At 41.9% G+C, this 144,179-nt stretch overlaps 4 protein-coding genes across 4 annotated transcripts; all 4 read right to left on the bottom strand.

Annotated features, from left to right (window-relative positions):
• Positions 1–270: 270 nt before the first annotated feature.
• On the bottom strand, positions 271–1,137 carry LOC119804446 (cancer/testis antigen 47A-like). The gene has a single exon (XM_038315862.2). The coding sequence runs from the start codon at positions 1,135–1,137 to the stop codon at positions 271–273; it is 867 nt and encodes a 288-aa protein (XP_038171790.2).
• A 10,657-nt stretch (positions 1,138–11,794) lies between these two features.
• LOC119804445 (cancer/testis antigen 47A-like) lies at positions 11,795–12,661 on the bottom strand. Its single transcript, XM_038315860.2, has one exon. It carries the CDS (start codon positions 12,659–12,661, stop codon positions 11,795–11,797), a length of 867 nt encoding a protein of 288 aa, XP_038171788.2.
• A 34,026-nt stretch (positions 12,662–46,687) lies between these two features.
• On the bottom strand, positions 46,688–47,554 carry LOC119804444 (cancer/testis antigen 47A-like). Its single transcript, XM_038315859.2, has one exon. The coding sequence runs from the start codon at positions 47,552–47,554 to the stop codon at positions 46,688–46,690; it is 867 nt and encodes a 288-aa protein (XP_038171787.2).
• A 25,890-nt stretch (positions 47,555–73,444) lies between these two features.
• Positions 73,445–127,278, bottom strand: Kiaa1210 (KIAA1210 ortholog). Its single transcript, XM_042054356.1, has 14 exons — positions 127,224–127,278; positions 121,286–121,433; positions 120,492–120,497; positions 111,937–112,063; positions 111,519–111,644; positions 103,192–103,395; positions 91,974–92,102; positions 89,342–89,521; positions 85,825–85,930; positions 82,390–83,975; positions 79,452–82,254; positions 78,337–78,524; positions 75,934–76,030; positions 73,445–74,075 (listed from the first exon to the last, which is right to left on the bottom strand). Exons 1-14 carry the CDS (start codon positions 127,276–127,278, stop codon positions 73,909–73,911), a joined length of 5,922 nt encoding a protein of 1,973 aa, XP_041910290.1. The 3' UTR covers positions 73,445–73,908.
• Between the last annotated feature and the right edge of the window lie 16,901 nt (positions 127,279–144,179).

Genomic DNA, 144,179 nt, shown 5'->3' with positions numbered 1-144,179 from the left:
GACTGTCTCAAATCAAAAACTTATAAAGGTTGTTATAGACTGGCCTCGATCACAGAGATCCCCCTGTCTCTGCCTCCTGAGTGCTGGGAGTCAAGGCTTTCCCCACCACTGCCCTGCATGAACCAATTTTTTAACCAGAACCATTTGACCTTAGAGGCATTTCCCGCCCAGTCATGACTTTGCCCACTAGAGGCCAGCACTGAGCAGAGTCAATTGTTGCACCCAGAGAAGCCCTGGCCTCAGCCTCCCTCTCAGTGACAATCTTTGTCCTTATTTCCTGCCTCCCAACCGCTGCCCAGCACCAATCTCCTCATCTAGGCCCCTAGAGCTTGTTTCCTTACCCTCTGAGGTCATGGCTTGCTCGATGACTTCCCTTTTTGGCTCTTCTGTTGTCGCCGCCTGTGCTGCCATCTCTTCTCCTGCTTGCTCCTTGGCTGCTGCCCTAACTGCTGGCTCTCTCATGCAAAGATGTGGCTCTGGCAGGTAATGATCTGCTTCTTCCTCGAAGTCTGGAGGCTCCTCCAGCTCCGGAAACGTTGAGATAATTTCTGGCAGGCTTCGGGCCCGACCTGCAGTGTATGGGGCCTGGCAGCCATACCCTGCGGCCGTCACTGTGGATGGAAGGGGCCCCGATGGAACTTGGACCTCACTTGAGTGGCCAGAAGCAGAAGGGCCAGGTGTTTCTATCGCTCCGTCGTTTTCACGAGGGTTCCCCATCGAGGCATGGTCGTTGTAATAGACACGGTTGAGAATGGCATGGATCACGTCCAGAAAGATGAATCGGAAGGCAGCCATTGGGAATCGATGGTCCTCCACCGCTTCTCGATCTCCTAGATTTTCCATCTCCTCCTCTCCTCCCTCCTCGTCAACAGGTTCAATATCTGAGTCTTCCTCAGCATCTGAGCTCTCTCTCCTGTCACCCCCTTCTTCCTGGTTTCTTTCAGGCCCAGCATTGTCCATCCCCCTAGGATGAACGGCCATCATCTCTTCAATGGCAGGAGTGGCCGAGGCCCCATTGAGGCCGGACTCGTGGCCTATCTCGCTGCCCCCTGCAGCTTCTTGTAGCCACTCTCCCTCAAGGGCTACCGGGTCATCTCGGGTCTCTCTGGTTGGATCTTGATCCCCTGTGGCAGACATGACCTATTAGATCCCTCACCAAGGCCTTGAATGGGTTCAGTTAAGGACAACAATGGCTACTCGGACCGCAATGGCCAGGACGATGCTAGATGACTACGGACGATGATGACAGGACAAACAGGAAGTTGCTGGCCCCAAAAGACAGTCGACAGGGGCGTTAGAGGAGACGGGGCTTTGGAAGAGGCAGTTGGTGAGAGGACAAAATCTGTGATGGTACCTGAGGGGGTCCCATCGAAGTAGCCGGGACACGAGAGGAGAGGAGGCCACACAAGGTGGAGGCCGACCCGCCAGGCTCTTCTCACATCCGGGGACTAGATAGAAGTACCCGTGTCACAGCTGGTAGGGGCGGGGCTTAGGAAGGCTAATAAACGGGTTTGTCACCACTTAGCTTTAAGATGACCTGTTGAAAAGAGAAGGTTGCCATGGCCACCATCCAGTGAAGGACTGAAAATCTACCCTTTCTAGAAAACACCATCCTTTGTTTGTTTCTGTCCTTCCAAAAACAGGGCTCTCTTTATGTTAAAGTCGGTCCTACCCTCCTCTCCCCTCCTGTTTTAAAGCTGTCTGTGCCAGTGTATGCCACGAGTGCTGGACCCTACTGGGATCAAAAGAGGGCTTAGTGTTCCTGCTAGAACTGGTGTTAACCTCATTTAGGAGCAGGGAAGTCAGCGCTGGGAGCAGAACCAGGGTCCTCTGGAAGAGAAGCAAGTGTTCTTAGCCACTGAGCTATCTCTCTCCTGGCCAAACCCTATCCTCTAGATTCTATGGTTGCCAGCTAAAATATAGTTGCCCAGTATGAAGGTTCCTAAGTCAGGGAAGCTTCTTCTGTAGTCCAGAGAGTATTTTAGGCTCTCAAGTTCCCAGAGATAGCTAAAGTTTGTATCATGCATTTCCACAAAAGGAAAAAAAAACAATTTCCACAAGCACTTTAAATTCAAACACAATAAACATATTTACTTAGAAAGGAATTAAGGCCTATGGAAGGCAAGCACTGAACTCTTGGGAGGCCAATATTGCCTAAATGGAGTTGAATTGTTAGTGTTCTCTTTCGTCAAAATTGATTGTAATGTTCACCTGTTGTTGTTGTTGGTGGTGGTGGTGTGTGTGTGTATGTGTGTGTGTGTGTGTGTAATTTTTTCATACAGGATTTCTTTGAAGCTTTGGAGCACGTTCTTGTCCTAGCTCTTGAAGATCAGCCTGTCCTCAGACTCACAGAGATCTGCCTGCCTCTGCCTCCCAAGTGCTAGGATTAAAGGCATGTGTCACCACCGCCTGGCAAGCTTTATATATATATTTTTTAAATTAGAGTATTTTGTAAGACTACAAATTCATGGGCTGGAGAGGTAGCTCCAGTTTGAGAGAACCCAGCTGCTCTTCTGAGGACTCTCATCAAGTCCCAGCACCCAGAAGGTAGCTCCCAACTGTCAGGAACTCTAACCCCAGTAGATCTGCACCCTCTTCTGGCCTTCATGGGCATTGCATGCGCGTGGTGCCCAGACATAGGAGGAGACCAAACACCCACAATTACAATTACAATTACAAGAAATATCATTATTACTATTATTTGGATTTTCAAGACAGGGTTTCTCAGAATAGTCTTGGAGTCTTGGAATTCACTCTGTAGACCAGGGTGATCTTGGGCTCACAGAGAGATTAGCTTGCTTCTGCCTCTGAGTCTGGGATTAAATGCATGCACCACCACCACCCAGCTACAAATATTGGTTTCTTCAAAAAGATAATAAATTCACTTTATAAACATCTCTGAAATATTGACTTTTATATGCCAAGATTGTAGTATCCTCCTCTTCTTCATTCTTCTCCATGATTTCAAATATATTTCTGATAGCTTGTTTGGTTTTGATATGTTTGTACATTTATTTCTGTTATGACTAAAATCTTCATTTTTTATTTTTTTAAAGTTGTAATTGGAAAAACAGTTTTGCATATCTAACTTCATCTCAATGTGTGATAGAACATAATTATTTGTTACTCAATAATTAAATTGGTGATTAATATTTCTATACCTTTTAAAAATTACATCCCATTTCTATTAATTATTTTTGAAGTTCATATGACATATCTTAATCATATTTATCCTACAGTCCCCTCTGTACTCTTCCCAGATTCACCCCTATTGCCTGCCCCACCCCACTTTCATCCTCTTTTGAGACTGTCTTGATCCTATGACTCTTATAATCTTTGTGTCTCTCTCCCTTTCTGAAACATTCCCTGAGCCTTACGTGTAGGGCTGTGTTGTCAGTGTATTAATTGGAAGCCGACACTTCACAGTCAGTTCACCTCTGCATTTTTACTGGTTGTGGTTTTCTATAATGATTTCCGTCTGCTGAAAAGCGAGGAAGATTGTTTGACTAGGGATGAAAGCTACCTTTATCTGTGGATACAAGATCCATTCGGGTAGAGATTGCACTGCCGTAAGAAAATGACAGGAGTAGCAAGTTCTCCTCTAGGATTCATGGCCTCACCAGACGGTTGGTTAGTAGTGCCAGGCATGGATTCCTTCCCACTGAGTGGGTCTGAAGTCTACTTAGGTAGCTGTTGGCTCCCCTCGGGGTATAAGTGCTGCTATTGCACCTTTCAGAATATCTTGCCAAGCTGCATTTGTGTTGTACCTCAAAGACAATAGCAATGGACAGGACTACTGATGGCCTTTTGTTCTTGGCAGCTTGCATGGCTCTTTCTGATACTATGAGATCTAGCCTTCAGGAGAGCAGCTTTGAGGTGGGATCCAGATTGATTCTTTCAGATCCTGTATTTGAAGTGCATTGTGATTTCAGCAACAGGGCCTTGTCTTCTTTTTCTGGAGGGCATTAAGGGCAAGGGTCTATATTGTTTTAGGGGTCTCTTGGACTGCACTGACCAACAACTCAAAAGGAGGTTTACCACACAAGGCACTGGGATTTTTATTGGATAATTAAGGAATTTTTGAGGAGAGCATTGTCACCCCAATTGATGCAACTTCAATTAAACTATATATATATATATATACATAACTTACTATATATACAATATATAATATATGCATATATGTAGTATAAACAGTCCTGGCTGACCTAGAACTTACTTTGTAGACCAGGCTGATCTTAAACTCACAGAGGTCCACCAGCCTCTACCCCGTGGATGCTGGGATTAAAGGCGTGCACTGCCACATCCAGCTAATATTGTATGGAAATTTAAATAAAGGTCAAAATAATAGAATAAGTATCCTTATGGCTTGTTTGAGGCATCCTTAATTTTATTTTAATTTTTTATTAGCTCTTTGAGAATCTCAAGTTTGTTTCAATGTTTTGGATCATATTCATCCTTCCTGAACTCATTCAGATCCACCCCTCTTCTTGCCCATCCACCCTGGTGCCTTTTAATTCTTTTAACACTTCTAGACTCACTTCAAATATTGCTGCCCAAACATTTTTGGCTGTGTGCTCCTCCACTCACCGGTTTTCCAGGGTCTACATATACTCTAAGAACAAAGTGTCTCTTCTTTACCCAGCAGCTAGCAAATTCCAAACACCCCATGGCTAATGGGAGAATTGTTTGCTGGATGCCCCTCTTGTGCTGGAAATTGGTCTGGCCTGGGCTTGAGCAGGTTTTGTGCATTTGTCACAACTACCGAGATTACGTGTGCAGCTACCCTGCTGGGTCCCGAAGATGAGGCCTTCCATGCAACGTGTTGTTTACATGGTCCTCTCTTTAAGGACACACAGTGATTTATTATATCTTCAGAATATTCCTTTCAGCTGGATGTGGCAGTGCACGCCTTTAATCCCAGCGTTCGGGAGGCAGAGGCTGGTGGTCCTCTGTGAGTTAGAAGCCAGCTTTTTCTACAAAGTAAGTTCTAGGGCAGCCAGGACTGTTTATACTACATATATGCACAAATTATATATCGTATATATGTAGCTTTCAGTAATATAGTCATCATTTTAACTCTGCAAAGTCATGAGCATAGATATTCTTTCAATCTTCTATTGTCCTTTTCAGTTTTTCCCCTCATTATCTAAAAGCTATTATGAATGTTCTGTGTGCTGCTGTGGAATAATCCTTTTATATACTGTGAAGATTTGTTGCTGTGATTTATTTAATAAACAAGCTGACTACAGCTGAACGGGATAAAGTTAGCCAGAAATGCCAAATTCAAAATGCTGGGAAGAAGTAGAAGAAGGGCAGAGTCTGGAGTTGCCAGCCAGATACAGATGGAGCAAATGAATGTGCTATGTTAATAAATATACTGCCACACGGGGAATGTATAAATAAGGAATGTGCATTAACTTAAAATGTAAGAACTAGTTAGTAATAAGCCTGAGTTACTGGCTGAGAATTTGTAATTTATATTAAGCCTCTGAGTTTTATTTGAAACTAGCGATGAGACAGGAAATCTTTACCTACAAATGATGCCCACTGTCTGGCATAAATCCACATAAGAACTTAAAGAGCTTTAAAATGTTTCTAAAGACACAAATATGGACCCAAACACAGCTTCCTAGTTCACAGCCTCACACCAGCTGCGATGCAGAGGCACAACTTCCAACAGCTGCCTGTGACCTGGAGCCAGCTGCCAACTGCCATGAGCTGTGCTGCATGGTGGGTTCCTGCAGACTCTCACAAAGGCTGCAGTTCAGAGAGGCGTCTCCCAGCTGCTGCCTGCAGACTTAAACTACCACCACGATATCTGGTAGCATTCTCCATGGCAGGTTTGGGGTTTTACTCATGCAGACAGAGAAGGTTATAGATAAACAGTAAAGACAGATGCAGATGAATAAAACTTCTAAATGGGTTACAATGTGTTAAAAATATACTTGGGAAGAGAAAAGAAAACGGGTAGAGAAAGTTCTTTTAAAAGGAATAGAACAATATGAATAGAATAAGCTACATAAAGATGAGAGATACACAGAGAGTCTGGATCCCGTATGTTATTGGACTATCTTTAATGTTTTCAGCTGCTGAGAGACACTGGACTATAAAACCTGTTAGATTCAAAAAAAACTATACATTTAAAAAACATATTGACTTCAAAATATAAGTCAAAATTTATGTTACTTTGTGGGAGAGTTCATGCTTTCATTTCCACAGGAATGAGAGGCTATGGATTCATTCCAGGTTAAGAAAATTATGTTTGATAGCAGAAGACCCCCTGAAAAATCTGACTGCATACGTAAGGAAATAAACCTAAAAGAGCTACAAGACATATGATATATATTTTACCTGCTCAAACATAAAACAAAAAAATCTTTGGCTGACTTACGCATAATACACTGTCTATACTTGTATCTGTTCAGATATAATGTTTGAAACCTTTAAAGGTTTATGTATTTTCACAGCTAGGTGTCACACATCAATAATAACAGATGACCCCAGGTGTTTCAGCGTTTCAAAATGCCTCTGTTACAGTCTCCTCAGAATCCCACATCCAGGACAGTTTCAAGGCTGCTGGCTGAGATGATAAAAATTCACAGAATACTCTAGCCGGGACTTGACCATAATCTTAAATTTTCTCAGGGTCTCCCAATGATAACAGCACGTATTGTAATGTGTACTATTGTACTATGCCCACATTCCCAAAAGATGGCTTATGGATATTTATTATAATTTAAGGGAGTTGGTTACAAGTTGGTATTGGTAACAGTCAGGAGAAAAGCTGAACAAAGGCGATTAGATTCAGAGATCTTTTCTGAACAGAAAAGTGGGAATATAGAAATAATAGGATAAAAGGGTAGATTATTTAATTGACTTTAATCCAAAACAACTACTAATCTTAAATAGTTTACACTGGTATGAAATGTGGTTTATTGATACAGTTATTTTTGTTATATTGTATGTATATTTCTACTCTTATTTAAGGTATCGGGCTTATGCATCTCATTAAAAATGCAATGAATAATTAAGAAATACAGATAGATAGTCATCCATAATAGTCAAGCTTATTCAGTATGTTCTCAAGGTCATATAAAGATATATTTTGATAGATGGTCTTCAAACATTTCAAAGACCTACAGAATATGACCTACAGAATATGACATTTAATATATGTTAAAAATATAAGGCATTTCATGACAGTGAATATGGTGGGCATTGAAAAAATTCCATATAATGTTTGTTTCCTTTATGACAAAAGCTAGCCATGTGAACAAAGAAAATTCGCTTATCCTCAGTTGCTGACAGTTACTGTCCAAACTGAACCAGCAGGACACGAGAAAGGTGACTGCTAAGCTTTGCGAAGACAAGGTAGACCAGTTCTACAAAATTTCCTGCTTCACAGGAAAATTTGTCAAATATATTAACAGGAATTAAGAAAAACGGACATGAATTTAAAAGAAATCAGGGGTATATTGGAGGGTTCAAATGAGAAAAAGGGAAGGGGTAAAATGATATGTATTAATTAAAATAATGGGAGAGCTGGAGACATGGCTCAGCAGTTAAGAGCACTGACTTCTCATCCAGAGGTCCTGAGTTCAATTCCCAGCAACCACATAATGGCTCATGATCCTCTATAGTGGAATCTGGTGCCCTCTTCTGGTAGAAAGTTGTAAATGCAGATAGAGCATACTATTTTTAAAATAAAACAAACGAAACTAATAAATTTAAAAACCACTGGTTTCATAGAGGAGAACCCATCCCAATCACTGATATAAAAATAACATCCACTGACTTCTCAGTGGAAAAGTTACAAGTCAGAAAAGCCTGAAGCAATGTTATCCATGATCTGAGACCACAGATACCAACCCAGCTCACTTGACCAAGCAAAACTACCTTCTAGAGTTGAAGAAGAAAAAATGTCCCACAATACAAACCAGCTAAAAGAATTCGTGTCCACTAAACAAATGCTGCAGAAAATACTGTACGAGATACTTCCAACCGAAAAGAGCACTAAGTGTAGCCATGAGGACATAGGCTGAAAACAAATGAAGCTATAATTACTGAAAAACAAAATAGGGCTATGAACACACACAGAACAAAAAGATAGCAAAGGACACACACCTTTCAATAAGTATTTATTCATCAAAAAAAACTTTGCTCCAATGAATTCAGAAACAAAGTCCTTGGTTTTCTGTTAGCTACCAAAACTTCATCTTAGGACAGGCAGCACCTTACACGGCAAAAAAAAAAAAAAAAAAAAAAAAAAAAAAAAAAAAAAAAAAAAAAAAAATAGAGTAAACTGTTCCAAGCAAATGGAACCAGGAAAAAAGCAGGTGCTACTATCCCAATATCTGAAAAATAATATCTAAACTAAAACTAATAAGGTGAGATAAAGAATACATTCTTATAAGCGAACAATTAATCAAGAAGGCATTACAGGGATTAGATGGTTAGTTAAGTAGTTAAGAATACTTGCTCTTCTTCCAGAAGACCAGAGTTTGGGTCCCAGCACCTATGTTGGGTGTCTCAAGCCTCTTGTATCTCCAGTGCCAAGGGATCTGTTGCCTTCTTCCATTCTGTATGGTTACCCACTCACAAACTAAGTCAAACACACAGATAAATAACAGTAAAAAGAAATCTTTTGAAAAGTCTCTTGAAATTCCCAAATAATAAAATTATCACAATCAAAAAGGCAAAATAAATCATTTTATAAATAAGCACGTGACAGTAATTTTCACAGTTTTTTGGTTAATGCAATAGGTTGTCATTTAGGCATGTAGAAAATGAGATATTGTCCATTGTGTTCCACATAGCATATGTCAAATCAGATTAGTCATATGTTAAGTATTCAATGGGTACCTGAGAGTAGTAACTCATGGAGGGGGGAACACTGCTTTAAAGGTTTGCTGCCTCATATATAAAAATTGTTTTAAAGGCGCACGCCTTTAATCTCAGCACTCAAGAGACAGAGGCAGAGGCAGGTGGATCTCTATGAGTTCTAGGACAGCCTGGTCTACAAAGTGAGTTCCAGGAGAGTTTCCAAAGCTATACAAAGAAGCCATGTCTCAAAAACAAAATAAGAAAAAAATGTTTTAGAATTGGCATTGAATTTCATTAGGACCACAATAAAATAAAACAGGTTTGCCTTTCAGTGAATGTAAGGTGAAAAAAAAAAGGGAAAAGTAGAAACGAATGAGAAGTATTTATCTAGATAAAAGCTACAAATATTCCTGTTCATTTCTTTTAAAATCACATTTTTAATTTATCAAATATTATCAAACAAATCTGTAACAGGTAAGAAAATGCACATGTTACTGGATAGAGCCATGGACTTCAAATAAAGCCTTATACTTCACCTTCCTGTCTATAAAATTGCTCTAAGCTTGTTATATTAAGTAGTTAGCTGCAATAAACTATATGAAAACAGATATTAAATGCTTGCTATCCTGTCAAATGAACATGAAAGAAGTGAAATAGAATTACAGTGTGGCCTCCAAATCATGCCTGTGTTTTATTCATCCCAAGAGACGGTTTCCTTCGGAACTTGAGTGAACGATGCTGAATTCATAAGGAGAAATATCACTACTAGATAATGAACTTAAAGAAAGATGTCAGTGAAGAAACCTTGCTGGACTTGTCAGAAGTGGAAAACCTAAATTTAGTCACGTTCAAGAAGGTTTCCTTCTCCTCCTTTTCTTCCTATTCTTCTTAACTGCAGATGAAAAATGAGAGAAAGTGACCCATCATACAAGAGTAATCTGCTTCCTGTATTTAAGAACGTGAGCCGCCATTGGTGCCTGTCTGCCAATTTGGGTTTTATCTCAACAGTTACATAAAATCAACATGCTTTTCTCTTATAAATTAAACCCGGAACTATTAATCAAGTGAGTACGCCAACGTTTTCACTATTGGGGTGTGTCTGTCTGTGTGTGTGCTCATCAATGAATTGAATTTACAGCCCTGCACATGCCAACACCATGAGCCACAACCTCAGTCCTGTGTGTGGTGTGTTTATTCTGCTTGAAAAGTTGTGCTGTCTTGGAAAGAAAACTGTCCAGCTAGGAAAGCCAGTGCTATTTGCACAGGTGATCTTCCTTACCGTCCTGGGCACATGGCTTCTGCATGCTTCATGGAGCACTCAGCTGTGAAAATACAGGGAAAAAAGAAAAGAAAGAAGGACAGAGAAAAGAAAGAGAAGAAAATGCTGATCACTTAAAGATACTGAAAGAAAAGCTTTCTTCAACTTTGTCAGTTTGGTTTGGTGCTAATTGGTCACATCATGACTAAATTTCTTTGGGCTTGTATAAAATATAAAAATCTATAGCTAAATGAACATTTAGTTGTTAACCATTAAAAATGACTCTAATTGAAGTACCAGCTGTTTACTATTTGTCTGTAGGAGGGGACTGCATAACTGTGGCCAGGCACGGAGAACTCAGCTAGTGCCCAACCCAGCCACCACCACCGTTATTCTGACAGTTGTAATCTGTACAGATATTGGTCTGCATTTGATACGGGTGTTAAGTCTAATACCTTTACTACTTGTTATTAGTCTTACACTGATGGACAAATGACCTCAGAGTAACCCAGGAATCCCACCAAGTACACACTACATTTCAGATTAGCAAGTATATGGCAATTTCGTCTCATTCTAAAACAGTTAAATTGAATTTGTTTTAATTCAAAGTAAAGTTTCCTCGATTAATGAATTAGAATTTAAAACGAGGCGGCACAACTGAAAAGGGACTGCAGGGATGGTGATGAATACTCAAAAATCACCACAGGAACCTGGATTTTCCGGTGCTGCAGTCTGCTGGATCTGGGCTGACATCATCACATTGTTCTTGGGTCTTCTGTTCTTCTCCTTTTTCTTCCTCCTCCTCAAAGATGTCGTGATTGTCATTCCAGGGATTACAATGGTATTCGCCTGTTTATTTAGTAAAGATCATTAAAAACCAGAGTGAAAAAAAGTATCCTAATTCCCAACCAATAGTGCCAGCCACATCTACTCTCAGGATAAAGAACATGAGAGACTAAAAACCAGTAATTAGGTACCTTCTTTCTGTTCACGCTACCCCTTCCCTAATCTTCACACTTCTGCCACCTGATCATTCCCACAGTGACATTTCTTTCCCTTTCCCAGCAGATATCCCAAGCAATGATGTTCACTTCTTCTCCTTTGAAGAAGACATCAGAAGCATTGGTCCCCATTGCATCCATTACACCTTGGGCAGGACCTCGGCAGGAAGATACCTGTGTGCCTCAAGTACGAATTTCTTGGTAAATTTTTCTCAAGCCGTGAATACTAACACTCCCTTCCCCAGCAAGTGCTCAAAAAGTAGTTATCCATGCAGAGCATCAAACTCCTAAGACCCTTGACACCTTTTAAAGCCATAAACAAAATGAGGAACACCATTTGCTTGTTCTTTGACTGTAGATGTCCCTTCTATTAGCTCCCAAGCTCTCTTTTGGAGATCATGGCTACATAGTGAGCTCAAGGTCGATCAGGGCTACATGAGACTGTCTCAAATCAAAAACTTATGAAGGTTGTTAGAGACTGGCCTCGATCACAGAGATCCCCCTGCCTCCGCCTCCTGAGTGCTGAGAGTCGAGGCTGTCCCCACCACTGCCCTGCATGAACCAATTTTTTAACCAGAACCATTTGACCTTAGAGGCATTTCCCGCCCAGCCATGAGTTTGCCCACTAGAGGCCAGCACTGAGCAGAGTCAATTGTTGCACCCAGAGAAGCCCTGGCCTCAGCCTCCCTCTCAGTGACAATCTTTGTCCTTATTTCCTGCCTCCCAACCGCTGCCCAGCACCAATCTCCTCATCTAGGCCCCTAGAGCTTGTTTCCTTACCCTCTGAGGTCATGGCTTGCTCGATGACTTCCCTTTTTGGCTCTTCTGTTGTCGCCGCCTGTGCTGCCATCTCTTCTCCTGCTTGCTCCTTGGCTGCTGCCCTAAATGCTGGCTCTCTCATGCAAAGATGTGGCTCTGGCAGGTAATGATCTGCTTCGTCCTCGAAGTCTGGAGGCTCCTCCAGCTCCGGAAACGTTGAGATAATTTCTGGCAGGCTTCGGGCCCGACCTGCAGTGTATGGGGCCTGGCAGCCATACCCTGCGGCCGTCACTGTGGATGGAAGGGGCCCCGATGGAACTTGGACCTCACTTGAGTGGCCAGAAGCAGAAGGGCCAGGTGTTTCTATCGCTCCGTCGTTTTCACGAGGGTTCCCCATCGAGGCATGGTCGTTGTAATAGACACGGTTGAGAATGGCATGGATCACGTCCAGAAAGATGAATCGGAAGGCAGCCATTGGGAATCGATGGTCCTCCACCGCTTCTCGATCTCCTAGATTTTCCATCTCCTCCTCTCCTCCCTCCTCGTCAACAGGTTCAATATCTGAGTCTTCCTCAGCATCTGAGCTCTCTCTCCTGTCACCCCCTTCTTCCTGGTTTCTTTCAGGCCCAGCATTGTCCATCCCCCTAGGATGAACGGCCATCATCTCTTCAATGGCAGGAGTGGCCGAGGCCCCATTGAGGCCGGACTCGTGGCCTATCTCGCTGCCCCCTGCAGCTTCTTGTAGCCACTCTCCCTCAAGGGCTACCGGGTCATCTCGGGTCTCTCTGGTTGGATCTTGATCCCCTGTGGCAGACATGACCTATTAGATCCCTCACCAAGGCCTTGAATGGGTTCAGTTAAGGACAACAATGGCTACTCGGACCGCAATGGCCAGGACGATGCTAGATGACTACGGACGATGATGACAGGACAAACAGGAAGTTGCTGGCCCCAAAAGACAGTCGACAGGGGCGTTAGAGGAGATGGGGCTTTGGAAGAGGCAGTTGGTGAGAGGACAAAATCTGTGATGGTACCTGAGGGGGTCCCATCGAAGTAGCCGGGACACGAGAGGAGAGGAGGCCACACAAGGTGGAGGCCGACCCGCCAGGCTCTTCTCACATCCGGGGACTAGATAGAAGTACCCGTGTCACAGCTGGTAGGGGCGGGGCTTAGGAAGGCTAATAAACGGGTTTGTCACCACTTAGCTTTAAGATGACCTGTTGAAAAGAGAAGGTTGCCATGGCCACCATCCAGTGAAGGACTGAAAATCTACCCTTTCTAGAAAACACCATCCTTTGTTTGTTTCTGTCCTTCCAAAAACAGGGCTCTCTTTATGTTAAAGTCGGTCCTACCCTCCTCTCCCCTCCTGTTTTAAAGCTGTCTGTGCCAGTGTATGCCACGAGTGCTGGACCCTCCTGGGATCAAAAGAGGGCTTAGTGTTCCTGCTAGAACTGGTGTTAACCTCATTTAGGAGCAGGCAAGTCAGTGCTGGGAGCAGAACCAGGGTCCTCTGGAAGAGAAGCAAGTGTTCTTAGCCACTGAGCTATCTCTCTCCTGGCCAAACCCTATCCTCTTGATTCTATGGTTGCCAGCTAAAATATAGTTGCCCAGTATGAAGGTTCCTAAGACAGGGAAGCTTCTTCTGTAGTCCAGAGAGTATTTTAGGCTCTCAAGTTCCCAGAGATAGCTAAAGTTTGTATCATGCATTTCCACAAAAGGAAAAAAAAAACAATTTCCACAAGCACTTTAAATTCAAACACAATAAACGCATTTACTTAGAAAGGAATTAAGTCCTATGGAGGGCAAGCACTGGACTCTTGAGAGGCCAATATTGCCTAAATGGAGTTGAGTTGTTAGTGTTCTCTTTCGTCAAAATTGATTGTAATGTTCACCTGTTGTGTGTGTGTATGTGTGTGTGTGTGTGTGTGTGTGTGTGTGTGTGTAATTTTTTTCATACAGGATTTCCTTGAAGCTTTGGAGCACGTTCTTGTCCTAGCTCTTGAAGATCAGCCTGTCCTCAGACTCACAGAGGTCTGCCTGCCTCTGCCTCCCAAGTGCTAGTATTAAAGGCATGTGTTACCACTGCCTGGCAAGCTTTACATATATATTTTTAAAATTAGAGTATTTTGTAAGACTACAAATTCATGGGCTGGAGAGGTAGCTCCAGTTTGAGAGAACCCAGCTGCTCTTCTGAGGTCTCTGATCAAGTCCCAGCACCCAGAAGGTAGCTCCCAACTGTCAGGAACTCTAACCCCAGTAGATCTGCACCCTCTTCTGGCCTTCATGGGCATTGCATGCGCGTGGTACCCAGACATAGGAGGAGACCAAACACCCACAATTACAATTACAATTACAAGAAATATTATTATTACTATTATTTGGATTTTCAAGACAGGGTTTCTCAGAATAGTCTTGGAGTCTTGGAATTCACTCTGTAGACCAGGGTGATCTTGGGCTCACAGAGAGATTAGCTTGCTTCTGCCTCTGAGTCTGGGATTAAATGCATGCACCACCACCACCCAGCTACAAATATTGGTTTCTTCAAAAAGATAATAAATTCACTTTATAGACATCTCTGAAATATTGACTTTTATATGCCAAGATTGTAGTATCCTCCTCTTCTTCATTCTTCTCCATGATTTCAAATATATTTCTGATAGCTTATTTGGTTTTGATATGTTTGTACATTTATTTCTGTTATGACTAAAATCTTCATTTTTTATTTTTTTAAAGTTGTAATTGGAAAAACAGTTTTGCATATCTAACTTCATCTCAATGTGTGATAGAACATAATTATTTGTTACTCAATAATTAAATTGGTGATTAATATTTCTATACCTTTTAAAAATTACATCCCATTTCTATTAATTATTTTTGAAGTTCATATGACATATCTTAATCATATTTATCCTACAGTCCCCTCTGTACTCTTCCCAGATTCACCCCTATTGCCTGCCCCACCCCACTTTCATCCTCTTTTGAGACTGTCTTGATCCTATGACTCTTATAATCTTTGTGTCTCTCTCCCTTTCTGAAACATTCCCTGAGCCTTACGTGTAGGGCTGTGTTGTCAGTGTATTAATTGGAAGCCGACACTTCACAGTCAGTTCATCTCTGCATTTTTACTGGTTGTGGTTTTCTATAATGATTTCCATCTGCTGAAAAGCGAGGAAGATTTTTTGACTAGGGATGAAAGCTACCTTCATCTGTGGATACAAGATCCATTCGGGTAGAGATTGCACTGCCGTAAGAAAATGACAGGAGTAGCAAGTTCTCCTCTAGGATTCATGGCCTCACCAGACGGCTGGTTAGTAGTGCCAGGCATGGATTCCTTCCCACTGAGTGGGTCTGAAGTCTACTTAGGTAGCTGTTGGCTCCCCTCGGGGTATAAGTGCTGCTATTGCACCTTTCAGAATATCTTGCCAAGCTGCATTTGTGTTGTACCTCAAAGACAATAGCAATGGACAGGACTACTGATGGCCTTTTGCTCTTGGCAGCTTGCATGGCTCTTTCTGATACTATGAGATCTAGCCTTCAGGAGAGCAGCTTTGAGGTGGGATCCAGATTGATTCTTTCAGATCCTGTATTTGAAGTGCATTGTGATTTCAGCAACAGGGCCTTGTCTTCTTTTTCTGGAGGGCATTAAGGGCAAGGGTCTATATTGTTTTAGGGGTCTCTTAGACTGCACTCACCAACAACTCAAAAGGAGGTTTACCACACAAGGCACTGGGATTTTTATTGGATAATTAAGGAATTTTTGAGGAGAGCATTGTCACCCCAATTGATGCAACTTCAATTAAACTATATATATATATATATGTATATATAGTACATAACTTACTATATATACAATATATAATATATGCATATATGTAGTATAAACAGTCCTGGCTGACCTAGAACTTACTTTGTAGACCAGGCTGATCTTAAACTCACAGAGGTCCACCAGCCTCTACCCCGTGGATGCTGGGATTAAAGGCGTGCACTGCCACATCCAGCTAATATTGTATGGAAATTTAAATAAAGGTCAAAATAATAGAATAAGTATCCTTATGGCTTGTTTGAGGCATCCTTAATTCTATTTTAATTTTTTATTAGCTCTTTGAGAATTTCAAGTTTGTTTCAATGTTTTTGGATCATATTCATCCTTCCTGAACTCATTCAGATCCACCCCTCTTCTTGCCCATCCACCCTGGTGCCTTTTCTTTTAACACTTCAAGACTCACTTCAAATATTGCTGCCCAAACATTTTTGGCTGTGTGGTCCTCCACTCACCGGTTTTCCAGGGTCTACATATACTCTAAGAACAAAGTGTCTCTTCTTTACCCAGCAGCTAGCAAATTCCAAACACCCCATGGCTAATGGGAGAATTGTTTGCTGGATGCCCCTCTTGTGCTGGAAATTGGTCTGGCCTGGGCTTGAGCAGGTTTTGTGCATTTGTCACAACTACCGAGATTACGTGTGCAGCTACCCTGCTGGGTCCCGAAGATGAGGCCTTCCATGCAACGTGTTGTTTACATGGTCCTCTCTTTAAGGACACACAGTGATTTATTATATCTTCAGAATATTCCTTTCAGCTGGATGTGGCAGTGCACGCCTTTAATCCCAGCGTTCGGGAGGCAGAGGCTGGTGGTCCTCTGTGAGTTAGAAGCCAGCTTTTTCTACAAAGTAAGTTCTAGGGCAGCCAGGACTGTTTATACTACATATATGCACAAATTATATATCGTATATATGTAGCTTTCAGTAATATAGTCATCATTTTAACTCTGCAAAGTCATGAGCATAGATATTCTTTCAATCTTCTATTGTCCTTTTCAGTTTTCCCCCTCATTATCTAAAAGCTATTATGAATGTTCTGTGTACTGCTGTGGAATAATCCTTTTATATACTGTGAAGATTTGTTGCTGTGATTTATTTAATAAACAAGCTGACTACAGCTGAACGGGATAAAGTTAGCCAGAAATGCCAAATTCAAAATGCTGGGAAGAAGTAGAAGAAGGGCAGAGTCTGGAGTTGCCAGCCAGATACAGATGGAGCAGATGAATGTGCTATGTTAATAAATATACTGCCACACGGGGAATGTATAAATAAGGAATGTGCATTAACTTAAAATGTAAGAACTAGTTAGTAATAAGCCTGAGTTACTGGCTGAGAATTTGTAATTTATATTAAGCCTCTGAGTTTTATTTGAAACTAGCGATGAGACAGGAAATCTCTACCTACAAATGATGCCCACTGTCTGGCATAAATCCACATAAGAACTTAAAGAGCTTTAAAATGTTTCTAAAGACACAAATATGGACCCAAACACAGCTTCCTAGTTCACAGCCTCACACCAGCTGCGATGCAGAGGCACAACTTCCAACAGCTGCCTGTGACCTGGAGCCAGCGGCCAACTGCCATGAGCTGTGCTGCATGGTGGGTTCCTGCAGACTCTCACAAAGGCTGCAGTTCAGAGAGGCGTCTCCCAGCTGCTGCCTGCAGACTTAAACTACCACCACGATATCTGGTAGCATTCTCCATGGCAGGTTTGGGGTTTTACTCATGCAGACAGAGAAGGTTATAGATAAACAGTAAAGACAGATGCAGATGAATAAAACTTCTAAATGGGTTACAATGTGTTAAAAATATACTTGGGAAGAGAAAAGAAAACGGGTAGAGAAAGTTCTTTTAAAAGGAATAGAACAATATGAATAGAATAAGCTACATAAAGATGAGAGATACACAGAGAGTCTGGATCCCGTATGTTATTGGACTATCTTTAATGTTTTCAGCTGCTGAGAGACACTGGACTATAAAACCTGCTAGATTCAAAAAAAACTATACATTTAAAAAATATATTGACTTCAAAATATAAGTCAAAATTTATGTTACTTTGTGGGAGAGTTCATGCTTTCATTTCCACAGGAATGAGAGGCTATGGATTCATTCCAGGTTAAGAAAATTATGTTTGATAGCAGAAGACCCCCTGAAAAATCTGACTGCATACGTAAGGAAATAAACCTAAAAGAGCTACAAGACATATGATATATATTTTACCTGCTCAAACATAAAACAAAAAATCTTTGGCTGACTTACGCATAATACACTGTCTATACTTGTACCTGTTCAGATATAATGTTTGAAACCTTTAAAGGTTTATATATTTTCAGAGCTAGGTGTCACACATCAATAAAAACAGATGAAGCCGGGCGGTGGTGGCGCACGCCTTTAATCCCAGCACTCGGGAGGCAGAGGCAGGCGGATCTCTGTGAGTTCGAGACCAGCCTGGTCTACAAGAGCTAGTTCCAGGATAGGCTTCAAAACTACAGAGAAACCCTGTCTCGAAAAAACAAAAAAAAAAAAAAACAGATGACCCCAGGTGTTTCAGCGTTTCAAAATGCCTCTGTTACAGTCTCCTCAGAATCCCACATCCAGGACAGTTTCAAGGCTGCTGGCTGAGATGATATAAATTCACAGAATACTCTAGCCGGGACTTGACCATAATCTTAAATTTTCTCAGGGTCTCCCAATGGTAACAGCACGTATTGTACTGTGTACTATTGTACTATGCCCACATTCCCAAAAGATGGCTTATGGATATTTATTATAATTTAAGGGAGTTGGTTACAAGTTGGTATTGGTAACAGTCAGGAGAAAAGCTGAACAAAGGCGATTAGATTCAGAGATCTTTTCTGAACAGAAAAGTGGGAATATAGAAATAATAGGATAAAAGGGTAGATTATTTAATTGACTTTAATCCAAAACAACTACTAATCTTAAATAGTTTATACTGGTATGAAATTTGGTTTATTGATACAGTTATTTTTGTTATATTGTATGTATATTTCTACTCTTATTTAAGGTATCGGGCTTATGCATCTCATTAAAAATGCAATGAATAATTAAGAAATGCAGATAGATAGTCATCCATAATAGTCAAGCTTATTCAGTATGTTCTCAAGGTCATATAAAGATATATTTTGATAGATGGTCTTCAAACATTTCAAAGACCTACAGAATATGACCTACAGAATATGACATTTAATATATGTTAAAAATATAAGGAATTTCATGACAGTGAATATGATGGGCATTGAAAAAATTCCATATAATGTTTGTTTTCTTTATGACAAAAGCTAGCCATGTGGACAAAGAAAATTCGCTTATCCTCAGTTGCTGACAGTTACTGTCCAAACTGAACCAGCAGGACACAAGAAAGGTGACTGCTAAGCTTTGCGAAGACAAGGCAGACCAGTTCTACAAAATTTCCTGCTTTACAGGAAAATTTGTCAAATATATTAACAGGAATTAAGAAAAACGGACATGAATTTAAAAGAAATCAGGGGTACATAGGAGGGTTCAAATGAGAAAAAGGGAAGGGGTAAAATGATATGTATTAATTAAAATAATGGGAGAGCTGGAGACATGGCTCAGCAGTTAAGAACACTGACTGCTCATCCAGAGGTCCTGAGTTCAATTCCCAGCAACCACATAATGGCTCATGATCCTCTATAGTGGAATCTGGTGCCCTCTTCTGGTAGAAAGTTGTAAATGCAGATAGAGCATACTATTTTTCAAATAAAACAAACGAAACTAATAAATTTAAAAACCACTGGTTTCATAGAGGAGAACCCATCCCAATCACTGATATAAAAATAACATCCACTGACTTCTCAGTGGAAAAGTTACAAGTCAGAAAAGCCTGAAGCAATGTTATCCATGATCTGAGACCACAGATACCAACCCAGCTCACTTGACCAAGCAAAACTACCTTCTAGAGTTGAAGAAGAAAAAATGTCCCAAAATACAAACCAGCTAAAAGAATTCGTGTCCACTAAACAAATCCTGCAGAAAATACTGTACGAGATACTTCCAACTGAAAAGAGCACTAAGTGTAGCCATGAGGACATAGGCTGAAAACAAATGAAGCTATAATTACTGAAAAACAAAATAGGGCTATGAACACACACAGAGAACAAAAGATAGCAAAGGACACACACCTTTCAATAAGTATTTATTCATCAAAAAAAACTTTGCTCCAATGAATTCAGAAACAAAGTCCTTGGTTTTCTGTTAGCTACCAAAACTTCATCTTAAAACAGGCAGCACCTTACAGGGCAAAAAAAAAAAATAGAGTAAACTGTTCCAAGCAAATGGAACCAGGAAAAAAGCAGGTGCTGCTATCCCAATATCTGAAAAATAATATCTAAACTCAAACTAATAAGGTGAGATAAAGAACACATTCTTATAAGCGAACAATTAATCAAGAAGGCATTACAGGGATTAGATGGTTAGTTAAGTAGTTAAGAATACTTGCTCTTCTTCCAGAAGACCAGAGTTTGGGTCCCAGCACCTATGTTGGGTGTCTCAAGCCTCTTGTATCTCCAGTGCCAAGGGATCTGTTGCCTTCTTCCATTCTGTATGGTTACCCACTCACAAACTAAGTCAAACACACAGATAAATAACAGTAAAAAGAAATCTTTTGAAAAGTCTCTTGAAATTCCCAAATAATAAAATTATCACAATCAAAAAGGCAAAATAAATCATTTTATGAATAAGCACGTGACAGTAATTTTCACAGTTTTTTGGTTAATGCAATAGGTTGTCATTTAGGCATGTAGAAAATGAGATATTGTCCATTGTGTTCCACATAGCATATGTCAAATCAGATTAGTCATATGTTAAGTATTCAATGGGTACCTGAGAGTAGTAACTCATGGAGGGGGGAACACTGCTTTAAAGGTTTGCTGCCTCATATATAAAAATTGTTTTAAAGGCGCACGCCTTTAATCTCAGCACTCAAGAGACAGAGGCAGAGGCAGGTGGATCTCTATGAGTTCTAGGACAGCCTGGTCTACAAAGTGAGTTCCAGGAGAGTTTCCAAAGCTATACAAAGAAGCCATGTCTCAAAAACAAAATAAGAAAAAAATGTTTTAGAATTGGCATTGAATTTCATTAGGACCACAATAAAATAAAACAGGTTTGCCTTTCAGTGAATGTAAGGTGAAAAAAAAAAGGGAAAAGTAGAAACGAATGAGAAGTATTTATCTAGATAAAAGCTACAAATATTCCTGTTCATTTCTTTTAAAATCACATTTTTAATTTATCAAATATTATTAAACATATTTGTAACAGGTAAGAAAATGCACATGTTACTGGATAGAGCCATGGACTTCAAACAAAGCCTTATACTTCACCTTCCTGTCTATAAAATTGCTCTAAGCTTGTTATATTAAGTAGTTAGCTGCAATAAAATATATGAAAACAGGTATTAAATGCTTGCTATCCTGTCAAATGAACATGAAAGAAGTGAAATAGAATTACAGTGTGGCCTCCAAATCATGCCTGTGTTTTATTCATCCCAAGAGACGGTTTCCTTCAGAACTTGAGTGAACGATGCTGAATTCATAAGGAGAAATATCACTACTAGATAATGAACTTAAAGAAAGATGTCAGTGAAGAAACCTTGCTGGACTTCTCAGAAGTGGAAAACCTAAATTTAGTCACGTTCAAGAAGGTTTCCTTCTCCTCCTTTTCTTCCTATTCTTCTTAACTACAGATAAAAATGAGAGAAAGTGACCCATCATACAAGAGTAATCTGCTTCCTGTATTTAAGAACGTGAGCCGCCATTGGTGCCGGTCTGCCAATTTGTGTTTTATCTCAACAGTTACATAAAATCAACATGCTTTTCTCTTATAAATTAAACCCGGAACTATTAATCAAGTGAGTACGCCAACGTTTTCACTATTGGGGTGTGTCTGTCTGTGTGTGTGCTCATCAATGAATTGAATTTACAGCCCTGCACATGCCAACACCATGAGCCACAACCTCAGTCCTGTGTGTGGTGTGTTTATTCTGCTTGAAAAGTTGTGCTGTCTTGGAAAGAAAACTGTCCAGCTAGGAAAGCCAGTGCTATTTGCACAGGTGATCTTCCTTACCGTCCTGGGCACATGGCTTCTGCATGCTTCATGGAGCACTCAGCTGTGAAAATACAGGGAAAAAAGAAAAGAAAGAAGGACAGAGAAAAGAAAGAGAAGAAAATGCTGATCACTTAAAGATACTGAAAGAAAAGCTTTCTTCAACTTTGTCAGTTTGGTTTGGTGCTAATTGGTCACATCATGACTAAATTTCTTTGGGCTTGTATAAAATATAAAAATCTATAGCTAAATGAACATTTAGTTGTTAACCATTAAAAATGACTCTAATTGAAGTACCAGCTGTTTACTATTTGTCTGTAGGAGGGTACTGCATAACTGTGGCCAGGCACGGAGAACTCAGCTAGTGCCCAACCCAGCCACCACCACCGTTATTCTGACAGTTGTAATCTGTACAGATATTGGTCTGCATTTGATACGGGTGTTAAGTCTAATACCTTTACTACTTGTTATTAGTCTTACACTGATGGACAAATGACCTCAGAGTAACCCAGGAATCCCACCAAGTACACACTACATTTCAGATTAGCAAGTATATGGCAATTTCGTCTCATTCTAAAACAGTTAAATTGAATTTGTTTTAATTAAAAGTAAAGTTTCCTCGATTAATGAATTAGAATTTAAAACGAGGCGGCACAACTGAAAAGGGACTGCAGGGATGGTGATGGATACTCAAAAATCACCACAGGAACCTGGATTTTCCGGTGCTGCAGTCTGCTGGATCTGGGCTGACATCATCACATTGTTCTTGGGTCTTCTGTTCTTCTCCTTTTTCTTCCTCCTCCTCAAAGATGTCGTGATTGTCATTCCAGGGATTACAATGGTATTCGCCTGTTTATTTAGTAAAGATTCATTAAAAACCAGAGTGAAAAAAAGTATCCTAATTCCCAACCAATAGTGCCAGCGCACCATCTACTCTCAGGATAAAGAACATGAGAGACTAAAAACCAGTAATTAGGTACCTTCTTTCTGTTCACGCTACCCCTTCCCTAATCTTCACACTTCTGCCACCTGATCATTCCCACAGTTGACATTTCCTTTCCCTTTCCCAGCAGACTATCCCAAGCAATGATGTTCACTTCTTCTCCTTTGAAGAAGACATCAGAAGCATTGGTCCCCATTGCATCCATTACACCTTGGGCAGGACCTCGGCAGGAAGATACCTGTGTGCCTCAAGTACGAATTTCTTGGTAAATTTTCTCAAGCCGTGAATAATAACACTCCCTTCCCCAGCAAGTGCTCAAAAAGTAGTTATCCATGCAGAGCATCAAACTCCTAAGACCCTTGACACCTTTTAAAGCCATAAACAAATGAGGAACACCATTTGCTTGTTTCTTTGACTGTAGATGTCCCTTCTATTAGCTCCCAAGCTCTCTTTTGGAGATCATGGCTACATAGTGAGCTCAAGGTCGATCAGGGCTACATGAGACTGTCTCAAATCAAAACTTATGAAGGTTGTTAGAGACTGGCCTCGATCACAGAGATCCCCCTGCCTCGCCCTCCTGAGTGCTGGGAGTCGAGGCTGTCCCCACCACTGCCCTGCATGACCAATTTTTTAACCAGAACCTTTGACCTTAGAGGCATTTCCCGCCCCAGCCATGATTTTGCCCACTAGAGGCCAGCACTGAGCAGAGTCAATTGTTGCACCCAGAGAAGCCCTGCCTCAGCCTCCCTGCTCAGTGACAATCTTTGTCCTTATTTCCTGCCTCCCAACCGCTGCCCAGCACCAATCTCCTCATCTAGGCCCCTAGAGCTTGTTTCCTTACCCTCTGAGGTCATGGCTTGCTCGATGACTTCCCTTTTTTGGCTCTTCTGTTTGTCGCCGCCTGTGCTGCCATCTCTTCTCCTGCTTGCTCCTTGGGCTGCTGCCCTAAATGCTGGCTCTCTCATGCAAAGATGTGGTCTCTGGCAGGTAATGATCTGCTTCGTCCTCGAAGTCTGGAGGCTCCTCCAGCTCCGGAAACGTTGAGATAATTTCTGGCAGGCTTCGGGCCCGACTGCAGTGTATGGGCCTGGCAGCCATACCCTGCGGGCCGTCACTGTGGATGGAAGGGGCCCCGATGGAACTTGGACCTCACTTGAGTGGCCAGAAGCAGAAGGGCCAGGTGTTTCTATCGCTCCGCGTTTTCACGGGGGTTCCCCATCGAGGCATGGTCGTTTGTAATAGACACGGTGAGAATGGCATGGATCACGTCCAGAAAGATGAATCGGAAGGCAGCCATTGGGAATCGATGGTCTTCCACCGCTTCTCGATCTCTTAGATTTTCCATCTCTCCTCCTCTCCTCCCTCCTGTCAACAGGTTCAATATCTGAGTCTTCCTCAGCATCTGAGCTCTCTCTCCTGTCACCCCCTTCTCCTGGTTTCTTTCAGGCCCAGCATTGTCCATCCCCCTAGGATGAACGGCCATCATCTCTTCAATGGCAGGAGTGGCCGAGGGCCCCATTGAGGCCGGACTCGGGCCTATCTCGCTGCCCCCTGCAGCTTCTTGTAGCCACTCTCCCTCAAGGGCTACCGGGTCATCTCGGGTCTCTCTGGTTGGATCTTGATCCCCTGTGGCAGACATGACCTATTAGATCCCTCACCAAGGGCCCTTGAATTGGGTTTCAGTTAAGGACAACAATGGCTACTCGGACCGCAATGGCCAGGACGATGCTAGATGACTACGGACGATGATGACAGGACAAACAGGAAGTTGCTGGCCCCAAAAGGACAGTCGACAGGGGCGTTAGAGGAGACGGGGCTTTGGAAGAGGCAGTTGGTGAGAGGACAAAATCTGTGATGGTACCTGAGGGGGTCCCATCGAAGTAGCCGGGACACGAGAGGACGAGGAGGCCACACAAGGTGGAGGCCGACCCGCCAGGCTCTTCTCACATCCGGGGAACTAGATCGATTAGTACCCGTTGTCACAGCTGGTAGGGGCGGGGGGCTTAGGAAGGCTAAATAAAAGGGTTTGTCACCACTTAGCTTTAAGATGACCTGTTGAAAAGAGAGGTTGCCATGGCCACATCCAGTGAAGGACTGAAAATCTACCCTTTCTAGAAAACACCATCCTTTGTTGTCTTCTGTCCTTCCAAAAAACAGGCTCTCTTATGTTAAAGTCGGTCCTACCCTCCTCTCCCTCCTGTTTTAAAGCTGTCTGTGCCAGTGTATGCCACGAGTGCTGGACCCTCCTGGGATCAAAAGAGGGCTTAGAGTGTTCCTGCTAGACAACTGGTGTTAACCTCATTTAGGAGCAGGCAAGTCAGTGCTGGGAGCAGAACCAGGGTCCTCTGGAAGAGAAGCAAGTGTTCTTAGCCACTGAGCTATCTCTCTCCTGGCCAAACCCTATCCTCTTGATTCTATGGTTGCCAGCTAAAATATAGTTGCCCAGTATGAAGGTTCCTAAGACAGGGAAGCTTCTTCTGTAGTCCAGAGAGTATTTTAGGCTCTCAAGTTCCCAGAGATGGCTAAAGTTTGTATCATGCATTTCCACAAAAGGAAAAAAAAAACAATTTCCACAAGCACTTTAAATTCAAACACAATAAATGAATTTACATAGAAAGGAATTAAGTCCTATGGAGGGCAAGCACTGGACTCTTGGGAGGCCAATATTGCCTAAATGGAGTTGAATTGTTAGTGTTCTCTTTCGTCAAAATTGATTGTAATGTTCACCTGTTGGTGTGTGTGTGTGTGTGTGTGTGGTTTGTGTGGTGTGTGTGTGTAATTTTTTTCATACAGGATTTCTTGAAGCTTTGGAGTCACGTTTCTTGTCCTAGCTCTTGAAGATCAGCCTGTCCTCAGACTCACAGAGGTCTGCTGCTCTGCCTCCCAAGTGCTAGTATTAAAGGCATGTGTTACCCACTGCCTGGCAAGCTTTACATATATATTTTTAAAAGTAGAGTATTTTGTAAAGACTACAAATTCATGGGCTGGAGAGGTAGCTCCAGTTTGAGAGAACCCCAGCTGCTCTTCTGAGGTCTCTGATCAAGTCCCAGCACCCAGAAGGTAGCTCCCAACTGTCAGGAATCCTCTAACCCCAGTAGATCTGCACCCCTCTTCTGGCCTTCATGGGCATGTGCATGCGCGTGGTACCCAGACATAGGAGGAGGACCATAACACCACAAATTACAATTACATTACAAGAAATATATTATTACTTTATTTGGAAGGTTTTCAAGACAGGGTTTCTCAGAATAGTCTTGGAGTCTTGGAATTCACTTGTAGACCAGGGTGATCTTGGGCTCACAGAGAGATTAGCTTGCTTCTGCCTATGAGTCTGGGATTAAAGGCATGCACCCCCACCACCCAGCTACAAATATTGGTTTCTTCAAAAAGATAATAAATTCACTTTATAGACATCCTCTGAAATATGACTTTTATATGCCAAGATGTAGTATCCTCCTCTTCTTCATTCTTCTCCATGATTTCAATATATTTCTGATAGCTTATTTGGTTTTGATATGTTCTGTACATTTAATTTCTGTTATTATGACTAAAACTCTCATTTTTTATTTTTTTTAAAGTTGTTAATTGGAAAAACAGTTTTGCATATCTAACTTCATCTCAATGTGTGATAGAACATAATTATTGTTACTCAATAATTAAATTGGTTGATTAATATTCTATACCTTTTAAAAATTACATCCCATTTCTATTAATATTTTTGAAGTTCAATGACATATCTTAAACTCATATTATCCTACAGTCCCCTCTGTACTTTCCCAGATTCACCCCTATTGCCTGCCCCACCCCCAATTTCATCCTCTTTTGAGGACTGTCTTGATCCTATGACTCTATAATCTTTGTGTCTCTCTCCCTTTCTGAAACATTCCCTGAGCCTTACGTGTAGGGCGTGTTGTCAGTGTATTAATTGGAAGCCGACACTTCACAGTCAGTTCATCTCTGCATTTTTTACTGGTTGTGGTTTTCTATAATGATTTCCATCTGCTGAAAAGCGAGGAAGCATTTTTTGACTAGGGATGAAAGCTACCTTCACTCTGTGGATACACGATCCATTCGGGTAGAAGATTGCACTGCCCGTAAGAAAATGACAGGAGTAGCAAGTTTCTCCTCTAGGATTCATGGCCTCACAGACGGCTGGTTAGTAGTTGCCCAGGCATGGATTCCTTCCCACTGAGTGGGTCTGAAGTCTACTTAGGTAGCTGTTGGCTCCCCTCGGGGTATAAGTGCTGCTATTGCACCTTTCAGAATATTGCCAAGCTGCATTGTGTGTACCTCAAAACAATAGCAATGGACAGGACTACTGATGGCCTTTTGCTCTTGGCAGCTTGCTGGCTCTTCTGATACTATGAGATCTAGCCTTCAGGAGAGCAGCTTTGAGGTGGATCCAGATTGATTCTTTCAGATCCTGTATTTGAAGTGCATTGTGTTTCAGCAAACAGGGCCTTGGTCTTCTTTTCTGGAGGGCATTAAGGGCAAGGGTCTATATTGTTTTAGGGGTCTCTTGGACTGCACTGACCAACAACTCAAAGGAGGTTACCACACAAGGCACTGGGATTTTTATTGGATAATTAAGGAATTTTTGAGGAAGAGCATTGTCACCCCAATTGATGGCAACTTCAATTAAAACTAATATAATATATATATATACATTAACTTACTATATATACAATATATAATATATGCATATATGTAGTATAAACAGTCCTGGCTGACCTAGAACTTAACTTTGTAGACCAGGCTGATCTTAAAACTCACAGAGGTCCACCAGCCTCTACCCCGTGGATGCTGGGATTAAAGGCGTGCACTGCCACATCCAGCTAATATTGTATGGAAATTTAAATAAAGGTCAAAATAATAGAATAAGTATCCTTATGGCTTGTTTGAGGCATCCTTAATTTTATTTTAATTTTTTATTAGCTCTTTGAGAATCTCAAGTTTGTTCAATGTTTTGGATCATATTCATCCTTCCTGAACTCATTCAGATCCACCCCTCTTCTTGCCCATCCACCCTGGTGCCTTTTAATTCTTTTAACACTTCTAGACTCACTTCAAATATTGCTGCCCAAACATTTTTGGCTGTGTGCTCCTCCACTCACCGGTTTTCCAGGGTTCTACATATACTCTAAGAACAAAGTGTCTCTTCTTTACCCAGCAGCTAGCAAATTCCAAACACCCCATGGCTAATGGGAGAATTGTTTGCTGGATGCCCCTCTTGTGCTGGAAATTGGTCTGGCCTGGGCTTGAGCAGGTTTTGTGCATTTGTCACAACTACCGAGATTACTGTGTGCAGCTACCCTGCTGGGTCCCGAAGATGAGGCCTTCCATGCAACGTGTTGTTTACATGGTCCTCTCTTTAAGGACACACAGTGATTTATTATATCTTCAGAATATTCCTTCAGCTGGATGTGGCAGTGCACGCCTTTAATCCCAGCGTTCGGGAGGCAGAGGCTGGTGGTCCTCTGTGAGTTAGAAGCCAGCTTTTTCTACAAAGTAAGTTCTAGGGCAGCCAGGACTGTTTATACTACATATATGCACAAATTATATATCGTATATATGTAGCTTTCAGTAATATAGTCATCATTTTAACTCTGCAAAGTCATGAGCATAGATATTCTTTCCAATCTTCTATTGTCCTTTTCAGTTTTTCCCCTCATTATCTAAAAGCTATTATGAATGTTCTGTGTGCTGCTGTGGAATAATCCTTTTATATACTGTGAAGATTTGTTGCTGTGATTTATTTAATAAACAAGCTGACTACAGCTGAACGGGATCTAAAGTTAGCCCAGAAATGCCAAATTCAAAATGCTGGGAAGAAGTAGAAGAAGGGCAGAGTCTGGAGTTGCCAGCCAGATACAGATGGAGCAAAATGAATGTGCATGTTAATAAATATACTGCCACACGGGGAATGTATAAATAAGGAATGTGCATTAACTTAAAATGTAAGAACTAGTTAGTAATAAGCCTGAGTTACTGGCTGAGAATTTGTAATTTATATTAAGCCTCTGAGTTTATTTGAAACTAGCGATGAGACAGGAAATCTTGTACCTACAAATGATGCCCACTGTCTGGCATAAATCCACATAAGACTTAAAGAGCTTTAAAATGTTTCTAAAGACACAAATATGGACCCAAACACAGCCTTCCTAGTTTCAACAGCCTCACACCAGCTGCGATGCAGAGGCACAACTTCCAACAGCTGCCTGTGACCTGGAGCCAGCTGCCAACTGCCATGAGCTGTGCTGCATGGTGGGTTCCTGCAGACTCTCACAAAGGCTGCAGTTCAGAGAGGCGTTCTCCCAGCTGCTTGCCTGCAGACTTAAACTACCACCACGATATCTGTAGCATTCTCCATGGCAGGTTTGGGGTTTTACTCATGCAGACAGAGAAGGTTATAGATAAACAGTAAAGACAGATGCGAATTGAATAAACTTCTAATGGGTTACAATGTGTTAAAAATATTACTTGGGAAGAGAAAAGAAAACGGGTAGAGAAAGTTCTTTTAAAAGGAATAGAAACAATATGAATAGAATAAGCTACATAAAGATGAGAGATACACAGAGAGTCTGGATCCCGTATGTTATTGGACTATCTTTAATGTTTTCAGCTGCTGAGAGACACTGGACTATAAAACCTGTTAGGATCAAAAAAAACTATACCTTTAAAAAACTATTGACTTCAAAATATAAGTCAAAATTTATGTTACTTTGTGGGAGAGTTCATGCTTTCATTTCCCCAGGAATGAGAGGCTATGGATTCATTCCAGGTTAAGAAAATTATGTTTGATAGCAGAAGACCCCCTGAAAAATCTGACTGCATACGTAAGGAAATAAACCTAAAAGAGCTACCAGACATATGATATATATTTTACCTGCTCAAACATAAAACAAAAACAATCTTTGGCTGACTTACGCATAATACACTGTCTATACTTGTAATCTGTTCAGATATAATGTTGAAACCTTTAAAGGTTTATGTATTTTTCACAGCTAGGTGTCACACATCAATAATAACAGATGACCCCCAGGTGTTTCAGCGTTTCAAAATGCCTCTGTACAGTCTCCCTCAGAATCCCCACATCCAGGACAGTTTCAAGGCTGCTGGCTGAGATGATATAAATTCACAGAATACTCTCGCCGGACTTGACCATTAATCTTAAATTTTCTCAGGATTCTCCCAATGATAACAGCACGTATTGTACTGTGTACTATTGTACTATGCCCCACATTCCCCAAAAGATGGCTTATGGATATTTATTATAATTTAAGGAGTAGTTGGTTACAAGTTGGTATTGGTAACAGTCAGGAGAAAAGCTGAACAAAGGCGATAGATTCAGAGATCTTTTTCTGAACAGGAAAGTGGGGAATATAGAAATAATAGGATAAAAGGGTAGATTATTTAATTGACTTTAATCCAAAACAACTACTAATCTTTAAATAGTTTACACTGGTATGAAATGTGGTTTATTGATACAGTTATTTTGTTATATTGTATGTATATTTCTACCTTTATTTTAAGGTTATCGGGCTTATGCATCTCATTAAAAATGCAATGAATAATTAAGAAATACAGATAGATAGTCATCCATAATAGTCAAGCTTATTCAGTATGTTCTCAACGGTCATATAAAGATATATTTTGATAGATGGTCTTCAAACATTTCAAAGACCTACAGAATATGACCTACAGAATGCTGACATTTAATATATGTTAAAATATAAGGCATTTCATGACAGTGAATATGGTGGGCATTGAAAAAATTCCATATAATGTTTGTTTCCTTTATGACAAAAGCTAGCCATGTGAACAAAGAAAATTCGCTTATCCTCAGGTTGCTGACAGTTACTGTCCAAACTGAACCAGCAGGACACGAGAAAGGTGACTGCTAAGCTTTGCGAAGACAAGGGTAGACCAGTTCTACAAATTTCCTGCTTCACAGGAAAATTTGTCAAATATATTAACAGGAATTAAGAAAAACGGACATGAATTTAAAGAAATCAGGGGTTATATTGGAGGGTTCAAATGAGAAAAAGGGAAGGGTAAAATGATATGTATTAATTAAAATAATGGGAGAGCTGGAGACATGGCTCAGCAGTTAAGAGCACTGACTTCTCATCCAGAGGTCCTGAGTTCAATTCCCAGCAACCACATAATGGCTCATGATCCTCTATAGTGGAATCTGGTGCCCTCTTCTGGTAGAAAGTTGTAAATGCAGATTAGAGCATACTATTTTTAAAATAAAACAAACGAAACTAATAAATTTAAAAACTACTGGTTTCATAGAGGAGAACCCATCCCAATCACTGATATAAAATAACATCCACTGACTCTCAGTGGAAAAGTTACAAGTCAGAAAAGCCTCTGAAGCAATGTTATCCATGATCTGAGACCACAGATACCAACCCAGCTCACTTGACCAAGCAAAACTACCTTCTGAGTTTGAAGAAGAAAAAATGTCCCACAATACAAACCAGCTCTAAACGAATTCGTGTCCACTAAACAAATGCTGCAGAAAATACTGTACGAGATACTTCCAACCGAAAAGAGCACTAAGTGTAGCCATGAGGACATAGGCTGAAAACAAATGAAGCTATATTACTGAAAAACAAAATAGGCTATGAACACCCACAGAACAAAAAGATAGCAAAGGACACCACACCTTTTCAATAAGTATTTATTCATCAAAAAAACTTTGCTCCAATGAATTCAGAAACAAAGTCCTTGGTTTTCTGTTAGCTACCAAACTTCATCTTAGGACAGGCAGCACCTTAAACGGGCAAAAAAAAAAAAAAAAAAAAAAAAAAAAAAAAAAATAGAGTAAACTGTTCCAAGCCAATGGAACCAGGAAAAAGCAGGTGCTACTATCCCAATATCTGAAAAATAATATCTAAACTAAAACTAATAAGGTGAGATAAAGAATACATTCTTAAGCGAACAATTAATCAAGAAGGCATTACAGGGATTAGATGGTTAGTTAAGTAGTTAAGAATACTTGCTCTTCTTCCAGAAGACCAGAGTTTGGGTCCCAGCACCTATGTTGGGTGTCTCAAGCCTCTTGTATTCTCCAGTGCCAAGGGATCTGTTGCCTTCTTCCATTCTGTATGGTTACCCACTCACAAACTAAGTCAAACACACAGATAAATAACAGTAAAAAGAAATCTTTGAAAAGTCTCTGAAATTCCCCAAATAATAAAATATCACAATCAAAAAGGCAAAATAAATCATTTTATAAATAAGCACGTGACAGTAATTTTCACAGTTTTTTTGGTTAATGCAATAGGTTGTCATTTAGGCATGTAGGAAAATGAGATATTGTCCATTGTGTTCCACATAGCATATGTCAAATCAGATTAGTCATATGTTAAGTATTCAATGGGTACCTGAGAGTAGTAACTCATGGAGGGGGGGGGGAACACTGCTTTAAAGGTTTGCTGCCTCATATAAAAATTGTTTTAAAGGCGCACGCCTTTAATCTCAGCACTCAAGAGACAGAGGCAGAGGCAGGTGGATCTCTATGAGTTCTAGGACAGCTCTGGTCTACAAAGTGAGTTCCAAGGAGAGTTTCCAAGCCTATACAAGAAGCCATGTCTCAAAAACAAAATAAGAAAAAAAATGTTTTAGAATTGGCATTGAATTTCATTAGGACTCACAATAAAATAAAACAGGTTTGCCTTTCAGTGAATGTAAGGTGAAAAAAAAAAGGGAAAAGTAGAAACGAAATGAGAAGTATTTATCTAGATAAAGCTACAAATATTCCTGGTTCATTTCTTTTAAAATCACATTTTTAATTTATCCAATATTATCAAACAAATCTGTAACAGGTAAGAAATGCACATGTTACTGGATAGAGCCATGGACTTCAAATAATAAAGCCTTATACTTCACCTTCCTGTCTATAAAATTGCTCTAAGCTTGTTATATTAAGTAGTTAGCTGCAATAAACTATATGAAAACAGATATTAAATGCTGCTATCTGTCAAATGAACATGATGAAGAAGTGAAATAGAATTACAGTGTGGCCTCCAAATCATGCCTGTGTTTTATTCATCCCAAGAGACGGTTTCCTTCGGAACTTGAGTGAACGATGCTGAATTCATAAGGAGAAATATCACTACTAGATAATTGAACTTAAAGAAAGGATGTCAGTGAAGAAACCTTGCTGGACTTGTCAGAAGTGGAAAACCTAAATTTAGTCACGTTCAAGAAGGTTTCCTTCTCCTCCTTTTCTTCCTATTCTTCTAACTGCAGATGAAAAATGAGAGAAAGTGACCCATCATACAAGAGTAATCTGCTTCCTGTATTTAAGAACGTGAGCCGCCATTGGTGCCTGTCTGCCAATTTGGGTTTTATCTCAACAGTTACATAAAATCAACATGCTTTTCTCTTATAAATTAAACCCGGAACTATTAATCAAGTGAGTACGCCAACGTTTTCACTATTGGGGTGTGTCTGTCTGTGTGTGTGCTCATCAATGAATTGAATTTACAGCCCTGCACATGCCAACACCATGAGCCACAACCTCAGTCCTGTGTGTGGTGTGTGTTTATTCTGCTTGAAAAGTTTGTGCTGTCTTGGAAAGAAAACTGTCCAGCTAGGAAAGCCAGTGCTATTTGCACAGGTGATCTTCCCTTACCGTCCTGGGCACATGGCTTCTGCATGCTTCATGAGCACTCAGCTGTGAAAAATACAGGGAAAAAGAAAGAAAGAAGGACAGAGAAAAGAAAGAGAAGAAAATGCTGATCACTTAAAGATACTGAAAGAAAGCTTTCTTCAACTTGTCAGTTTGGTTTGGTTTGCTTAATTGGTCACATCATGACTAAATTCTTTGGGCTTGTATAAAATATAAAAATCTATAGCTAAATGAACATTTAGTTGTTAACCATTAAAAATGACTCTAATTGAAAGTACCAGCTGTTTTACTATTTGTCTGTAGGAGGGGACTGCATAACTGTGGCCAGGCACGGAGAACTCAGCTAGTGCCCAACCCAGCCACCACCACCGTTATTCTGACAGTTGTAATCTGTACAGATATTGGTCTGCATTTGATACGGGTGTTAAGTCTAATACCTTTACTACTTGTTATTAGTCTTACACTGATGGACAAATGACCTCAGAGTAACCCAGGAATCCCCACAAGTACACACTACATTTCAGATTAGCAAGGTATATGGCAATTTCGTCTCATTCTAAAACAGTTAAATTGAATTTGTTTTAATTTCAAAAGTAAAGTTTCCTCGATTAATGAATTAGAATTTAAAACGAGGCGGCACAACTGAAAAGGGACTGCAGGGATGGTGATGAATACTCAAAAATCACCACAGGACCTGGATTTTCCGGTGCTGCAGTCTGCTGGATCTGGGCTGACATCATCACATTGTTCTTGGGGTCTTCTGTTCTTCTCCTTTTTCTTCCTCCTCCTCAAAGAGTCGTGATTGTCATTCCAGGGACTACAATGGTATTCGCCTGTTTATTTAGTAAAGATCATTAAAACCAGAGTGAAAAAAGTATCCTAATTCCCAACCAATAGTGCCAGCCACATCTACTCTCAGGATAAAGAACATGAGAGACTAAAAACCAGTAATTAGGTACCCTTCTTTCTGTTCACGCTACCCCCTTCCCTAATCTTCACACTTCTGCCCCTGATCATTCCCACAGTGACATTTCTTCCCTTCCCGCAGATATCCCAAGCAATGATGTTCACTTCTTCTCCTTTGAAGAAGAAATCGAAGCATTGGTCCCCATTGCCATCCATTACACCTTGGGCAGGACCTCGGAAGGAAGATACCTGTGTTGCCTCAAGTACGAATTTCTTGGTAAATTTTTCTCAAGCCGTGAATACTAACACTCCCTTCCCCAGCAAGTGCTCAAAAAGTAGTATCCATGCAGAGGCATCAAACTCCTAAGACCCTTGACACCTTTTAAAGCCATAAACAAAATGAGGAACACCATTGGCTTGTTCTTTGACTGTAGATGTCCCTTCTATTAGCTCCCAAGCTCTCTTTTGGAGATCATGGCTACATAGTGAGCTCAAGGTCGATCAGGGATACATGAGAACTGTCTCAAATCAAAAACTTATGAAGGTGTTAGAGACTGGTCCTCGATCACAGAGATCCCCCTGCTCTGCCTCCTGAGTGCTGGGAGTCGAGGCTTGTCCCCACCACTGCCCTGCATGAACCAATTTTTTAACCAGAACCATTTTGACCTTAGAGGCATTTCCGCCCAGCCATGATTTTGCCCACTAGAGGCCAGCACTGAGCAGAGTCAATTGTTGCACCCAGAGAGCCCTGGCCTCAGCCTCCCCGTCAGTGACAATCTTGTCCTTATTTCCTGCCTCCCAACCGCTGCCCAGCACCAATCTCACTCATCTAGGCCCCTATAGCTTGTTTCCTTACCCTCTGAGGTCATGGCTTGCTCGATGACTTCCCTTTTTGGCTCTTCTGTTGTCGCGCCTGTGCTGCCATCTCTTCTCCTGCTTGCTCCTTGGCTGCTGCCCCAACTGCTGGCTCTCTAATGCAAAGATGTGGCTCTGGCAGGTAATGATCTGCTTCGTCTCGAAGTCTGGGAGGCTCCTCCAGCTCCGGAAACGGTTGAGATAATTTCTGGCAGGCTTCGGGCCCGACCTGCAGTGTATGGGGCCTGGCAGCCATACCCTGCGGCCGTCACTGTGGATGGCAAGGGGCCCCGAGGAACTTGGACCTCACTTGAGTGGCCAGAAGCAGAAGGGCAGGTGTTCTATCGCTACCGTCGTTTTCACGGGGTTTCCCCATCGAGGCCATGGTCGTTGTAATAGACACGGGTGAGAATGGCATGGATCACGTCCAGAAAGATGAATCGGAAGGCAGCCATTGGGAATCGATGGTCTTCCACCGCTTCTCGATCTCTTAGATTTTCCATCTCCTCCTCTCCTCCCTCCTCGTCAACAGGTTCAATATCTGAGTCTTCCTCAGCATCTGAGCTCTCTCTCCTGTCACCCCCCTTCTTCCTGGTTTCTTTCAGGCCCAGCATTGTCCATCCCCCTAGGATGAACGGCCATCATCTCTTCAATGGCAGGAGTGGCCGAGGCCCCATTGAGGCCGGACTCGTGGCCTATCTCGCTGCCCCCTGCAGCTTCTTGTAGCCACTCTCCCTCAAGGGCTACCGGGTCATCTCGGGTCTCTCTGGTTGGATCTTGATCCCCTGTGGCAGACATGACCTATTAGATCCCTCACCCAAGGCCTTGAATGGGTTCAGTTAAGGACAACAATGGCTACTCGGACCGCAATGGCCAGGACGATGCTAGATGACTACGGACGATGATGACAGGACAAACAGGAAGTTGCTGGCCCCAAAAGACAGTCGACAGGGGCGTTAGAGGAGACGGGGCTTTGGAAGAGGCAGTTGGTTGAGAGGACAAAATCTGTGATGGTACCTGAGGGGGTCCCCTCGAAGTAGCCGGGAACACGAGAGGAGAGGAGGCCACACAAGGTGGAGGCCGACCCGCCAGGCTCTTCTCACAATCCGGGGACTAGATAGAAAGTACCCGTGTCACAGCTGGTAGGGGCGGGGCTTAGGAAGGCTAATAAACGGGTTTGTCACCACTTAGCTTTAAGATGACCTGTTGAAAAGAGAAGGTTGCCATGGCCACCATCCAGTGAAGGACTGAAAATCTACCCTTTCTAGAAAACCACCATCCTTTGTTTGTTTCTGTCCTTCCAAAAACAGGGCTCTCTTTATGTTAAAGTCGGTCCTACCCTCCTCTCCCCCTCCTGTTTTTAAAGCTGTCTGTGCCAGTGTATGCCACGAGTGCTGGACCCTACTGGGATCAAAAGAGGGCTTAGTGTTCCTGCTAGAACTGGTGTTAACCTCATGTTAGGAGCAGGCAAGTTCAGTGCCTGGGAGCAGAACCAGGGTCCTCCTGGAGAGAAGCAAGTGTTTTAGCCACTGAGACTATCTCTCTCCTGGCCAAACCTCTATCTCTTGATTCTATGGTTGCCAGCCTAAAATATAGTTGCCCAGTATGAAGGTTCCTAAGACAGGAAGCTTCTCTGTAGTCCAGAGAGTATTTTAGGCTCTCAAGTTCCCAGAGATAGCTAAAGTTTGTATCATGCATTTCACAAAAAGGAAAAAAAAAACAATTTCCACAAGCACTTTAAATTCAAACACAATAAACGATTACTTAGAAAGGAATTAAGTCCTATGGAGGCAAGCACTGGACTCTTGAGAGGCCAAATATTGCCTAATGGAGTTGAGTTGTAGTGTTCTCTTTCGTCAAATTGATTGTAATGTTCACCCTGTTGGTTGGTGTATGTGGTGTGTGTGTGTGTGTGTGTGTGTGTGTGTAATTTTTTTCATACAGGATTTCCTTTGAAGCTTTGGAGCACGTTCTTGTCCTAGCTCTTGAAGATCAGCCTGTCCTCAGACTCACAGAGGTCTGCCTGCCTCTGCCTCCCAAGTGCTAGTATTAAAGGCATGTGTTACCACCGCCTGGCAAGCTTATCATATATATTTTTAAAATTAGAGTATTTGTAAGACTACAAATTCATGGGCTGGAGAGGTAGCTCCAGTTTGAGAGAACCCAGCTGCTCTTCTGAGGTCTCTGAATCAAGTCCCAGCACCCAGAAGGTAGCTCCCAACTGTCAGGAACTCTAACCCCAGTAGATCTGCACCCTCTTCTGGCCTTCATGGGCATTGCATGCGCGTGGTACCCAGACATAGGAGGAGACCAAACACCCACAATTACAATTACAATTACAAGAAATATTCATTATTACTATTATTTGGATTTTCAAGACAGGGTTTCTCAGAATAGTCTTGGAGTCTTGGAATTCACTCTGTAGACAGGGTGATCTTGGGCTCACAGAGAGATTAGCTTGCTTCTGCCTCTGAGTCTGGGATTAAATGCATGCACCACCACCACCCAGCTACAAATATTGGTTTCTTCAAAAAGATAATAAATTCACTTTATAGACATCTCTGAAATATGACTTTTATATGCCAAGATTGTAGTATCCTCCTCTTCTTCATTCTTCTCCATGATTTCAAATATATTTCTGATAGCTTATTGGTTTTGATATGTTTGTACATTTATTTCTGTTATGACTAAAATCTTCATTTTTTATTTTTTTAAAGTTGTAATTGGAAAAACAGTTTTGCATATCTAACTTCATCTCAATGTGTGATAGAACATAATTATTTGTTACTCAATAATTAAATTGGTGATTAATATTTCTATACCTTTAAAAATTACATCCCATTTCTATTAATATTTTTGAAGTTCATATGACATATCTTAATCATATTTATCCTACAGTCCCCTCTGTACTCTTCCCAGATTCACCCCTATTGCCTGCCCCCACCCCACTTTCATCCTCTTTTGAGACTGTCTTGATCCTATGACTCTTATAATCTTTGTGTCTATCTCCCTTTCTGAAAACATTCCCTGAGCCTTACGTGTAGGGCTGTGTTGTCAGTGTATTAATTGGAAGCCGACACTTCACAGTCAGTTCACCTCTGCATTTTTACTGGTTGTGGTTTTCTATAATGATTTCCATTCTGCTGAAAAGCGAGGAAGATTTTTGACTAGGGATGAAAGCTACCTTCATCTGTGGATACAAGATCCATTCGGGTAGAGATTGCACTGCCGTAAGAAAATGACAGGAGTAGCAGTTCTCCTCTAGGATTCATGCCTCACCAGACGGCTGGTTAGTAGTGCCAGGCATGGATTCCTTCCCACTGAGTGGGTCTGAAAGTCTACTTAGGTAGCTGTTGGCTCCCCTCGGGGTATAAGTGCTGCTATTGCACCTTTCAGAATATCTTGCCAAGCTGCATTTGTGTTGTACCTCAAAGACAATAGCAATGGACAGGACTACTGATGGCCTTTTGTCTTGGCAGCTTGCATGGCTCTTTCTGATACTATGAGATCTAGCCTTCAGGGAGAGCAGCTTGAGGTGGGATCCAGATTGATTCTTCAGATCCTGTATTTGAGTGCATTGGTGATTTCAGCAACAGGGCCTTGTCTTCTTTTTCTGGAGGGCATTAAGGGCAGGGGTCTATATTGTTTTAGGGGTCTCTTAGACTGCACTCACCAACAACTCAAAGGAGGTTTACCAACAAGGCATGGGATTTTTTATTGGATAATTAAGAATTTTTGAGGAGAGCATTGTCACCCCAATTGATGCAACTTCAATTAAACTATATATATATATTATATATATAGTATATATAGTACATAACTTACTATATATACAATATATAATTATGCATATATGTAGTATAAACAGTCCTGGCTGACCTAGAACTTACTTTGTAGACCAGGCTGATCTTAAACTCACAGAGGTCCACCAGCCTCTACCCCGTGGATGCTGGGATTAAAGGCGTGCACTGCCACATCCAGCTATATTGTAGGAAATTAAATAAGGTCAAATAATAGAATAAGTATCCTTATGGCTTGTTTGAGCATCCTTAATTCTATTTTAATTTTTTATTAGCTCTTTGAGAATTTCAAGTTTGTTTCAATGTTTTTGGATCATATTCATCTTCCTGAACTCATTCAGATCCACCCCTCTTCTTGCCCATCCACCATGGTGCCTTTTCTTTTAACACTTCAAGACTCACTTCAAATATTGCTGCCCAAACATTTTGGCTGTGTGGCTCCTCCACTCACCGGTTTTCCAGGGTCCTACATATATACTCTAAGAACCAAAGTGTCTCTTCTTTACCCAGCAGCTAGCAAATTCAAACACCCCATGGCTAATGGGAGAATTGTTTGCTGGATGCCCCTCTTGTGCTGGAAATTGGTCTGAGCCTGGGCTTGAGCAGGTTTTGTGCATTTGTCACAACTACCGAGATTACGTGTGCAGCTACCCTGCTGGGTCCCGAAGATGAGGCCTTCCATGCAACGTGTTGTTTACATGGTCCTCTCTTTAAGGACACACAGTGATTTATTATATCTTCAGAATATTCCTTTCCAGCTGGATGTGGCAGTGCACGCCTTTAATCCCAGCGTTCGGGAGGCAGAGGCTGGTGGTCCTCTGTGAGTTAGAAGCCAGCTTTTTCTACAAAGTAAGTTCTAGGGCAGCCAGGACTGTTTAATACTACATATATGCCACAAATTATATATCGTATATATGTAGCTTTCAGTAATATAGTCATCATTTTAACTCTGCAAAGTCATGAGCATAGATATTCTTTCAATCTTCTATTGTCCTTTTCAGTTTTCCCCCTCATTATCTAAAAGCTATTATGAATGTTCTGTGTACTGCTGTGGAATAATCCTTTTATATACTGTGAAGATTTGTTGCTGTGATTTATTTAATAAACAAGCTGACTACAGCTGAACGGGATAAAGTTAGCCAGAAATTGCCAAATTCAAAATGCTGGGGAAGAAGTGAAGAAGGGCAGAGTCTGGAGTTGCAGCCAGATACAGATGGAGCAGATGAATGTGCTATGTTAATAAATATACTGCCACACGGGGAATGTATAAATAAGGAATGTGCATTAACTTAAAATGTAAGAACTAGTTAGTAATAAGCCTGAGTTACTGGCTGAGAATTTGTAATTTATATTAAGCCTTCTGAGTTTTATTTGAAAACTAGCGATGAGACAGGAAATCTCTACCTACAAATGATGCCCACTGTCTGCATAAATCCACATAAGAACTTAAAGAGCTTTAAAATGTTTCTAAAGACACAAATATGGACCCCAAACACAGCTTCCTAGTTCACAGCCTCACACCAGCTGCGATGCAGAGGCACAACTTCCAACAGCTGCCTGTGACCTGGAGCCAGCTGCCAACTGCCATGAGCTGTGCTGCATGGTGGGTTCCTGCAGACTCTCACAAAGGCTGCAGTTCAGAGAAGAGTCTCCCAGCTGCTGCCTGCAGACTTAAACTACCACCACGATATCTGGTAGCATTCTCCATGGCAGGTTTGGGGTTTTACTCATGCAGACAGAGAAGGTTATAGATAAACAGTAAAGACAGATGCAGATGAATAAAACTTCTAAATGGGTTACAATGTGTTAAAAAATATACTTGGGAAGAGAAAAGAAAACGGGTAGAGAAAGTTCTTTTAAAAGGAATAGAACAATATGAATAGAATAAGCTACATAAAGATGAGAGATACACAGAGAGTCTGGATCCCGTATGTTATTGGACTATCTTTAATGTTTTCAGCTGCTGAGAGACACTGGACTATAAAACCTGCTAGATTCAAAAAAACTATACATTTAAAAAATATATTGACTTCAAAATATAAGTCAAAATTTATGTTACTTTGTGGGAGAGTTCATGCTTTCATTTCCACAGGAATGAGAGGCTATGGATTCATTCCCAGGTTAAGAAAATTATGTTTGATAGCAGAAGACCCCCTGAAAAATCTGACTGCATACGTAAGGAAATAAACCTAAAAGAGCTACAAGACATATGATATATATTTTACCTGCTCAAACATAAAACAAAAAATCTTTGGCTGACTTACGCATAATACACTGTCTATACTTGTACCTGTTCAGATATAATGTTTGAAACCTTTAAAGGTTTATATATTTTCAAGAGCTAGGTGTCACACATCAATAAAAACAGATGAAGCCGGGCGGTGGTGGCGCACGCCTTAATCCCAGCACTCGGGAGGCAGAGGCAAGGCGGATCTCTGTGAGTTCGAGACCAGCCTGGTCTACAAGAGCTAGTTCCAGGATAGGCTTCAAAACTACAGAGAACCCTGTCTCGAAAAAACAAAAAAAAAAAAACAGATGACCCCAGGTGTTTCAGCGTTTCAAAATGCCTCTGTTACAGTCTCCTCAGAATCCCACATCCAGGACAGTTTCAAGGCTGCTGGCTGAGATGATATAAATTCACAGAATACTCTAGCCGGGACTTGACCATAATCTTAAATTTTCTCAGGGTCTCCCAATGGTAACAGCACGTATTGTACTGTGTACTATTGTACTATGCCCACATTCCCAAAAGATGGCTTATGGATATTTATTATAATTTAAGGGAGTTGGTTACAAGTTGGTATTGGTAACAGTCAGGAGAAAAGCTGAACAAAGGCGATTAGATTCAGAGATCTTTTCTGAACAGAAAAGTGGGAATATAGAAATAATAGGATAAAAGGGTAGATTATTTAATTGACTTTAATCCAAAACAACTACTAATCTTAAATAGTTTATACTGGTATGAAATGTGGTTTATTGATACAGTTATTTTTGTTATATTGTATGTATATTTCTACTCTTATTTAAGGTATCGGGCTTATGCATCTCATTAAAAATGCAATGAATAATTAAGAAATGCAGATAGATAGTCATCCATAATAGTCAAGCTTATTCAGTATGTTCTCAAGGTCATATAAAGATATATTTTGATAGATGGTCTTCAAACATTTCAAAGACCTACAGAATATGACCTACAGAATATGACATTTAATATATGTTTAAAAATATAAGGAATTTCATGACAGTGAATATGGATGGGCATTGAAAAAATTCCATATAATGTTTGTTTCTTTATGACAAAAGCTAGCCATGTGGAACAAAGAAAATTCGCTTATCCTCAGTTGCTGACAGTTACTGTCCAAACTGAACCAGCAGGACACGAGAAAGGTGACTGCTAAGCTTTGCGAAGACAAGGCAGACCAGTTCTACAAAATTTCCTGCTTACAGGAAAATTTGTCAAATATATTAACAGGAATTAAGAAAAACGGACATGAATTTAAAAGAAATCAGGGGTACATATGGAGGGTTCAAATGAGAAAAAGGGAAGGGGTAAAATGATATGTATTAATTAAAATAATGGGAGAGCTGGAGACATGGCTCAGCAGTTAAGAACACTGACTGCTCATCCAGAGGTCCTGAGTTCAATTCCCAGCAACCACATAATGGCTCATGATCCTCTATAGTGGAATCTGGTGCCCTCTTCTGGTAGAAAGTTGTAAATGCAGATAGAGCATACTATTTTTCAAATAAAACAAACGAAACTAATAAATTTAAAAACCACTGGTTTCATAGAGGAGAACCCATCCCAATCACTGATATAAAATAACATCCACTGACTTCTCAGTGGAAAAGTTACAAGTCAGAAAAGCCTGAAGCATGTTATCCATGATCTGAGACCACAGATACCAACCCAGCTCACTTGACCAAGCAAAACTACCTTCTAGAGTTGAAGAAGAAAAAATGTCCCAAAATACAAACCAGCTAAAAGAATTCGTGTCCACTAAACAAATCCTGCAGAAAATACTGTACGAGATACTTCCAACTGAAAAGAGCACTAAGTGTAGCCATGAGGACATAGGCTGAAAACAAATGAAGCTATAATTACTGAAAAACAAAATAGGGCTATGAACACACACAGAGAACAAAAAGATAGCAAGGACACACACCTTTCAATAAGTATTTATTTCATCAAAAAAAACTTTGCTCCAATGAATTCAGAAAACAAAGTCCTTGGTTTTTCTGTTAGCTACCAAAACTTCATCTTAAAACAGGCAGCACCTTACACGGCAAAAAAAAAAATAGAGTAAACTGTTCCAAGCAAATGGAACCAGGAAAAAGCAGGTGCTGCTATCCCAATATCTGAAAAATAATATCTAAACTCAAACTAATAAGGTGAGATAAAGAACACATTCTTATAAGCGAACAATTAATCAAGAAGGCATTACAGGGATTAGATGGTTAGTTAAGTAGTTAAGAATACTTGCTCTTCTTCCAGAAGACCAGAGTTTGGGTCCCAGCACCTATGTTGGGTGTCTCAAGCCTCTTGTATCTCCAGTGCCAAGGGATCTGTTGCCTTCTTCCATTCTGTATGGTTACCCACTCACAAACTAAGTCAAACACACAGATAAATAACAGTAAAAAGAAATCTTTGAAAAGTCTCTTGAAATTCCCAAATAATAAAATTATCACAATCAAAAAGGCAAAATAAATCATTTTATGAATAAGCACGTGACAGTAATTTTCACAGTTTTTTGGTTAATGCAATAGGTTGTCATTTAGGCATGTAGAAAATGAGATATTGTCCATTGTGTTCCACATAGCATATGTCAAATCAGATTAGTCATATGTTAAGTATTCAATGGGTACCTGAGAGTAGTAACTCATGGAGGGGGGAACACTGCTTTAAAGGTTTGCTGCCTCATATATAAAAATTGTTTTAAAGGCGCACGCCTTTAATCTCAGCACTCAAGAGACAGAGGCAGAGGCAGGTGGATCTCTATGAGTTCTAGGACAGCCTGGTCTACAAAGTGAGTTCCAGGAGAGTTTCCAAAGCTATACAAAGAAGCCATGTCTCAAAAACAAAATAAGAAAAAAATGTTTTAGAATTGGCATTGAATTTCATTAGGACCACAATAAAATAAAACAGGTTTGCCTTTCAGTGAATGTAAGGTGAAAAAAAAAAAGGGAAAAGTAGAAACGAATGAGAAGTATTTATCTAGATAAAAGCTACAAATATTCCTGTTCATTTCTTTTAAAATCACATTTTTAATTTATCAATATTATTAAACATATTTGTAACAGGTAAGAAAATGCACATGTTACTGGATAGAGCCATGGACTTCAAACAAAGCCTTATACTTCACCTTCCTGTCTATAAAATTGCTCTAAGCTTGTTATATTAAGTAGTTAGCTGCAATAAAATATATGAAAACAGGTATTAAATGCTTGCTATCCTGTCAAATGAACATGAAAGAAGTGAAATAGAATTACAGTGTGGCCTCCAAATCATGCCTGTGTTTTATTCATCCCAAGAGACGGTTTCCTTCGGAACTTGAGTGAACGATGCTGAATTCATAAGGAGAAATATCACTACTAGATAATGAACTTAAAGAAAGATGTCAGTGAAGAAACCTTGCTGGACTTCTCAGAAGTGGAAAACCTAAATTTAGTCACGTTCAAGAAGGTTTCCTTCTCCTCCTTTTCTTCCTATTCTTCTTAACTACAGATAAAAATGAGAGAAAGTGACCCATCATACAAGAGTAATCTGCTTCCTGTATTTAAGAACGTGAGCCGCCATTGGTGCCGGTCTGCCAATTTGTGTTTTATCTCAACAGTTACATAAAATCAACATGCTTTTCTCTTATAAATTAAACCCGGAACTATTAATCAAGTGAGTACGCCAACGTTTTCACTATTGGGGTGTGTCTGTCTGTGTGTGTGCTCATCAATGAATTGAATTTACAGCCCTGCACATGCCAACACCATGAGCCACAACCTCAGTCCTGTGTGTGGTGTGTTTATTCTGCTTGAAAAGTTGTGCTGTCTTGGAAAGAAAACTGTCCAGCTAGGAAAGCCAGTGCTATTTGCACAGGTGATCTTCCTTACCGTCCTGGGCACATGGCTTCTGCATGCTTCATGGAGCACTCAGCTGTGAAAATACAGGGAAAAAAGAAAAGAAAGAAGGACAGAGAAAAGAAAGAGAAGAAAATGCTGATCACTTAAAGATACTGAAAGAAAAGCTTTCTTCAACTTTGTCAGTTTGGTTTGGTGCTAATTGGTCACATCATGACTAAATTTCTTTGGGCTTGTATAAAATATAAAAATCTATAGCTAAATGAACATTTAGTTGTTAACCATTAAAAATGACTCTAATTGAAGTACCAGCTGTTTACTATTTGTCTGTAGGAGGGTACTGCATAACTGTGGCCAGGCACGGAGAACTCAGCTAGTGCCCAACCCAGCCACCACCACCGTTATTCTGACAGTTGTAATCTGTACAGATATTGGTCTGCATTTGATACGGGTGTTAAGTCTAATACCTTTACTACTTGTTATTAGTCTTACACTGATGGACAAATGACCTCAGAGTAACCCAGGAATCCCACCAAGTACACACTACATTTCAGATTAGCAAGTATATGGCAATTTCGTCTCATTCTAAAACAGTTAAATTGAATTTGTTTTAATTAAAAGTAAAGTTTCCTCGATTAATGAATTAGAATTTAAAACGAGGCGGCACAACTGAAAAGGGACTGCAGGGATGGTGATGGATACTCAAAAATCACCACAGGAACCTGGATTTTCCGGTGCTGCAGTCTGCTGGATCTGGGCTGACATCATCACATTGTTCTTGGGTCTTCTGTTCTTCTCCTTTTTCTTCCTCCTCCTCAAAGATGTCGTGATTGTCATTCCAGGGATTACAATGGTATTCGCCTGTTTATTTAGTAAAGATCATTAAAAACCAGAGTGAAAAAAAGTATCCTAATTCCCAACCAATAGTGCCAGCCACATCTACTCTCAGGATAAAGAACATGAGAGACTAAAAACCAGTAATTAGGTACCTTCTTTCTGTTCACGCTACCCCTTCCCTAATCTTCACACTTCTGCCACCTGATCATTCCCACAGTGACATTTCTTTCCCTTTCCCAGCAGATATCCCAAGCAATGATGTTCACTTCTTCTCCTTTGAAGAAGACATCAGAAGCATTGGTCCCCATTGCATCCATTACACCTTGGGCAGGACCTCGGCAGGAAGATACCTGTGTGCCTCAAGTACGAATTTCTTGGTAAATTTTTCTCAAGCCGTGAATACTAACACTCCCTTCCCCAGCAAGTGCTCAAAAAGTAGTTATCCATGCAGAGCATCAAACTCCTAAGACCCTTGACACCTTTTAAAGCCATAAACAAAATGAGGAACACCATTTGCTTGTTCTTTGACTGTAGATGTCCCTTCTATTAGCTCCCAAGCTCTCTTTTGGAGATCATGGCTACATAGTGAGCTCAAGGTCGATCAGGGCTACATGAGACTGTCTCAAATCAAAAACTTATGAAGGTTGTTAGAGACTGGCCTCGATCACAGAGATCCCCCTGCCTCTGCCTCCTGAGTGCTGGGAGTCGAGGCTGTCCCCACCACTGCCCTGCATGAACCAATTTTTTAACCAGAACCTTTTGACCTTAGAGGCATTTCCCGCCCAGCCATGATTTTGCCCACTAGAGGCCAGCACTGAGCAGAGTCAATTGTTGCACCCAGAGAAGCCCTGGCCTCAGCCTCCCTGTCAGTGACAATCTTTGTCCTTATTTCCTGCCTCCCAACCGCTGCCCAGCACCAATCTCCTCATCTAGGCCCCTAGAGCTTGTTTCCTTACCCTCTGAGGTCATGGCTTGCTCGATGACTTCCCTTTTTGGCTCTTCTGTTGTCGCCGCCTGTGCTGCCATCTCTTCTCCTGCTTGCTCCTTGGCTGCTGCCCCAACTGCTGGCTCTCTCATGCAAAGATGTGGCTCTGGCAGGTAATGATCTGCTTCGTCCTCGAAGTCTGGAGGCTCCTCCAGCTCCGGAAACGTTGAGATAATTTCTGGCAGGCTTCGGGCCCGACCTGCAGTGTATGGGGCCTGGCAGCCATACCCTGCGGCCGTCACTGTGGATGGAAGGGGCCCCGATGGAACTTGGACCTCACTTGAGTGGCCAGAAGCAGAAGGGCCAGGTGTTTCTATCGCTCCGTCGTTTTCACGGGGGTTCCCCATCGAGGCATGGTCGTTGTAATAGACACGGTTGAGAATGGCATGGATCACGTCCAGAAAGATGAATCGGAAGGCAGCCATTGGGAATCGATGGTCTTCCACCGCTTCTCGATCTCTTAGATTTTCCATCTCCTCCTCTCCTCCCTCCTCGTCAACAGGTTCAATATCTGAGTCTTCCTCAGCATCTGAGCTCTCTCTCCTGTCACCCCCTTCTTCCTGGTTTCTTTCAGGCCCAGCATTGTCCATCCCCCTAGGATGAACGGCCATCATCTCTTCAATGGCAGGAGTGGCCGAGGCCCCATTGAGGCCGGACTCGTGGCCTATCTCGCTGCCCCCTGCAGCTTCTTGTAGCCACTCTCCCTCAAGGGCTACCGGGTCATCTCGGGTCTCTCTGGTTGGATCTTGATCCCCTGTGGCAGACATGACCTATTAGATCCCTCACCAAGGCCTTGAATGGGTTCAGTTAAGGACAACAATGGCTACTCGGACCGCAATGGCCAGGACGATGCTAGATGACTACGGACGATGATGACAGGACAAACAGGAAGTTGCTGGCCCCAAAAGACAGTCGACAGGGGCGTTAGAGGAGACGGGGCTTTGGAAGAGGCAGTTGGTGAGAGGACAAAATCTGTGATGGTACCTGAGGGGGTCCCATCGAAGTAGCCGGGACACGAGAGGAGAGGAGGCCACACAAGGTGGAGGCCGACCCGCCAGGCTCTTCTCACATCCGGGGACTAGATAGAAGTACCCGTGTCACAGCTGGTAGGGGCGGGGCTTAGGAAGGCTAATAAACGGGTTTGTCACCACTTAGCTTTAAGATGACCTGTTGAAAAGAGAAGGTTGCCATGGCCACCATCCAGTGAAGGACTGAAAATCTACCCTTTCTAGAAAACACCATCCTTTGTTTGTTTCTGTCCTTCCAAAAACAGGGCTCTCTTTATGTTAAAGTCGGTCCTACCCTCCTCTCCCCTCCTGTTTTAAAGCTGTCTGTGCCAGTGTATGCCACGAGTGCTGGACCCTCCTGGGATCAAAAGAGGGCTTAGTGTTCCTGCTAGAACTGGTGTTAACCTCATTTAGGAGCAGGCAAGTCAGTGCTGGGAGCAGAACCAGGGTCCTCTGGAAGAGAAGCAAGTGTTCTTAGCCACTGAGCTATCTCTCTCCTGGCCAAACCCTATCCTCTTGATTCTATGGTTGCCAGCTAAAATATAGTTGCCCAGTATGAAGGTTCCTAAGACAGGGAAGCTTCTTCTGTAGTCCAGAGAGTATTTTAGGCTCTCAAGTTCCCAGAGATAGCTAAAGTTTGTATCATGCATTTCCACAAAAGGAAAAAAAAAACAATTTCCACAAGCACTTTAAATTCAAACACAATAAACGCATTTACTTAGAAAGGAATTAAGTCCTATGGAGGGCAAGCACTGGACTCTTGAGAGGCCAATATTGCCTAAATGGAGTTGAGTTGTTAGTGTTCTCTTTCGTCAAAATTGATTGTAATGTTCACCTGTTGTGTGTGTGTATGTGTGTGTGTGTGTGTGTGTGTGTGTGTGTGTGTAATTTTTTTCATACAGGATTTCCTTGAAGCTTTGGAGCACGTTCTTGTCCTAGCTCTTGAAGATCAGCCTGTCCTCAGACTCACAGAGGTCTGCCTGCCTCTGCCTCCCAAGTGCTAGTATTAAAGGCATGTGTTACCACTGCCTGGCAAGCTTTACATATATATTTTTAAAATTAGAGTATTTTGTAAGACTACAAATTCATGGGCTGGAGAGGTAGCTCCAGTTTGAGAGAACCCAGCTGCTCTTCTGAGGTCTCTGATCAAGTCCCAGCACCCAGAAGGTAGCTCCCAACTGTCAGGAACTCTAACCCCAGTAGATCTGCACCCTCTTCTGGCCTTCATGGGCATTGCATGCGCGTGGTACCCAGACATAGGAGGAGACCAAACACCCACAATTACAATTACAATTACAAGAAATATTATTATTACTATTATTTGGATTTTCAAGACAGGGTTTCTCAGAATAGTCTTGGAGTCTTGGAATTCACTCTGTAGACCAGGGTGATCTTGGGCTCACAGAGAGATTAGCTTGCTTCTGCCTCTGAGTCTGGGATTAAATGCATGCACCACCACCACCCAGCTACAAATATTGGTTTCTTCAAAAAGATAATAAATTCACTTTATAGACATCTCTGAAATATTGACTTTTATATGCCAAGATTGTAGTATCCTCCTCTTCTTCATTCTTCTCCATGATTTCAAATATATTTCTGATAGCTTATTTGGTTTTGATATGTTTGTACATTTATTTCTGTTATGACTAAAATCTTCATTTTTTATTTTTTTAAAGTTGTAATTGGAAAAACAGTTTTGCATATCTAACTTCATCTCAATGTGTGATAGAACATAATTATTTGTTACTCAATAATTAAATTGGTGATTAATATTTCTATACCTTTTAAAAATTACATCCCATTTCTATTAATTATTTTTGAAGTTCATATGACATATCTTAATCATATTTATCCTACAGTCCCCTCTGTACTCTTCCCAGATTCACCCCTATTGCCTGCCCCACCCCACTTTCATCCTCTTTTGAGACTGTCTTGATCCTATGACTCTTATAATCTTTGTGTCTCTCTCCCTTTCTGAAACATTCCCTGAGCCTTACGTGTAGGGCTGTGTTGTCAGTGTATTAATTGGAAGCCGACACTTCACAGTCAGTTCATCTCTGCATTTTTACTGGTTGTGGTTTTCTATAATGATTTCCATCTGCTGAAAAGCGAGGAAGATTTTTTGACTAGGGATGAAAGCTACCTTCATCTGTGGATACAAGATCCATTCGGGTAGAGATTGCACTGCCGTAAGAAAATGACAGGAGTAGCAAGTTCTCCTCTAGGATTCATGGCCTCACCAGACGGCTGGTTAGTAGTGCCAGGCATGGATTCCTTCCCACTGAGTGGGTCTGAAGTCTACTTAGGTAGCTGTTGGCTCCCCTCGGGGTATAAGTGCTGCTATTGCACCTTTCAGAATATCTTGCCAAGCTGCATTTGTGTTGTACCTCAAAGACAATAGCAATGGACAGGACTACTGATGGCCTTTTGCTCTTGGCAGCTTGCATGGCTCTTTCTGATACTATGAGATCTAGCCTTCAGGAGAGCAGCTTTGAGGTGGGATCCAGATTGATTCTTTCAGATCCTGTATTTGAAGTGCATTGTGATTTCAGCAACAGGGCCTTGTCTTCTTTTTCTGGAGGGCATTAAGGGCAAGGGTCTATATTGTTTTAGGGGTCTCTTAGACTGCACTCACCAACAACTCAAAAGGAGGTTTACCACACAAGGCACTGGGATTTTTATTGGATAATTAAGGAATTTTTGAGGAGAGCATTGTCACCCCAATTGATGCAACTTCAATTAAACTATATATATATATATATATATGTATATATAGTACATAACTTACTATATATACAATATATAATATATGCATATATGTAGTATAAACAGTCCTGGCTGACCTAGAACTTACTTTGTAGACCAGGCTGATCTTAAACTCACAGAGGTCCACCAGCCTCTACCCCGTGGATGCTGGGATTAAAGGCGTGCACTGCCACATCCAGCTAATATTGTATGGAAATTTAAATAAAGGTCAAAATAATAGAATAAGTATCCTTATGGCTTGTTTGAGGCATCCTTAATTCTATTTTAATTTTTTATTAGCTCTTTGAGAATTTCAAGTTTGTTTCAATGTTTTTGGATCATATTCATCCTTCCTGAACTCATTCAGATCCACCCCTCTTCTTGCCCATCCACCCTGGTGCCTTTTCTTTTAACACTTCAAGACTCACTTCAAATATTGCTGCCCAAACATTTTTGGCTGTGTGGTCCTCCACTCACCGGTTTTCCAGGGTCTACATATACTCTAAGAACAAAGTGTCTCTTCTTTACCCAGCAGCTAGCAAATTCCAAACACCCCATGGCTAATGGGAGAATTGTTTGCTGGATGCCCCTCTTGTGCTGGAAATTGGTCTGGCCTGGGCTTGAGCAGGTTTTGTGCATTTGTCACAACTACCGAGATTACGTGTGCAGCTACCCTGCTGGGTCCCGAAGATGAGGCCTTCCATGCAACGTGTTGTTTACATGGTCCTCTCTTTAAGGACACACAGTGATTTATTATATCTTCAGAATATTCCTTTCAGCTGGATGTGGCAGTGCACGCCTTTAATCCCAGCGTTCGGGAGGCAGAGGCTGGTGGTCCTCTGTGAGTTAGAAGCCAGCTTTTTCTACAAAGTAAGTTCTAGGGCAGCCAGGACTGTTTATACTACATATATGCACAAATTATATATCGTATATATGTAGCTTTCAGTAATATAGTCATCATTTTAACTCTGCAAAGTCATGAGCATAGATATTCTTTCAATCTTCTATTGTCCTTTTCAGTTTTCCCCCTCATTATCTAAAAGCTATTATGAATGTTCTGTGTACTGCTGTGGAATAATCCTTTTATATACTGTGAAGATTTGTTGCTGTGATTTATTTAATAAACAAGCTGACTACAGCTGAACGGGATAAAGTTAGCCAGAAATGCCAAATTCAAAATGCTGGGAAGAAGTAGAAGAAGGGCAGAGTCTGGAGTTGCCAGCCAGATACAGATGGAGCAGATGAATGTGCTATGTTAATAAATATACTGCCACACGGGGAATGTATAAATAAGGAATGTGCATTAACTTAAAATGTAAGAACTAGTTAGTAATAAGCCTGAGTTACTGGCTGAGAATTTGTAATTTATATTAAGCCTCTGAGTTTTATTTGAAACTAGCGATGAGACAGGAAATCTCTACCTACAAATGATGCCCACTGTCTGGCATAAATCCACATAAGAACTTAAAGAGCTTTAAAATGTTTCTAAAGACACAAATATGGACCCAAACACAGCTTCCTAGTTCACAGCCTCACACCAGCTGCGATGCAGAGGCACAACTTCCAACAGCTGCCTGTGACCTGGAGCCAGCTGCCAACTGCCATGAGCTGTGCTGCATGGTGGGTTCCTGCAGACTCTCACAAAGGCTGCAGTTCAGAGAAGAGTCTCCCAGCTGCTGCCTGCAGACTTAAACTACCACCACGATATCTGGTAGCATTCTCCATGGCAGGTTTGGGGTTTTACTCATGCAGACAGAGAAGGTTATAGATAAACAGTAAAGACAGATGCAGATGAATAAAACTTCTAAATGGGTTACAATGTGTTAAAAATATACTTGGGAAGAGAAAAGAAAACGGGTAGAGAAAGTTCTTTTAAAAGGAATAGAACAATATGAATAGAATAAGCTACATAAAGATGAGAGATACACAGAGAGTCTGGATCCCGTATGTTATTGGACTATCTTTAATGTTTTCAGCTGCTGAGAGACACTGGACTATAAAACCTGCTAGATTCAAAAAAACTATACATTTAAAAAATATATTGACTTCAAAATATAAGTCAAAATTTATGTTACTTTGTGGGAGAGTTCATGCTTTCATTTCCACAGGAATGAGAGGCTATGGATTCATTCCAGGTTAAGAAAATTATGTTTGATAGCAGAAGACCCCCTGAAAAATCTGACTGCATACGTAAGGAAATAAACCTAAAAGAGCTACAAGACATATGATATATATTTTACCTGCTCAAACATAAAACAAAAAATCTTTGGCTGACTTACGCATAATACACTGTCTATACTTGTACCTGTTCAGATATAATGTTTGAAACCTTTAAAGGTTTATATATTTTCAGAGCTAGGTGTCACACATCAATAAAAACAGATGAAGCCGGGCGGTGGTGGCGCACGCCTTTAATCCCAGCACTCGGGAGGCAGAGGCAGGCGGATCTCTGTGAGTTCGAGACCAGCCTGGTCTACAAGAGCTAGTTCCAGGATAGGCTTCAAAACTACAGAGAAACCCTGTCTCGAAAAAACAAAAAAAAAAAAAACAGATGACCCCAGGTGTTTCAGCGTTTCAAAATGCCTCTGTTACAGTCTCCTCAGAATCCCACATCCAGGACAGTTTCAAGGCTGCTGGCTGAGATGATATAAATTCACAGAATACTCTAGCCGGGACTTGACCATAATCTTAAATTTTCTCAGGGTCTCCCAATGGTAACAGCACGTATTGTACTGTGTACTATTGTACTATGCCCACATTCCCAAAAGATGGCTTATGGATATTTATTATAATTTAAGGGAGTTGGTTACAAGTTGGTATTGGTAACAGTCAGGAGAAAAGCTGAACAAAGGCGATTAGATTCAGAGATCTTTTCTGAACAGAAAAGTGGGAATATAGAAATAATAGGATAAAAGGGTAGATTATTTAATTGACTTTAATCCAAAACAACTACTAATCTTAAATAGTTTATACTGGTATGAAATTTGGTTTATTGATACAGTTATTTTTGTTATATTGTATGTATATTTCTACTCTTATTTAAGGTATCGGGCTTATGCATCTCATTAAAAATGCAATGAATAATTAAGAAATGCAGATAGATAGTCATCCATAATAGTCAAGCTTATTCAGTATGTTCTCAAGGTCATATAAAGATATATTTTGATAGATGGTCTTCAAACATTTCAAAGACCTACAGAATATGACCTACAGAATATGACATTTAATATATGTTAAAAATATAAGGAATTTCATGACAGTGAATATGATGGGCATTGAAAAAATTCCATATAATGTTTGTTTTCTTTATGACAAAAGCTAGCCATGTGGACAAAGAAAATTCGCTTATCCTCAGTTGCTGACAGTTACTGTCCAAACTGAACCAGCAGGACACAAGAAAGGTGACTGCTAAGCTTTGCGAAGACAAGGCAGACCAGTTCTACAAAATTTCCTGCTTTACAGGAAAATTTGTCAAATATATTAACAGGAATTAAGAAAAACGGACATGAATTTAAAAGAAATCAGGGGTACATAGGAGGGTTCAAATGAGAAAAAGGGAAGGGGTAAAATGATATGTATTAATTAAAATAATGGGAGAGCTGGAGACATGGCTCAGCAGTTAAGAACACTGACTGCTCATCCAGAGGTCCTGAGTTCAATTCCCAGCAACCACATAATGGCTCATGATCCTCTATAGTGGAATCTGGTGCCCTCTTCTGGTAGAAAGTTGTAAATGCAGATAGAGCATACTATTTTTCAAATAAAACAAACGAAACTAATAAATTTAAAAACCACTGGTTTCATAGAGGAGAACCCATCCCAATCACTGATATAAAAATAACATCCACTGACTTCTCAGTGGAAAAGTTACAAGTCAGAAAAGCCTGAAGCAATGTTATCCATGATCTGAGACCACAGATACCAACCCAGCTCACTTGACCAAGCAAAACTACCTTCTAGAGTTGAAGAAGAAAAAATGTCCCAAAATACAAACCAGCTAAAAGAATTCGTGTCCACTAAACAAATCCTGCAGAAAATACTGTACGAGATACTTCCAACTGAAAAGAGCACTAAGTGTAGCCATGAGGACATAGGCTGAAAACAAATGAAGCTATAATTACTGAAAAACAAAATAGGGCTATGAACACACACAGAGAACAAAAAGATAGCAAAGGACACACACCTTTCAATAAGTATTTATTCATCAAAAAAAACTTTGCTCCAATGAATTCAGAAACAAAGTCCTTGGTTTTCTGTTAGCTACCAAAACTTCATCTTAAAACAGGCAGCACCTTACACGGCAAAAAAAAAAATAGAGTAAACTGTTCCAAGCAAATGGAACCAGGAAAAAAGCAGGTGCTGCTATCCCAATATCTGAAAAATAATATCTAAACTCAAACTAATAAGGTGAGATAAAGAACACATTCTTATAAGCGAACAATTAATCAAGAAGGCATTACAGGGATTAGATGGTTAGTTAAGTAGTTAAGAATACTTGCTCTTCTTCCAGAAGACCAGAGTTTGGGTCCCAGCACCTATGTTGGGTGTCTCAAGCCTCTTGTATCTCCAGTGCCAAGGGATCTGTTGCCTTCTTCCATTCTGTATGGTTACCCACTCACAAACTAAGTCAAACACACAGATAAATAACAGTAAAAAGAAATCTTTTGAAAAGTCTCTTGAAATTCCCAAATAATAAAATTATCACAATCAAAAAGGCAAAATAAATCATTTTATGAATAAGCACGTGACAGTAATTTTCACAGTTTTTTGGTTAATGCAATAGGTTGTCATTTAGGCATGTAGAAAATGAGATATTGTCCATTGTGTTCCACATAGCATATGTCAAATCAGATTAGTCATATGTTAAGTATTCAATGGGTACCTGAGAGTAGTAACTCATGGAGGGGGGAACACTGCTTTAAAGGTTTGCTGCCTCATATATAAAAATTGTTTTAAAGGCGCACGCCTTTAATCTCAGCACTCAAGAGACAGAGGCAGAGGCAGGTGGATCTCTATGAGTTCTAGGACAGCCTGGTCTACAAAGTGAGTTCCAGGAGAGTTTCCAAAGCTATACAAAGAAGCCATGTCTCAAAAACAAAATAAGAAAAAAATGTTTTAGAATTGGCATTGAATTTCATTAGGACCACAATAAAATAAAACAGGTTTGCCTTTCAGTGAATGTAAGGTGAAAAAAAAAAAGGGAAAAGTAGAAACGAATGAGAAGTATTTATCTAGATAAAAGCTACAAATATTCCTGTTCATTTCTTTTAAAATCACATTTTTAATTTATCAAATATTATTAAACATATTTGTAACAGGTAAGAAAATGCACATGTTACTGGATAGAGCCATGGACTTCAAACAAAGCCTTATACTTCACCTTCCTGTCTATAAAATTGCTCTAAGCTTGTTATATTAAGTAGTTAGCTGCAATAAAATATATGAAAACAGGTATTAAATGCTTGCTATCCTGTCAAATGAACATGAAAGAAGTGAAATAGAATTACAGTGTGGCCTCCAAATCATGCCTGTGTTTTATTCATCCCAAGAGACGGTTTCCTTCAGGAACTTGAGTGAACGATGCTGAATTCATAAGGAGAAATATCACTACTAGATAATGAACTTAAAGAAAGATGTCAGTGAAGAAACCTTGCTGGACTTCTCAGAAGTGGAAAACCTAAATTTAGTCACGTTCAAGAAGGTTTCCTTCTCCTCCTTTTCTTCCTATTCTTCTTAACTACAGATAAAAATGAGAGAAAGTGACCCATCATACAAGAGTAATCTGCTTCCTGTATTTAAGAACGTGAGCCGCCATTGGTGCCGGTCTGCCAATTTGTGTTTTATCTCAACAGTTACATAAAATCAACATGCTTTTCTCTTATAAATTAAACCCGGAACTATTAATCAAGTGAGTACGCCAACGTTTTCACTATTGGGGTGTGTCTGTCTGTGTGTGTGCTCATCAATGAATTGAATTTACAGCCCTGCACATGCCAACACCATGAGCCACAACCTCAGTCCTGTGTGTGGTGTGTTTATTCTGCTTGAAAAGTTGTGCTGTCTTGGAAAGAAAACTGTCCAGCTAGGAAAGCCAGTGCTATTTGCACAGGTGATCTTCCTTACCGTCCTGGGCACATGGCTTCTGCATGCTTCATGGAGCACTCAGCTGTGAAAATACAGGGAAAAAAGAAAAGAAAGAAGGACAGAGAAAAGAAAGAGAAGAAAATGCTGATCACTTAAAGATACTGAAAGAAAAGCTTTCTTCAACTTTGTCAGTTTGGTTTGGTGCTAATTGGTCACATCATGACTAAATTTCTTTGGGCTTGTATAAAATATAAAAATCTATAGCTAAATGAACATTTAGTTGTTAACCATTAAAAATGACTCTAATTGAAGTACCAGCTGTTTACTATTTGTCTGTAGGAGGGTACTGCATAACTGTGGCCAGGCACGGAGAACTCAGCTAGTGCCCAACCCAGCCACCACCACCGTTATTCTGACAGTTGTAATCTGTACAGATATTGGTCTGCATTTGATACGGGTGTTAAGTCTAATACCTTTACTACTTGTTATTAGTCTTACACTGATGGACAAATGACCTCAGAGTAACCCAGGAATCCCACCAAGTACACACTACATTTCAGATTAGCAAGTATATGGCAATTTCGTCTCATTCTAAAACAGTTAAATTGAATTTGTTTTAATTAAAAGTAAAGTTTCCTCGATTAATGAATTAGAATTTAAAACGAGGCGGCACAACTGAAAAGGGACTGCAGGGATGGTGATGGATACTCAAAAATCACCACAGGAACCTGGATTTTCCGGTGCTGCAGTCTGCTGGATCTGGGCTGACATCATCACATTGTTCTTGGGTCTTCTGTTCTTCTCCTTTTTCTTCCTCCTCCTCAAAGATGTCGTGATTGTCATTCCAGGGATTACAATGGTATTCGCCTGTTTATTTAGTAAAGATCATTAAAAACCAGAGTGAAAAAAAGTATCCTAATTCCCAACCAATAGTGCCAGCCACATCTACTCTCAGGATAAAGAACATGAGAGACTAAAAACCAGTAATTAGGTACCTTCTTTCTGTTCACGCTACCCCTTCCCTAATCTTCACACTTCTGCCACCTGATCATTCCCACAGTGACATTTCTTTCCCTTTCCCAGCAGATATCGTAAGCAATGATGTTCACTTCTTCTCCTTTGAAGAAGACATCAGAAGCATTGGTCCCCATTGCATCCATTACACCTTGGGCAGGACCTCGGCAGGAAGATACCTGTGTGCCTCAAGTACGAATTTCTTGGTAAATTTTTCTCAAGCCGTGAATACTAACACTCCCTTCCCCAGCAAGTGCTCAAAAAGTAGTTATCCATGCAGAGCATCAAACTCCTAAGACCCTTGACACCTTTTAAAGCCATAAACAAAATGAGGAACACCATTTGCTTGTTCTTTGACTGTAGATGTCCCTTCTATTAGCTCCCAAGCTCTCTTTTGGAGATCATGGCTACATAGTGAGCTCAAGGTCGATCAGGGCTACATGAGACTGTCTCAAATCAAAAACTTATGAAGGTTGTTAGAGACTGGCCTCGATCACAGAGATCCCCCTGCCTCCGCCTCCTGAGTGCTGAGAGTCGAGGCTGTCCCCACCACTGCCCTGCATGAACCAATTTTTTAACCAGAACCATTTGACCTTAGAGGCATTTCCCGCCCAGCCATGAGTTTGCCCACTAGAGGCCAGCACTGAGCAGAGTCAATTGTTGCACCCAGAGAAGCCCTGGCCTCAGCCTCCCTCTCAGTGACAATCTTTGTCCTTATTTCCTGCCTCCCAACCGCTGCCCAGCACCAATCTCCTCATCTAGGCCCCTAGAGCTTGTTTCCTTACCCTCTGAGGTCATGGCTTGCTCGATGACTTCCCTTTTTGGCTCTTCTGTTGTCGCCGCCTGTGCTGCCATCTCTTCTCCTGCTTGCTCCTTGGCTGCTGCCCTAAATGCTGGCTCTCTCATGCAAAGATGTGGCTCTGGCAGGTAATGATCTGCTTCGTCCTCGAAGTCTGGAGGCTCCTCCAGCTCCGGAAACGTTGAGATAATTTCTGGCAGGCTTCGGGCCCGACCTGCAGTGTATGGGGCCTGGCAGCCATACCCTGCGGCCGTCACTGTGGATGGAAGGGGCCCCGATGGAACTTGGACCTCACTTGAGTGGCCAGAAGCAGAAGGGCCAGGTGTTTCTATCGCTCCGTCGTTTTCACGAGGGGTTCCCCATCGAGGCATGGTCGTTGTAATAGACACGGTTGAGAATGGCATGGATCACGTCCAGAAAGATGAATCGGAAGGCAGCCATTGGGAATCGATGGTCCTTCCACCGCTTCTCGATCTCCTAGATTTTCCATCTCCTCCTCTCCTCCCTCCTCGTCAACAGGTTCAATATCTGAGTCTTCCTCAGCATCTGAGCTCTCTCTCCTGTCACCCCCCTTCTTCCTGGTTTCTTTCAGGCCCAGCATTGTCCATCCCCCTAGGATGAACGGCCATCATCTCTTCAATGGCAGGAGTGGCCGAGGCCCCATTGAGGCCGGACTCGTGGCCTATCTCGCTGCCCCCTGCAGCTTCTTGTAGCCACTCTCCCTCAAGGGCTACCGGGTCATCTCGGGTCTCTCTGGTTGGATCTTGATCCCCTGTGGCAGACATGACCTATTAGATCCCTCACCAAGGCCTTGAATGGGTTCAGTTAAGGACAACAATGGCTACTCGGACCGCAATGGCCAGGACGATGCTAGATGACTACGGACGATGATGACAGGACAAACAGGAAGTTGCTGGCCCCAAAAGACAGTCGACAGGGGCGTTAGAGGAGACGGGGCTTTGGAAGAGGCAGTTGGTGAGAGGACAAAATCTGTGATGGTACCTGAGGGGGTCCCATCGAAGTAGCCGGGACACGAGAGGAGAGGAGGCCACACAAGGTGGAGGCCGACCCGCCAGGCTCTTCTCACATCCGGGGACTAGATAGAAGTACCCGTGTCACAGCTGGTAGGGGCGGGGCTTAGGAAGGCTAATAAACGGGTTTGTCACCACTTAGCTTTAAGATGACCTGTTGAAAAGAGAAGGTTGCCATGGCCACCATCCAGTGAAGGACTGAAAATCTACCCTTTCTAGAAAACACCATCCTTTGTTTGTTTCTGTCCTTCCAAAAACAGGGCTCTCTTTATGTTAAAGTCGGTCCTACCCTCCTCTCCCCTCCTGTTTTAAAGCTGTCTGTGCCAGTGTATGCCACGAGTGCTGGACCCTCCTGGGATCAAAAGAGGGCTTAGTGTTCCTGCTAGAACTGGTGTTAACCTCATTTAGGAGCAGGCAAGTCAGTGCTGGGAGCAGAACCAGGGTCCTCTGGAAGAGAAGCAAGTGTTCTTAGCCACTGAGCTATCTCTCTCCTGGCCAAACCCTATCCTCTTGATTCTATGGTTGCCAGCTAAAATATAGTTGCCCAGTATGAAGGTTCCTAAGACAGGGAAGCTTCTTCTGTAGTCCAGAGAGTATTTTAGGCTCTCAAGTTCCCAGAGATGGCTAAAGTTTGTATCATGCATTTCCACAAAAGGAAAAAAAAACAATTTCCACAAGCACTTTAAATTCAAACACAATAAATGAATTTACATAGAAAGGAATTAAGTCCTATGGAGGGCAAGCACTGGACTCTTGGGAGGCCAATATTGCCTAAATGGAGTTGAATTGTTAGTGTTCTCTTTCGTCAAAATTGATTGTAATGTTCACCTGTTGATGTGTGTGTGTGTGTGTGTGTGTGTGTGTGTGTGTAATTTTTTTCATACAGGCCTTCTCTGTAGCTTTGGAGCACGTTCTTGTACTAGCTCTTGAAGATCAGCCTGTCCTCTGACTCACAGAGATCTGCCTGCCTCTGCCTCCCAAGTGCTAGGATTAAAGGCATGTGTCACCACCGCCTGGCAAGCTTTACATATATATTTTTAAAATTACAGTATTTTGTAAGACTACAAATTCATGGGCTTGAGAGGTAGCTCCAGGTTGAGAGAACCTGGCTGCTCTTCTGAGGACTCTGATCAAGTCCCAGCACCCAGAAGGTAGCTCCCAACTGTCAGGAACTCTAACCCCAGAAGATCTGCACCCTCTTCTGGCCTTCATGGGCATTGCATGCTCGTAGTGCAGACATAGGTGGAGACCACACACCCACAATTATAATTACAATTACAAATACAAGAAATATTATTATTACTATTATTTGGATTTTCAAGACAGGGTTTCTCAGAATAGTCTTGGAGTCTTGGAATTCACTCTGTAGACCAGGGTGATCTTGAGCTCACAGAGAGATCAGCTTGCTTCTGCCTCTGATTCTGGGATTAAATGCATGCACCACCACTACCCAGCTACAAAATATTGTTTTTAAAATGATAATAAATTCACTTTATAAACATGTCTGAAATATTGAATTTTCGTGCCAAGAATGTAGTATCCTCCACTTCTTCATTCTTCTAAATGATTTCAAATATATTTCTGACAACCTCTGTGGTTTTGATATGCTTGTACATTTATTTCTTTTATGATTAAAATCTTCATTTTTTATTTTTTTAAAGTTGTAATTGGAAAAACATTTTTGCATATCTAAATTTATCTCAAGTTTGTGTTAGAATGTAAATTAAAGTTTATTTCAATTCCTTTACAAATTATTTGTCACTCAATAATTAAAATGGTGATTAATATTTCTATACTTTAAAAAAATTACATCCCATTTCTATTAATTATTTAGGAAGTTCATATGACATATCTTAATCATATTTATCCTACAGTCCCCTCTGTACTCTTCCCAGATTCACCCCTATTGCCTGCCCCACCCCACTTTCATCCTCTTTTGAGACTGTCTTGATCCTATGACTCTTATAATCTTTGTGTCTCTCTCCCTTTCTGAGACATTCCCTGAGCCTTACGTGTAGGGCTGTGTTGTCAGTGTATTAATTGGAAGCCAACACTTCACAGTCAGTTCACCTCTGCATTTTTACTGATTGTGGTTTTCTATAATGATTTCCGTCTCCTGAAAAGCAAGGAATATTGTTTGACTAGGGATGAAAGCTACCTTTATCTGTGGATACAAGATCCATTCGGGTAGAGATTGCACTGCTGTAAGAAAATGACAGGAGTAGCAGGTTCTCCTCTAGGCTTCATGGCCTCACCAGACGGTTGGTTAGTAGTGCCAGGCATGGATTCCTTCCCACTGAGTGGGTCTGAAGTCTACTTAGGTAGCTGTTGGCTCCCCTCGGGGTATAAGTGCTGCTATTGCACCTTTCAGAATATCTTGCCAAGCTGCATTTGTGTTGTACCTCAAAGACAATAGCAATGGACAGGACTACTGATGGCCTTTTGCTCTTGGCAGCTTGCATGGCTCTTTCTGATACTATGAGATCTAGCCTTCAGGAGAGCAGCTTTGAGGTGGGATCCAGATTGATTCTTTCAGATCCTGTATTTGAAGTGCATTGTGTTTTCAGCAACAGGGCCTTGTCTTCTTTTTCTGGAGGGCATTAAGGGCAAGGGTCTATATTGTTTTAGGGGTCTCTTGGACTGCACTGACCAACAACTCTAAAGGAGGTTTACCACACAAGGCACTGGGATTTTTATTGGATAATTAAGGAATTTTTGAGGAGAGCATTGTCACCCCAATTGATGTAACTTCATTTAAATTACATATATATGATATAGAAAATATATGTTTACATGTAAAATATATCTTATGATATATACAATATAATATATGCAAAGATGTAGTATAAACTACATATACACAATATATAATAATACATATATGTAGTATAAACAGTCCTGGCTGACCTAGAACTTACTTTGTAGACCAGGCTGGTTTCAAACTCACAGAGGTCCACCAGTGATGGAGGACTCTCTTTGGTTAATCAAGAAATTACCTTGGCTCTTTGATAGGGCAGGATTTAGATAGGTGGAGTATACAGAACAAAATGCTGGGAAGAAGGGAGGTTAGGGAGATGCCTCGGGCAGATGCCCTGCCTCTTCTCTCTGAGACAAACGCCTTGGAGCCAGCCACCAGGTCATATATGCTGAATCTTTCCCTGTAAGCCACCACTTTGTGGTGCTACACACATTACTAAATATGGGTTAAAGTAAGATGTGAGAATTAGCTAATAAGAGGTTGAAACATATGGGCCAGGCAGTGTTTAAATGAATACAGTTTGTGTGTTGTGATTTCCGGGGCTAAGCTAGCTATGCAGGAGCCGGGCTGGATGAAAAGCAGGCCTGCTCACCTCATCACTACACACCAGCATCTGCCTCCTGAGTGCTGGAATTAAAGGCATGCACCACCACCTCCAGTGTATATTATATGGAATTTTAACTAAGCATAAAATAACAGAACTCCTTACTGCTTGTTTGGGGCATCCTTAATTTTATTTATATTTTTATTAGCTCTTTGAGAATTTCAAGTTTGGTTCAATGGTTTTTGGATCATATTCATCCTTCCTGAACTCAATCAAATCTACCCCCTCTCCTTGCCCATCCACCTTGTTTCCCTTTCATTCTTTAACCCTTCAAGACTCACTTCAAATATTGCTGCCCAAACGTTTTTGGCTGTGTGGTCCTCCACTCACCGGTTTTCCAGGGTCTACAAATACTCTAAGAGCAAACTGTCTCTTCCTTACCCAGAAGCTAGCAAATTCCAAACATTCCATGGCTAATGGGAGAATTGTTTGCTGGATGCCCCTCTTGAGCTGGAAATTGGTCTGGCCTGGGCTTGAGCAGGTTTTGTGCATTTGTCACAACCACAAGGAGATTGCGTGTGCAGCTACTCTGCTGGGTCCTGAAGATGAGTCCTTCCATGCAATGTGTTGTTTACATGGTCCTCTCTTTAAGGACACACAGTGATTTATTATATCTTTTTTTAACTTTTGAGAATTCCATATATGAGTGTTGTATTTGCCTAACTTTACCCTCTCTCTCCTCTAGCTCCTTCCATGCCCGTGACCTCTACTCCCTCACTTACTCCCTCTCAAATTCATATCCACTTCTCCTTATTACACCTCTCTCTCTCTCTCTCTCTCTCTCTCTCTCTCTCTCTCTCTCTCTCTCTTTCTCTCTCTCTGTCACTCTGTGTGTGTGTGTGTGTGTGTGTAAATGAACTGTTGAGTCCTATAGTGTTGCTCATATATGTATGTTTTTAGGGCTGACCACTTGGTATTGGATAACAAATTAGACCTTTTAAAATTGTTAAGAGGCGCTGGAGAAATATAGTTCAGTTCAGAGCACTTACCTCTCACACAGAAGAACAGGTTTTGGTTCCCAGCTCTCGCATGGTACTTCAAAACCATCTGGAACTCTAATTTCCAGGTGACCCAAGGCCCTCTTCTGACCTGTGTGGAGAGATTCTTGGATATTTAGTCCCTCATTGTGATTAGCTGGTTAATGGTCCCTTTGTGGAAAGGAAATCCACAAGGAGGTGAGAAAACAATCAACTTTACCATATAGTTTGCCTTTGAGGCAAACGATATCTGACCAGCACATCTGTCCCCATAGTGTAAAAGAAAGCAAGCTGGCCCCCCATGACTCTGGTGCCTTCCTTCCTTCAAGAAGTCATAAGCAATGGGCCGAGCAGGTTACTGAAAAAAGGAAAGAAACAGAGCCATGGTAATGATCAAATTTCTGAAACGTGAGGGCCAGGAAAGGTGCTCAGCTATTCTTTTCCCAGTTGCTTCTCTCGCCAGCTTTTCCCAAGGACGCTGCTACTATTACGTGCTGAGTAATTTTTCCACATCTTTTCTCAAACTGCTCTCTTCACTCTAGCCATAAGTCAGTATGAGTTTGATCATTTCGAGAAAATCTACCATGATAATGGAAGTAATAGAAAGAACCAGAAGGAAGAAAAGAGGGGGCCAGGAGAAGCGGCTCCAGCACAAGTCTGTTGTTCCAGCTCCTCCAGGTATCCGTGTGCCGTGTTGAGCGTCACTCCTCATCCCTGCCTTTGTCATAACTTTATTGTTTTAAGTCTACTCAAAAAGCTGAGAAAAGCCAGGCGGTGGTGGCGCACGCCTTTAATCCCAGCACTCGGGAGGCAGAGGCAGGCGGATCTCTGTGAGTTCGAGGCCAGCCTGGTCTACAAGAGCTAGGTCCAGGACAGGCTCTAAAAAAGCTGCAGAGAAACCCTGTCTTGAAAAAAAAAAAGAAAAAAAAAAGCTGAGAAAAATATATTTAAATTTAGGTAGAAACTCGGTTGATCCTTTTTGAAATGTTGCCACATTATTGATATTGCTAGTAATAGAAAATGCAGTTTGATTTGAAATATATAGGATAGTCCTTCAGTACCTCTTTTTTAAAGACTTTTAGCAAGCGGTTATTACATCAGACTTAGTAGTTGTGTTCTACCTGGACCAGTATCTCTTTAGTGAACAGTTATCAGAAACAGCTTGCATTACATAGCCAGTCTCCTGTAATGACGAGAAGACAATAACTTTTAGACTGTTATGGCTGACAAACAGAGAAAGTTGTTGATTGCACACTGGACCATGCATGTGACTAATAACTAACAGTGAATTTTATACATATATGTGTGTGTGTGTGTGTGTGTGTGTGTGTGTGTATAGAGAGAGAGAGAGAGCCATTGAAAGTACAAGTTAACCTTAGTATTATCACTAAAGTGGTAAGTAAGGTTTACTTTCTCTCTTGTTTTTAATTAAGCTTAAGTGATCAGGAATTTTTTTTTTGTACTCTATTCTATTTAGTTTTTAGCAAGATATCTGTTTTGTGACAGGGTCTTAATATTGAGGTCAGGATGGCCTGAAATTCACTATATAGACCACGCTGGCATCAAATTCAGGAACGTCTTCCCATCTTAGGCTCTGAAGTACTGGGATCACAGGGGCAATCCCCATCCCAGCTTCAGTGTTACATTTTTCATTCTTCCTGCCCTCGTGGTTTCGGTTACACAGTTCCTACATCTCTTTCTCTCCCCTCCTCCTCCCAGATTCCCTTTCCTACATTCCTTCCTCATCTTCACGTTTCCCTCCTGTTTTTGTGTGTGTGTGTGTGTGTGTGTGTGTGTGTGTGTGTGTGTGTGTTTATAATCAGGATCTTAAAGGTTGGGAGAATTACTTTAAATCTCCAAATGCTCTCTGGAGTGCAAAACCTGGTGTTAGGAAAGGATACAAGGTTGTTGGCATCACGTGTTGAAGCTATCCGGTTCATAAGACCCTGACATGCAGCATAAAAGCTACAAAAGGAAATCATGTCCTCTGTTGGTTACGAATCAGCAGACAGATGTCTAAGATCTATGGAGCTCTCTGTCTACTTTGCTTTGTTTAGGGAGTCATTGTGGCTGCTCGATGTTTAGTGATTCACTGGTCTTTCATCTGATTCCACAGTTAGGAGATATCAAAGGAAGGGGGAATGAGAAGAAAGATAGCTTGCTCGTCGCTGTTTTGAGGATTTTCTCTTCTCAGAAGGCCCCAGAAATTGCAAGACGGACATCAATCTGTTTTTCATCACTCAAAGGCGGCTTTCAATGGCACGTGCTGTTTCTCCTTCCTGTTGGAAATGTATCTCACAATGTTTGCTAATGTTAGAATTAAATTCGATGCATAGGCAGAAATACTGTCATGTTTTATTTGCATAATCTTGACTAAAATCTGTGTTTTTCCTCTTTGGACACTTTTAATTTCATTGAAAAGTGACCTTGTTTCAAATTGCATTATATAACCCAAAGTAGATTAAAATATCATGCCTAAAACAATTTTTGTAACGAGAGAGATGGAGACAAGCCTTCTGAGCTGTAGTGTTCTCACATTAATCACTAAGTTCACGTGACAACTGAGTACTTTCTTGAAATGGCGCTACTTTGGAAACGAGTGTAATTTTCAAATGAACAGTTTAGGTTAGCATACAAAATGGTGTGTCTCATTTTGGCTTGTGTGTGTGTGTGTGTGTGTGTGTGTGATTTTCTTTGTTCTTACTCAACTATTTCCAGTTACTCTGCCTTATCTCTCCTACTCTTGCTAGACATCTTCCTCCGCTGAAAAGGGCTTCCCTTCTGCTTTTCCATTGCGGGTATCCCATTTTCTTCTCTTTTTCTCTCGGCTCATCTCTCTTGAGTCTCTTCCTCTACTTTCAGAGTCCCCATCCTATTTCCATGAGACACACACATACACACACACACACACACACACACACACACACACACACACTTAAATCTAAATTCCACATATAGAAGAAAACACTTTTCTGGATGTGGCTTATTTTGCTTAGCATAATTATTTATTTCATCCATTTTTCTGATTTCATTTCTTTTCTTTTCTGGGGGGCGGAGGAGGTTCGAGACAGGGTTTCTCTGTAGCTTTCGAGCCTGTCCTGGAACTTGCTCTGTAGACCAAGCTGGCCTCAAACTCACAGAGATTTATCTGCTTCTGCCTTCTGAGTGCTGGGATTAATGGTGTGCATTTCTTAAAGCAAATGGAGAAAAACATTCCATTTTGTATATGCTCCTTGTTTTCTTGGTACATTCATCTTTTGAACAGCTTTGCTGGTTCTGTTTTTTAACTATTTTGAATAGGGCAGCAGTAAATATGGATTGCATATCTCTCTGTGCTCTGTTGACTTGGAGTCCTTTAAGTATATATCTGGGATTAGTATGATTGAGTATTTGATATTTCTGGGGTATTTTTTGTATTATTTTTAGAGGAACCTCCACAATAATTTTCCTCTCACTAGGTTACATTCTTCTCACAAGTGTATAAAAGCCCCTCATTCCCCATATCCTCGCAAATATTTATCATTTCCTTTCTTCATAATATCCATTTGGACTAGTGAGGGGCAATCTCAAAACTACCTTCTGTTATGGTTTTGGTCCCTGGTCCCTTTAAGAGGCAAGCCACGCCCACTCCCTGTGACCCTCTGGCCTCTAGTCACCATCTTGGATTTCTCTCTGTCCCCTCCTGGCACTCACACGTGTTCTCCCCCGCCTTCCTCCTCTCTCTCTGCCCCCTTTCTCCCTTTCCCCTCCATAACCCCCTGAATAAATATTAAGTCTTACTATACATGTTTTGTCTCTGTCTACTGCCCACCCGCCAGGTGTCTGCAGGCCAGCTGGGTACCTGCTTGTGACCTGCCGCTGGGCTCGCGGCTGCTCTGTGGGGGATCTTGCAAGCATTTTTAAAAAAATCATAAAAACCTTCCCTGTTGGATAAGGATACTGACCACTACTTTCAGATATTTATAGACAACTTGTGTTTCTTCTTTTGAGAAATGCTCGTTCATTACAATAGTCCATTCATTGATAAGACAAATTTTGGTTGTTAAATCTTTCTATTCCTTTGTATATTCTAGGTATTGATGGGTTAATCTAACTGATGTATAACTAAAAAACTTGCATTGATTTTACTCAGGGTGATAGGTAGGAATCTAGCTTTATTCTTGTACATGTGGATGGCTGGTGTGAGGACATACTATTTAAGTATTTTTTATTGCTGTGTGGTTTTGGGTTGTTGATTTTTGAAACTGGCTTCACGATGTGGCCCTAGCTGTCCTGGAACTCATTATGACCTCAGACTGAGATTCTCCTGTCTCTGCCTGCTCAGTGCTGGAATTAAAGGCATGCAACACAAGGCCCGGCCTTCTCTTATTTCTTGAATGTAAGGGATACAGTTATTGCTGGACCTCATTTCCTGTGAGCACAACTAAGTGCCAATAATACTAGTGTGTGCCTCTCTCCTGGGTAGCAGGTATAAAACCCTTGGGGCAGGCTAACTATGTCCTATCATTTTTCACACACTGGGTTTTTCCTATGACTTCAACAGGTGGCCCAATTATATATGTTCCTTTTGTGTTCTGTGTTTTGGTCAAGTTGCTCCTACTCCAGTATAAGTAAACAGGTTTGCCTGTATGCATATCTTACAGTTTTGGCCTAGGGTTGAAGAGATCAAGGCTGACATTTAGTAAAGTCAGCATTTTGAGACATGGCTTTCCCACACGAAGGGCTTCTATGGTCAGTGCCTGTGTTATTCCTCTTCACCCCGAAGGCCCATTATGGTCTTATCTCCTTGTCACTCTATGGGACACCCCCACTTCAAAAACCCCTTTTGTGAGGAAGTCTGCATGTGTTTAAGATAAGACCAATAGGTTTCCTCACAATAGTTATTTTGTCCTCTGGCTACTCATCTGAGTCTCTTACTAGCTGGAGCCATAGCCAAAGGGCTCACAGTTTTACTGGTTTTCTTGTTTTATTGGTGTGGGCAGTTCCATCATCGCATACTAGGTCTCAGGGGTGATCCACGGCTATTTATTCCAAAGTAGCACCACCTGGAGGAGTTAGTAAGTTATACTGATGGGCGTCCAGGAATTGGGGCTTCCTTGGAACTCCATACTAATGTATGTAACCGAGTCAGAGAGGCTGAGTGGGAACTGGCTTGGATGCACATTCATGGGATCAGGTGGGATGTCAGGAGCTGAGCCACTGTCCCTATTTCTAGGTCATTTTTGATATGGTCAGTTTCAGTGACTAGTCTGATTGGGCTCTCACAGCCCACTCCTGGCTTGGGTCCTCAGCAGCCTTGGTTGAGTGTGGTATATCCATGACTTGACGCCTGCGACTTTAAGAGATGAGGGGGTGATGAGGATTGGACAATTTTTGTGCAGTGTCAGCCAAGTCCTCAAGAACCTCTAGAGGTGGTTATGTCCATACTCTCAGAGGTCCCCTGAGTCCTTTAGGAGTAGTGGAGGTGGCTGGCAAACACGAACTCAAAAAGGAAGGAATCATTTACAGGATGCACAATGCATCCTAAACTGTATATATGGTAGAGTTAAAGTCCTTTTATTTTCTCAACCAGGCCTGAAGACTAGGGGGGTGGTATTGCATGTGCAAGCTTCTTATTTACTTCTCTGTGCAGATAGAATAAGCTACGTAGCCCCAAAAATGCACACCATCACCAGCAAGTATTGTTAGCTTCTCCTGGTTTGAGTGTCTGAAAAGTCCACTAAATATGTTAAATAGGTAGGAGCCCTGTTTTGTGTCAACATGGGGGTCTTGAATCCCTGCTTGATATTTTCCAAGAACAGTCTTTGCTAGTTCATTAGGTCAGTGTTGGCAACCTTGGCACCACCAAATATCTTTGTAATAATTCTTGTATGGCCATGAATCTAATCTACATGGGAAGTAGAAAAAGCCAAGATCTCCTGAGTAAATTGGGAGCATTGGGACCTTGGGAGAGGGCTGAAGGGGAGAGGAGAGGTAGGGAGGGGAGCAGAGAAAAATGCAGAGTTCAATAAAAATCAATAAAAAAAATTGTATGGCAGTTTTTTTTTCCCAGATGGGTTGCTTCATAAGCTTTCGGGATCAGACTGGGAGCTGTTGTCCCTAGAATTATTATCTGTAGCAATCAGCCGGTCCTGATCTTTAGTAGCTTCTTCATCAATTGTTAAAACAGCCTTAGCAGATAGTGAGAGGGGACTGGGGGCCTTTGTCCTCATGGAAGGCAGGCTGTTTGGCTGCCTAGTCTGCCAGTTGGTTTCCCTAACTCACTGGACGTTGACTCTTTGTGAGCCTGGCAGTGTAACACTGCCATGGCCAGGCTTCAGAGGCAATCTCCTGTTGGGTGATCAAGCCTGTCTGACTTTCTTGCCTATCTTCCCAGGTGTCCTTATCTGATCTGAATGTCCAGCCTAGTCTTGTTTTTTTTTTTTTTCCACTCTTGGATCTCACAGTCCCCTTGGCCACTGGAATAAGACCCCAGAATCCAGTCAGGGGTAAACACTTCTATGTTCCAAAGACCTTGAGTGAGCTGAGAGGCCCGGGAGCAGTAGTCATTCTTTAACAACTGGGGTCCTGGTTAAGGAGATATCACTGGGGCCTCCAGAAATGTTGACCCAATCCTGTAACCATGGAAGGAAACCAACTTGGTTGGCTTGATGTACAATCTTCTTAATGTGTTCTATAACTTGTAAGGATTTTTAAAATCATTTCTTTAATTTTGAGATTACAATTATACCATTTCCCCTTCCATTTTCTCCATCCAAATTCTCTCATATACCTCTCCTTACCCTCTTTCAAATTTATTTCCTCTTTACTTTGAAAGAATTTTTCAAAGAAATTTTACACTTACGTCTATCAAGGAAAGTGGTCTGCAGTTTTCTCTTTGGTTTTCATATCAGTGCAGTACTGGCTTCATATAGCATTTTTGTGGGTATCTTTTTCTTTCTAATTTGTGGGAACGTTTGAGGAGCGTTGATATTAGCTCTTCTTCCAAAAGTCACACGATTTGTCAGTGAATAATTCAGTTGTGGGTTTCCTTGCCAGGAGCCTTAATCACTGCTTTCATCTCATTATACTTTATGGGTCTATTAAATGGTTTTATTTGTCTTACCCTCCCAAAGCCCTAGGCGTTGGCTTTTACACTAAATGGATACTCTCTTAGCACTTAGCACACATTATGCTGAAGTAGACTTGACCATTCTGTAACCTGTTTTATTCACATCAGGGTTGAGGTTTAAAGCATACCATCATATAGTATTCCTTATGGCTAGGACTAGATAATGAAGCAGAAGCACAGAGACTCTTATCCCTATTACCTACATTAGAAGTACAGAATGATTCAATAGATGGGTATTGGCATAGTGTAGTTTATGTTGTATAAGCTGTTAAAATAGCATTGCTCTTAGATCTAATTATAAAGGATGCCTTCCTTGACCTCCATATTTCTTAAGCCACACGTTGGCCATTTTCCAATCTTATTCCTTTATAGAGGGTCAGAAACCTATGAAAACAACGTTTCCTAATCCTGCTAGAATATGGCCCATGTAGTTAATGTCTCTGACTATTTCTTCTGCTTCTGGAGGCTGCAGTCTGCCCTTAGGATGGTCCATCCTTGGTAAATCCGACTGTCCTACCAAGGAATAGGCTCCCAGAGCTAAGTGTGGTTAGAATAGGAGCTGGAGTCTAGGGGATAGGCTAGGGCCTAGCAGCAGAATAGGAATGGGAAATAAGGCCCACATCATTGGTTAGGTCTTTAGTAGTTTGAATGTTCTAAAATCCATTCTAGTCTCTCTGGTCATTATTAATATACATGAAAAAGATAGACCATTGTATAAAACATGTTTTATTTGTTGATTTAAATGTGGATTTCTCCAACTGAGCTCCTGTTTTAAAATTCAGCTGTCTCACTAGCCAGACTAAATAAATAGTTGGTATTATAACTCCTTTTTGTTGACAGAGGTTTCTGTCTCACCAGGTCCCACAGCTGTTCAGTCTCAAAGAAACGCACAGAGGCCTACACTAATTATAAACTGGTTGGCTTGTTAGCTCAGGCTTCTTATTAACTCTTATGTCTTAAATTAACGCCTAATTCTTGTCTGTGCTAGCCACGTGGCTTGGTACTTTTATCAGTGAGGCATTCTCATCTTGCTTCCTCTACGTCTGGGTCATGACTACAGACTGACTCTTTCCTCTTCCCAGAATTCTGCTGTTCTGGTCACCCCACCTATACTTCTTGCCTGCCTACTGGCCAATCGGCATTTATTAAACCAATACAAGCAACAAATCTTTACAGGGTACAAGACCATTGTTCCACAGTACCTTTTCCTCCTTTACTGTGTATCATCCATTTCTGCATGAGCCCAGTGCTTCCAAGATTTTGAAAATGACTGGTTTAGAAGCCTATCTTTGTGTAAGATTTTGATACAGTCCTCAAACTTCCTGGTTTGCAGCCACCATGTGCTGGGTCCCTTTTCCTACCCCACCAAAGCCCACATGGAGGCCACCAGCTTGGTCATTCACATCAGTGTGGAAACTACTTCTATATAGGACAACCTCTTAAAATATTTTGGTCCACTGACAATCTTCAATCTGAGTTGTCCATATTCTATTTCCCTTCCTTCCCCATTCCCCAGACAGAAATAAACTACAAAATAAGCTTTATTGAATTTATTTGCTTTGTGTTAATCAAAAAAATAAGAAAGCTAAAAGAAACAAACCTATCAGAATACATTCCTAGGCAATGAAAAACCTTAAGCTTATGATTAAAAACGGAGACTTGTTGGTAATGGGAGAGATATCATTAATGGGGAATTCTCATAGTGAGAACGATGCAATGACTGCATGGGCAAAACTGGGGAAGAGAAGTGTTAGAACTAATATACTGTAATTACCTATGCTAAGAGCATTAGTTTAAACAAACTAATCACTATAGAAATAAAAATGGAATGAAATTCAATCAATCAAAAACTTAACATTATCAAAAGGGCAAAGCTAGAGGACCAAAATAAGGAGATGTCTTATAGATTAAATGAAAAAATTCAGCATGTTGTACAGTGTGTCATTATAGCATCATCAGCAAAACCCAGCATGAGTAATTTAAGTTAGCCATAGACTCTCATTGCCTTTCTAGACATGGTTTTGAATGGGGAAGCATCCAACATATATGTTCAAGATGCATGTCTGTTTAAGCAAAGCAAGCACATGACAGAAGTAGATGTCCTTTGGATCTAGGGAAAAGGACCTAGATTTACTGTTAAGGCATCTAAATGTAGATCTCTCATAATGTTTACTGGACTGGAAAGATAGAATAAATGTGTAGAATTTGACAATGGAAAGGTTAATTAAGGTGGAAGAAACCCATCTGCCATAGACGACACCATTCCCTAGACTTGGATCCTGGACTATAAATATCAAAGGAGAAAGGAAGTTGAACACAGGAATTCATTGTTTTCTATTTCTTGAATGGAAAAGCAATGTGACCAACTTCCTCAAGTTCCTGCTGCCAAGAATTCCCTGCTATGGTGGGCTATGCACTCAAACTCTATGCCAAAATAAGCCCTTCCTTCCTTAGGTTGGTCTTAGCAGAGAATGTATTACAGTAACAGGAAAGGAACTAAGACGTTGAGTTACACCGAATTCTTTGCCTTCAGCCTGGAGCCAGAGAGAAGGGATGCTCTCCCGAGGACCCAGACACATCTAATTAGTGAACTTGCCATCTTCTTGGTTGAAAGAACGTCCATTATCTGGGCTAAATCACCTGAATCTTTCCATTAAAATTCTTTGGCTGAAAGGAATGGCAATTTTTAAGTTGCTGAAGCAAAATGTAGTTCTTTTCTTTCTTCTAAGGCACAATGTCTGAAGTTAATGATTTTGCAGTTCTCTAGCCTAACTTCTCTGGAGAACATGCTGGGTTTGGGGTTATTGGTAGTCACTTTCTGAGGGTTAGACATTAGTAATATGTTTTTCACTCAAATAATTAAAAATGTTAATTGCTCTTTCTAAAGTTATTTTCCTTAATCAAAACTAGCCCTAGAAAAACTGTTGTATGGAATTGCCAGAGCCACTGGCAATTACTACTGAAAATGCTAAGGCTCCACCCAGGAGCTGTTTATTGCATGATGTCTGACATTTGGCTCCATGCTTGGGCTTTCTTCTTGGCCATTGAGAACCACACAGGCTCCTTGGGTGGTGCAACTTTGGGTGGCACACTTGAAGAGCGTCTGGTGTCTCTCTCCCTGGTGTATGGATGAAGCTTGTTCTGATCATCAAACACAACTGCAATCACAGCAAACAATGCACTGTCAGAAACTCCAGAGACACAAGAGCACATTTGAAGATGAAATGCAATGAACCCCAGTTCTTAATACTTTCCAACCATTGTTCTCTTAGAAGGCAGACTTATAAAAAATCAGAGCTTGGGCAAATGGCATAGTAAGTATGTATGTCCAGGGGCATCATCAGGTTGGAAATAGCTGTGGGATCATAGCCATGGGAAGGGATGTGAGTTGATTCTTGCAGTGTAACTGCCCATCGTTTAACTTTTATTATTTCACTAGCTTACACTTCTAAACTCACACCCAAAGGGAAAGATTTTACCTATTCCCTTTTTTATATACGTCAGATCTGTTTTTACCAGTCACTGACATTGTGAAAATGACTGATGACTCAATAAATTTATCTAATAAAATCCAGAGAAATAATACTCTATCAACCCCTGTGGTCCGACAGACTACTATCTGTTTCCCAACTCCACTCCCTTTGACTAAACAAGTGTTTCTCAATTCTAACTACACATTGGAAACATCTAGAAGCATTTAAAAAATACCAGTGGGTCTGAATGTGATGGTCCATGCCTCTAATTCCAGTATTTCAGATGCTGTGGCAGGAGGACCAGGAGTTCGATGCTCTAGCTTGGGCTATATTGCTGAAATCAAATGACAACTATAACACCCCCCCCCAAAAAAAACCAAAGAAACACAAAAACTAGCAGTGCTTATGCAATTTCTTGAACCAACTGAAACAGTAGGGCTGGAGCGAGGGCCGTGTGTCATTTAACAGTATTCCTGGTGGATCTATTCTTCAGGGGAAGCTGAGAACCACATCTTAGGAATATTCTGCTCCTAAAACATGGATCAGTATGATCACAGCTATTTCCACAGCCAAATAATGGGTTCCTGAGTAGAATGTAAATCCATCCTCCTTTCCAGTTTTGGTGAGGGTCCAGGGATGATGGTGTGCCAGAGGCCAGAGACCTTGAACCAGACCAATGACTCACTGCAATGAACATTTGTGGATGGGGCTGATTGGACAAAGGGTACACTGTGTGACACACCACAGTTCTCAATGTCACTGGGATGAACTGAGACCGGAATGATGCTGGGCCAAGGTGGGGTTTGATGTTTGTTTGTTTTGCTTTTAATTAAATTTTGAAGGATTTTTTGAGGCATGCTGCAGGGGTGAGGGGTAGATGTGGAGGGACTGGGAGGTGAACAGGATTGGGGTATATGATGTGAAATTCCTTTTAAAAAAATCAATAAGTAATTATGTTATTAAAAAAAAAAACCCTCGTCCTCCTCAACTTCAGCTCCTGCTGAGAAAATCCCTCTGGCACATAACTCTCACCGATGAGGTCACAGTCTGTCATTTCCTGACACATTTCTTTGCAGCTTTCAACGTACCCCTATGTCTCACACCCTCAGTCAGAAAAAAAGAGCATGTGAAGCAAGCCTTTCCAATAATCATGAATCAATGCTGATGGGCCTATACAATGGATTGTTGTCAGCAGGTTTCATTGAGGTTAGAACAGGTGAAGAAACACTGCCTTGCTATCAGCTTGAAAATGGCTTGCTACTTTCCTCTCCTACCTAGTCACAAGAACATTTTGTGCCTTTTCTTGATTGCTTCTTCAGTGAGGTGAGAGACTAGAAAGGGCTATGGAAATTGCACGCTGGACTTCCTTAAACTGGATTTCCTTAAAGTAAGCTAATGTCTGTGACATTTCATGAAAGAGACATGAAAGAATAATGAAGCTGATTTGATCAATAAGAGAAATACACTGCCTGAACTTGAAATTGCGAAATGTTTCACCACGTTCCTCTGGGCTTTTTTGACGGGTGAGAATGAATGCTTTCACCTGATTTTGTAGACTTAAACAGCCTTGACGTCTCCTCTCTGGGAACAATGGGGGAAAAAGTCATTCTTGAGGGGATATCAGTTGTAGGTTCATGTTCCTGTAATAGCGAAATGAAAAGAAAACCTTTGTAAGTCCTTACAGTAAAGACAGCAAGCTACTTAGAAGACAACATGGTGTGAACCCTGTCCTGGGTACTATGAGTTCAACAATAATCAGAAGAAAAGAGAGAGAAGATATAGATATTGATGCAGAAGTATACATCTGGGTAGAAATCTATAACTATAAAAATTGATTATATAGATCAATAACAAAAGATAGCACAAAGCTCCTTGGGCTTGTAATACACACATACATAATACATATATATTTAATGATTTATTTGCAAATATATTGTTATATTTGTATGTATCTATTTGTGTGTGTGAGTGTGTGTGTGTGTGTGTGTGTGTGTGTATTCAAGTGTTTTACTACATATATGTGTGTGCACCACAGGCACTGCCGCTGAGGCCAGAAGAGAGTATTGCATCCCTGGAACTGGAGTTACACTTGGTTATGAGCTGCTATGGGGGGTGCTGGGAACTGAACCCATGTCCTCTGAAAGAGCACTAAGTGTTCATAACCAGTGTGTAATCTCTCCAGTACCAGAACTTAAATTATTAACAAATCCCAAACTGGATCAAGTTTGCCACCTTTCCTTCAGACCAGGAAGAAAAGCTGTCTAGTAACACGAATAGTGTAAACAAACTGATAAGAGAATACCTTCTCTCTTGTCTATGACCAAAGCATCCTGACTGCTCCCAGTCTCTTCTGATCACAGAAGCTAAGTAGTGCTGGAGTTGGTTGTTACTTGGATGGGAGAACAACCTTCTCTATAACACTGTTACCATCACTTAGCTGTGAGGTAACAAGATGTGATGGTTACAGGCAAATCTGATCCAGTTGGCTGAAGTAAGCACTATGTGATTTCTACCTTCCAAAACTTGTTGGTATACGACTAGAAGTGCTTTGCTTTTTCCACTAGGAAACGATGTAACTCTATTGTGTAGGCTTTTAAAGTTGATCTCTATCCAGCTGTTCTAAGTCAAGAGTTTGCACACGCTAGGGTATTTTCCCCTGACAAAAGAGGTAACCAATGACAAAAAAGGAAAGATCTTTAAAGCAGAGCGATGGTTAAAGCATGACTCCCTTAATAGATTTAGTAAGCACTTCTATAGGATCTCAGAAACAGCTTTTGATATGTAAATGTAATATGCTTTCTTGAGGTTTGTTTTCCGTAGATTTCCTAAGAAGAAAGCATTATTCCATCATCCCTGTCCTCATGTCTAGTACATCCTGTAACATTTTAAAATCTATAGGTAAGTGTGAAACCAAACCAAATCGGTATGTAGAAGTGTGAACATCAACACCTAAAAGTACGTATTTGGGGACCGATATGGAAAGGAGTGCATAATGAAACATGATAGGAAAAAGAGCTCCCCTTCCCTAAGCTTTCACTGCCCAGTTTTAATTACACATGGTCAATCACAGTCCAAAAATATTCAGTGAGATTTTTCGTAAATAAACACTTGATAAACTTTACACTGACTGCCATTTCTAGCAGCCCAGAATCCTGACTGTGACTCTCCCTTTGGTCCAGCATCCCACACTCATGTTTCCTGTTTTCTGCCTAGTTGTCTTAAATGTCTGATGCCCTGGGATGGTGTCATCGTGAGTGCCCTCAAAGTGCAAGAGCAAGGATGCTGGCATTGAGACCCAAGAGAGAGAAGCTCTAAAGTGCCCCCATTGCACAAACAAGCAAAAATCCTGGACTTACGAGGAAAACTTAGAAACATCTTAGACTGAGGTTGCTAAACTATATAGTAAAAACAAATCGAACTTTGAAATTGGGAGGAATACTATTTTTGAGTATAAAAATATAACTCATATAAATAATGAGTTCAAGTGGAAAAGACATTCAACTACAGGGCTCTTTACTGTGTGCAGCTCCAGACATCCTCAGAGACTCTTGGGATAAAGGGGCCTTCTGTGTTCATAGCTTGGTTCTCATTTATGAAAATCACGTGCATGTACTTAAAGGTATAACATATAACTGCTCAGTTTTGACCCTACTTGTTATCTCTGTTTTATTATTGCTGCTTGTAGTAATAGGGCTGCTGTTTTATCTACTTTTTTATGCACCCAATTTCATGGAATTCCACTTTAGAATATTTAGGACAAGGCTTGATTTATAGACTCTCTTCATATCCATTACTTTTCACAAATGCTGCAAGAGCGTCAAGGCTGTCACATTTGTGTGAATACAAAATAAAGAAGAATTGTCCTTGACTAATGCTCCCAATAAGAGATGGTCACTGCGTGTCTGGCATAACTCCCAGTGCAAGCTCCGTCAGTGGATCCGCTAACCTTTCGTGGAGTCTCCATGCCTGGATCATATTTTGACTCATATCTTTGCTCCTTGGTCTCAGCCCTAATTTCAGCTCTGGTCCTGGGTTTTTTAGAGAAGTGGGAGACAAAGCCCTTTTGCCTCTGTTTTGCCACACTGATCCAAGGTGGTTCTGCAGTGTAATCTGACTTCAAACTAGAGGTCTTTTCTGAAAGAGAAAGAAAAAGAATTAGAGAGGAAGCCAGGCAGAAAGTCTTCAGTCTGATTTAGGTTGTCCACAACAGTGTTCCAAATAGGATCATTTCTGGTTGCCAATCAAAAATAGATACCATTTAGGGAAGGGCCATTTTCTTTTGTGCCCTTCCTACAAAGTGGGAAGGCAGGATTAAGCAGTTAAATAGTTGCGTGTTCAAATGGGCATACTGTCTCTTACTGAATCCTTTCTTTCCTTTAGCCATCCCTCTTCCCATCCCCAGATCAGGACAGGACAATGGTTGTCAGACAGGCTGAGAAAATTCTCAAGATGTCAAAGACTCAGACCATTGATACAATTCCTCCAACTCTAAGAAAAATCTTACAGATTCTGTTACTTCTTGGCCCCTTGTGCAAATGGCACCATGAAATAGGTGTGATCAGAGGCAGAGACAATAACAGGCAGGGATGATACTAAGGACACAATGTTTTTCGAAAAGAGTAGTGCCCAACAGGTCACCTTGATCTGGAGTAAATTACGATGATTTCATATTGCTCTTGATGAACTGGGTTTGGGGGATCTGTTTGACAGATAAAAGTGACATGGTGTATGTAAAGTTATTATTTAATTTTTAGGAACTCATGGGATTCTGCCCAAAGAACGCTATACATGAGGTAGATGGAGAAGGGAGAGGAGGAGGTCCTGCGTCTATTAATGAGAAGTAACTGGATGCCCTGACGCTGCCTCCTGGGGAAAAGGAAGAGTGCAAAGGAGTTACTTCTGAATATTTTCATCCAAGATGCAGCACTAGCCCCACCTCTAAATCCACAGCTAGTTCTGTCAAAGTTGTACAGTTGGAAACCTAGAGGCCACGGAGTTCATGGCCCATTCCTCCAAGGCTTTGCCTTACAGATCTTCCCTCTGGAGAGACAAAACTCTTACCTGGAGGTCTGAAAACTGCTGGCTTCTTGAAAGTGCCTTCATATCTGGGCCTGTTTCCTTGCTTTTGTGCATAGCTAAGTGCATGGCTGAACTTCTCATGGCCTCCGCTGTAGCCCTGGGGAGTTCCTCTGTTCGTCTGTTCTTTGCTTGCTGGGACAAGTGGCGCGATAGGCTCTGGGATCCCGCTCCTCTGGGAGGTTTTCCGCAGTCGCACTCCGAAAACATTTTCAACATCAGACTTGCAGGTGGAGAGAAACGAACGCTCTTTTTCGTCACGACGCTGAGGAACTACCTCCTTAGTGTAAGCACCAGTTGAAGCAAATGCTTTCTGGGCAGGAACCCAAGTGAACTTGCCAGGTTTGGTAACAGAAGTTGGGGTGCTTTTAATGAAGTTCCCATAGCCTTGTGTGTTTTTCATGGTTTTCTTTGAAGAATCCGGGCCTTTTGGCATGAACCGGCTGCCAGTATTCTTCCTAGAAGTGGTTTTTTCCGTGGCAGCACTGGCAGAACTTAAGTAAACTTGTTGCTGCTGATAGTCAGCCATCACTAAAGCCTGAGCAGACTGACCGGGAGGCCGATGCCCCTCAAGACTGCGCCACTCCACGGGAACATTTGCAGGAGCTGTTGATAAAACCTGTGGCTGCGACCTAGCTACATCGAAGCCTTGAGAAGGCTGTGTGGAAGGCAGCTGGACTTGAGACCTCTTCCACTCTTCGGGAAAACTGAGAGAAGCGGAGACTTTCTGCCTGTATTCAAGCTTTCCCAGGGGCTGAGAACTGTCCGCTGCAGAGCTGCTCCACTTCGCAGGGTCTCCCTTAGAATAGGACAGAACTTCCTGGGACTCTTTCGGTCTTCTCGGCGACTGTGGAGGCTGCTTTGGGGGCAGCTTCTTCAAAGTGGTGTCTTCCTTAGGCTCATCATCCCAGTTACGTAAGAACACTTGCTCCTCCAGTTTAGGCTTCAACAAAGATCTGGAAGGACGGCTTCGATTCTTAAGCATAGGTTTTCCATAAAAGACAGTCTCCCCAGCAGTATTCTCTGCAAAGATTTGATCTGCCATAAATTTCACAAAGGAGTGGGAAGGAGCACTTCTACCCTGTTGTTTCTTAGAGCTGTCTTGACCTTCAGCACTCTGTAGACTGGAGGGCGTGTCCTTAACTTTAGAACTCATTAAGAATGGGGCGGCAACATTGGGAGGCGGTGGCTTCCAGGAAATGCCTCCCTCAAAAAAGGGACTCTCCCACATTGAGGATGTTTTCTGGACTTGATGTTTTGTAATGCTTTGGGGAGGATTTCTGGGAAGCCATGCCTCCTTATAAATGTCCCCCTCTTTGGAAAAACCTTCTAGACTGGAGGCTTGGCACTCAGACTCAGGACCCAACCATGGATGAGGAGCATATTTTGAAAGCATTGGCTCGATAGGAATGCCCCATTCTCCAGAAGCTCCCAATGAATCTGAGGAAACTTCTTCCTTGAATTCTGTGCTTCTTGGGGGTTGAGAATGATATCTTCTAGGCTTCCTAATTGGAGAAACTCCCTCATCTACTGCATAAGTCTCTGGATCTACTCTTGACTGGAAAGAGAATCTAGAAGGCATGAGCTCCACAGAGCTGCTCTGTGGCCCAGAAATACCCACTAATTCGGTGGAGACTGGCCGCTGGACCACTGAGCCCATCAAGGGCTGAGAAAGCTCTCTGGGAGCTGCTGGATCAACAGGAATGCTCCATGCTGCTTTTGCAGCCTTGTCTGTGGGTGCAGAGATTTGTTCAAATGGAGAAGTTGGCCATGGCTGCAAAGGGTTTCTAGGAGACAATGGCCCTACAGCGACTTGTTGGATAGATGTGTTCATGGATCCTGTGGAGGCTGACTGTCGGACTACTGATCCCATCAAGGGCTGGGAAGGCATTCTGGGAGCTGGTGGATGAAAAGGAATGGCCCATGCAGTAGGAACATTGCCAGGGAGTACAGGTATCTGCTCAAAGTTAGGAGTCAACCATAGCTGGGAAGGGCATCTGGAAGAACCTGGTGGTACAGACATGATCCCTTGGGCCTCAGGACCATCTGAACCTGTAGGAACTTGCTTAAATTTAGGGACAGGCTGTGTTTGGAAGATATGTTGAGCAGGTGCTGACTCCATAGGGCTGCCCCCTTGAGTGGAAGCATGCACTGGATCTCGGGTCATCTGTGGTTGGAATTTGGACTTTACTGAGGGTTGAGGAGGCAGTAGCTCCACCATAGAGGCACCTTCTACTGAGGTACTTTCTGCGACTGGTTGACTTTGAGGAGTTAGTAAGGAATGAGTAGAATATTTGGTGTGCAGTGGGCCCGTGGTAATGATCTTAGCCGCACCAGCCTCGGATTCTAAAGGCACATTTTGATAAGGCTGCTTCATAGGCTGGAGAAGGGAAGGGGGAGCATGCTCTATAGAAGAGTTCCCTTCGAAAGCTGTGCTCTCTAAACCGGAAAATGATTGCTTCCCTTGAGGCTTCATCCATGGCTGGAAAGATTGTGTCAGAAACCTTGAATCCATAGAAATATCTCTTTCAAATGCAGAAGCCTGGTGCTGGGCGAAGGGTTTCAATGGGGGTTGAGAAGGATGCTGAGGAGGTGGGGGCTCCATAAAATGGCTTCCCTCAAATGCAGCACTTTCTGTACCCAGTGAAGCTTCTTTCTTGATGGTTGGTCCCACCGAAGGCTGAGAAGGGTATCTGGGAGACTGTGCAGCAAGACATTGTTCAAAAGCGCCAAGCTCTGGGCCTGCAGAAATATCTTGCTCAAGTACTGGTCTGATTGGGGGCTGAGAGTGGTGTCTGAGAAGCACGGTCTCCATGAAAGCCGCCTCTCCCATGTTCAAAATGTCTGGACTTGTGGGGACATTTTGCTCAACAGGGTGCCCTGCTGGGTGTTTAAAAGCCTTTCTAGGGGATGGTGGCTGCATAAAAATGTCCCAGTCAGCAGCAATGCCCTCTGCAAACACTTGATGCTCAGACTGAGGGCTCATCCATGACCTGACAGTGTGGCTGGGAGGTATTGACTCCACGGGTCTGCTTTGTGCTACAGAAAGATTCCCCAAAATGGGGGGTTGCAGCTGAGTACTAGGGCTCACAATGGGTGGAGAAGTGTTTACGGGTTGCACTGGCTTGGCAGAACCACTCGACTCTTTTGAGGTACTCTTCGAAACTGGAAACACTTTTTGATGGTCTCTGGACTGACCCAGGGCCTGCTTGGAAAGTTTGGGAGGCTGCTCTTCCTCCGAGCTGCTCATGTCCTCAGAACTGTGATACTTCTCCAAGTAACTGCTTGACTCTGTGGAGACTTCATTTTCTTCAGACTCCAGCAAGGCCTGGGAATATCTCCTCTTCTCTTCGAAGACGGAATCGATGATAAAACTTGCTGATTCTGAGCATCCTTCAAATTCGTCCAAGGACTGGAAGGACTGGGCAGATGTCATCTCGTAGCTTCTCTGATCGTCTGAGGAACTGTCTGATTCTGATTCTCCAGCTCTGGATTTTCTTAGTGACTGGGAGGAATAGCCGAGAGGCTGCTGCCACCCCATCTTGCTCTGTTCGGCATCTACATTTCCTGCTTTGAAGAAGACATCATCATCTTGAGGGTTCCACAGAATCTGGAAAGAATGCGTGGAGCCCAGTTGCACTTCAGAACTGCTTTCATACTCTGAACTACTGTAGGAATCAGAGGAGAATTCCCCTGCAGGGGGCCACCTCCTGAGGGGAAGAGGCGACCTGGGCATAGAAACATCATCTTTTGTGGTGATGCTTGAAACACTGGCTGAAAAGGCCCGAAGGCCACCTCTGGGATGCCTCCCTTTGTGGTAAGGTGTGCTCTCCAAGGATAATTCCTTTCTTGGTAGAAACTTTTGCAAACCAAGGCTGGATGCTTCTCCCTCTTCTCTATGGGCTTGAGAAGGATGCGTGCACGCTTGGGCCTCCGCTGTCCTCGAGACAGTGGCCCCTTCTTGGCTTGTGGATGGTTGCCTTATCCGTGACGACGAACTGGCTTTCTCCTTTTTCTTCTTGCCTTCAGGAAACCCTTCTTTACGGCTGAGGGGTGGACCGCTCACCGTGAATTCTGCCACATGTATAGGTGTAGGCTGCGGTGCTGGTGTCGTTTGGGCTTCAACATCTGGAGCAGCCATTTCCCCCTTCACATTCCCTTTATCTGAAGGCATCTTCTGAGGAGTAGCAACTGCTGCTTCTGCAGTTGGGTTCTGCTCTGTGCTTTGCTTCTCCAGATAAAACTTCAAGAAAGAGTGTTCCCTACCAGACAACTCTTCAGCAGGTGAGGAGCCAGCTTTCCCACCCTGGTCATGTTCTTTCATGGATTTTAGAAGGCCTTTCTCTACGAAACCCATCTCGTTTTTGATTCTTTTTCTGCGTCTTCTTGGATGGGATCCTGAAGCCGAGTGGCCTGTACTCGAGGCAGCATCGGTACTTAGAGACTGATTTCTTGTCTTCTTCTTATCCTGAGAGTCAGGTTTGTAGCTCTGCTCCTGGCCTGAAGGCCCTGTACCAAAGGAAAGAAGGAAAGGAGAGATGTGTGTGCGTTCAACTTCCTAAAAGAGTACCACTCTCCCCTGGCTAGGTTTGCTACCAAATTCCCTGATATGAACATGTAACTCTGCAGGAGACATTCCCTTGTTCACTACCAGCTTTAAGCGATGGAAAATGTTTATAGTGAAGGGCAATTTCGATCCTATGAGCAGACAGTCTTGGACTGGCTCCTCAGCATTCCATCAGTAGTCTGGTTGACCATTAGGTGTGAGATTCAAAAGAAGGCAAATGGTGATTTTGTAACAATGATTACATTTGAGAAACCTAACTGGAGAAGGAGCAAGGGGGGATTCTTTTTGCATGGCTTTTATTTTATTATTTTGTGGATGTGAATATTTTGCCTGCATGTAAGTCTTTGTATGACATGTGCGCCTGGTGTCTGGAGAGGCCAGAAGAGACCTCAGATGCCCTGGAACTGGAGTTACAGATGTTTGTGAGCCTCCTGCATTTGTGAGGGTACTCCTGCGGGACTTTTTCCTCTACAGCTCAGTTTGATCAAAGTAACAGCCTCTGTGCTGGCTCCTTCTTCTCAGACATTGAGTCTGTCGCGCCACCTAGTGGTTGCATCTGCAGCATACAGCGCAGAGCTCCCTGATTTAGGGCCCTTCCTGTGGAACAGCAAGCATAGGTACCCCAGGGCTATTGACTCCGTTCTATCTCCATGTGTGAAAAATGAGATCACACTCTTCATCTATGTCCCTTTCTTCCTCCCTCTCATCCTTCTTTGAAAGACCTTTTTAGTGTTTTGTCTTTCTGGGAAGAACATACTTAAAGGAGTCCTATCTTTGACACCACGTGTGAAATCATTTGTGGAAAAGTCTGACGACCATCCAATAAAAGTGACAGAACTGAAATTTAATTTTGTCAAACACTGCACGGAATTAGCTTGCCGTGGATATCTGGCTGCGGCTGCGCACAGCTCTCATAGCCGTGGACATGGCTATCAGTCATGAAGTTGCCGTGAACAGCAAAACTTCTTCTCTAAACTGGAAGAGAACTCTAACTCCTACAAAAAGAATTTGGGGGAGCCAGTTCCATTGTTCCTATCTTCTTGCATTGTCGGGGAAGAACACTGAATAGGCCATCACTAGCTGCACTCCACAGAACTCAGCAAGCATAGCCATTTGAAAGAACTGAACACATTTGCAAACAACGTGCCTCTCAAGCTGGAAAAAAAAAAAAAAACCATGTGTGATCCTTTCCACAAAGCCCGTATAGCCATTGTTTCTGTCGGTTTAGGAGGAGGATCTTGGGCCATACTTTTGTGAACATATCTTTAATTATAAGTTTTGGTTTTGTGATTTTTTTTAAGTAATGCATCTGGGAATATACCTCACAGAGGGTCCTTAACCCTTTTCACCTACTGAGATAAGCAGCAAGGAGTATGCCAGAAGGGTTACACAGAGTCTCCCACAGTGGAAAGCCTGCCTCCCTGGGTTGTGGTGAGGTGCCCAGGGCCCTAATACATTCATAGGCTTTCATTATTTTTTTTAATTCTGGATATGGGTATATACATGTAGGTGCCCACAGAAATCATAAGTGTCAGATCCCCCTGGGGCTGAACTTATGCACAGTTGTGAGCTGCCTTACTTGAGGGCTGAGAACCAAACTGGGGTCCTCTGTAAGAGCAGTGCACGCTCTTAGCTGCAGAGCCCTCCCTCCAGCTCATTTGTGGGCATCTGACACACAAGAGGACCCAGGGGAGCAGCCCTGGGGAGGGGTCATTTTTGTTTATACTCCCACCACACTGTACTGTTCATGAAAGGACGAGATCCACGGATGGGCAGTGAAGGGATTCTAACCTGTTCTGTCCCTTTTGGGCTCCTTCCGGTCAGCATGTTTTGTCTTGGTTATGGCCTTTTCTTTAGTCGCCAGTGAAGCATGCTGCTCCTCCTGCTTTGCTTTGGCCTGAAACAAAGTTTAAAAGGAAAACAACAAACTTCATTCTGACTGCCATACTCCTCAGATCTTTACACAAGTGACCAAGGCAGAGACAGAATGCCAGAAGGTTCACAGGAAGTCTCCCACAGTGGAGAGCCTGCCTCTCTGGGTGGTGGGGAGGTGTCCAGGGGCCCGATACATAAATAGGCTTTGGCCCCTAGGCTCCCCAGTTGAGAGTTGCCTCTCAACTCATATTTCATCTGTGTTTTAAAAGCAAAATTGAAATATCTTTTATAATTTTTATTTTTGAGATTATGATATAACTACAACATTCCTTCCTTTCTTCTCCTCCCTCCAAACCCTTCCACATCCCCCTCTTTGGTCTCTTTCACACTTATGGTCTCTTTTTTCATTAGTTATCATTATATGCCCACATATATTATGTGTGCACATATATTCCTAAATATTACCTGTTAGATCTACATAATGTTGCTTATTTGTATGTTTTCAGGGCTGATCCTGTGGTAAATTAATTGGTATGCTTTTCCCTAGGGAAGACTATTTTCCCAATCTGTCTGTAGTTACTTGTGGCAGGCTGAGGCATCATAGAATCTGTCCCAGTCACTTTCACATGTCTCTAGATGTGTCATTGTTCCACTGATCTCTCTTTGTACCCATCTTTTTAAATGGATATTGGGAATCAAAGTCAGGTCTTCACACATGTGATATTTTTACTTTTATTTTTTTATTTTACATCCCAACTGCAGTTTCCCCTCCCTCCCCTTACAGTCCCAACCACACCACCTCCTACACACACACACACACACACACACACACACACACACACACACACTTCCTCCTTTTCTGTTCAGAAAAGAGCAGGCCTCCCATAAGTATCAACCAGCATGTATATCAAGTTGCAGGAAGACCAAACACCTCCTCATGTATTAAGACCAGGGAAGGTGACCCAGTATGAGGAGTAGGGTCCCAAGAGCAAGACAAAGTGTTAGGGACAGCCTCTGTTCCCAATGTTAAGAGTCCCACAAGAACACAAAGTTACACAACTGTAACATAAATGCAGAGGACTTAGGTCAATCTCGTGTAGGCTCCCTAGCTGTTGGTGCAGTCTCTGTGAGCCCTGATACAAAAATATTCAACCAAATACTTGCAAACCAAATCCAAGAACACATCAAAAGTTCATCCAGCATGACCAAGAGGCTTTCATCCCAGAGATGGAGAAATGGTTCAACATACAAAACTTTGTCATGTGATCCACCATATAAACAAACCGAAAAAAAAAACTACACGATCATCTCATTAGATGATGAAAAAGTCTTTGACAAAATTCAAAACCCGTTCATGATAAAAGTCTTGGAGGGATACAAAGGATATATGTAAATATAATAAAAGCAACATACCACAATCTGATTGCCAACCTCAAATCAAATGAAGAGAAACTCAAAGCAATTCCACTAAATTCAGGGACAAGACAAGGCTATCCATATCGAATTCATATAATACTTGAAGTTTTAGTTAACATGAAAAGGAGATCAAGGGGATATAAATTGGAAAGGAAGAAGTCAAATTTTTGCTATTTTCAGATAGTATGATGCTATACATAAGCAACCCCAAAAATTCTACCAAGGAAACTCCTACACTGATAAACATCTCCAGCAAAATGGCCGCTTATAAAATTAATTCAAAAACTCAGTAGTTCTCCTTAATACAAATGATAAACAGGTTGAGAAAGAAATCAGGGAAACAACACCTTTCACAATAGCCACAAATAATATAAAACATCTTGGGGTAACCTTAACCAAGCAAAAGAATGGCCTGTAGGACAAGAACTTCAAGTCTTTGAAGAAAGAAATTGAAGAAGATATCAGAAAGTGGAAAGATTTCTCATGCTCTTGGATAGGTAGGATTAACACAGTAAAAATGGCAATCTTACCGAAAGCAATCTACAGATTCAATGATTGCATCAAAATCTCACAATTCTTTATAGACCTTAAAAGAATAATACTCAACTTCATATGGAAAAACAATAAAACCCAGGATAGCTAAAACAATCCTATACAATAAAAGAACTTCCTGAGGATCACCATCCCTAAATTCAAGTTCTACTACAGAGTAATAACAATAAAAACCTCATGGCATTGGAATAAAAACAGACAGATGGATAAATGAAATCAAATTGAAGACCATGACATAAACCCACACACCCATGGACACCTGTTTTTTTTTTTTGACAAAGAAACCAAAATTATACAATGGGAAAAAAGCATCATCAATAATAGCGCTGCATAACTGGATGTCAGCACACAGAAGAATGCAAAGAGAGCCACATCTACCACCCCGCACAGAACTCAAGTCCATGTGGATCAAAGATCTCAATATACACTGAAGCTGATAGAAGAGAAAGTGAGGAGTAGCCTTGAACACGTGATTTTAAGTGAATACTCTTAATTTTTTGTTTTTTTTTAAGTTATATGTATGTGCTGTGTCTTTGTGTGGGTCAGTGCACATGTGTCTGCAGATACCTAAAGAGTCCATAAGAGGACATTGGATTACTGGAGCTGGAGTTACAGGCAATTGTGAGCCACCTGACATGAGCGCTGAGAACCAACCCTGGGTTCTCCATAAGAGCAGTATGAGCTAGCAACCATTAAGATATCTCTCCAGAGTTCTTTGCTGTCATTCTAACTTATTAGCTCTGCCTAAATATAGCTTGACTTGCTAGTAACTCATGCAGAACTCTTTGGCAGCGTGTGGAGGTCTTCGGAAGGGCTGAATTCTGAATGATTGGAATTGCAGAAAGCCAGGTCTCGGAAAGAGTGAAGCAGCTCAGCAGTTTATAGCTCATGGGTCTCATATGATCAGTCAATAAGTGAATCTTCATCTGTGCTAGGCTTGAGTACCCCCTGCAGAGAGGACTGAAGAGATTTCCAGGCACTTAACCAATAAGTAGGTTGAACAGGGTTAACTCTGTTTCTGCTTTCCCCATTCCCTATTATAGAAGTTTCAAATAGACGGGACATTTTATGCAGTCAACACAAGCTTGCTCACCCACTGCACACATCGAGGCCAGGACAGTGATATATAGACATTACTATCCCTACTTAAGGGTGTGGATCACCCATCAACTGTGTCCAGCTGTGGCTCTCAGGCAGCACATGGCCACATGTGGCCAAGGGTATCTATGAATGTGGCCCAACACAAAACCACAAACTTAAAGCTTGATGTTTGGGGCATCTTTAAAAAAAAAAAAAAAAAAAAAAAAACTTCAGTTGCACGGTTCTGAAGCATGAACTTTGTAGATAAAAATGCTGTGGCACCGTGTTCAAAGGCCGGACACATCTATACATGGAGAGTTTCCTTAACAGCAGAGGGCACAGGTCAGAACTCGTCTTTTCTCTTAGAATCTCTTAGAAGACTTACAGACGAGGAAGCTGTCTTCTTCCTCTTCTGTTTCCGGGGGTTTAAAGCTATCTTGTGTTTCGCAGCTGAAGAATCCAAGCAGCTTTGTGAGGTGGCTGGGGTGCTGAACCCTGAGAGCAGCTGAGAGCTGCTTTGAGAGAACTGTGAGAGATCAAGCTCCGAGAACAATTCCAAGCCACTCTGGAGAGTGGGGAAAACACGTGACTCAATCCATGCAGACACTGCCCCTGCCCTTGAAGCCAGAAATGCCTCTTCTTTGTTGAGGAATGCTTAAGGAAACCTTTCGTGAATGACTTCCCTCTTTCTTTCCCCTTCCTGTGTAAATGTCACTTTGGATCCTTTGTAAAGTGAGAAATAGGAAGAAATTGGGGTACTTCCTTACTCAGGAGGCAACCAGGGTGTCCTGTTGCCCTCGCAATTGGAACACATAGTGGGGTTTAAGAGGTGGAATCCTTGCGTCTTCTCGTGTCCCATCTTCCCTTCTTAGTGACAGGAAGACATTTGTCTAGGGAGCAAGGTGCAACCTTGTACAAATGAAATTCCGTGGGGCTCAGGAGCTGCTGTATTGGAGTGTTAGGTGCAGGGAGAAAACCCAGTTGGAAGAAGGCCTCTTTGCAAGCTCTGTTTTCATAGAGAGCACACTAACTTTATATTTACTGTTCGTGGGTCCAAAGCTGATGGGAAGACTCTGGAAACTGCCTTTTCCCACTTCCAATGAAGCATAGACAGAGCCCATAGCCTTATCCTCCTTGTGGTTGGTTCCGTCTCCCAAAACTATTTGGATCTGGGGCACTTGGTTTCATTCCTTGGTAGGAACTTTTAATAGTCCCCTGGGGGATTATGGACATAACATTTTCTACACCCCCAAGAGACACACAAGAGGTCACCTACTCCTAAGTACCTGCGAAGAAGTCGCATTGAATAGCAGGTAATGGACATCATGTTCACTCCTGGACATCAGCAGCACATGACAGCATGTTCCTTTGTGTTTATCCACTAAGTCCTCTTCGAAGTAATGTTGCATGGTGCCAGGGAGCCCTTGGCAAGAGGCAGAGTCCACATGCGGCCATATTGCCTACGAACACTGTATGCTGACACGGGGGTATCTTCAGCTGCTTATCGAGACTCCAGCTATGGTCCTTTTATGGTCTGTGATTTCAGTGGGGGGGGGGGGACTGAGCAGTGCTAATGGGTCAGGGTACTGATAAACAGAGATCACATTTCTGGCTTTACCTCTAATCTAAAGGAATGCTGCGGCTGTTTTGGGAGGTCAACCACACAGCACTAGCTGAGGCCCCAAGATCTTCTTAACTTGTTGTTTTTCGACACATGGATTCTTTGTGTAGCCCTAGTTCTCCTGGCATTCACTCTGTAGACCAGGCTGGCCTCAAATTCAGAGATCTGCCTGCGTCTGCCTCCCGAGTGCTGGGATTAAAGGCGTGTGCCACCACCGCCTGGCTTTTCTTAACTACTTTATGCAACTTCATCCATTAATTTATAAACATCCCTCCCCAGTATAACTTATTTGGCTTGAGTCATCACCTACAATTACTAGCTGACTACTCAGCACATTGAATGACATCTCGTGCTTTGCTGTTCTAAACTTCAGAAAGACCATTTTATAGCTCTGGCTCTTGCAAGTGTATGGTACCATCTATGCCCCAGTTAACGTCACATGACTGTGTCCCCCTCTTGCTCCTTTGTCCTCATCTTCCTACCATTTACTGATCCAGACACACTGCTGGTTTGCTTCTCTTCAAACAGTCCCAGCATGCTCTCCAGGAGACTTTGTACTGATGGTGATGGGTCTGGTATCCACCTTGTCCACGTAGCTAGCTCCCTCCCTCACTTAGGTAAGTCTCTGCTCAGAATCTGTCTTCTCATGGAAGCCTTCCAAGGCCAACCTACTTTGAACATTTTATCACTGATGTATGTATGGGGGTGCTATGTATGTGTATGCAGATAGCCTTGCCCATTTATGCACCCGTGAAGGCCAGAGGTCAACACATCAGATGTCCTCCTCTGTCCCTCCGCACTGCTGTGCACTGTTAGTTGAAGATGTGCTGCATCTGTTTATGTGGGGGAGCATTTGTTTAGTTATGCAAAGATGTGACACATTGCTTTGCTGTTGCATTTGTTTAACTCTTTAAAACTGTGTTACTGTGCCTGTCTAAAACATCTGATTGGTCTGATAAAGAGCCAAGCGGCCAATAGCAAGGCAGGCCTGCCAGACAGAGAGAAAAAATAGGAGGAGAAATCTAGGCTCAAGAGAGAGCAAGGAGCGAGAAAAGGAGAAGGAGAGGAGGATGCCAGGGGCCAATCACCCAGTCGCACAACCAGCCACGGATTAAGAATAGAATAAAGGCATATAAAATAAAGAAAGGTAAAAATTTCAGAGGCAAAATGCAGAAGAAGAGAAATGGGTTAGTTTAAATTAGGAAAGCTGACTTGAAACAAGTCAAGCTAACGCCAGGCATTCATAAGTAAGAATAAGTCTCCATGTATTTATTTGGGAGCTGGATGATGGGCCCCCAGAGTGTAAAAACAAGCAAACAAACAAACAAACAAACAAAACAAACTACAATCCACCGTATCTCTTGAGAAAAGGTCTTTCAATGAACTTAGAACTTGCCATTTTGTCTAGACTGGCTGGTGAGCCCCTAGGAGCCATCCATCTTTGCTCCCTTCCTGCTGGCACTGAGGTTACAGGTGTAGGTGCTGCCACATCCGGTTTTGCCATAAGTTCTGAGTCCAGGTTCTCCTGCTTGTACAGAAAGAAATGTTACCCATTTAGTCATCTCCCCAGCTCCATCTCTGACATTTTAGGATCCTCTTTCTTGCATTGTCTTTCCCCTGACACTTTCATCGCTGTCTTGGGTGTTTCCTTCCTAATCTCTTTCATTGCCCATATCCCCCATTACAGCTTGAACTTCATAAAGAAGAGGTTTTACCTTTGTCTATCTATTTATTTATTCTGTGCATGTTTGTGAACAAGCATGCACACAGAGACCAGAGGATAAGTTCAGTTGTTGCTTCTCAAGTGCGAACGGCCTTTTCCCTTTGAGAAAGGTTCTCTCACTGGCCTGGAACTCATGAAGTAGGCTAGTATGGGTAGTTGGCCAGCCTTAGAGACCCACCCATCTCCACTTCGCCAGAGCTACAATTCTAAGTGAATGTCACCACACCTGGCTTTCTCTTTTTTCTTGTTTGGAAATGAATTTGGGGGTCAAACTCAATTCCTTGTGATGACATGATCAGAAATGTGCTAACTGCCCACCCCTTTTTTGCCTCTTTATACTGAGTATACCCCTTATAATATATATTCTTTATACACACTTTCTCTGTGTGTGAGTGCATAGCTGTTTTTAAGCAATAATTTTAACTGGTGAATTAATTGTGTTAAAAGCTTCCACCAGATTTGCCGAGCAAGCTCCTGTTTCCTGGGTCATTTTAGTCATGCTAAGACCTCACTATTTCCAATTAAAAGAAGAAGATCTACACACCTTTAATCCTAGCACTTGGGAGACAGAGATAGGCAGATCTCTGTGAGTTCGAGGCCAGCCTGGTCTACATAGTGAGTTCCAGGACAGTCAGGACTGTTAAAAAGAGAAATCCTCCCAGTCAGTAGGTTGCCTTTTTGTCTTAGTGACAGTGTCCTTTGCTTTACAGAAGTTTCTCAGTTTCAGGAGGTTCCATTTATTCAATGTTGCCCTTAATGTCTGTGCTGCTGGGGTTATACCTAGGAAACTGACTAGGAGAAGATCTTCACCAACCCCGCAATAGACAAAGGTCTGATCTCCAAAATATATAAAGAACTCAAGAAACTAGACTTTAAAATGCTAATTAACCCAATTAAAAAATGGGGCACTGAACTGAACAGAGAATTCTCAACAGAAGAAGTTCAAATGGCCAAAAGACACTTAAGGTCATGCTCAACCTCCTTAACAATCAGGGAAATGCAAATCAAAACAACTTTGAGATACCATCTTACACCTGTCAGAATGGCTAAAATCAAAAACACCAATGATAGCTTTTGCTGGAGAGGTTGTGGAGTAAGGGGTACACTCATCCATTGCTGGTGGGAATGCAAACTTGTGCAACCACTTTGGAAAGCAGTGTGGCGGTTTCTCAGGAAATTCGGGATCAACCTACCATAAGACCCAGCAATCCCACTCTTGGGAATATACCCAAGAGATGTCCTATCATATTACAAAAGCATTTGTTCAACTATGTTCATAGCAGCATTATTTGTAATAGCCAGAACCTGGAAACAACCTAGATGCCCTTCAATGGAAGAATGGATGAAGAAAGTGTGGACTATATACATATTAGAGCACTACTCAGTGGTAAAAAACAATGACATCTTGAATTTTGCATGCAAGTGAATGGAAATAGAAAACACTATCCTGAGTGAGACAACCCAGACCCAAAAAGATGGGATGTACTCACTCATAATTGGTTTCTAGACATAAATAAAGGACATTGAGCCTATAATTCGTGATCCTAGAGAAGCTAAATAAGAAGGTGAACCCAAAGAAAAACATATAGTTATCCTCCTGGATATTGGAAGTAGACAAGATTGCCGGGCAAAAATTGGGAACTTGGGGGTGGGGTGGGGTGAGATGGGGCTAAGGGGAGATGGGGAGAGAAAAGTGTGAAGGGGAGGATGGGGAGAGCTTGGGGGAATGGGATGGTTGGGATAAAGGAAGGGTGGATATGGGAGCAGGGAAGTATATATCTTAATTAAGGGAGCCATTTTAGGGTTGGCAAGAGACTTGACTCTAGAGGGGTTCCCAGGTGTCCAGGGAGATGTCCCCAGCTAGTTCCTTGGGCAGCTGAGGAGAGGGAGCCTGAAATGGCCCTATCCTATAGCCATACTGATGAATGTCTTGCATGTCACCATTGAACCTTCATCTGGCAATGGATGGAGATGGAGACAGAGCCCCACACTGGAGCACCAGACTGGGCTCCCAAGGTCCAGATGGGAAGCGGAAGGAGGGAGAACATGATCAGGGAGGTCAGGACCACGAGAGGTGTACCCACCCACTGAGATGGTGGGGCTGATCTAATGGGAGCTCACCAAGGCCAGCTGGACTGGGACTGAGAAAGTATGGGATAAAACCGGACTCCCTGAACGTGACAGACAGTGAGGGGCTGCTGAGAGGCCAGGGTCAATGGCACTGGGTTTTGCTCTTGCTGCGTGTACTGGCTTTGGGGGGGGGCTAGCCTGTTTGGATGCTCATCTTCCTGGACTTGGATGGAGGGGGAAGGACCTTGGACTTCCCACAGGGCAGGGAACCCTTGCTGCTCTTCAGACTGGAGAGAGAGGGGGAGGGGAGTGGGGGGAGGGGGAGGGAAGTAGGAGGCGGGGAGGAGGCAGAGATTTTTAATAAAAGAAAATAATAAATAAATAAATAAATGAGAAATCATGTCTTGACAAAAAGAAAGAAAGAAAAAACAAGAAAAGAAAAACAAAAAGATCTAAATGTGGAACACTAAAAGGATACCATACCATGCAACTTGCAACTTGATTTGTATGAAAGTGAGCATAGGATGTGAAAATAGTAAACAATACAGACCACCAAACTGGGTGTATAGAAGCGGGAGTTAATTTATTCCCAATCACAGTCAAAGCCAAGAAGCTATCAAACTTAGCCCCAACCAGTAGTCTTTTTGTACTAGGTCAACTCTCATTGATCTAAGCCCTGACCTACATATATCCTCCAACCCGAACTAAAAACTACAAAGAAAAATCCCCTTACTATGGGGCCTTGTACTCAGACATACGATTCAAACTAGCCTCCAAAGCCTCTTTTGTAGGCTCACATTATGTTGTGTAGAAGTGGCATATCTTTATATTTACATAGTTCCTTTACCCCACCAGTGGATTAAAGAAACTGTATATTCTCTAGAGCTCTGGACAGGATTTCTTAGCATAGGATTCAAGGACTCCCCCATATTAAAATCATCTAGAAGTGAGTGTTGAAATGTACATTTGGGGGACATATCAAGACTTGACAGTAGCTAGGGATGTAACTAGAGCATATGTTTAGCATGTGAAAAGCCCTGAGTTCAATACCCAGTATTAGAACAAAATAAAACCAATCTGGAGGATAAGAATATCAGACGAAGGGCCGTCAAAAGGTTTGACAGACACCCTGATTTTTATGATAGATAATTTAGGGCCAGAGTGGAGAATAAAACCTGACAAATGATCTAGCACATCTTCAAATGAAAGCACATGGAACTCTTAAGTAATCCCATCAATTGTCTTAGAGGAATCTACAGATTTCTTCTGGTTCCTTCTTATGTCTCATCTCTATCCTCAGCCATATTGTTTAGTGTCTCCCTAAAATAGTTACTAAGGGAGTCAATCCTAAGAGAGTGTGAGTTACCCAGGAAGAGCAAATCATATCCCCTTCTGGTAGGGTTCCGGAAGGAAAAGGGATGGGACTCCTTTTTCTAGTTCTCTTTCCCCAGCTCCTCCATCTGAACTCAGACCAGCTCACACCATCTGTACCCGTGTGCACAGTGTTGAGGTAGGTGGAGGTGTTTTCCTCACATCTGTGAGTAAGGAGATTGAATATGGACATCCTTCCTGGGGAAGAAAGCTGGTTAGGGCTTTGGGCAAAGCGAAGGGATCCCTCAGTACTGGTTTGTTGTGACTGGACTGAACAGAACACTCTTGCTATTAGCTAGGTTAATGGAGGTGCTTGGAAAAATTAAAACACATTTCAGTTCCATTTCCCCTCCTGCCAAGTATCTAGACATAGGAGGAAGCAGCTCGTTCAATAATGAATCCTTAGGTCATCCTTTCAATGACTACATCATTTTCTCTGTGTGTTGTTAGACTTCCATGTCTTTCTTTATAGTTAATAAGATACTGGTAAAGGGATATGAACAACCAGCCTGTCTCCATTACAGGTTTAAAAGCCATCTTATAGTAAAGGCAAACTAGGTTCATTCCTGTTTATGATTTATTATGTTTCTCAAGTGTTGGATTATGCCACACCTGTAACCTTAATGACAAATGATTCTGTACTGCCTGTTTCATTTCAAAAAAATGTTTATAACCATCTTACAACCCTATCTTTGTTTTAAAAGGTTATATGACCACCTATGACTACGATGACTACCATGTTATGACCACCTTGCAATCATGCCTTTGTTTCAGGTGTTTGTTATGACTAACTTGTTATATTTATATTCTGCTCCTATATCCCCTACCCCTGAGCTGTAACAATCCTTGTCTTCCTCACATCCAATACTGACCTCTTGAACCCCACTTTAGGGGAAGGCAGCCCATGTACATGAAAACAAAAACATCCTTTAATTTATTTGGCCAGGGTGATTTGAGTTGATGGTCCTTCTCTTTGTATCTTTGGGAGAGAGAGAGAGAGAGAGAGAGAGAGAGAGAGAGAGAGAGAGAGAGCAGTTGAGTCTGTTTCTCAGGATGGATAGAAGTCATGTCTTGTGTTAAATAAGAGTAACAGTCATGTGCTATGGCACTGTCTATAAGAACAGCAATTGAGAGGCTGCAGCAGGAGAATTTGGAGTGCATGACCAGCCTAGGCTATGTGATGAGAGTCAACCTTTAAAAATTGGAAAACCTGGGAACTGTTAGTCCAAGGCTTCATCAAACAAGGCCCTGTGATGTGGAATGTCCTTCTGTATATGTGTTGCCTTATTGGTTGATAAATAAAACTGCTTCGGCCTATGCCAGGTGATGGAGGAGGGTCATCTGTCTATGTGTTACTTTCACTGGTTAACAAAGAAACTGCCTTGGCCCTTTAATAGGACAGAAAATTAGGTAGGTGGAGTAGACAGAACAGAATTGTGGGAGAAAGAAAGCAGAGTCAGGCAGACGCCTCAGGCAGACGCCATGCCTCTCCTCTCCGAGATGGACGCAGGCTAAGATCCTTCCCGGTAAGACACTACCTCGTGGTGCTACACAGATTACTAAATATGGGTTAAAGCACGATATGAGAATTAACCAATAAGAGGCCGAAACTAATGGGCCAGGCAGTGTTTAAAAGAATACAGTTTCCGTGTAATTATTTTGAGTAAAGCTAGCCGGGTGGCAGGAAGCGGCCTGCCATTCCATCTACAGCCAGGGAAGAATAAAAGCAGGCAGGAAATATTAACAGAGATATAGGGATTGTAATTAATATAGCTTCTGTGTGATTATTTGGGTCTAAGTGGCAGGGAAATGAATGAGCAGTCTCTGCCTACAAATGGCACCCAACATGGGGTGACTACATCCACATAAAATCTGAGAGAGCTTGGAAAAGGATTCTAGACATAAAAACAAAGTTAAGTACAACTTCTTGGTAGGCATTTTTTTCAGATAGGCTCTGTTTGCTGGCAGTAAGCAGAGGCACAACTCCTTTAAGAGAATTCTTCCTGACTCCGTATTAGAGGCAAAAACAAAACCAACCACTCAGCTTCTTTAAGGGAAGGCTTCCTGCTTCATGCTGGCAGCATAAACTCTGGTTCTTTTGAGGGGTCCTGCACTTAAATGGGTTTTGTGGGCAACATGCTACAAGTTACTTGGTGGTGGCATGGGCCAACTGCTTCCCAGAGTTGAGGTGGTGAGCATGGCTCCCATCGGGTGGTCCCATAGCTGGTAGTGAACTACCACCACCATGTTAAAAGCCGAGAGAGGTGGAGCCAGGATCCAGAGCTGGCATGATCACACTGCTTACCATTTTAAAATGCTGCTTGTCAGAAAAGGATTTCAGATACACAATATGACACATTCAGACATAAAAGATGTCTAAATGAGACACAGTGTGCTTAAAAATGTACATAGGCTTAGGAGAGAGAAGAAAAAAGTATAGATAAAACAAAGTCTTTAAAGAGACAGTAAAAGTAGTGTTTGTGCAACTCATTCAAAAGTGTAATGTATTAATTAATTAAGAATTACAGATTAATCGATAGTCATCTATAATATAGTCATGTTAGGTTTTCTAGATATACAGAGATATATTTCAGATGGATAGGTATTCTTCAGACCTTTCAAAGACCTACAAAACATGGCATTTAAAAGGTTTTAAAAACTTAGACTTTTCTCAAAAGTGAGACATGTCTGCTTCTGGCAACACCAATTACTTCAAAGAGGCTGATGGACATTAAAGAAATTTGTTATGTAATTTGTCTTCAATGTGGCAAGGTTAGCCATCTGAGCAAGAAACTGTTCTTTCCTGGACTGCTTGATGGTATGCTGTATGAACTGGACATGCAGGATCCACAGAAAAGTGACTGCTAAACTTTCCAAAAGATGGGATTGTCCTTCAGGGTTCCTGTTTCACAGAAAAACTGCCAGACATTCTGCAGGATACATAAGAAAGTGACTGACAAACTGCCAAAATAGGCAAAACAGATCTTCAAACTTCCTGCTTCATGAAAAAGTCTGCCAGATACTATGGGCCTGTAGGCTGAAGATGGATACCCCACATTGCAGAGGAACTTTGCGTGACTGTCCAGGCAGCAAGATGTCTCTGTTAATTCCAGAGTTTTGGAAGTTGTTTACAATGTATTTCCTGATTACTTAGGTAATATTATATCCTTCTGGGGTCTTTAAATAGTTAAAGACAGATAGTTATAGTTTTCCTTAGTTATGATAAAGGTTAAATTAGATATAAAGCTTTAGACACACAAGGATAGGATAGATGATAGAGTATTTTCCTTATTTTGCCACATGTAAATGAACTAAATATTGTAACTATAATTCTTGCTTTATAGCTATTTTATATATGTAATTTTACTATGTTAAAGTTAAAGCCTTCCTTTTTAATTTGACAGAAAAGAGCAAATGATGTGGGATGTTCTTCTGTATATGTGTTTATTTATTGCTTAATGAATAATGCTACTTCAGTCTATGGCACAGCAGAATGAAGGCAGGCAGGAAATCTGAACAGAGATATAGGTAGAAAGTAGGCTGAGTCAGGGAGATGCCACGTAGTTGCTGAAGGAGAAAGATGCCAGCCAGAACCTTATCCGGTAAGCCACAACCTTGTGGTGATGCACAGGTTAATAAAAATGGGTTAATTCAAGATGTAAGAGCTAAAAATATGCTTGAGTCATTGGCCAAACAGTGTTATAATTAATATAGTTTCTGTGTGATTATTCAGGTCTGAGTGGCCAGGAAATGAACAAGCAGTCTCCACCTAAAGCCCTGGGTTTCGTGTGTGTGTGTGTGTGTGTGTGTGTGTGTGTGTGTGTGTTTGCATGCACATACACAGGGAATTTGAAATTAAATAGCTCTTAATTTGAGGTTCTGGCTATATCATTTCCTGACTCAAGTTCCCTAACCTTTTTAAGTTGCAATCAATAATAGAGACATTGATGTGGTGTTGCAAAGAATAAATTAGATGATGCATGAGAAGTGCTTGGCACAGTGCCTTCACACAAGAAAACCCCCGTGTTACTCCACATTCATGTTGAAGGTGAGATAATTGTCAGCTTCCCCATTTTATTAGCTAATAAACAATGTCATTGCTACTGTCACATGGTGCTATGGAATATGGGTAGGGATCCCAGGCTCACATCTCAGCTTTATCACTGATCAGCTCTGTGGCCTTGTCCAAGTCATCTTACCTCTCTGAATCTCCCTTGTTTCATCTGAAGTGGGCAGATCGCATCTTTCCTTTTATATCTTAAAGTCTTATAAAGAAAACCAAGTGCTCTGTAAACTGCCAATTTCCATGTGATAATTGGAAGGTGTTGTTCCGCTCTCCTCTGATTTATCACACGAATTTAACAAGGAATGCTCTAAGTTTCAAAGGCTTACTGATCAACATTATGAGTGAATTAATTATGAAGAAAACTGCCAAAAATAAAACAAGAACCGCGATTGAAGGAAGCAGTTGGACAGCAATCTAAATGAACTCCAGTAGTTGAAATAATGGAAGAGCTGAAAACAACCTAACCTACAACGTGTGACCACAGAAACATTTAGCCTTCAGTGGGACTGAGGCTGGGCTATTTAATCTTCTGTTCCTTTAACCCATTCCATCCTGTTTACAAGTGAGAAAATGTTTTGGTCCTGTGTGCATGATTTCTTTACCATACAATTATTCTCCCTCTTAAACGCAATACTGAAAAAGAAAGAGTTCTATCACTGCATTATGGCTGGAGATAACCAAAGTTCTGGGGATGATAGGGTTCTGGGAAGCACTAGGCAAGGAGATCCCCTGGTTAAAGTGTAAGGTGAATTATACCCTGCTCAGTAGTAATATCTACTAGGGGATGTTTAGATTCCTCTGCATGACAAACACTGAGATCAGACACAGTCACACGTCATATGTGACATCCTGAGATACCCGTTCGTACTCACTGACTTTCTTGCTTAATGTAAAGACCTGGAGGCCCGTACTAGAGTAGAGGCCTAAGTGGGGGGGAGCACCAAAGGGGCGAGGGGACGAGTGGGCGGGGAGCGGTAATCCGGGAGGAAACTACGTGCTTTGCAGACTGGAGCTGAAACATACCAGGAACCCCACTCTCCACCGAAGTACTTGTGGGAGGAAGAAACTGCAGAGGCAACTGCTTAAGCAAGCCTCCCATTTCCAACCCAGGGCACTCTGGGAAAGCAAGCCTGAGCACCTACGGCAGTAATTGATGGCATGCATTTCCCCATTCCGCCAGCAGAGGGAAGCAGCTGAGAGAAGAAAAAGCCTACAAATCGCTCCAAAAAGCAGAGATTTAGTCATTGTTTACTCCGACCTATCTAGATGTTTTCTACTCTGTTTAGTTTTCTGCTTGCTGTTCGGTGAGAAGGAGATGGGGAAGCATTTGGGGATAGGAGTTAGGGGCCAGAATAGGTAAGGTGAGCAACCTTTCTGTTTAAAGAATCTTCTACCCAGGCTAGTTTATTTCCCAGTGCCTATGAGAGTCGCTTCTTTAGAAACTGCTGGCTGCCAACTGCACGGCCCTTGGGTTTACCATAGTAAAGTAACAAGTGTGGCGTCATGACAGAGCAGAGGCACTCATGTCTGGGGATAATTAGGAATTACACTGCAATACCAAAGACTTGACTTCTACCTGACGACCCAATAACTACCTTATAGCAACCTGCCTCGACGCAGTTCTATTTGAGGGTCTGGGTTTTGTTTTTGAGACACAAACGTCCATAAAAGACTGAGATGGTGGGGCTGATCTAATGGGAGCTCACCAAGGCCAGCTGGACTGGAAGCATGGGATAAAACCGGACTCCCTGAACATGGCAGACAATGAGCGCTGCTGAGAAGCCAAGGACAATGGCACTGGGTTTTGATCCTACTGCATGTACTGGCTTTGGAGGGGGCCTAGCCTGTTTGGATGCTCACCTTCCTAGACCTGGATGGAGGGGGGAGGACCTTGGACTTCCCACAGGGCAGGGAACCCTTACTGCTCTTCGGACTGGAGAAGGAGGGGGAGGGGAATGGGGGGAGAAGGGAAACGGGAGACAGGGAGGAGGCGGAAATTTTTAATAAAAATAATAATAATAAAATCTGTAAAACAAAGAACAAAAGAGGCAGAGTATCAAGAAATAAAATTAATAAAGCAATGTAAAAAAAAGGATTGATGACTAAGCCAAGTGTGATACCTACAAGCAAAGGACAATGTCTCAGCCTGGAACAGATATGAAGCTCTGATAGATGCTACAACATGGATGAACTTCAAAACCAATACGCTAAACAAAGAAGCTATCTACGAAGACCTCATTCATTCCACGCCTATCAAATAGAAAACTAAAGACAGAGAAATTGAATTGGTGCTGTCGGGAGTTGATAGAAGACAGGAAAGAGGGGCCACTGCTCCCCAGCTTTTCATTTGGGGCAGTCAAACAAACTCTGGACCTAGATAGCGATAGTGGGCTTCATGACCCCACCAAATCAGACTCTAGAATAGTTTGCATGATTAATTTTATGTGAACCACATTTTCCCACAATAAAAATCAGTTTTGAATCTAATCCTTCCACCAACTTAGACTGCCCATTCCAATCCATTTGATTTAGTGGTACTCTCCAGAAAATAATCATAACCTAATTTCATAAATTAATGATTTCCCATTCACTTACTATCAGTCTGTGCTTTAAAACTTTACTCAAACTAATTTTGGTCTCACCTAATTTTTGACATCGGTAGCCAAAGGCTGCTTTTCTTTATGCAACCTTTTTTTTAAAAATCAGGGCCTTACAAATGCTAAGCAAGTATAATATCACTGGGCTACATGCCCAGATGCTTTTACAGGATCTTTTAGCAACAAAATAGCATTGTTCCAGCAGGATAGTTGGTTTTGGTATCAATTATGTTTTTGTTCACTTTTAGTTCCCAGTATTAATGGCTCCAAATTTTAAATCAATTTAAGTTCACAACAGTGAATTAAGATAAACACAAATTAATTTGAGAATGGAGCTGTTAATCTGAATACAATCTACTAATTTGCCAATTATTAATAGATACTATTTGGTTGGCAGATCTAAACAAACAAAACACTTATGCATGTATGCCCACTAGTGTGCCAACTCCCTTTTATTATGGTAGACACTTAGGAAATAATATTGTATTACTTAACCTCTGGCTTTTTATTGAAAAGGTATATAGTGTTTGTTCATTAAAGAATCTCTATTTTAGCTTTCATAAAACAACTGAACATATCCACAAACTATTGTATATTTCAGAAACAATATCTTCCATTGTTTATTAGTTAAACTGGTGATTATTTGATTTGTAAAACTGAATGGAAAATGTAAACCATTTTTGATGCAAATCAAAAACCAAGAGTGGCAATTTCTTTCCCAAAGTACCACTCTGGTTTGCCCCTGAAGTCGAGGCATGGCAATAGAAACTAGAACAAGAAACGATACCTTTGATGGGTGGCCACCCTCAAACCTATCCCTGAGAGTAGAACTAAAATTCACCTTGCTCCGTGTTGCTGAACAGTCTACTGAAAACTTCTTTGGGGAGCTCTTGGATATCTCGCCGCGGGCAAAGTCTGTTTCCAAGTCCTTCAAGTCTTTCTTAGCTTGGGTAACACTGCAAGAGACACTGACTGAGCACGGTGGTGGGATCTGTTAAAAGGAGAATAGAAGAGGTTCAAGCTTAGGCTTCCCACCCCCCCCCCTCTGGCTACTGGTGTCCTTTTGTTCCTTAACTGGGTGAAAGACTGACAGGCCAAAAAGAAAAAATAATGACACATATAAAAAATGTCATAATAAAATCTAGCATTATGTAAAATTAATAAATTCTAATACGGGCTGGGAGTTGACTCAGTAGATAAAAGTGCCCACTATGCAAAGACGAGGATCTGAGTTTAAATCTCTGGAACTCATGTAAACTTAGAATGGGTAGCAGAAGCATCTGTAATGCCACTGCCTCAATGGCAAGCTGGGAGTCAGAGATAGGAGAATCTCTGGAAAGTTTGCAGGTCAGGTGGGCTGATGTATACAATAGAAAAACAGCAAAGAACCCCTGCCTGAAACCAAGGGGGTTGAAAGGCAAGAATAGACACCTGAGGTTGTGAGTTTGTTCTCTAACTACTACAAATGTGCCTTGAATGAGTGCACACCCACACATGTTGAGTGTGTGTGTGTGTGTGTGTGTGTGTGTGTGTACATGTGTTTGAATGTGAGCAATGCCTGGAGTCTCTGAAGATCAATGTCTAAGCTGAAAGTGCTGTGTGGTAGTTTGAATAAGAATGGCCGCCATAGGCTCAAATTTGGGATGCTTAGTCATCGGGATATATGTGTGTGCGTGCGTGCGTGCGTGTGTGTGTGTGTGTGTGTGTGTGTGTACATATATGTGTGTATGTATGTAGACATGAATTGTCTATATGTATGTATACCTTTATTTATGCATGTATAAATATAGATGTGTGTGTGTGTGTGTGTGTGTGTGTGTAAAATAACAACTGAGAAATAGGTTCAAGAAGGAATCTCCTGCCTCCTTGCCTTCACATCTAATACCTACTTAAATCAATGACCAGCAGTCTTGGGTTTGCCTCTGGGTTTCTGCACACTTTTGCCAATCCCCAGACAAAGTCAGAAGTATGTTTAATTAAGGCCAGAGTCTTGGTTTTAGGCCCTTCTGGCTCCTGTCTAGAAATCTTGCTTCATTCTGATCTTTCTTTGAATCTTGCCCGTGTCTTTGGAGCCTAGTGCTTACAGAAGCAAATCTTGAGATTGTGATCTGAGATTGACTTCCACACTATATATAATCTCTAGTCCTTTTACTCCAAGAATCATCTGGCCTGGATCTTAACGATATTCACTTCTTGTCTTCATATTATTAAGGTCGATCTTTCTGGGAATGCTAAAGAAAAATCTAGAGATTCATGCTCAGCAAGCCTGTACCACTGAGACTGAATATAAATAAATAAAATCTAAAACCTGTAGTTCTTGGCTTTTTGGAGACCTTTCCCTATGATGAGATACCATGCTTGGCCTAGATACAGGAAGGGGGGGCCTTGGTCCTGCCTCAACTTGATATGCCGGGCTTTGTTGACTCCCCATGGGAAGCCTTATCCTCTCTGGGGAGTGAATGTGAGGTGGGGAGGAGGTGGGGGAAAGTAGGGGAGGAGAGAAAACAGAGGGGGAAACTGTGGTTAGTATGTAAAATGAATTTTAAAAATAAATAAATAAATAAATAAATAAATCTTTAAAAAAATAAAATGTATAGTTCAATCTTTAATTTTATAAAAAAGGTAAAAATGGTCTCTTTGCGGAGTAGACTAATTTCAGACTAATGACCATGATACAAGAGGACCATGGCCAGGCAAGTGCATCATGGTCATTAGACTACAGATTTTAAATTTTATTTATCTATTTGTTTATCTGCTGTGGGAGATCAAAGCAAGAGCCTCTCACTGGTGCTCAGCAAGACCGTACCGTCTGCAGTTTGCCTTACCCGATCCTGTGAACTGGGCTACAATAACTCACGGCTCTTTATTCTTTAGAGTTAACATTTCTTGCTTCTGTCTAAGGGTCTGCATAGCTCAGGACATAGAGCCTCCAGACACTAGCCGAAGAAAAACGGACACAGCCGAGGTTTGCCAAGATTTTGCTCTTGGATAACTCCTGGCTAGGGTTTCTGGTGCTCCTTTATTGCTACCAGTCTTTCCTGGGAACTTAGGAACTAAGCCTAAATCAACTATTGCTACAATTAACCATCCCTAAGGCCAGGACTAATGATAATAGTTACAAATGACGACAAATAATTTTCGCTAATGGATGACAAAATGCCAGGCAGTGAGAAATCTCCACGGGCATATCTCATTTAAAAATCACGGTTCTTAGAAGTGTTTGCTAGTATGGGCTCCATTATCTAGGTGGGGGAAAATGAGATTTGAGAGATGATGTAACTGATCATAGTTCTACCAGTTACAAGGCAAGTATTTGAAGTCTCTTGCCAAATTGATAGCTTGTGTCCTTTACCCACTATGCACTACTCTTGTTTCCTCCTCACCAGCAATAAGTGCCAGGGATGGGAGGTCCCATACTGAAGGCCATATTTAGGAAGCTGAAAGGCAACAGGCAGAGCCAATGGTCTATTTGCTCCATTTAGAAGGACTGCAGAAGGCTGCAGAGATGGCTCAGTGGTTAAGAGCCCTGACTGTTCTTCCAGAGGACCCGGGTTCAATTCCCAGCACCCACATGGAAGCTCACAACTGTCTATAATTCCAGTTCCAGGGGACCCGACACCCATGGCAAAATACAAATACATGTAAAATAAATATAAAACAAAGAAAGAAGAACTGCAGAAGGAGGGTTGGGCCTGAGAGCAGTATGAAAGGTGTTTCTTACAGGGTTTTTTAAATGATAAACTCAACGGCAGGAAGATGCTATTAACACACTATCACATCTTAACTGTTTGTAATCAAATAAGGAAAGCCTCATCTAAGCACACACATTCCCAGCACATCAGAGAGGGCATCGGGTGAATGTCTGGAAGGGAAGAAAATTGGCTTCATTTTAGTATTTGAGACACAAGTGGATACCTGGATTTCCCCTCTCACACTCTTTAGATGCTGCAAAGGTCATTTATGACCCACTAAGAACCCTGCTCTGGGGCTGGAGGGATTGCTCGGTGATCAGGATCCACATCAGGCAGCTCACAACCTTCTGTAACTCCAGTTCCAGAGGAATGCAACACCTCTGACCTCTGTGGGCAATTGTGTTTACATGTACATACCCCCACACACATGTAGATAGACTTTTTTAAATTTAAAAATGAACCCAAACTCTTCAAGGGACCCAGACACTGAACAATTCTATACTTCCACAAGGATTTCTGGAGCAGTGCAAGTCAGGAGCCTTGATTACTTTAGTTTTGTGTATGTATGTGTGTTCGGTGTTTTGAGACAAGGTCTCAAAACATACTCCAGGACAATCTGAAATTCACTGTGTAGAAGAAACAAGTCTTGAACTTATGATCCTCCTGCCTCAGCATCATAAATGCTTATATTATAGAAACATGACAGCCACCTTGCCAGGCATCTGGGACCCTTGCCATCAATTAACCTTCATGAAGTGTGGCCATCTTGGCACTTGAAGGGCGTTTTCTACCCAGAGGTTAAAATGGTCATTGAGGATCTATTGTCACCTAACCTAGTTGGCTTCCCCACCCCCACCCCCCACACACACACCTTGACACAAGCCAGAGTTATCTGGAAAGAGAGACCTTAATTGAGAAAATGCTTCATCAGATTGCCTGTAGACAAGTCTATGGGGAATTGATCACTTCTTGATAGAGGAGGGCCCAGCCCACTGTGGGCAGTGCCACCCCTGGGCAGGTGATCCTGGGAGGTGTAAGAAAGCAGGCTGAGAAAACCATGCAGAGCAAGTCAGTAACCTATGTTCCTCCGTGTCCTCTGCTTCAGTTCCTGCCCCCATGCTCCTGCCTTGACTTCCTGCCCTAGCTTCCCTCAGTGATGGATTGTTTACCTGGAAGTAGAAGATGAAATAAACCATTTCCTCCCCCCAGGTTGTTTTTGGTCATGGTCTTTATCACAGTAATAGGAAAAAAAATAACTAATGCAGCGCCCTCTGCTGTCCCTGGACATGTTTGACAGGAAGAGGCCTGAAGGATCAGGCAGGCCCAGTGAATGCATGACATGTAGACCCACACTGGTCATTTAAGGATGTGGCCCAGAACCCAGTAAATATGTCAAAATATCAGAACAACCCAAAGGTTATGAATCTCATCAGTAAATTGTCAGCCAAGTTGGGAGGTCAAGCGTAATGTCAAACAGAGCCCTTGCTGAATGAAGAGCAGCTTAGCTCACTCACTGGATGTTGCAATAATACAAACCAGTGTACCTCTGACCTCATCAGGAGAGCTGGGGTGCTTCAAAGACTATCCCTACCCTTCTGCACCAAATGCGGCTGAAGCATTTTACAGTGGTTTGCCATTAGGGTCTTCATTCAGATAATGTTTTCCTACTAGGAATTATAAACACTTTTCAACCTTAAACATATTTTTTAAAAAATTAGGGGGTATTAATTCCTCCATTTTTCTTTACTAATCTTTTTGGGCTTTTCCTTTGAATTACTTGGCAAGGAAGCAGAATATGGTCAACTTACTGCTTTCATGAATGGAAATAAAGATTGGTTAGTGGGAAGCAAGTAAAACCCATTTAAGTTGATTGAGTTGGGGGAAAAAAGAAAACTTGCTTTTTGAACTATTGTGGTTTTTCCCATCCCCTTCATCATGACAAATAAAGCTCCTATAATATTTCCTTGCATTCTTCTCAAAAAATAATCTTTGTTGTTAATTGAATGTCTGTACAGTTAATGTCTGAAACTCTACTACAGGAGGGAAAGAGTACAGAGACCAGGGACTAGGCTGTTTGGTTCCAAATATAAGAAACCACCCCGTAATACTTGCCATGGCCAAGAAGGGGTAGAGAGTATAACTGCGGGCATGCAAACGCTGGTGTTGCTATTTCAGACTGGATATTAGAAAGTACGGGAGAAGAGGCTTTCCCTAACGTGCTGCAAGAAGGCAACACTCGAGTGACATTAGGGGCCCCCACCACAGAGCCATGCCCTCTGCTGATTTCCTCAGTGCCGTTTTCCCCACCCTTCCAGATTAAAGCACCCAGCAGAATTTGCACACACTGCATAAGCCAGAGCCAGTCACCTGAAGCCTCAAACAGATGTGACAGAAATAAACTCAACTTCTTTTTTTGCCAAATACAAAAATCATATCGAAACAACTTTCCAGTGGGGAATAGTCTCCTTGTGCAGCTTCCCCAGTTTCACAGGGATGCTCAGGCAGAAACCCACGCATAAACAAGAAACAAGCTGCTAAAAATTGATGCCCTGGCATTTAATCCAACTCCATGAAGAGCACTCCTGGATCAGAGTTCTAGAAGTATCTGGCTGAGGAATTGATACATCTTATAAGTTTAGGATTAGTTGGAGGTAAGGGGCTGCCTTAATGTAAATGATAGATTTTTCTGGGACTGTTAAGAGTGCTACCATATCTGGGTAGATATGAAGAATTAGGAGAATCTTAGGAAGTGAGGTATAGGGAGCCCATGGATTTTGAGGTTAATATTCCTGGAATACATTTCTAAGTCAACAATGTACTAGCTGGGTGAATCATTTATTTTAAAAATGTTAGATGGATTTATATTCCTTTTATGTGTGTGAGCATTTTGCCTGTATGTATGTCTGTGCACCACGTCCCTGGTGTCCATGGAGGCCAGAGGAAGGTATTGGATTCCCTGGAACTGGAGTTACAGTTATAAGCTATCATGGGGTACTGGGAATCAAATCTAGGTCCTCTGGAAGAGTGCTTTTAACCACTGAATCATACCTCCAGCCTCTTTAATGACTTATTTAAACTTTCAGAGTCTTCACTCAATCCCCATAAGCAAATTTTTGAGGGAGTTATCAATGCTGTACACTGTAGATGAGCAAAGGAAGGCTCAGAGAAGTTAAGGTCTTACAGTCACAGCCACTAAGTTGCAGGACAAGAATTCAAGCATAGATTTATGTAGTTATTTGATTGAAATGGCCCCCATAGGCTCACAGGGAGTAGCACTATTAGGAGGTGTGGCCTTGTTGAAATGGGTGTAATCTTGTTGGAGGAGGTGTGGCTTTGTTAGAGGAAGTATGTCATTTGGGGTGGGTTTTGAGGTTTCAGACACTCAAGCCAAGCCCAGTTTCACTCTCATCCTGGTGCCTGCCAATCCAGATATCCAACTCTCAACTCCCTCTCTAGCACCATGCCTGCCCACCTGCTGTCATGCTAAGAATGGACTAAACTTCTGAGCTGTAAGCCAGCCCCGGTTAAATGTTTACCTTAAGAAGAGTTGTCATGATCATGGTGTCTCTGCACGGCAGAAGTTGGTACTAGGTACTGGGGTATTGCTGTGATGGGCCTGACTGTACTTCTGTTAAGAATGTGGGTTTTGAGACTTTGGATTTAAAAAACATCTGAATGCTTTAAGTGGGCCTTAATGGGCCATACTAATAGGAGCATGAAAGACAGTGGTGCTGAGGGTGTTGTGAACTGTGGGGGTCTGGCACATGAGGTTTCAGAGAAGAATATTAGTAGGTTGCCTAGAGATCATTATTATGATATTTTGGTGAAGAATGAGACTATTTTCTGCCCTTGTTAAAAAATTGCCCGAGGGTAAATTAAAGAATTATGGATTAACAGCTTTGTCAGAGAACATTTTCAAACAATTTAGGATTAACTGTCTTGCATGGTTATTAGTGGCAAGTCTTATGCAGATCTATAATGAAAATGAGCAAGCTGAACAAGGAAAATTACAAAATGTACAATTGGAAGAGAAAAGGGACACCAGGAAGTATAAACAAATTAAAGAAAAGCCTGATGCTAAGTGGAATTAAGGGAGTGGTGACCTCAGAGCAAGATCCCACCCAGCTAAACTTCCAATTTGTGAAAAGGAGTGAGAGAAAAGTTTAGGGCCAGGTGTGGTGGTGCACACCTTTAATCCCAGCACTCAGAAGGCAGAAGTGGGCAAATCTCTGAGTTCAAGGTCAGCCTGGTCTGTCTACAGCACTAGTTCCAGGAAAGTCAATATTAGGCTGCGAAGGAAACCATTGAAAACAAAACGCTGGTGGAAATATATTCAAACAAGGGAGCCCTGTTCAGCCCCAGCAAGGAGCAGAACTTGGCAGCTTCTGCCACACTGTTCTGGCTTTAGGATCAAGAATACAAGAAATGAATTATGGAATCTCCCTCCACAGCTAAAGAAAGCTTCTGAGGTCAGGTATGTGGCAGGGTGTCCCTGTATGGAGGCCCAGAGACACCACTGTGTGAAGCTGTGAAGGTAAAGCCTGAATTGCCTTGGAGACCCCAAATCTTGGAGATGCTGGAACTATGGGATACCTGCTAAACAGAGCTGATAACAGGAAGTGGAACCAGCCCAAGAGAGAAAAGTGTGTTGCAGTCAACAAAGCTGAAAAGAGTTGAAGATCTGAGGAACACTTTGACATCAGACATGGAGATGCAGAGTTTGGAGTTTGCCCAACGTGTTTTTGGTCTTACTTTGGTCCAGGATTCTCTCATTTATGTTCCTTTTCCTACATTTTGAAACTGTAATGTATGCTCTGTGGTATTATGCATTAGAAGTATGTGATCTGTTTTTTCATTTTGATTTTATAAGGAATCACAGTTAAGAGATTGCATGAGTCTCAGAAGAGACTTTGAACTTCAGACTTCTAAACAATGCTGGCACTGTTATAGAGTATGGGGACTTTTGAAATTGGATTATGACATGTCTACGAGTATATAGGGGCCAAGGAGTGGAATGTGCTGGTTTGAATGAAAATGGCCCCCATGGGCACATAAGAAATGGCAAAGTTAGGAGGTGTGGCCTTATGGGAGGAAGTGTGTCACTATGGGGGAAGACTTTGAGGTCTTAAATGTTCAAACTATGCCCAGTATAGCACACAGTCTCTGCTGCTGTCGCCTGTGGATCAAGATAGAGAATTTTCATCTTTTTCTCCAACACCATGTCTACCTGCATGCTGTCATGTTTGTTGTCATGACAATAATAGACTAAACCTCTGAGATTATAAGTCATCCCCAGTTAAATATTTTCATTTAAAAGATTTTTAATGGTCACAGCATCTCTTCACAACAATAGAAATTCTGACTAAGACAATCTGTCTATCTGACTTAGCTGCCCATGCTCCATACATTTCCATGGTATTACCTCAGCAACCTTGGAGTGTGAGACCCAGAGTTCACTTTTGGGATCACAGAAGTCCACAGATTTACTCAAAGCTCCAAGGACTTCAGCTCCTGTCACTCTAGGCAGACTTCTGGAAATAGGAAATCTCTGTGGGAGAGAGAGAAAAGCTTGAGTTTGGTATGTTAGCACATAGTGAACACCCCACTATCAAAATAATGATGGTATCCTTGTAGTATGTTAAGTACACTAACAGCAGCCAACACTCTGTGTTGGCCATGTTACATAAGTACACACCTATTTAAATATTGGATTATTTGATGTTTAAGATATTGCTGTGAGGTAGAATTAACTTTTGAGGAGGATTAAATTTCTCCCTCCTTTGAGGAGGGTATGATAGAGGAATAGTGTCAAATTAGACTGAGGTCAAGTTTATCATTACCTCCTGTGGTCTGCTTCTCTGGGGATCTGGAGACAGGAACGGTTTGCTTGCCAACTTTTTAGGCTCAGATTCCAAACAGAAGACACTGTCATGGGATATGGACTTGGCTCCCATGCTACTCTTAGGCCTACATGAAAAGAAAAAGTCTTTTAAAAGCAGTCCAAGATTAAAAATCAAAGTACAAGGTATGTTCATGATATAGATACAAGAGACAGCACAGAAAGAATGCAGAGATGCATATGTATTGAACCATAAATCAGTCTGTGAGATGGGGAGTGAGAATACAAAAACACAAAGACCAAGATACACAACTGTAACATATGTGCAGAGGACCTAGGTTAATTCCATGCAGGCTTCCTGATTGTTGATTCAGTCTCTGTGAGTCCCTGTGAGCCCAGGTTAGTTGATTCTGAGGGATTTCTTGTGATGCCTTTGACCCCCACTGTCCTACAATCTTTCCTACCCCTCTTCTGCAGGATTCCCCAAATTCTGCCAATGTTTGGTGTGGGTCTCTGAATCTGTTTCTATCAGTTTCTGGGTGAAGCCACATAAATATTAGTATGTCATTTCCCTGCTGTAGATTATGTTTATTGTTAAAAATAAAGCTGATTGATAGCAAAGAAGAAAGAGATTGGGCAAGACAGCCAGACACAGGGAGAATACTGGGAGAGAAGGGTGGAGTCGGGGTAGTGTTGGGGAATATTATTTTAAGGTTATGAATTTTGTTTATGATACATTTGTTTAACTCTGTGAAGATGTGATTATTTGCCTGTCTAAAACACCTGATGGCCTAATAAAGAGCTAAATGGCCAATAGTGACTCAGGAGAAAGAATAGGCAGGGCTGGCAGGCAGGCAGTATAAAAAAAGAAAGAGAAATGATGAAGAGAAGGAGCAAGAGAACAAGAAGAGAAGAGAGGGACATCAGGGGCCAGCAAGCCATATAGAAAGAAAAAAGGTATGTAAAAATAGAAAAAGATAAAGGCCCAGAGGCAAAAGGTAATCAAGATAATTTTTTAAAAAACTGGCAAGAAACAAGTCAAGGCAAGGCTGGGCAATTATAGGTAAGAATAAGCCTCTCTGTATGATTTATTTGAGAGCTAGGTGGTGAGTCCCTCAAAAAGCCAAAAGAGTAAAGCATCACACAACAGACACTAGCCAGCTGCCAAGCAAGCAAGACGTGTAGAAAATGACATAACCAGCCACGATCCACATGACAAAATGTAGATTAATAAAAATTAGTTAATTCAAATGTAAGATCTAGTTAGTAATAACCCTAATCATCAGCTGAGCATTTATAAGTAATGTAAGTCTCTGTGTGGTAATTTGTAAGTGACTCCCAGGACAGGAATACTCTGCCTACATGTGGCACTCTGTGGTAGGCATAAGTCCACATAAAGCCTGAAAAGGCCTTTAAAAAGGGAGAGATTCTAGACACACAGAAATATAACCAAGAACAGCTTCCTAATTTGTGTCTCTCATATAGGCCATGGTATAGAGACACATCTCCTGGCTGCAGCATGTGGTCTTGAGCTTAAGTGGCATAGTGGGTTCCTGCAATCTCTCCCATGAGTTGCAGCACAGAGAGGCTTCTCCTAGCTGCTGCCTGCAGGCTTGAGAGCTCTGCCAGCACGCTACATGATGGGCTTATGAGTTTTGTTCATGCAGACAGGAAGGGTTAAAGATGCACAGTAAGGACAGATTCAGACCTCAAAAAAAGCCTCTAAATGGGTCACAATGTATTAAAAAATGTGTGTAGGCTTGGGAGAGAGAAAAAAGAATATATACAGTCTTAGATATAAAAAATATAGTTTTAAAATAAAGTCCTTAAAAAAGAATAGAGTAATAAAAATAAGTCACATAAAATGTAAAATACACAGAGAATCTAAATGCTGTATATTATTGTGTTATCTTTGAACTTTTTGGCTGCTAAGAGACACTGGACAATAAAAATCAAAAGATTGAACCAACCTATATATTTTAAAAATAACTTCAAAATTTAAGTTAAAAATATGTTACTCTGGGTGAAAGGTTATGCTTTTATTTACACATAAAATAAGAGGCTATGAATTCATTCTTGGTTAAAGAAAATCAGGTTTGATCAAGAAAGACCCCCTGAAATCTTGACTACAGACATGGAAAAATAAACCTAAAGAAACTACAAGACATGTAATGTATATTTTGCCTGCTCAAACACAGAAAACAAAGATTCATTGGCTAACTTGTGTACTCTGCACAGTCAATACTTATATTGATACAGATATGTATGTTACCTTTAAAAGTATGTATTTTCAGAGCAAGGGGACAAGATACCAATAAAGACAGTCCAGATGACCCAACTTCAAGGCTACTGACTGATACCATCCAGTCTTACAAAATACTCCAGCTAAGACTTAACAATTATTCTCTTTTCCTCGGGGTTTCTCCAAAGATTACCAATGCCCCCAATCATCAGGAAGTAGTTTAGAAAACTATGCCCACATTTCCAAAATACTGATTATAAATGTTTGTTTTCATTTAAGGTGGGTTGGTTATAAATTGTTATTGGTCATGATCAAAAAGGACTAAACAAAAAATTAAATGTCTCTTTCTCAAAGAAGAAAGGTGAGTATACTATAAAAATGATGGAGAGAAGGGGTAGATTATTGAATCTACTTTAAACCAAAAAACAATAATCTCAAAATATTTTACACTGATATGGATTTTAGTTTATTGATACAAATTTAGTTAATTTTATTATACTGTATGTATATTTCTATTCTTGTTTATGGTATTGTGTTTATACAGCTCAATTAAAAATGTAATATGTAATTTAAAAGTACAGATTAATAGTCATTTATAATAGTCAAACTTATAGTCATGTTAGATACATTTCAAAGTCATAAACATAGGTTTAGATAGATAGATGATATTCAAATATTTCAAAGACCTACAGAATATGACATTTAATATGGTTAATAACCTAAGGCTTTTCGTGACAATGAGACACATCTGTTCCTGGCAGCACCAATATACTTCAGAGAAGAAAATAAGCATTGAAGAAACTCTGTATGTCTACCTAGCCATAGACAAATAAACTTCCCTTGCCTCAATTGCTGGTAGTCACTGTTCAAATGGGACCAGTAGGACTCAAGAAAGGTGAATGCCAAACTTTTCCAAGACAAGGTATAACAGTTCTTCAAAATTCTCTGCTTCAAATTCTACCAGAACTTCCAAGAGGATCTAATACCTATACTCCTTAATGTGTTTCACAAAATAGAAACAGAAGAGTCATTGCCAAACTCCTTTTATAAAGCTACAGTCACCCTGATACCAAAACCACACAAAGACTTAACCAAGAAAGAGAATTACAGACCAATCTCACTCATGAACAACGATGCAAAAATTCTCAATAAAATACTGGCAAACCGAATCCAAGAACACATCCAAAAAATCATACATTATGATCAACTAGGCTTCATCCCAGAGAGGCAGAGCTGGTTCAACATACGAAAATCTATCAATGTAATCCATCATATAAATAAACTGAAGGAAAAAAACCATATGATTATTTCATTAGATGCTGAAAAAGCATTTGACAAAATTCAACACCCCTTTTATGATAAAGGTCTTGGAGAGATTAGGGATATAAGGTTCATTCCTAAATATAATAAAAGCAATATACAGCAAGCCGACAGCTAACATTAAATTAAATGGAGAGAAACTCAAAGCCATCCTGATAAAATTAGGAACAAGACAAGGCTGTCCACTCTCTCCATACCTCTTCAATATAGTGCTTGAAGTTCTAGCAATAGCAATAAGACAGCATAAAGAGATCAAGGGGATTCAAATTGGAAAGAAAGTAGTCAAACTTTCGTTATTTGCAGATGACATGATAGTGTACATAAGCGACCCCAAAAATTCTACCAAAAAACTCCTATAGCTGATAAACACCTTTAGCAATGTGGCAAGATACAAGATCAACTCCAAAAAATCAGTTGTACTCGTATACACAAAGGATAAAGAAGCAAAGAGAGAAATCAGAGAAACATCACCTTTCACAATAGCCACAAATAGTATAAAGTATCTTGGGGTAACTCTAACCAAGGAAGTGAAAGATCTATTGGACAAGAACTTAAAGTCTTTGAAGAAAGAAATTGAAGAGGATACCAGAAAATGGAAGAATCTCCCTTGCTCTTGGATTGGGAGGATCAACATAGTAAAAATGGCAATTCTACCAAAAGCAATCTATAGATTCAATGCAATCCCCATCAAAATCCCAACAAAATTCTTTACAGACCTTGAGAGAACAGTAATCAACTTTATATGGAAAAACAAAAATCCCAGGATAGCCAAAACAGTCCTAAACAATAAAAGTACTTCCGGAGGCATTACTATTCCTGACTTCAAGCTCTATTACAGAGCTACAGTAATGAAAACAGTTTGGTATTGGCACAAAAACAGGGATGTTGACTAATGGAATCTAATTGAAGACCCAGATATTAATCCACAAATCTATGAACACCTGATTTTCAACAAAGGAGCTAAAAGTATACAATGGAAGAAAGAAAGCATCTTTAACAATTGGTGCTGGCATAACTGGATGTCAACCTGTAGAAGAATGAAAGTAGATCCATTTCTATCACCATGCACAAAACTCAAGTCCAAATGGGTTAAAGACCTCAATATTAATCTGACTACACTGAATCTGATAGAAGAGAAAGTGGGAAGTACTCTATAACACATGGGCACAGGAGACTACTTCCTACGTAGAACCCCAGTATCACAGACAATAAGAGCAACAATGAATAAATGGGACCTCCTGAAACTGAGAAGCTTCTGTAAAGCAAAGGACACTGTCATTAAGACAAAAAGGCAACCTACTGACTGGGAGAAGATCTTCACCAACCCCACATCAGACAAAGGTCTGATCTCCAAAATATATAAAGAACTCAAGAAACTAGACTTTAAAATGCTAATTAACCCAATTAAAAAAATGGGGCATTGAACTGAACAGAGAATTCTCAACAGAAGAAGTTTGAATGGCCAAAAGACACTTAAGGTCATGCTCAACCTCCTTAACAATCAGGGAAATGCAAATCAAAACAACTCTAAGATACCATCTTACTCCTGTCAGAATGGCTAAAATCAAAAACACCAATGATAGCCTATGCTGGAAAGGATGTGGAATAAGGGGTACACTCATCCATTGCTGGTGGGAATGCAAACTTGTGCAACCACTTTGGAAATCAGTGTGGTGGTTTCTCAGGAAACTGGGATTCAACCTGCCACAGGACCCAGCAATTCCACTCTTGGGAATATACTCAAGAGATTCCCAATCATACTACAAAGGTATTTGTTCAACTATGTTTATAGCAGCACTATTTGTAATAGCCAGAACCTGGAAACAACCTAGGTGCCCCTCAATAGGAGAATAGATAAAGAAGGTGAGGCACATATACACTTTAGAGTACTACTCAAAGGTAAAAAACAATGACATCTTGAATTTTGCATACAAATGGATGGAAATAGAAAACACCATCTTGAGTGAGGTAACCCAGACCCAAAAAGAGGAATATAATATGTACTCACTCATAAGTGGATTCTAGCCATAAATAAAGGATATAGAGCCTATAATTTGTGATCCTAGAGAAGCTAAATAAGAAGGTGAACCCAAAGTAAAACATATTGTTATCTTCCTGGATACTGGAAATTGACAAAATTGCCGGGCAGGGGTTGGGAGCACGGGGGTGGGAGTGAGGTGGGGATAAGGGAAGATGGGGGGAGAGAAGGGAGAAAGAGAGGATGGGGAGAGCTTGAGGGAATGGGATGGTTGGGATGGAGGAGGGGGGATATGAGAGCAGGGAAGTATATATCTTAATTACAGGAGCCATTTTAAGGTTGGCAAGAGACTTGACTCTAGAGGGGTTCCCAGGTGTCCAAGGAGATGTCCCCAGCTTATTCCTTGGGCAGCAGAGGAAAGGGTGCCTGAACTGGCCTTGTCCTATAGCCACACTGATGATTATCATGCCTATCACCATAGAACTTTCATCTGGTGATGGATGGAGATAGAGACAGAGACCCACATTGGAGCACCGGACTGAGCTCCCAAGGTCCTAATGCGGAGCAGAAGGAGGGAGAGCATGAGCAAGGAAGTCAGGACCCTGAGGGGTGCGTTCACCCACTGAGACAGTGGGACAGATGGAATGGGAGATCACCAAGACCAGTGATCAAACCGGACTGATGGAGCATGTAATCAAACCGGATTCTTTGAATGTGGCTGATGGTGGAGGCTGACTGAGAAGCCAAGGACCATGGCGCTGCGCTTTGATTCTACTGCATGGACGGGCTCTGTGGGAGCCTTGTCAGTTTGGATGCTTACCTTCCTGGATCTGGGGGGAGTTGGGAGGACCTTGGACTTCCCATAGTGTAGGGAACCCTGACTGCTCTTTGGCCTGGAGAGGGAGGGAGTGGGGGTGTGGGTGGAGAGGAGGGGAGGGAAGTGAGAAGAGGGGAGGAGATGGAAACTTTTAATTTTTTATTTATTTGTTTATTATGTATACAATATTCTGTCTCCCATGTATGTCTGCAGGCCAGAAGACGGCACCAGACTTCATTACAGATGGTTGTAAGCCACCATGTGGTTGCTGGGAATTGAACTCAGGACCTTTGGAAGAGCAGGCAATGCTCTTAACCACTGAGCCATTTCTCCAGCCCCGGAAATTTTTAATTTAAAAAAAATAATTACAATTAAAAAAATTCTCTGCTTCATGGGATAGTCTGTCAGATATCCTAGGCCTGTAGGCCCGAGCTGGATGCCCCAACATTACAGAGGAACTTTGGGTGACTGTCCAGACAGCCTGATGTTCCTGTCATTGGGTAACATTTTACCCTTCTGGGGTCTGTTACAGAGTTAAAGACTAAATAGTCATAGTTAAAGTTTTTCTTAATTAGGATAAAATTTAAATTAGATACTCACCAAGATAAGATAGATAATAGAGTATTTTCTCTAATTTTGCCAAATACAAATAGATTGGATATTGTTACTGTAATTCTTAATAACTGTTTTGCATATATAATCCTACTATGTTAAAGTTAAAACCTTCCCTTTTAACTAAACAAAAAAGGGGAAACTCTGTGGATTTTACTCATTATCACTAATAAAGTTGACTGGTCAATAGCAGGACAGAAAGAGATTGGACAAGGCAGCCTGACACTGGAAGAATGCTGAGAGAGAAGGGGAGAGTCAGGGCAGTCAAAGCAGATGCCAGTCAGCTGCTGAGCAAGCAGGATGTGTAGAAAAGGAGGTAACAAGTCACAAGCCAAGTGGCTAAATGTAGATTAATAAAAATGGATTAATTTAAATATAAGAGCTAGCCGGGCGGTGGTGGCGCACGCCTTTAATCCCAGCACTCGGGAGGCAGAGGCAGGTGGATCTCTGTGAGTTCGAGACCAGCCTGGTCTACAAGAGCTAGTTCCAGGACAGGCTCCAAAGCCACAGAGAAACCCTGTCTCGAAAAACCAAAAAAAAAAAAAAAATATATAAGAGCTAGTTAGTAATAACCGTGTGCCATAAGCTGAGCATTTATAGGTAATATAAGCCTCTGTGTGGTAATTTGTAAGCACCTCCTAGTATAGGAAAACTCCATCTACATTTTCCCCTCTCCCTTCTTACCTCTAACCCCCCCCATGCTTCCCTCCCTCCCTCGCAAATAGAGAATGGCACTGTTAGAAGATGTGGCCTTGTTGGAGTAGGTATGCCCTTGTTGAAGGAAGTGTGTTACTATAGAGGTGGATTTGAGGTTTCATATATACTCATAATGTGGGAGTCCCCTCTGTGTGCTGTGATTAGCATTAATGAATAAATAAATAAATTCTGTTGATAGAACAGAACTTAGGTAGGCAGGGAAGATGTAACTGAATGCTGGGAAGAAGAAGGGCAGAGTCGGAGAGACGCCATGGAGCCTCTGGAGATAGATGTGCTGGAATTTTGCTGGTAGGCCATGACCTCGTGGTAATATACAGATTAATAGAAATGGGTTAAAATGAGATGTAAGAGTTAGCCAAGAAGAAGATAGAGCTAATGGGCCAAGCAGTTATTTAATTAATACAGTTTCTGTGTGGTTATTTTGGGGCTAAGCTAGCCGGGCAGCCGGGGTGAACAAGCAGGCCCTCTTCCTACATGCTCAAGCAAAGCACAGTGTCTCAGACTACTTCCTGTTGCGTGTGGGTCAAAATGTATTAACTCTTAGCTCCTTCTCTAGCATCATGTCTGCCTGCATGCTACCATGTCCCACAGTGATGATAATGGTCTAAACCTCTGTAACTGTAAGCCCCCACCTCAAATAAATGTTTTCCTTCATAAGAGTTGCCATGGTCATCATGCCTCTTCACAGCAATAGAAACCCTAACTAAGACAGTGGCAGAAACAGCAGAGTAAACAGACCATTTTGGAGTGAGAAGTTACCATTTTTATAGAAATAGCCATTACCAATTTGCAGAAACAATTCAGAATGTGCTAGATATTCCCTCCATCCCCCACCCCTCTGTTGTGTAGACAGGCTTCTTCTAGTCTTACTTTGATCTCTGAGACAATGTTCTACAATGGTATTGCTTGAACAGTATGAAATGAGCCCTTTTTTTTCAACCCCCCTCCTCTTGGCAAAGCTATCTGAAAGCCCTCATCTTGGGTACACTCATTAAAGAACCACAGATACTTTAATGTCATAATGCTGTGGGAAGTGTTTGGGAGAGGAGAGTACTGGGAGAGTCTTGGCATGGCAGAGCCTCAGAGAATGGTGAGGAGCAGTGGTGAACTCTGTGTGGCACCTCCAGATGTCTGCAGTTTAACATCCTGAGAATTGACCAAAGTGTTCCATAGAGGGAGATCCAGTTGGTCTAGGGACAACTGCAGGTACAGGAGATCCCAATGAAAGAGAAAGGTAATGTTTAAATTGGAACACCACATATAAAAATGTGAATGGGTGTCAATGAGTGGCTGAGAAACAGCTTTCCCCTGTGACCACCCAGTGTCCCGAGGGGGAGTGAAAGATGGATTGAGCATGCTAGTTTGTTTGTGTACTTTAAAGCAACCAAAGGTTTTATGGCTAAGCTCTTCTATGCTTCAACACTCCTTTTCCTGAGATTTTATTACATAGGAACCTAGATTCCATTTTCCTGATCTGCAGTCTGGAGATGAGGTAAGCAAACCAGGCCAAAAGACCAAACCTCTGCATGACACGAGCCATCCTGACTTCCTGCAATGGGCCATGGGCTCCTTGTGAGCAGTAGGCCTGGAGTCTGATTGTTTTACCTGCTTGTGCATGTTTGGATCCAGCTCCAGCCCCAGCCCCTCACCCCATCTGGGCTTACTTGTGCACTTTGATTTCCATAACTGGCTTCAGACTGCTACTGGAAAGCCTTGGCGTTATCACGCTCCCTTCCTGGACATCTTCTGGCTCTTTCTTCTTCTTCTTGCCAAAAAGGCTCTTAAAGGCTTTAAACTTGGATTTCTTCTTTCCTGGAAATGAGAAATGGCCATGAGGCTGAGTGCAGCGGAAGAAGCGAAGGTATGGGAGAGACAGAGCTGTAGCGGCAGGAAGAGGCCTATGGTCTCGGGTGCCTTGAAGATTTTGCCTCTGGTACTCACCATACCATTCATGTGTTTGTGGCATCCTTAGAAACTCAGTAAGCAGGTGTCTGGACTGCTGTGGGAAGGAACAACCCAGGACATAGCTTGGGGGTCTTAAGGTAGCCTCAATCCAGGCCAATACTCACAAAGTACCAATTTGCTTGTTAATTTCAATGACTGAGAAAGCTCATCTATGTTTTATTTTTTAGCTTTCATCCTTCTTTTTTTAATTTTATTTAAATTTGTTGAAGGGAAGGCCCAGGATGTGTGTGTGTGTGTGTGTGTGTGTGTGTGTGTGTGTGTGTGTGTGTGTGTGTACCAGCTGGCCTTGAAATTGTGATCTTCCTGTCTGAAGCTCCCTAGTGCTGGTATTACAGGCCTGTGGTACTCACCCTAAGATATGACCTTATCTTTATTCTTCTAATTGCTCAAATCTAGGAAATTGTGGGGATTTTTAAAAAGCACAGGGTCTTACTCTGTAAGCCATGGTGGCCTCAAACTTAGGTTCCTGCCTGTGCAGCCAGAAGGCTGCTATAACAACTTTATGCCGCCACCCTGGGTTTGGCCTTCTGTTTTAATTTTTAATCTATCAAATCTAGAAAAGTGGGGAGGATAAGAACAAAACAAAGCAAGAACAAAAAACAAAACAAAATAAAAAGCAAACAAACAAAACCCTGAAGGTCAAAGAGGTCAAAAGCTCTCGATCCTCCTGTCTCAGCACCCCATGCTGTTATTGCAGGGCTGTGCCACCACCCAGGCCTGACGTTTGTCTTATAATGTTTCAATTGTAAATGTGGGAAATTCTAGAGGTTAAAAAAAAACAGATCTCAAACTTTCAATTCTCCTGCCTCCGCACCCCAAGACTTGGTATTGCAGGCCTGTAATAAATAAAACCATCTAGGCTTTGTCTTCTCTTTTATACTAATTTCTTAAATCTATAAAATTGAGGGGGTTTTAAAAATGGGACCTCACTATGTGGTAGAGGCCAACCCCATTCTCTTGATTCCCCTGTGTCCAAACTTAAGTTCTGGTGTCGCAGGCCTGTGCCACCTCTCTAGGCATTGCCTTCTCTTTCAATATTCTATTTTTTTTAATAAATGAAATCGTGAGGTGTTTTAAGGTCCCAATATGTAGCCCACGCTAACTTCGCACCTTTGATTCTTTGGTCTCCACACCATATGTGCTGTTATTACAGGCCTATGACACCTACCAAAGCTTGACCTGCTCTTTTAATCTTCTAATGTCTTAAATCTAGGGAATTGTGTGTGCATGTTTCTTTTCTAGAAAGGATTCTCTTTGTAGCCTAGGTTGTACTTAAATTCCATCCTCTGCCTTCTACACCCTCAGGGATGATATTACAGGCCTGTGCCACCACCCCAGGCTTGACTATCTCTTTTATCTTTTTAAATGCTTAAATTTAGGAAAGTGTGGGGATTAAAGCAACAGGGGCTCATTCTATAGCCCAGGCTGCCATCACTTTTGGGATTCTCTTACCTCCACCCCCAGAGTAACACCATCTCAATCCTAGCCTTAGTTTTTACTCTTTAATTTCTTCAATCTAGAAATCTGTGGTGGTTAAAAAACTGAGCCTTGCAGGGCAGTGGTGGAGCACGCCTTCAATCCCAGCACTCAGGAGGCAGCTACAGGTGGATCTCTGAGTTCGAGGCCAGCCTGGTCTACAAAGAGAGTTCCAGGACTGGCTGGCTCCAAAGCTACAGAGAAACCCTGTCTCAAAAAAACAAAAACAAAACAAAACAAAACAAAACAAAACAAAAACCAACCAGCCAAACAAAGAAAAACCGAGGCTTGCTCTATAGCCCAGGCTATCCTCAACCTCTTGATCTTTCTCCTTCCACATACGGAGCTTGGTATTATAGGCGTTTGCTACAACCCCAGGCTTGACTGTGCCCTAGCTGATGTATTATAGGCCACCACTACAGGCTAGGCTTCCTCTTTTAGTCTTTTAATATTTAAATCTTAGAAATTGTGGTAGTTTAAAAACCAAGGTCTCACACTGTAGCCTGGGTTGGGCTGGAACTCACAATCCTCCTGCTTCCATATCACTGAGTTCTGGCATCGCTGTCCGATGCCACCACCAAGGCTAGGTGTTCTTATTTAAGTTTCTAGTTTCTTACATCAAAGTTGTGAGGGAAAAAAAAACATGGTCTCACTATGTAGATGAGGCTAGCCTCAAAACTCTTCACCCTCCTGCCTCCACCTCAAAATCCTGGTATTCTAGGCCTACACTATCAATCTCTTAATCTTTTAAATTTGTAAATCTATGAAACTGTGAGTTTTTTAAGGATTTTGATGTGTAGCCTAGGCCGTCCTCAGACTGTTGATCCATCCACTTGCTGTAACCAAGAGTACTGGGATGCAGGTGAGTGCCTCCACCCCAGGCTTCGCTTTCTCTTTTAATCATCTAATTTTTTTAAATCTAGGAAATTGTACAGTTAAAAAAAAACAGGGTCTCACTTCATAGATGAGGAGAGCTTCAAACCCGCAATCTTCCTTCCTCTATGCCCTGAGTGCTGGGATTACAGGACTAAGGTAATGTGGAGTTCTAATTGGTGCAATCCTAATTGCGGTTTTATCCTAGAAAATGCTTCACAGTTAGCCCCTTGTAGGGAAATGCCCTGGTGTGCCCACTTCACCTATTGGTGCAGTGGAAACACTCCTACTATGGCCATGTTGAATCAGTTTCTGAAACCAGCTTGAACCAGTTTAAGCCAGCCTGAGCCAGCCTGAGCCAGCTCCAACCCACCAATCACATTAGTGTGCAGACCCTTAAGGAAGAGTTGGACTAAGCAGGAAAGAACCTGCTACATTCCAGCCATTAGAAGCATTACCATCTGCTTTCAAAACTGGAGGACCAAGACTGACTTTCTGAATGTTTACCATGCCGAGAAATGCAGATCCTACTGCCCACCCCCTTGCTTCAGAATCCAGGAACGGATGCCAGGAAAGCAAAGCTAGATGTTTCAGAGTTCTTACAAAGCAAAAAAGACAAGAAAGATGCAGCCACAGATGATAGCTCCATTTGCCACACAGCCAGTGAACATGGGATAGCTGAGTAAAAGTACTAATAAATGGTTAAGGTTGCAAAACCGAGCTTGCCAAGTGCAATCATGAGCCGAGCAGACCAAATCACACTCTGACACGCCTTATCCTCCTGACTTAACAGGATGACTTGTGTACTAGCATTCGGTATGTGCCGATTTCAGTTTTCACCCATTCTGCATTCTTTGGAGGGAAGCAGCAACTTCTTTTCCCAGGATTCAAAATACTTTAAACCATGCATGTCTCTTTCCACTAGAGGCACTAGAGGATAAAGAATGTTTCCATTGTACCCTTGGGGTCTAATTGCTGTGAGCATGGGGTTTGCATAGCTTTGCTAACAGGGATTTGGGGCAACCTAAAGAGGCCAAACTGTCAAACATGGTGTGTTGGTTGCTCACTGATCCTGAACAGCGGTGTGGAAGCAGGGCACTACCTTAGACAGCAACCAGCTGCTAGACACGCACTTGTGAAGTCCTAATGCAGTCAAAGAGGTTTGCCAGATGTTTGAGTATATAAAGATCCTTTTTCAAGTTTTCTTTTTGTAAGGATTGCCTTTAAATTGCCAGCAAATGAGCCACAAAATTCTTCTTTTCAAAAGCCACTAAAAATCTAAAGGGTAGTTAGGCAGGTATGGGGTAAAAACTTTATACCCAGGAGCATTTGTCACCTAGATGCCTTTAACTCATGTCACCACAAGGTGTCACTATTACACTGTGGTGACAACTGAGAGTGACAGCTAGCTGGCTGTCTCCAACAAAGCCGTTGATTTCCAAACAACAAGCAACCCTCAGTATCGTTTCTCAACAAAGCCTGAATGAGCATGTCACGTGCCACGAAACAGCCCTTTAAAGGCTGCTCCATGCCACCTGCAGACGAAATCACCACTAAATCCAGTGAAGAAATTGTTGCTGCTGCTTCCTGTGTTTGCTTATCCACCATGCACATGGGCAATCCATTCCATCTGGGTTGAACACAGCTTTAAAATGCATAAATATAAAATGACAACCTTGTTCTCTTGCTTTGATCCTTGGGAAATAAACACAGACAGACAGACAGACAGACAGTCAGACACACACACACAACACACACACACACACACACACACACACCTAACTTTTCCTACCTTCCATCTCCAAATGGCCTTTTTTTTTAAATTAATGTTTTGAAAATTCTAGAGAACAGAGCAAAAGAATTTCTTGCTATCCACCCTTCATCAAGATGAGCACACCGCTGCCCTCACCCGTAGGAATCAGTCTCAGTCAGCTGATAACTTAGCTGGGTCCGCTTTGGTGAGTAGGCATTCCACTCGTCCCTTCATCCATCCATCCATCCATCCATCCATGCATCCATTTCGTGAATATTCTGGAGTGTCTAAACTCTCTGAGACCCTGCTCACCAGAACTCTAGAACACGCAAGGCTCCGTGAGCAATCTCAGTATGCCATACCTCACACGGCCAGTGAGCTCACCTCCCCACAGGAAGCCATAAGGAGTTCTAGAGAGACATGACTGAAGAAAACTCAGCAAATAAATTAAAAAAAAACCCGATTAGCTATTACGTTTGGTTCTATCTTTAAAGTAAAATTTCACTTTGTGTCTCACAGTTCCATTTCAATATACTTTTGGAAGAGAAGTAATAATGGGGCAACCATATTAAAATTGAGATACATACATATATTAAAACTTGACAATGAAACCCATTATTTTATATAATTAATATACACTAATAATAGAAAGAAACTCATAATCAGTCTTTGTGTCTCTGTCATTCCTCTCAGGCCCATCTGTCACTCATAGAAGGCACCACAGCTTAGTCAATGAACACATATTTGAGGAAGGTTTGCAAATAAGATGCGCTTTTACTTTTTAATTTAATATTTTTATTTCTTAATTAGCACACATAGGTTTCATTGTGGCATTTTCAAGTAAGGTTTTTTTGTTGTTGTTGTTGTTGAATTCTCCTCCCATTTCCTCACCCCATTCTACTGTTCCCGCCCCCTTCCACTCCCAGCAGCCTGGTGGCTGTGTTCCTTTCCAGGCCTCTTCCCTTCCTCAACACCTCTTCCACAGTTCCCATCATGGCGGCCCTTCGGCACTTACACCCACATATGCATAAACATTAACAGCTAGGATATGCATATGAGCCGTTTCATGCTCTGAACTTAGATGCTCGTGGTGGCCTCTTTTGTTTCTACCCCCTTTACTCCTCGTTACAATTTCCCTCCCCAGGCTGAATCTGAATTACTATCTGCAATGAAATCTTAATGAAATTCATGATGTTATGGTTCCGTTCTGCTTTTTATTTAAACAGAACTACTTCTACCTTAGTGAGTAGCAGCCTCTGCAAAGATTTTAGGCCTTGTTGCTCCTCCCCTCACATGCCCCACCCTCCTCCATCCCTCTATCCTCTCTGCTGCTCCACTTCCTAGGCCTAGTAGCCTCCATTTTGCTTTGGTGTCATGTAGATTCTATTTTTTTTCTTCCTCACCCCTCCTTTAAAACACCTTTTCCCTTCTATCCCCTTCTATTGGTCCCCCTTTCTGATAAGACTGGGCTTATTCTTGATGACAGTACACAGTGAATCCAGCACTGGTCATTAAGATTTTATCAAGTGACTTACCCTCATCTTCCAAACCTTCCATGCTGCTGGATACTTCACTTAATGACTCAGCCATAGTAAACTCACTAAAAAAAATGCAGAATATAAGAGAAAAGATGATTCCTTCAATATATAGGATACAGTAAAAATCATTTTGCCTTAAGTTATATTCTTTAACTATTCAAGAAAAAAGTACCAATGTAATTGCCACTAGAGGTAGGTATCATCTCTTAAAAAGACAGTAATCCCAATAATAGAAGACACAAATGCATGGATTTATAAGTTATCTTGCCTAGGGCTGCAGGGTTGGGGGGGTAGTGTTTGGGATTGATGAATGGGGACTCACTGTGACACTTGTGGCCATCTTAGTGACCATGGCGGTACTTCTCAGCACTCACTCACACCACACAGAGGGGAAGAAACTATGTCTGAACTTCAGAAGCCCCTAGCAAAGAAGCGCATTGCATATGATGCCAGGCCCTCTTAGGCTCACACTGCCCTTGGTTCACCATCCCCAGTGGTAGAAGGAAGGAGAGTCAATAAAGAGAAACAGATAAAAGACAAAGGGGGAGCAGAGACAAAGGGGTATTTTAACTCTCCTGCAACTCGGTGTCACTAGGAGAAGCAATTCCATTTAAACCCCAGAGTTCAGTCTGAATTTGTTTCCTGGGATACATGCCTCATTTCCCCCAACTGATCCTAAATGCCCCACGACTTCACCAGCAAGCACTTATCTCAGGTGGGTCCATGGACCATCTCCACTCGTCACCAAGCCCAAAATCACGGCAAAATGAATAAACTTCCCCTTTACTGCAAGTCTTTCCCTGTTACCCCCACATCTTCTGCAGGACAATATCTATGAGTTGTCTCTACTCACTTATTCTAGGGCTTCACTCGGAATTCTCCATGCTTGTCCCAGCGAGAACTCCAAAACCACCTGCCTCGGTCCCAGGAACAGAACTGCTCTGCCCAGAGCCAGCCTTTCCACAGTATCTCTCTCTCTCTCTCTCTCCCTCTCTCTCCTACTCTCCCTTTTAAAACATTTGTATCAGTTCCTGTGCAGAACATCACACTCCCCGAATTTTCCTCTTTCTTTATTGGCTGGTCCTTCCCAGGCTCCTCTAATGGCCCATTCTCCTAGCCCTGATTTTGAAACATAGCATTTGGGCTTTGTCCTTGGCCCTCTTCTTTATCAACAATAAAGTCCTGGCCCAACAAGCATTAACAGAAACACAATTGTCCGCCATATGCACAATTAAAAATTCCCTAGCAGCAACACTTTAAAAAGGAGCAAGCCTGAAAACAGGTGAAATTATTTTTGATAAGGTATTTTATTGAATCTGATTGAAATAAAGTATCAGTTCCACGTGGAATCGCTGTAAAATATGAACAGTGTGTTTGCAATTTTCTTGTCACACTAAACTGCCATACCAGTTGCATGAGCTCCTTTCTCTGTTTAAACGTAGTCACCAAGTGTCTGCTGCTTAAAGGTTAAAACCCTAACTTTCTACATTTTCAGGGCGGCCCTTTGCCCTCCATCTCCCGGCAGCCTCCTGTACTCTCATCCCCAAGCTATGGTGTCCTAGAAGCATTCATTCCCTAAACATACTATGTTATTTTGCTTTATCTGAACTATGCGCAGCCTGTCTATTATGCCTGGAATGCCATCTTCCCAAATGCCCATACCTTTAAGTTCCCTCTTGTTCTTGGTGACTCAAACAGCCATGTCTAGCCCATCATGCTCTTGGCCCTTTGCACATAACATCTTCCATAACTGGCATCACCTGGTGGTCAGGAACAGCATTTTGCTTAGCCAAGTAGCATCCTCGCCTAGGAGCACTGTGCACACAAGGTACTCACTACAAGTGGTTAGATCCCAAGCTTTGCAGCCCCAGTATGCATGCCCTGTTTTTCCCTCCCCTTGGTCATGGGTGGGCCTAACCTAACTACATGAGCCCAGTAAAAGAGGGTCTAGATGTCAGATACGCAAGTCTGAGATGTGAGGCTGTAGTAGATGCTTTTGTTGGCCTTGACGGAACCAATTGTCATGGTGTAAAGACCACAGAGGCAGAGAACATCCGGCAGCTGGGTGTTCTCTCAGTCTTGTAGCCAAGAGCAACCTTTGGTTAACAGCCATCAAGAAAGCTCGTGGTGGTGCATGTCTGTAATCCATACACTCAGAAGGCTGAGGCAGGAGGATGACTCGGGCTCAGAAGTTTGGGGTAGCTACAGTATTAGGGTTTGGATATGAAGCGTTGTTGAAGAGCAGCTGGTGGAGATAATCATCGAGATGATTTACTGGGCATGGTGGTGCCCTCCTTTAATCCCAACACTTGGGAGGCAGAGGCAAGAGGATGTCTGTGAGTTCAAGGCCAGTCACTATGGTCTACATACTGAGTTTCTGGATTACAAAGGCGTACCTATTATACATAAACAAATGTAACTGGAGAGCTTTAACCTAATACATAAATTCACCCACTGACGGGTTTGTAATTTGCTGGTATTGGTGACAGGTGACTGAAACTTGGAGACGAAGTCTGGATGAGGGTATTACTGGGAGCATGCGTAACAGGCACTGTCCCCAAACTCCCCACTAGCCTTCACCTCTGTTTCAAGCAGGGTGTGCATGAGATATTTTTTTACTTAATTAGTTTTTGTCATAGTTAGTGCTATTACACATCCTAACAGTCAATAGTACATTAGTTGAGAGAACTGAACCTCTTCAAAAAGTGGGGCAGGAACAGAGAGGTAGAAGAAAGAGAAGTGGATGTTGGCGTGAGCTATGAATTTCCCTTAGCTGGTCGGACTCTGTGGGGTTTGACTCAATTCTTCCCTGTCCTTACAATTCCAGAGGCACCAGGGAGGGGATTCAGCAACAGGGACTCGGGAGAGGAGACACTGGAAGCCACTCCCTGGACCTTGGATATAGAGTCAGGAAGCAAATATGAGAAACCAGGCCCCAAGAGTGTGCTCTTGTCCCACGCTGGATCACCCGTACCCCTCGTGACAGCAACTCGTAACTTTTTGGTTTCTTCTTGAGAACCTTTAGTCCGTACTGTGTGGGTTGGAAGACACAATCTGCAGGTCTCCCCAAGCTCTCAACAAATAGACTTTGTTCTCTCAGTTGTGTCTGCTGTGAAATAGAGCGGCCTCTGGATAAAAATCCCTCCTAACGGAGAGGAGCTGGCCTAAGGAGAGGCGATTCTACTATCCTTAGTGGGTGTACACTCAATGAAATAACAATGTCTCCCAGAAAATGAGACCCCTGAAGAGTCTCAGTTAGGCTGACAAATGCAAGCCTTCTGGACCTCTCCTCTGATCTCCTTAGATCTTAAATCCATAGGCATCCCTTCGACTGTGCAAAGAAGCAGCTGCTATCTCACCCATGAGCAGAATCATCGGAAGGCACTCTGGCAGGAACCTGGAGGCAGCAGCTGATGCAGAAACAATGAAGAAGTGCTACTTATTGCCTTTTTCCTCCTGGCTTGTCTAGATTATTTTAAATATCTCCTGAAACGCTAGCCTGGTGGCCACAGATTGTTTTATTTTCTACTTGTCTTTAAATGTCTTTACTTCTCCATAGTTTTTTTAAGATTTATTTACCTGTCTTTTAAAAAATGATTTAATGTGTCTGAGTGCTTAACCTGGGATGTATGTCTAGGTACCATGTGCATGCAGTGCCCATAGAGGCCAGAAGAAGCTGTCAGAGCCCCTAGAAATGGAGTCACAGACTGGTGTGAACCACCACGTAGCTGCTGGGAATCAAACCTGGGTCCTCTGGAAGAGCAACCAGTGCTCTAAAGTGCTCTGAGACATCTCTCCAGCCCCTCTCCACATATTTTTAAAGACAGCATTACTGGATGTATCAATCTTGGATAACAATTATTTGCTTTCAGAGCTTTGGCATCTACCATGCTATGTCTTTCAGGCTTTTAGTTTTCTGCTGAATGCACTTATGATGCTCTGATATCTTTCCTCTTTAAGTGCTTGGCATTTTTTCTCATGCAGCTTTTGATAATATTTCTTTGTTTTGTGATATTGATATCTTGATTTCAATATTAAGTTATGGAGAAACTCTCCTCTAGTCATGTCTATTTGGGACTCTAAATTCCTTCTGTGCTTCTGTATCCACCCTTCTATGCCTGATATTTTTTTCTGCTGTTTGGTCTAATCTATTTGTGATGCTTTCCACTGTATTTTTTTGATTCATCAAGTTTTTCATTTCTACTTGACTATACTACTCCCGAAAAAATACCCAAAAGATTCTACATCCTACTGCAAAGTTTCTGGCACATCCATGTTTACTGAGGCTAGATTAATAATAGTAAGGAAATAGAAAACAGTTTAAATATTAACTTAATTAATTATCAACTTGATAGACTCTAAAATCACCTGGGTGAACTTCTGGGCACTCCTAGGAGGAATTAAATTCATTACGGTCAGCGATGTGGGGAGATCCATGTTAACTTTGGGTAGGACTAAAAGGATTTCTAAGGGTATGAAAAGGAAAAAGCAAAACAAGCAACATGCGTGCATTTATCTCCATTTTCTGATTATGGATGTTATATGACCAGCTGCATCATTCAAATGAATAATGATAACAATATTCAAAGAAACAGATAAATGGTCTAAGGAATTTTAAGAGAAAACGAACAGCAGAATGAAGTAAGAAAGACAATGCAGGACATTAAAACAGAATTCAGCAAGGAGATAAAAAATATTAAGGAAACATGAAACTGAAACAATGCTGGAAATAAAACTTTTAGCAAGTCAAACAAAATGCTCCATAGAAAGTCTCACCATAGAATGAATGGGGGTGATGAAATATCAGAGTACAGAGGCAAGGTAGAGGAATTGGTACGCTCTATCAAAGATGACAATAAATATTTTAAAACACATAAATTGAAAGTGGAAGATATTTGAGACACCTTGAAATGACCAAATCAACAGATTCTAGACACAGAAGAGCTCCATGCAAAAAGTATGGAAAATCTTTTCTTTACAGCCACAGCAAAAATGTCCCCGTGTCATGGGAAGCCTGCCCCTTTCTGGATGGAGATAGAGGAGGAGTGGATGTGGGTGTGGAGGTAGAGGGGAGTTGGGGGAGGAGCTGGGAGGAGAGGAGGGAGGGGAAACTGTGATCATGATGTAAAGTAAATAAATTTTTAAATAAAAAATTGCTCAAAAAATTCTCCATGTCTAGAAAAAGTGAACAACAAATAGGCAGAGACAGAAAAGAAAAAAAAAAAGAACATTGAGAGCTGCAAGAAAAAAAGGCAGGTCCAATGGAATAACTGATTTATAAATAAATAAAAACTAAAAGCCAGGAAGACATAAAAAGATGTAATTCAAATTCTGAAAGGTCATCACTGCCAGCCAAAGCTATTATATCTAGCAAAAACGTTTATCATAATGTAAGGAGAGATAAAAATGCCCCATGATAAAAAGCACACTAAAGGGGTTTATGAATACTAAGCCAACTCTACAGAGGCTTTGGATGAAAGAGAATGGCAAACACATTCAAGAGCCTACAGGAATGGGATTAAATATTCAACAACAGGATTTTAACAAATGAGAATTAGAAAAACACCAAACACTACAAAATCAACAGTGATAGAAACCATATACATTTTCCCATAATAATTCTGGATGCTAATGATCTCAAATTTCTAATCAAAAGATACAGACTAGCAGATTGGACTTAAAAATAAAAACAGAATCAATTATTTCTTGCCCTTAATAAATACATTTTTGCCTTTAAAGATGGATGCTATCTTAGGGTGAAAAGATGGAAAAAGGTATTCCAGACAAATGGAACTGGGAAACAAAAAGATGAAACTAATCTAATATCTCACAAAATAGATTTCAAACCAAATGTGATGAAGATACAGAAAGGTCATTTCATAGTAGTTAAGGGGACAATCCACCAAGATGACTTGAGGTTCTGAACAAATAGTCATTTGGCAGAGGTGCACCACATTTCATAAATAAAATCACACATTAACCATCCTATTTCTGTATTGTGGTTAATGTGTTTGAGAAGGATTAGAGTGGTTAAGATTGTGGCCTTGCTGGAGAAGGTGTGTCACTGGGAGTGGGCTTTGAGGTTTCAGAAGATCATACCAGGCCTCTTTCTGCCTGCAGATCAGGATACAAGGTTCCCAGCTACTTCTCCAGTACCATGCCTGCCTGCCGCCACACTTCCCACCATCAAGATCATGGACTAAACCTCTAAAACTGTAAGCAAGTCACCCATCAAATGCTTTCTTTCATAAGAGTTGCCTTGGTCGTGGTATCTCTTCATAGCAATGGAACAGTAACTAACACACATAACAGATGAACTTAACCAACATCTACACAACAGTCTATCCAAACACCGCAGAACACAGAATCTTCTCGGTAGCCCATGAAAGTTTCTGTAAACCAGATCCTATTTAAGGACCCAAAGAACTTCTCAAAAAATATGGGAAAATGAAAATAACATCTTGCATCCTATTTGATCACAGTAGAATACATCTAGAAATCAAAAGCAAGAGAAACCACAGAAAATTAACAAACTCGTGGAGATTATACAGCATATTACTGACTATTAAATGAGTCACTGCAAAAGTCAAGAACATTTTAAAATTCCTAGAACTGAATGAAAATGAAGACACAAAGTACCAAAATCTAAAATCTAGGGGTTACAATGGAAGAAGTCTTAAGACATAAGTCTATAACTCTAAATGCCTAAATAAAAAAATTCAGAGAGGTTTCAGATAAGCAACTTAAAGATGTACCTTAGGGCCTTAGAGAAAAAAATCCAAACACAAAAGAAGTGGGTAAAGAAACAATCATGACAGCCTAGAAATTACAGACCTAAAAAATGGCAGAACAGTATACAGAATCTATTGAACCAAGAATCAAGGCTTCTTTGAGGTTCCTTCTGATCCCAGACTAAATGTCTAACCTAAAGAAAATGGGCAACAAGAAATTTCTTGCCAGGATGTGGGGAAAGGAGAATCCTTATTCACTGTTGGTGGAAGTTTGAACTGATGCAACTACCATGGAAACCTCAGAAAAGCTAAAAATAAAACTATTATGTGTACATCCCAGCCGTAACAGTCTTATGCATATATGCCAAGATCTGTATGGGATCACCAAAGATGGCTGCTAACTGATGCATGGGTAATAAAACTGTGGTCCATATATGCAATGAAATTGATTCTGCTGAAAACAAAAATGAAAATGTGAATATTTCAGATAAATGGATGGAAGTGAAAAATATTATATCATGTGAAGTAACCCAGGCCCCAAAAGACAAATGGGCCATGTTCTCTTTCACGTGTGAATAACAACTTTAAATTTAAGATCTGTGTTTTTAACCTGGAGTGTCTGTGTAGGCCAATATATTAGACAGGGACCAGTAGGGGTGGGAAGGAGAGGCTTTAAGGGGAGAAGGACAATATGTGACATGACTAATGCTGTCACGGAATAATGGGGTTGAAAGGTTTAAGTGAGGAGGAGAAGTGAGTGTTGGGGGAGACAATGGACTGGGGGAAGGATTAAACAAAGCCAAAGGTGTATAAAAAGATATATGAAAACCTTTTGGTAGGCTAACTAAAAATACAAATTTAAAAGAGAGATTGAAGGATGCACCCCCAGAAACCATGTTATTTAAGAAAAATCCCAATGGGATACTTCCTTATGGGTGCAGGTATAGGAGACCCTAAAGGCTCCCAAAGCAATACAAGCCATTGTCATTGCTCTTGATTTGCTGCTAGAACTGGGCTGTAAGATCTTATTGTCGAAGACATGCTGTTGCTGGAACTTACCTGCAAGTTTCTCCCCTGCTAGCTATTTCTCATAGCTGAGGAAGATGTTATGCAGGCTACTGGGGGAGAAAAGTCATTGATAGTCTTCCCTAGATGTGAATCCTATGAGTTAAAATATCAACCAGCCAGGAAAGATGTGCCTGCTCGTTCAATAGTGGCATGAGTGTTTTCAAGGCTACCAACCACTTTTTGATTGGATGGATGTAAGGCACATTCCACAGGAATAATTCAAACATGGTACTATAAACCTGGCCAAAAACTCATGGCTGGTGAAGTCGTAGGCCATAGAAGGAAATCTACTATTGTTATTTTGATAATGGGAGTGGTGTCAACATGATCAGAATATATTGTATGAGAAAAATTTCAATAAAATGATGGCGGATTCTCATTGGCTAATAAACAAACTGCCTTGGCTTTTTGATAGGGCAAGATTTAGATAGGTGGAGTAGACAGAACAGGAAAAAGGAAGTGAGGTAGATGGCTCAGACAGATGCCACGCCTCTCCTCTCTGGGCCAGACTGCCAAGCCTCTCCTCAGGGAGCCAGACACGATGGAGCCAGCCACCAGGTCAGACATGCTGAATGTTTCCCCGGTAAGACACCACTCGTGGTGTTACACAGATTATTAAATATGGGTTAGTCAAGATATGAGTAAGAGGCTGAAACTTATGGGCCAGGCAGTGTTTAAAAGAATACAATTTGTGTGTTGTTATTTCAGGTAAAGCTACCCGGGTGGCCAGGAACGGGGTGGCAGGAATGCAGCCCGTCAGCTCCTCACTACAATAAAATATTTAAGTAAAAAGAATAAATACAAATGTACAACAAATACTTGAAAGGGTGTTTGACATTCTTATCCATCAGGGAGGGAAATGCAAACTAAATTTACTCTAAGATTCCTTCTCACTACAGTCAGAATGGCTAGCATCAAAAAACAAAGGCTGCTAAGACTGTGGGGGTGAAGAAGACTTATTCACTGTTGGTGGGAGTATAAACTAGTTGAGTCAGCATGGAAATTAACATGGAGGTTTCTCAAAAGACTAATTCTAGAAATCACATATGACCCAGCTGTACTACTCTTGAACACACACTCAAAGGACTCCGTATCCTCCAACAGGGATACTTGTTCATCTGTGTTTATTGCAGCCTTTTCATAAGAGCAAGGACATTGAATCAGCATAGATGTCCACCAACTGATGGATAATAAAAACGATATACACATACACAAGAAAATTTTATTCCACTGTAAAGACAAAAAATACATTATGAAATCTGAAAGAAAATGAATTGATTTGAATACGAGTATATTATGTGAGCTATCCCCAAATCAGAAAGAGAAATACCGCAGTTTCTGTCACACAGAGAATGTAACTTCCAACCTCCAGGCATGTGTGTTTATATGGGAGTGAGTGTGTGTAAAGTTCTTGAACCAAAAACTGTCTCAAGGCAGGGAGAAAAAAGACATCTGAAGGAAGAGAGCTGGGCGAGGTGATGGAATAAATGAGGCATAAAGATGAAAAGAAGACCGCCAGGAGCCAAAAGGACACAAGCAAAGATGGGCGGATGGGGAGAGACCGAGGGAGGCTCAACCAAGGGATAAAAATTCCCTTGTGAGCTGGGCAGTGTTGGCGCACGCCTTTAATCCCAGCACTCTGGAGGCAGAGGCAGGTGGATCTCTGTGAGTTCGAGACCAGCCTGGTCTACAAGAGCTAGATCCAGGACAGGCTCTAAAAAACTGCAGAGAAACTCTGTCTCAAAAAAAAACAAAAAACAAAAAAACAAAAAAAAAATGCCTTAGTGAAACTTGTTCTGTGGTTCTGTGTACTAATTAAAAATAAATGAACAAAAAAATGTGAACCATGAGTCAAATTACTTATGGTAAAAAAAAATAGAAATGGTAATTGAATGAAATAAAAGAGGAGTGGGAAAGAAGAATGCAGTTTAAATGAAAAGAGAAACAAGCAGAAGGGATGAAAAGAATATTAGAAAGAGTGAGAGAAAAGAGACACAAAGAACTTTTTTCACAATAGAGGAAAGCATGTAAGCCTCGTTATATAAATGTAAGAAGAGGAATAAAAATAATATTACTTTAAAAATAAAACAATAAGAATATGGGGAAATAGAAACCACAAAGAGGAAAAGACAAAAATAAGAATAAAAACCCAAAGCCCCAACACGATACATTGACACAGCTTTGTTCTGAATTTGCTAACAGTGGGGCCTGCAGGGAGTCAGTTGAATCTGGTGACTTTTGCACCACTTCAAGCTGATGCCGAACCCTGAGATACTGAAGGTCAGTTACTCAGTGATACCACTGAGTAATTATTGTAGAAGCTGCTACACATGGACACCATCCAGAATTTTAACCTCTGTCCTAGGTAGATTCTCACCTACTTCAGAGGAACACACACACACACACACACACACACACACACACACACACTCACACACACACACACACCCTTTGGGTAAGTAATTTCCAAGCCAAGGAATGTCTTCCAAGTGTGCTGGCATGGGGGGGGGGGGGGTAGGTGGAACACTGAGATCTGTTACTTTAAGACCCATGTCAGTGCTTTCTGCTTTCTGGTCCTGTTCAGTTTTAAATGCCCATTAGAATTCTCCATCATGTGAACAGAAAATCGCACTGTCGAGATGTCCTAGAGTTTAAGTGGCCGGCTGGCCTCTGGCTTGGTACTATCAATCTCCACAGTTACCCCAGGTTTGATTTTTGTTGTCCCCTCACACATTCACAGGGCAGGGAAAGTAGGAGGGTAGCTTCTGGGCTGGAGCAGCCCACGGAACTCTTGTTGGGGTCTACTAGTCTCCAAAGCAGCTAAAAGGATGGAGCCCTTCATTGCAGGAGCCTCTGGTGGCCTGAAATTCCCAGACTCTGTGCATCCAGTCTCCCCCGACCCAACCTCGATCCACTAACTGCCTCATGCAAACCATTAGCCACTCATGGGCAGTGGCAAGTTGACATCAAGTCCTGATTTGTGATTGTTCTTCTGTGATCAGTCTTAAAACAATAGGCTTCTTCTCAAGACAGGACCGAGCCATAGCCTTCTAAGACATGGGGTGAGACAGAACGAATGTCCTCAGCACTGCTGACCAGGGAAGCCAGAGCAGCCACTCACCAGAACCTCTGCTGGACTGAGGATCTCAGAACTATGTGTAAGAGTCTAATCTTACTTGCCAGCACCACCAGCCTTACCCTGGGGGAGGCTTCAGCTTCCCGTCCTCTAATGGGGAGTTACAGGACTGAAGCTGCTGTCTTCTTGTTCCTTTCCTCCGGGTCTGCCATCTATTTCGCTGTCCTTTCCAGCTGTGCTATCATAATCTTGCTTCTGATCTGCAGTGCCCTTCCGCCCTTTCTTCCCTGGGAATAGAGTCTATTTGTTATCCTGACTTGTACCCACTCACCGCAGCGCATGGAGACAGCTTCATGCCCATCTTCCTGAGCTAGGAAATAACATTTGAAGACAGGAGTGCCCAGGAGGAGCAAGGGAGAGGGGGCTTGATAGTTCTGCGTATGCGCTGCTCCAGAGAACCTAAAATCAACACCCATCCCCCACATTGGGTGGCTCACAGCCACCTGCAATGGTAGCTCCCAGGGAACCAAAGCCTTTGGCTTCTTCAGCCCCACCAATGGCACACACTTACCCACACATAGACCCGCACACGAATACACATCATTAAAAATAATAGAACAAATCTTTAAAAGGTACTTCTCCAAGGCACAGAAAAGCTAACTAGACAGACAGATGTTTTCATCCCTAAGATTTACAAGACAGAGAACTACAAGGTGTATCGTCTGCATGCGTCATACAGGGGCCCAGAGGGCAGAGGTGAGGGTGAGGACGGTTAGTAAGCCAGAGGAAGTGTGTCCACGCTATACCGCAAAGCGTGTTTAGTGGGCAGCAAGCAAGCCAGACCAGGATGCTGAGATTTACGTATGAGTGAGGCTACAGATGTAAAGGCGGATGTTGGGAGGAGCAACAGACATGAGGAAGTGATCATAGGAAACCTCCATGGACACAGGAGGACTTTCCAGGCATGTGCCACCCCTGGCCTCCAGGTCGCATGTGCCTGAGGACAGGTATGAATATAGCTAAACACAAAACAAAACCATACACTTATTTCAATTGTTATGAGAGACTTTGACGATTTTGAAAACTTCATTGCAGTTCGTAGGCAAAAACTTTGTAGAAGAGAGCGTTATGTCACAATGCTAAAAGGTCTGGCCTGGGCTGGAGAAATGGCTCAGCCAGGAAAGCACTTGCCTTGCCAGCATTGAGGACCTGAACGTGATCCCTAGAAACTGTATTTTCAAAAGCCAGGTATAACAGAGGGCTCTTATAACCCCAGGGATGGAGATGCAGACAGGCAGATCTCTGGGGCTCACTGGGCTGCCCTGCTAGCCTACTTGGTGAGCTCCAAATCAATGAAAGGGCCTGTTTCACAAAACAAGGTAGGCAGCACCCAAGCCAACATGCACGCACAGGGGCAGGTCCTCAGGAACACACACACACAGAGAGAGAGGGGGGGAGGGAGAGAGGGAGAGGGACAGGGAAAGGGAGAGAGAGAGAGAAGCACGTTTTTAGGTGAACATGCCAGCATAAGAGGTGCTGCTGTGGATGACTCCATTTAAAGCAACAGTACTAAAGGCACTTGTCACGGAAGCAATGCACCATTTACTACTCAGATTACTCTGTGGGTCAGGTGAACACTGAGACACTAGGGGTCAACATGGGCGAGCTAAAGAAGAGGCAGAGAAAGCAAATGACAGTCACAGATCCTAGGTGGTTCGGAAGATCCTGAGGACTCCAGCCTCGACATTGGGATGGAACTGCCTTGCTCAGATCTTTTGGTTCAGAGTCGAGATTGCTGTTGAATTTGACTCATGTTTCTTTGGTTCAGGGGTGGAGCAAAATTGTGAAACTTCTAGAACAGTGTTGGCAGGGTACAGAAGGAGGCAGCAGAGCAATGGATTGTGAAATGGAGTGTCCTGGGGCCCTAAAGCTCCACAGGACAACAACAGAAAAGGGACTTACTTGAAACATGACCTAGGACCGGGCAAGGACAGAGGGCAACTAGTTAGAGAAGGGAGAAAGGTCCAGAACCCTAGACATGGTGGCACGACTGTAATCCCAGCACCCTGGAAGCTGAAGCAGGAAAGAGGATTTCAAGTTCAAAGCCAGTGTGAGCTGCAATAGAGAAATCGTGTCTTAATACAAAGGAATAAAGCCAGGCACAGTGTCGTGTGTTTTTAATCCCAGGACTTGGGAGGCAAAGGCAGGGGATTTTTTATGCCAGCTTAGTCTATATCTCCCTGTTGGGGCTACGCAATGAGATGCTGTTTTAAAAAAAAAAAAAAAGACAAAACACAGAAGGAAGGAAGTATGGGAGGGAGGGAGGGAGGGAGGGAGGGAGGGAGGGAGGGAGGGAGGGAGGGACGGATGGAGGGAGGGAGGGACGGAGGGAGGGAGGGAAAGTCCAAAGCCAAGAGCAGAAAGGAGTTTCTTTTTTGCCCCCTCCTCCCTAAACACCCAATTCAAGGGCCTGCATTCCGAGTATTCTATACTACTTTACTTCACATCATTCCTAAGCAAGAAAAGAAACAGGACTGACTGCCACGTAAGAAATCACCGATTCTTGCAAAGCTCTTTCCACTAGGGAACACTACCTCGAGGGAAAGTGGTAAAGAGACGCAGGAGGGCTGAAAACTCTGGTGTGTCTTAGGCACAAGAATCCCTAGCCACTAGAGGCTGGGTAACAAAAGGGCCACACTGGAAGTAAAGTCTCCGCTGCCCTCCCAGTGCCCAGCAAGGACACTTCAGTGATGGGCCTGGTCCGGTCCAGACTGCTGTGTGGTCCGCTGAGGGGTGAAGGAAGTACATGAGGAATAAATTTGATCGTGTGTGGAGAGTTGCACATGCACACACAGAAGAAGAACCCCCAGGGAGTTCTGCAAACCTCTACTGCAGATAAGGGTGGTGGTGGGCAGTCAGGCTTCAAAGAGAAGCCTATAGATCAACAGCAAACATCACAAGTCATAAGAAAGCAGGCACAAGGTGAGAGAGGTGAAGAAAATGTCATTTGAATGCGCTTCAGACATAACTGTGACCAAAAAAGGAAAATAGCTTTTGGTTTGGGGGAGAGTGGCATTTTTTAAATATGTATTTGTATTTATGTGTATGGTATGCTACATGTATGTACGCCATGTGTATGCAGTTACCAGCTGGGGTCAGAAGTGAATGTGAGATCCCTTGAAGTTGGAGTTACAGGCTGTTGTAAGCTGTCCAACCTGGAGATGCTCCAAAGCTATCCAGGGTCCTCTGGAAGAGCAGCAAGCATTCTTAATCAGGAAGCCACCTCTAAGACCTAGCAGAACGTTATTTATAAACAAAAACCAAGTTGTAAAATTTGAGTCTGCATAGCGGACTCCCAGGATTTTTAAAGATCATAAATCTGAGCCCTGGCATCAATTAGTTGCATGACATTTAAACAAACCAAGTCTTTTCAGTGGGCCTCGGTTTCCTCATCTCAGCGCTCAGAGGGTAAGCTAGATTTGGAGTTTAGTGCTCATGTTTGTCTGGGCGGTCTGGATTCTACAGTCGCCGGGACCCTCTTCCCAAACTCCCAGTTCCTCTTAGTGAGGCCACACTTTGCAGCTTCCCTACAAATCCTGCCTGGGTCAGCCAACTGACCTGGCTTAGGACAAGGACCTTCTGAAAGCCTGCTATGTTTTCAGTACAACTCTTTTTTTATCTGTTTGTTTAGAAATTTAAGTGATTTTTTTCCCATTTAAAAACGTATATAGATTTAGACTTGAAAATTCATTGAACTCTTTCCTCTGCTTCTAAAGAAACTTTTCTTGATTTTCCTTTTGTTCAGGGGTGGGTGGGTGCACACTCTCATGGTGGCTGGAGGACAGCTACAGACGCTGTTTCTCCTCAAGAACCACCCACCTGGTTTTATACTGCAGTCTCTAGCTGGCCTGGAGCTGATCAGATAATTAGGCTAGGCTATCTAGCCGGATAAATGCCAAGGGTTCCTTTTCCTGCCTCTGCAACCCTGGGGTCACAGGTTTGTCCCATACCACCTCCATGGGTCTCAAACAAGTTTCCCTCTGACTGACTGACTTTCCATTTTCCCAGGACAGGTAGGTTTATGGGAAAACAACATCCAAATGAGGATGCAGAAGTAACGCCATGACCCTCAGCTTGTAGACTCTGCTCTTTGGCCCATGAAGGCCACACGGTGGGAAATAAGGAAGGAAGCCTATACAAATACAACACAACTCAATTGGTCTTCAGTAACCTCATTTTGTTTTTCTGAAAAACAATACCTACTGTGCCACCGTTCTTTTCTTATCCATATCTAGACTTTCCCAGGCTCCTATCTCTCCTCTGGGCTGTTAACTCTTTCTAGCCCTCACTGGGAGCATCTCCCTTTCGTGCTAGAGTAGATAACTGAGCTCCATTGTTAAAAGTTGTTGCTTGCAACAGATAACTCGGCATGAAATGTTCATACTTGAGTTCAAATCAAGCGAATGAACTACTTTATGTTTCTACTTTCAAAAATCGCTCTGGCTCAAACAATACAAAGCCTATTGCTGATTTCCCCCACCAAGCCTTGACTACGTTGGATGAAAGTCTCCCTAACAGAATTAAGGTTGTTTTTTTTTTTTTTTTTTTTTTTTGATCAGAAGCTCCAGTTAATGTAGGCCAGGGGTTCTCAACCCCTTTGGGGTCACATGACTGTCAGATATGGCATTCCTAACAAAAGCAAACTTACAGTTCTGAAATAGTAATGAAAATACTTTAATGGTTGGGGGTCACCACAACCTGAGGAACTGGATTAAAGGGTCGCAGCAGTAGGAAGCCTGAGAACTGCTGCTGTAGTCTCTGACCAGTTGTGTGGCCTTGACCAGGTCAGACACACCCTTACACCTCAGTTCCCTGCCCTATAAAATAGACACGATCGAATGTGTCTAGCGACCGAATTTGGGAGATAGCTCAAGTAGGTAGGCGAAGGTGTGGAAATGACAAAATCACGTCTTTGGGCCGTTCTCCTGTTTCTCTGATCCAGTAGCTTCTCAGAAACAAAGAAATCAGACACAATGATCTTTTGGGGGAGGAAATATAACACATTTGCAAAGGGGGTCTATGGGCGCAGACAAATCTAGGTTTGAATTCTGCCTCTTATCAATCACTTTTGTGTATTCTGATCTTGGGCAAAACATTGAACTGAGGCCTAAATTGCTAAGTGGAACTGTTTAGTGCCTATATCATAGGCTAATGAGGATGGCTCATTAACTTACTAACAGTCATTTGAATACCTGCTATGTACTTTCGAAAGCTCACAACAGTGGTCAAAATCGAGAAGGGCACTTCTATACAGATAATGCGATGAATCTCTGCGTGTGGGAAGATCTCTGCATGGGGGACAGTATAGGCATAGTTCAAATATGTTGACTCTGCTTCCCCATGGAAAGACTTCCCTCCTCATGGTAGAAATGATCCCTCTTCTCCTCTCCTCTCTGACTCCGAAGTCTCACGCTCCTTCTACTGCATGAAGCCATACTGTTTTGGTATGTGTAAGTAAGTACATACAAAAGTGCACGTCTCTCGGTTTAGAGAGGTGGTGGAGCTCTTGGATAGATATGGCTTCTGATAGCATGGTGGCTCCCTAGCTAAGCAGCTGCCATGAGACGCCCTCTTTTCTTCCCTTGAGCCAGGCGCCTTACTCCTTCATTAGAAACCTGGAATCAGTCCATTCCATACAGTACTCTGGTCTCCTAGCCCCAAACATCCACCGAGCTGTCTGGCCACGCTACTGGCCAGGTGAGTAAGAGCAGGACCTGGCACTGTGAGGAGCAGCTGCCTTCCTGCTACTATCCAGTGCGTCTCCCCAGTCCGGACACTCTTCTTCCAGACTGAGGCTAATCCCACAGCAACAGAGGAGTGGAAGGGTGGAGATGGAGGAAGGGCAGATATAGGAGCAGGGAAGAAAATATCTACATTAAGGGAGCCATTTTAGGGTTGGCAAGAGACTTGGCTCTTGAGGGGATTCCAGGTGTTCACGGAGCTGTTCCCAGCTAGGTCTTTGGGCAGCAGAGGAGAGGGTGCCTGAACTGGCCTTGCCCCACTATCACACTGATGATT

The sequence above is a fragment of the Arvicola amphibius genome, chromosome X, assembly GCF_903992535.2.
Source record: "Arvicola amphibius chromosome X, mArvAmp1.2, whole genome shotgun sequence".
In the NCBI taxonomy this organism is placed as follows: domain Eukaryota; kingdom Metazoa; phylum Chordata; class Mammalia; order Rodentia; family Cricetidae; genus Arvicola; species Arvicola amphibius.
The sequence above is the reverse complement of the archived record's forward strand: the minus strand, read 5'-3'. Positions and strand labels throughout refer to the sequence as shown.

What these genes read in the sequence shown, in the direction of transcription:
- Kiaa1210 (XM_042054356.1), bottom strand. Translation starts at nt 127,278, where the DNA reads ATGGCTGAGTCATTAAGTGAAGTATCCAGCAGCATGGAAGGTTTGGAA. An exon ending in GCCCAAAAGGGACAGAACAG is followed by an intron (nt 83,976 to 85,824) that starts GTTAGAATCCCT and finishes CCTTTGGTACAG; the next exon opens with GGCCTTCAGGCCAGGAGCAG. An exon ending in GCATGGAGACTCCACGAAAG is followed by an intron (nt 76,031 to 78,336) that starts GTTAGCGGATCC and finishes TCGCTATTACAG; the next exon opens with GAACATGAACCTACAACTGA.
- LOC119804446 (XM_038315862.2), bottom strand. Translation starts at nt 1,137, where the DNA reads ATGTCTGCCACAGGGGATCAAGATCCAACCAGAGAGACCCGAGATGAC.
- LOC119804444 (XM_038315859.2), bottom strand. Translation starts at nt 47,554, where the DNA reads ATGTCTGCCACAGGGGATCAAGATCCAACCAGAGAGACCCGAGATGAC.
- LOC119804445 (XM_038315860.2), bottom strand. Translation starts at nt 12,661, where the DNA reads ATGTCTGCCACAGGGGATCAAGATCCAACCAGAGAGACCCGAGATGAC.